At 46.8% G+C, this 142,176-nt stretch overlaps 7 protein-coding genes and 2 non-coding genes across 12 annotated transcripts; 6 read left to right on the top strand and 3 right to left on the bottom strand.

Moving 5' to 3' along the window:
- Positions 1–2,109: 2,109 nt before the first annotated feature.
- On the bottom strand, positions 2,110–5,563 carry LOC149335056 (uncharacterized). The gene is made up of 2 exons (XM_089553731.1): positions 3,981–5,563; positions 2,110–2,678 (listed from the first exon to the last, which is right to left on the bottom strand). The coding sequence occupies exons 1-2, from the start codon at positions 5,561–5,563 to the stop codon at positions 2,162–2,164; spliced, it is 2,100 nt and encodes a 699-aa protein (XP_089409857.1). The 3' UTR covers positions 2,110–2,161.
- Positions 5,564–18,416: 12,853 nt separating this feature from the next.
- LOC149335055 (group XIIA secretory phospholipase A2-like) lies at positions 18,417–22,007 on the bottom strand. Its single transcript, XM_089553730.1, has 2 exons — positions 21,916–22,007; positions 18,417–19,490 (listed from the first exon to the last, which is right to left on the bottom strand). The coding sequence occupies exon 2, from the start codon at positions 19,101–19,103 to the stop codon at positions 18,471–18,473; it is 633 nt and encodes a 210-aa protein (XP_089409856.1). The 5' UTR covers positions 19,104–19,490; positions 21,916–22,007; the 3' UTR covers positions 18,417–18,470.
- An 18,382-nt stretch (positions 22,008–40,389) lies between these two features.
- On the bottom strand, positions 40,390–78,659 carry LOC149335052 (uncharacterized). 3 transcript variants are annotated; one of them, XM_089551745.1, is made up of 6 exons: positions 78,531–78,659; positions 54,523–54,654; positions 48,316–48,745; positions 46,927–47,027; positions 43,666–45,133; positions 40,390–40,652 (listed from the first exon to the last, which is right to left on the bottom strand). In XM_089551745.1, the coding sequence occupies exons 2-6, from the start codon at positions 54,630–54,632 to the stop codon at positions 40,398–40,400; spliced, it is 2,364 nt and encodes a 787-aa protein (XP_089407871.1). In that variant the 5' UTR covers positions 54,633–54,654; positions 78,531–78,659; the 3' UTR covers positions 40,390–40,397. The 3 variants fall into 3 exon arrangements, with proteins under 3 accessions (XP_089407871.1, XP_089407870.1, XP_089407872.1); XM_089551744.1 differs by lacking the exon at positions 78,531–78,659 and adding an exon at positions 57,319–57,414; XM_089551746.1 differs by lacking the exon at positions 78,531–78,659 and having other exon boundaries at positions 40,390–40,656; positions 54,523–56,512.
- On the top strand, positions 42,703–42,775 carry TRNAF-GAA (transfer RNA phenylalanine (anticodon GAA)). The gene has a single exon. It is a non-coding gene; the product is annotated as a tRNA-Phe (tRNA).
- On the top strand, positions 58,403–71,164 carry LOC149335053 (uncharacterized). Of its 2 annotated transcripts, XM_089551743.1 has the most exons (4): positions 58,403–58,548; positions 58,627–58,728; positions 60,204–60,821; positions 62,451–71,164. In XM_089551743.1, the coding sequence occupies exons 2-4, from the start codon at positions 58,708–58,710 to the stop codon at positions 63,300–63,302; spliced, it is 1,491 nt and encodes a 496-aa protein (XP_089407869.1). In that variant the 5' UTR covers positions 58,403–58,548; positions 58,627–58,707; the 3' UTR covers positions 63,303–71,164. The 2 variants fall into 2 exon arrangements, with proteins under 2 accessions (XP_089407869.1, XP_089407868.1); XM_089551742.1 differs by having other exon boundaries at positions 58,403–58,728.
- Positions 78,660–85,336: 6,677 nt separating the features above from the next.
- Positions 85,337–91,253, top strand: LOC149335050 (uncharacterized). The gene is made up of 4 exons (XM_089553869.1): positions 85,337–85,618; positions 86,388–86,694; positions 88,232–88,494; positions 90,912–91,253. The coding sequence occupies exons 1-4, from the start codon at positions 85,337–85,339 to the stop codon at positions 91,251–91,253; spliced, it is 1,194 nt and encodes a 397-aa protein (XP_089409995.1).
- On the top strand, positions 88,014–88,087 carry TRNAA-AGC (transfer RNA alanine (anticodon AGC)). The gene has a single exon. It is a non-coding gene; the product is annotated as a tRNA-Ala (tRNA).
- Positions 91,254–103,487: 12,234 nt separating the features above from the next.
- Positions 103,488–115,472, top strand: LOC149335049 (calcium-activated chloride channel regulator 3A-1-like). Its single transcript, XM_089553868.1, has 5 exons — positions 103,488–103,646; positions 106,628–106,925; positions 111,176–111,285; positions 114,658–114,831; positions 115,449–115,472. Exons 1-5 carry the CDS (start codon positions 103,488–103,490, stop codon positions 115,470–115,472), a joined length of 765 nt encoding a protein of 254 aa, XP_089409994.1.
- Positions 115,473–116,566: 1,094 nt separating this feature from the next.
- Positions 116,567–140,933, top strand: LOC149335048 (calcium-activated chloride channel regulator 1-like). Its single transcript, XM_089553867.1, has 8 exons — positions 116,567–116,622; positions 118,395–118,503; positions 120,249–120,476; positions 123,445–123,744; positions 127,265–127,499; positions 130,403–130,582; positions 131,350–131,637; positions 139,858–140,933. Exons 1-8 carry the CDS (start codon positions 116,567–116,569, stop codon positions 140,421–140,423), a joined length of 1,962 nt encoding a protein of 653 aa, XP_089409993.1. The 3' UTR covers positions 140,424–140,933.
- Positions 140,934–142,176: the final 1,243 nt, after the last annotated feature.

Here is a 142,176-nt window from a genome sequence, read left to right as displayed (position 1 = left end):
TCGTCATTAACTCGTGGCCCTGCGGACACAGCATAGCCACGTGCCTTACATATAAACGCGCAAATGCATAACAGTTTCAGTTTCATGAGTTTCTCCAGTACGAACGTAAAGGTCCGGTGGGTGGGAGAACAAATACAGACAGAAAAGAACAGATATGGAAGTTAGAGAAGCGCGGAGATATTACAGACTGAACCTCAGCGAAATGCAGAAAAGGTCAGCACAGAGGAAACTGAAACAGCAGAAGTGTAAGGAAACGGGTACACCGAGAGTCATTTGCCGTCGCATCAATTACGCGTCTATGGCAGCCCTGACTCTCTGATGCGGCCGCTCGAGCTGAATGGCTGTGGCTATGGATGCTTTGGCGACACACCCTCTGTCTGCACCATTGGGCTTTGGGTTTCCATTGGGCCGTGAACCGCCGAAACAGCGCATTTCGCACTCAGGCACTGTGGCGTGAGGCATGCAGCAAACACATACAGCCGAAAAGTGCCGACCTGATTCGATAGGATCGATGACCTCAGAGCGCGCGCATCCGACAAATAGGAAGCAGAGGCCCATCGCTGGGGCGTTAATTGAAATTAATCTTTGCAGTGGGTGCACTAATAACATAAGCTCGTGCGTTATTTTTTATATTGCCTTTATTACCAAGGTAATGCGGATCAGCTTTATAAAAGGTGCGGCCTGTACAGCTCTAGCAATTTGGAATACCCACACCCATTGTCTGTCCACAGGGCTTAGAGGTACACTAAGGACAACTTTATCTAAAGTTTATTTTTAGTAAAAACGATTATAAGCCTATTCTTGACTACGCTGACCATTGTTCGGAACCATGCTTTAGTTGCAGTCTTGACTATACATGCCCCGGTATAGTATCGATATTTGAAATCAGTATCGTAGGTCTTTATCCTACGCTCATCCTTACCCGTAATGATGCGGAAGCATTAGATGACTTATCGATACGAAAACAATGCGCCCCTCAAAAAGTGGCGTTACAAAACTCGCGATTGGTCGAGGCGGTATGACGTCTTCGAAGCCGAAAAATACGAATTGTTAGCCAGTGAGAGTCCCCACTAGTACTTATAACTGCACCTACTACAAAGGAATAGAATAGGATTAGAATAGAAATAAATTAGTTCTAGAATAAAAGTGAAATAGAAGTTGAATAGAATTCAAAGGCTTTAGCATTGCTCGCACGTAAATTCCTTAAGTGCCGACTGTAAATTTTTCACACGCATGAGATGTCCCCCTGCACTCGTATACTCCGCGACATTCTGCCGTAATACTTATACGCATAGGATATGTGTTATATGCTATATTTTTTTTTTAGAATTTGGGTGTACGCAGGTTTCAGCACATTAAAATAATTTTGCGACCGCTATCATAAAATTTCACTGCTACAGCTCCAGAAAATTGAGAACAGAATATGAAGCCACCTGAGAGGGTAATCACGCATAGAAAAAAGAACCCATTTGGTGTGCATTATTGTCTTCGAGGTCTTCAAAAACAAAAAGTTTTCAAAACTTTGCAGATGTAATTAAATTTTAACGAGTCTTAGAGCGTCGGTCACAGGCTGGAATCGACAGATGCGAGAAGCTTGTTTGAGACCTGTTGGCCTCGAAATGATTGCACCAAGGTTGCCGTTTTCAGAATATCAATTTCATGATGAGTAATCAGTGTGTTTCGCGAATTTGATTTTGTTATTCAGAACACTTATAGGCATCATATTCGCTATAATGAACCATCTTTCTCATCGGTCTATAAAACAAGCCTCGTTTCGCCCATAAATTATGGGCAAAAAGGCAATACTCGAAAATCGGCGTCAAGAAAACGGCGCTAGGGGGGGATTAACTTGGACGTGATTTCACCCGATCTGCCGTTACAAAAAAATTTTTAGACAGTTTATAGACTGTTCATAGGCTCCTGTTATAAAGCCTATAGACTCTCTAAGACAAATTCTAGAGAACAGTGTATAGGCAATACAAATGGTATACACAGCTCTATAGACTATATTTATGGCCATACACTCTTAGTAGACTTTTGTCCGCAGACAGTTTGTAGACTATAAATAGACAAAAAGAAATATCTATAGGAAGACAAAAGAGGCTATAAGAAGTCTATAGACCATTTTTATAAAGGTGCCGCACGAGGACAGTCCTGTCTATCAGTCAGAGTTTCGTCGGCAATGCGTGTTAGCCCTAAAGCGATACATGAGCGCTGTGCGCTCACATTGGAAAGCCCGCTCAAACTCTGGCACGTAAGCTGCCGGCACATTCACGTAGTCTTCATAGAGCCTCCGAGTCTCGGCAGGGCACCTCAAGTAAGCCTGCAGCATGAAGAAGAACTGCGCATGCGACAACCGCCGTGCATCTGTGCCGGCACCGTCCACGTGTCGAGCTGCGTACCAGTCCTCCTGGGACATGGCCCGAATTACAGTCCGCAGCCCCAGGGACGCAGCTGTCAGGCCGATGGTTTCCTGGTAGTTGTCACTGAGTTTGCCTGCTAGTGGGCCACTTTCTCTCCGGGAGACTTCAGCAAAGCACTGGACTATCCAGTCAACGTTGACCTGTACGGCGTCGTCCCATTCGTGCCGAAGCACGGCTGACCACAGAATCTCAGCCAGACGCACGCCCAGCACAGCACTGTTGATGGGACTGGAACCTTTGTCGATGCGCACAAATCTACTCAGAGAATGAATAAATAAACGTAAATAAATAACTCGAGTAATCCATGAATGCCACCGCATCTGAGTTTCCAAAATATTGCTGACACTCATTGCAATCATTAAAAGTTAATTATTCACATTTGGTCATCTACGTGACTGACGAAGACCAATAAATTCAATTCTTGCCTCTTATTCGTATAATCTGGAGTGGAAACAGTGTTTGTGTACTGCTCATTGTTCGTTTCTTAAAAAAAAATGCGGTGCCTAATTTGGAACACCTTGCCTATGAAGAGAGTACAACCTCATTAATGAAGTCGAAGTCTCAACGGATTATTGAAACGAAACACATCTAGGAAGTGTGCGCAGAACGCAGCAATCAAAACAGAGCCAATACAAAATTAATGGTCTACTGCACCGCAAACTGAAATGGTCCTCCAATGAACCGAATAAATTGTAGGTAACGACGTACAGGTAGAGCTGGGAAAGAACTGGCGGTGCTGAACTTGCCCCTCCTTGCCTAAAAACATGGTCGAGAGACCATGTCACAAACAAGAGAAAGAACAAGCTTGCTGCTCGACAGCTTCCTTCCCTCAGACTCTAGCACACTGAGCCTCCTTTCAGCCCATCCTGCAAACATTCTGGCTGCGCAGTCCATTAAAGGTGCAGTGAAGAGGAATCTGAACTCGCCTTTTTGCCGCGGAAACTGGATCTACACGTTCCGAGCATTCTTAGAAACTTCGACTTACTGCCCTGTGTGGCCGATTTTTCTAATTAAATCGGATTAACGTGCGGCTCCCGCATTTCTCTTTTTTTTGTTGAATTCTCCCCGTACGGTGGGCGGAGTCGACCAACGCGTCATGGAGTGCCTTTCGGTCAGCTCCGTGGAGGCTTTGCTTTCGCTTTATTTTGTTTTTGTTTTTAGGTTTCCGTGAATAAATAGTTTCATTCGCATATAATACAGCCGCAAAACAAGCCAGCAGAAATAAAAATACGCTCGGACTATTTGCTACTACTGATTACTACGTATTACTCCGCCGATGGCAGAGCTGCGAGCCTCCACGGGGCTGGCTGAAAGGCACCCCACGCGTTGGTCGACTCCGCCCACCGTACGAGGGAGAATTCAAAAAAAAAGGCAGGTGCCGGACTTTAATTCAATTTAATTAAGGAAATCGGCCACACATGGATATAAGTGGAAGTACTTAAGAATGCTCGGAACGTGTAGATTGAGTTCCCGCGGCAAAAAGACGAGTTCAGATTCCTCTTCACTGCACCTTTAAGCTTTTTAGCAAAGAGCATTAACCCTTGGAAAGCAGCGTACCTGTAAAATGACGTTGGCACCTCCAAGTAAAATTGCCGCCCGGTGCGTATAACTGGATCAACTTCGCTGCTTTCAGGCAAGCCAAGCTCCTCGCGCTTTTTTCTGGTCTCGAACTGGAACGCTCGGCCTAATAGCATGTTGCGGGCAAACTCTGCCGGCGTTGCCTTCGGTACTTGAGCCACGTCCATATTTGTGGTCTCTGTGGTCAGGAGAGTGATGTTGTCCAGTAAAGTGCGCAGTTCATGGTACGTCTCGTCGCCAGCTCCGAAAACGAGAAGTGCAGAGGAGGCATCGAGCACGACCGCGTCCAGGACACTCTTGTATACATCCGCGACAACTTGTTCCTTCTCTCGCGAGCCGTATAGGTCCCAGTGCACAGCGTCTACGAGTGCCGTCATGGCGGTCGATAATGCTATGCACGCCCTGTGCGCAACACCAGGTACAGGATTAAATGCGAGGTATGCCCTGCCGACGGTGTGAGCGACGAGGTAGACAGCACCGACGCCCCAGTTCTTCCTGTCCGTGATTTCATGACGGAGGATGACCGTCTGGTGTGGGGCGAAGGAGTGGATCCGAACGTCGGCCACAGAGTCCACCCAGGTGAGGATGGACAGCGCTGGGGCCAACTGCTCGGCGGGCCATAGTTCTGACACATTCGCCATCACGTAGCGCTTTACGACGTGTTTCTCTGGGTAAAGCGAGTGAAGGCGCTCTGCGAAGCTGCCGATGTCATCAATGGTCAGCCTCGAGGAGTTGGTTTCTTGCTGGGAGGCGCCGTCAGTCACCGGCCTACTTTGACCTCCGTCGCGGTTATAAACCATTAATGCTGCCGCTACACACTCCTGACAAACTAAGTGCATCTCGTCGTCTAATTGTAGGGCCTCGTGATAAAACAGCAACGTCCCATCAGAGCTGGAGTACTCAATGTCAATCACCGACTGGATCTGGTACCTCAGGCTGGTCGTCAGCAGGAAAGCCAGAAGATTCGGCTCACTTAGAGAAGCCAGCATTTCCGAAAGAGCCACGGCCATCTCAGCAAAATAAACAGGAACTTCGCGGCCGTCCTGGTCTCGATGCGGCTTTGCAGTCGAAGCGGCCACGCAACTCGAGTACAGTTCCTGGAGGAACGTCCCCGCTCTACTGCTGCTCAGCGGAGATGAAGCCGAGGTGAATCTCTCCGCGGTTGCAGTGGCACCAGCAGCGATCATTTCTCTGAGGCCCTTGAGAAGCATTTTCGACCTTCCGGTGCCGTTCTTAACGACGTCGGTGCAAACGTAGGCGTAGAAGTTGTAGCACGGTCTGAACGTGTCGTTCAGGATGTCGACCATTTGGCGACCTTCCGAAGGGCAGCAAAGGGGTGGAGTGTGCAGGGTCCGGGCGGTGCTTCTTGTTCCCAACACCAAAGCAAGGGCGAATACGGCCAGCAGGAGTGCGCCGGCGACGAGTGAAAGCACGACACGCACGACCACAGGTCGAGAGAACAATCGGTGCCTCTCGCCGTTTCCACGAACGGAGACTTCGTCGTTGTTGCTCGCCTCAGGTGGGGAGACCTGGTCCTGGCCCTGCTCCTGGTCGTCCATCATCATCTTCTACTTCGTCACGGCGCGCACGTTCCCGATCTGTTCCCGATGTTACACTGTTCTCGAGCGCAGAAATGATGATGATGATGTCCTCAGGCTTAATAAATTTTGAAGACGTTAAAGTGTACGTCATGTCGCGGGTTCAAAACATAAATTGTAGAGAATCCTGGGAAGCCCTGCTGCGGAGCGAGGCCCCTGCTTCACAGCAACAAGCCATCCGCCTGGCGGAAGAAGCCGCGAGGAATCAAGACCTCTTCGCCTGCTTCTAATCGCGGAGGTCCCGGACCCCGTCACCAAGGCCTGCGTGCCGGGGACGGGGAGCAGGGGGCTTCCTTATCTGGCGGAAAATAGTTATCATCATCATCATTACCAAAATTGAAAAATTACCCAGGTGGTCGAAATTATTCCGGAGACCTCCACTACGGCACCTCTTTCTCTCTTTCTTCTTTCACTCCCACCTTCCTCCCTTCCCTTACGGCGCGGTTCAGGTGTCCACGGAGATATGTGAGAGGGATACTGCGCCATATCCTTTCCTCAATAACCAATTATTATTATTATTCGACAGCTGAAAAATCGTCAGCCCTGTGGAATGTCCTCGGCACCATGTAAATTTGTTTTTTGTTTTTTTTTTAATGTGAAAGAAGAGCCAAAATATCAAAAACGTGCCATTCAACCTGAGGACATCATCATTGCTTGGCTTCTCGGTCCCAACGAATGATTCCATTTTTTGAGTAGATCATGAAGTCAGAAATGTTATGCTGCAACTACTGCTTTTCGTTCGGCACAGATCTTGAGTGGAATGTACCCAAAATTTAATTTGTACACCTCCGTGCTGCAGTCATCAAAAACTAGGATAATTCATTTTTAACTTCATCTAAGACTGGCAAAATTACAGCGTGAATTTGATTCCATGTTGCCAAGAATTAACCTCGACGACGCTGAAGTAGCCCGAACTGTACCTTAAAGTGCAATTTAAGATATCCATTCATTCATTTGACCCTCTGACTAAGGTATCAGCAAGTTCAACGTGTCTAATTTGGTTCAGCAGCTGCTAGGCTGATGAAAAGTAATTTCGATACTTTTAAATCTTGCGCTGTTTTATTGCTTCGCGCACAATTTTGGACGCCAAATGAATTCTTATTTATTACAAACTCAAGATTCTAAGTTCTTAGTGACTAGCATAGCGTGACCCTATCGGGGAGGGGCACAGGAGAATAGACCGTAGCCTATGGACCGCCTATATACGAAAGGAAATTGAGGCAGCTATAGACCTTAGTCTATAGGGAGTCTGCAGACCATCTATAGACAAAAGGAAATTGAGGCAGCCATAGGCCTTAGTCTATAGAGAGTCTACAGACGAGAGGAAATTGAGGCAGCTATAGACCTTAGTCTATAGCGAGTCTATAGACCGTCTATAGATAAAAGGCAATTGAGGTAGATATAGACCATTGTCTATAGAGAGTCTATAGACCGTCTATAGACGAAAGGAAATTGAGACAGCTATAAACCTTAGTCTATAGATAGTCTATAGACAGTCTATAGACAAAAGGAAATTGCAGCAACTATAGACTTTAGCCCATAGATCTATTGACCGTCTATAGACAAAAGGATGTCTAAAGGATGGCTATGGAGTCTATAAAAAGTCTGTAGAAAGTCTATAGACCATTTTTATAGACCACTGGAGAAAGTATTATAGACCATTTTATAGACCACTGGAGCCGGGCTATAGCGCGGCTCCAGTGCGCAGGCGCAAGACCTAACCTAATAATTGAAGAGGCGTTGCTGTCCTGCGCCTGCGCACTGGTCCCCCGCTATTGCCCTATGCCCCCGTCCGATAGGGCACCCTATTCTAGGTCTCTTTCTATTTAAGGACGGCAAACTTTATTCGTACGCGTAAGACATTAGAATACTAGGAAAATGATTGCGTTTCCCGTCTGTATGGCGACGAAGAGGAAGCGTTAGCACGGGTTGACAACGGCAGCAAGCTGTTAACGTGCACTGCTATTGCTATTGCAACATGCTCTGTGAAGTCAAAAATGAAAAAGTTCATAAAAAAATGACGGCAGTTTAGCATTTCTAAGCATATCGTGCGAAAGCAGGTTTTTGCACGTGGACACCACCGCCATCTGCTGTTGCTGCGAAGGCCCAGGCGCACTGTCCATCTCTCTTTTTTTTTATTCTCTCTATTTCTCTCTCTCTCCAATCCAAACTCCTATCTTTTTTCACTCCCTGCCCTCCTTATGGTAGAATCCCCCAGTGTTGCTTTCCCGTGTGCTTTTCTTTTGCCTTTACTATGTATAGGTGAATAGCAACCTTTGCCTCCCGATTCTTGGCCGATCCCCCAGTGTGGGTATGTGCCATCCTTGCAAAGGCTAACAACAACAACATCTCGGAGCTGACTGAGTCGCCCCGGGCTAGGCATGATCTCTGTGTCAACGAGCCGTGCCTTAAACTGACGGGGAAAGGCTTCCTTTATAGACTGTAATAGCTAATGTTTGGTTTAAGTTTTTCTTCCTTATTTCCTTTTCGTTTCTTTTCTTTTCTTCCACCGTACTTAAACCAAACATAAGAATAAACGCCTTTGTTAATAGTAAGCGCTCATCGTGTGTACCTCCAAGTGTCTCGTCCCTTTTTTCGCGCTGTCCATCAATCATAATGAACCGTTACCAACAAGCCCACCTTTTCGCTCCCCCACTGGACTGACGTACAAATACAAAAACATCGATAAGTGATATAAAAGTAAACTACTACGACAAAATAAATTACCTTTGACACGTTTGAGCTAGCAGTATGAGCTTGGTCAAATGGAGTTAACTTTGACGTCAGACATCTACGGCGACAAAACTGTGTCTCGTCTCTAAGCATAGCGACTGTCGAAATTCTGAAGCAATTCTTAAGTCTAAGGGCCTTTGCTTTACCTGGGAACTTTTTTGGGCAGCCAACCTCCGACAAAGCGAAACGTTATGCATTGTTTATTTTCAGTGAACATGAAACAAAGTGCTGCTACAACGGCGAAGTAAAATTAGCGGCCGCCTCTTACAAACCACCGCCATCTTGACGGAAGGTGCGAGCTGCAGATACGCACGCCGTTTGTATAATACGGCTTCTCAACCAAAGTTGTTTCGTTGGGTTCCGAGCATGACGCACATTATTCACTTGGGCAGCCTGAGTTATGGGGGCCCGTATCGACTGCTCTCTAATATGCACAATATATTTTTCCTTTTCCTAATTGATTTTGGCTGTTGTTTTGTTCTTTTCTTACCTATGTCACTGCTCCTTCTTTCACTTTTCTCGTCGGATTATTTCTTCTCTCGCTCCTCACCTTTCATGTGCACTTATCAAACCTCTCTCTTTTTTTTTTAGTGCCTCGTTCCTGCTCACGTTAGTGTGTCCAGTCCATGTTCTAAGATATAGAAGAGAGGACACAGTGGGCCAGTGTCACGGGGTGATAAAGTCCCCTAGTCCCGGAAAGCGCCACGAGATGCCTCTCACTCAGCGGTCCGATCATGCTACAAAACTTAATTGCCTATAGTAAAGGCGTACAAGTATCCTGGTATCTGTAAATGATAATAAAATCGCAGGCCGTGGGTTCGTATTCCACTGGAGGCATGTGATTGTTTTTTCTTCTGCTTTGTAATCAATTATCTTCCAGCTATAAGATAATTGCACTATTGAGTGCTATTTTGTGTTTCAATGCGCTGGTTAAGGTTATTTACCTTGATCGCGTCGCTTTCATTTCCGGCCGATTTGTGAATTTATTTCCCGCCATTCGATTCAAGCATAAATAAATAAACCACCTCAGAGAGAGAAGATACGTGCTCCTACTTAATCTCCTCGTAATCATCTGATTCTTATTCACCTTCTTTTCGGCTCATCTGGACCAGATGGATGCAATATTCTTCTACTTAAGTAACTATGTATACAATGAGAGGTATGAATGGTCATGAATACAATGTACAGTCAGACCGGAATGAAATGCGAATACGCGTCGTACTTTTTTGTTTTGCAGCGAGATTTTCCTTTAGAACCGGTTTATGAGTACCCACTTCGGTAGGTCAATAGGCCCTTTAGAAAATTCAGTCTGGCAACTTGGCAGGAATCATCATCAGCAACTTTCGTCGACGCCGTGCGCCATATTTTGGGCACCTTTGGCTGGCAGACGCTACAGACGCGCAGATGTAGTGCTCTGCACAGCCTTTGCACCCGTTTCCACCTTATGGCATGTCTACAATACTTTCGTTTGGTTTGTGAAAGCGATGGCGGAAAACTCGCAGTGGTGAAGGGTCCTGACTATCATGCCGGGTGGATTTTCGGAAAGGCTTTTGGACTCCTATTGTCCGGCCGCACCTCTCAAGAGACTTACTGCGATCCATCGACAGTGCGCGCTGCCGTGCAGGTCGAATCTGCTGTCGATAAATGAGGGCTGACAACACCGGTCTCGACTACGAGCAGGCGCACTGCAGGGCGGAATGCGTGTCAATCCGGATGCGGGCGCTCGATCAGCGGTGCCGGTGCGCTAGCCGACGGTGCAAAATCACTCGCGTTGTAGCTGTTCCCATGCATAGTTTGCTCACTTCAGATCAAGGTGACAGATTACCGGAACGCTTGCTAAGCCGCAGGCACTGACACAACGAAAACACACCGCTGCTGCACTCTGCCTATGTCGCCGTCGTTTGTTGCAGGTTTTCAACGGAGAGAACGATGTACGGTGCCCCTCGCCGCGCCGCATCGTCGGGCTCTTTTTCGCGCACACGAAACTCACTATGAATGGTTTAGCCGCGGATGCCAGCAAGCCCAAAACAAGCGTGCTTGAGCAACGTTTGATTTTGTGAAGCGCCGAAACAGTCGCCAGCATCGGAATGCATGTCCTCGAGTGCACCGAGGTTTGTGCTCATAATACAGCTGAAGGGCTACACGGTAAAAGGAACTTTTCGCTGCTCTTGCAATACTTATATCATTTATTTTGAATGTGAAAACGAACAGATCGCAGACGAGAAGAAAGAAGCATGCAGCTACTTCATGCGCTCCGTGCTCTACGCAGCTTGTTTCCGTGCGCGTCTCTTAAGGCCCGTTCACACTTGCGAGTCGCAGAGGTCGCGCGACTGTTTTAGTCGAAAAGCGACAGTCGCAAACGGCTGCCTTGGTCGAAAAGCGACAGTCGCGGGCCAGTCGCTCGGTGCTCGATTTTTCAGCCTCGCGACCGCGAGTCGCAAACCTCTGAACCAATCAGCGAGCGAGCCAAGCTTCCGGCAACGACACCGCTCGCGGGCGCGCCGGGCGACGACCTGCGCTGCTCCCAGCGGGCTGCCGTAGTCGTCGCTAAGCCTAGCCGGTTTCATATCGATGTCGCAACTGAGGGCGCTTCGGATCCTGGCCAGCGCTAGTAATTAAGATGCTGCTTTCGTCACCACTTTATTGTGGACCTTGTATCATAATAATATCAAGACATGCTCTACTTCCGCGACGCCTTCAGCAGCGGAGCTAGCAGACAACAATCGAGCCGCATGGAGCAGCAGCAGCAAAGCGGCTCTGGGAAGAAATTTGCTTTTGTCGCTGTTATCCCTTCTACTAGCAACTCGGTACTGGCCAGCGATCTTCAAAAGTGATTCATTTTTTACATTCCTGTACCCAAGAACTTGGTATGAACGCGAACAAGCAATATTTGCGCATTTTTGTGACGCCGCGGCGGCCGGCATACTGCGGGCTGGTAGGCCGGCCCTGCAGAGAAGCGCACCTCTGTCATCATGACGCTTGTACGACCGCGGTGCACATCAAAACCGTCATGACAACCTAATCTTCGCTCGGGTAGTTGTTGTACATTGCGAATAGCAGTTTAGACGACCGAGCGCGAGTACAGGAGGCGCGGCCAAAACAGACGAAACTCTCGAAAGCACGCGAACAACGTCATTCCCGAGAGTTTTCGCTTCAAACGAGAATCTAACGAGAAAGCGACCCACTGGTCGCGCTTGCAAGTGTGAACAACGGTGTTGTCGAGCTGCTGCTTGGTCGCAAGCGACTGCTGGTCCCGTGCCCTTTGCGACTCGCAAGTCAGTCGCGCAGAAGTCGCGCGACTGTTTTGGTCGAAAAGCGAGAGTCGCGGACCAGTCACTCCCTGCTCGATTTTCCAGCCTTGCGACTGCGAGTCGCAAACCGTTGAACCAATCAGCGGGCGAGTCGAGCTTTTAACAACGACACCGTTCGCGGGCGCGCCGGGCGACGAACTACGCTGCTCCCTTCCTGCCCTAGTCGTCGCTAAGCCTATCCGGTTTCATATCGATGCCGCAGCTTAGGGCGCGTCGGATCATGGCCAGCGCTAGTAATTAATAAGATGCCGCTTTCGTCACCACTTTATTGTGTACCTCGTCTCATAATAATATTAAAACATGCTCGATTTCCACGGCGCCTTCAGCAGTGGGGCTAGCAGACGACAGTCGAGCCGCAGTGGGCAGCAGCAGCAAAGCTGCTATGGGAAGAAATTTGCTTGTGTCGCAGTTATCACTTCTACCAGCAACTCGGTATTGACCAGCGATCTTCAAAAATTATTCATTTTTTTACATGCCTCTACCCACGGGCTTGGTGTGAACGCGAACAAGCAATATTGGCGCATTTTTCTGACTCTGGCGGCCGGCATACAGGCTGGCAGGCCGGCCCTGCAGAGAAGCGCGCCTCTGTCATCATGGCGCTTGTACGACCGCGGTGCACGTAAAAACCATCACAACATCCTCCTCTTCGCTAAGGTCGTAGTTGTACATTGCTAATAGTAGTTTAGAGGACCGAGCGCGAGTGCAGGAGGCGCGGCCAAAGCAGACTAAACTCTCGAAAGCGCTCGAACAACGTCAATATTCCCGAGAGTTTTCGCTTCAAACTAGAATCTAACGAGAAGGCGACCTGCTGGTCGCGCTTGCAAGTGTGAACAACGGTGTCGTCGATCTGCTGCGTGGTCGCGACTGCTGGTCGCATGCCCTTCGCGACTCACAACTGTGAATGGGTCCTGCGCTGGCTGCAGAAAGGCAGCAGCATGCCGGCACCGCGACTATAGCTTGGAGCAGACAGACAATGTCAAGGAAGGTGGCAAGGACACGGAACAAAAAAATTGCGCTTGTTGTGGTTTCGACGGGGGCCGTTCTTTTCAGTGCGGCCCGAGCGCAGTCCGGCAGGCGTATGCCCAAGAAATGGCGGAGGCACTGCGGTTCGCGCGTCACACACCAGATGGCGCTGAATTTTCTAAAGGGTCTATTACCCAGAAACATGAATCAGGCTAGTTGTGCACTACAGCTAAAAGTACACAGGTGCCACATTTTTTTTTTTTTTACAGCCGCTGTCCGCGTTTCATTCTGGCCTTACTGCACGGTACTAATAAGTGCAGGCTAGCGAAGCCATGAGAGCAGTTTTATTTTTAGAGCGCAGCTGTTAGGCGCGCGTTCCAGCGTTCCACCTGACAACACGCCACCTGATCGAAGCGCCACCTTCCACGGAAACAACGGAGGAATAGGCAGCAGGAAGGTGGCTGCCGTGGGAAGATCATTGAGGGTGGCTAGCAGCGTAACGCACACCTCTCAGCAGTGACAGGTGACGTGTGGAGAGCTGCGCTCAAATTTCGCATTAGCGACTATCTCAATCATCTGTCAATTTTTTTCCGGGGGATCTAATCAATGTGGATGTAGACAAGTACTGTCACGAACATCGGCCACGCAAGCCATATTAAGACATATTATTTTTGGAAAATCAAACCAAGCTTTCGCCTCCAACACGTCCTTCCCCGGTTGCGACATACTGCCAGGTGTAAGCACCCAAAAATTTGTTAATAACATCCCTGCCTTTCCCCTCTCTCGGCGTCTATCTATCTAGGGTTCAAAACTATTCCGATAAGTTTGCCGTGTCGTGCAAGCGGGACCTATTACCACGCTTCATCATGCGAAAGGCAACCAGACAAGGAAGAAGGGTGCTGATGAATCAGGAGTCGCCTTTCCGCACGCGATCAAGTGAATCCGGCTAATAAGCGGATGAAGGTATCCCCGTCATTATGGCCAGTGAGGCCATGGCACACCTGACGCTAGGTCAACAATGCGGCTCGCATCACCACGTTCGAAAAAGCACTGAATACGGCCTTTGTTCAGGGTGTAGAGGTATAGCGACTTGCGTTATATGCGTCTGGGTTCCGCAGACAAATGTCAGGAGCTCTACGCCGTTCGAACGCGTTCCGCCTTTCATAAAGGCTGAATCGGAATTACTGCAAAATCGTGTCGCGGAGTTCTCGCACTCTTCGTCTGTTTATTCAAGAAAACTTTGCGCAGAATAACACCGGACGGGAGGGAGGGACGCGTACTCACACACACGAGTGCAGACTTGCGACTGTATTCTGAGAAACCATACACCGCCTTAAAAAGCAGAAAGGACGCAAGCGTACAACAACCAGTGCAACACGTGTGGGAAAAAAAAAACAGCGACCACTTGGGTATACAGCAAATATTGCATCAATGATAGGCACAAGTAAATTCATACCGGAACTAAGCGGAAATACCTTTGTTCCTGGTTTCTGGGTATTTCCGCAGAGTTCCGGTATGAATTTACTTGTGCCTAACACTGATGCAATATTTGCTGTACCCAAGTGCTCGCTGTTTTTTTCCCCACACGTTTTGCACTGGTTGTTGTACGCTTGCGCCCTTTCTGCTTCTTAAGACGGTGTATCGTTTCCGAGAATACAGTTGCAAGTTTGCGCTCGTGTGTGTGTGCGTGTCTCTCCCTCCCGTCCTGTGTCATTCTGCGCAAAGTTTTCCTGTATACGTCGCTGCACTAACTGGCCCAACATTCTGCTCTGGTAAATCTTCGTCGGTATTCTTGCTGCCAGAAAGAGGAGATAAGTGTATGTGCTGAGGTACATACGTTGACGCGTCCGTGTACGCTCAAGTGCGCCCGCAAACACACTCATAAACACACACACAAACACGGGCCTGATCGATTCCATATGGTAACAAAAGAAAGCTGCGTAGCTTTCTCAGAACCTTCACAGTAGAATGTCTCATCCTGACGCAAGGCTTACACCGGGGACCGCGGACTGTCCGGATTTGTCGCTTTACATAAAAAACAATGACGTACTACATTGTTGAAGCGTAGCTCTGGCAAGTCAAAATTCATTAATTAAATAATTAACACCTTTCCCGAAAACTTTCTTCCACTACACTACAACTCTAGTTGAGACTTGGGTCAGAACTTCAGCTTGACCTGTAGACGCAGCTGCGTTTCATTTTTCTCAGGTTGTCTTCGAATCGTACGACGAATACGCGAAGCACGGGCTGCATGCGATTAAAAAATATTGTCGGCATTTACCGGCGTCATTGTATGCCGGAAGTTGTAATCTGAGGACCCTGTAAACAAGTCAACCATGTCAACCATGTCAAATAAAAAAAAAAGGATGTTTCTTCCTGTTGGCCAAAACTAATGTTTTACTTGTGCTATCAACACGCCCAAAAAGGTCGAATAGAAGCCCATAAGTACTCCGTTAGAATCTGGAGCTAAGGCAGCATTTACTGATAGCTTCACGTGGACTTCCTCCTTCCAAGCAACCAAAACACGAGGAGCCGAAATGATAAAGAGCCAGCACACTCACGGAAATGTTCGATGATGTGAGTAAGACTTCGCTAGGGGCGAACTTAATTCCAGCGGTGCAGAAAGCCAGTAGAAAAAGAGCCGTAAGGAGGTATTGGTACAAAGCTTCCATGGTACATCAAAGGCAGGACTCGGTGGTGGCGTCTCCTTTCTGCGACTCATGAGATCTCGTCACTGTTACAACCGGGTCGAAGCCACCAAATAAATCGAATATGGTTCAGCCCTTTGCGTGGGATGCGGCAGGGCAGTCAAGCACGCACTTAAACAGCGGCACTCATGTCGAATCGGTCCGCCTACCTCCTCGACGGCGCCGTTACAAAATTAGAGCGGCGAAGCTCTTTCGAGGCAGGACGCGGCTAAACTCGAACGCGCACCTACGCACATCACCACTCGTTTTAAACTGATTCGTGGTCGGCTGCACAGACGAGGCTGAAGCGACGAGCAGCTCGGAAAATATAAGAGCCGACTACGAACAGGCGAAACCCGGCGATGCACCGATAGCTCATGCTTAGTCACCGTGTGAACTGCGGCGGTGAAATCCTAGCGTCCTGTACGGCCGGCTAGCCGAGTGGGCGTCGCCATGATGCTAACATTTCAGATAACCCGCATCCTCCACTGTCGTTATCGTTTTTTTTCTTTTTACTGTGCCGAAGCTTGCATAGGCAAGGCAGCCCTCATACGAAGATGGCGATGCAAAAAAGCTTTATTCTAGCCCGTTACTACACCCAAGGGCCCAACTGCTAGGGCCCGGTAGATACCAGTGTTTGATCCGCTAAAGCCCGTCGTTCATCTGCCGAGTATGAAGGCTGCCGAGGATTCAAAAAAGAATCCGATGGGAAGAAGGGTGGATGGGCAAGGAAAAAGAAGGTAGGTAACTGCAGCGTTGCATGAAGACAATGAGTGGCCTGATTTTGCCGGATCAAGATAATTCCGGGAGACCCACTGCTCCCTACGCCTCTCGGCGCTTCCAGTAGGTCAGCGCCCTGTCTTGCGGAGTTTACCAGGCGCTGGTTCTTCGGAGCCGCGGCAGGGGTCGCGCCGCCCTCCACAGGAGCAGTTAATCCTTTATAAAAATGGTCTATAGACAGTCTACAGACTTCTTATTGACTCTGTCGACTTCATATATATATTGCTTTTTGTCTATTAATAATCTTTAGACTTTCCAGTTGTTGCTTGCATAGAGAAGCTAGTTCTCGCAGTCGTCCACCGATGTTGGGGCCTCTGGCGACGTTTATCTATCTGATGCGACCTCGGCGATTGTCTGGTTCGTGGCATCCGCTGAAGTCTGGTCTGTCGACATTCAGCGGCGGCCGCTACGTCTCGATTTTTCTCATTTCTTCAGCCCTTAATCAAGTGGGTGCGGAAATTTGAACACACTTTCCGTCCCGGCATGGCCGGTACTTTGTCGCTCAGGGTTATAGCAGCAGCGAAGACTTCGTAACTCACGCGCTGCAGCAGACGAAAGACCGTCGCATAAAACCACTCGGAGTTCGATCTGCTAAAGTATAGCAGTGAACAAAAAGACCTTCGCAACCAGCTCGGGGCTGCATATTGGGCAGTCCCCAGGCACCGAGAACCTATTCTACTCTGCCAGTGACGGTGTACGCCGAAGTAGGCTCAAGCAAGATGAAGAAGAAGCACTGGAATTCGTCGGGTGTTCTGACAACGGCGACCGATGCATAACGGCTATTTTTCTAGCAACCGCTGGTGGTGACGCAGCGCGCGAGCTTCAACAAAGAAGCGGGACTCCAGTGGGCAGGCTCTTCTCCGGAATTCACCTTTTCAAGATGCTTGATCACGTTCTTGGTGAAGGTCGGTCTGCGTGACGGCCTTAGTTTTCCCTTCGCAATTTTCTAGTCCGTAAACAAGCTGCCAGATTTTATCCAGATTTCCAGCTTCCAGATTTTAAAGCCGTCACTCTGGCTGATAACACTTTCTTTTGTAGGAAGCACCGGGAATCGTCACTCATACCACGTGAACGGAGTATATGAGGTCTCAAAAAAGGGAGGTATTTCATTTGCCTCATTTTGATGGCGTTCCTTTCATAAACGACAAGCGACAGCTGATTTCCCACGATTTGTGCGGTTTCGTCCATCGCATAAAGTCGATGGAACTCTGAGAATACCCTAGATGTTTTCTCTTCACTACTGTGGAGCTTATTGGCTAGTTGCGACTACGTGGTCAGGCGCCGGCATGAGTGGTCCACTCGTTCGAGCAGCTGACTCGGAGCTGCGCTTCCGCGGCGGCTGGCTGGCGTGTTTGAAGTAGTAGATTTTTCCAGTAACGCTATATGTATTAAAAAACACCCACAACATGGTATCTTGGGTTCGCCAAGGATATCAGGGTGTTGCACCTTCGTGTGCGGCGACAGGACAGAATCTGGCAAAGGATTATTCCCGCAAACGAAAGGACTGTGCGAGTTAAATGCATTCGGCGCGACAAATTCATCCCACCAAAGGTCACCCATTTGTGCGAGATAGGTGTCGTTCGAACCTATCGCCCGTGAAATAAGCGCTTATTTTTATGTATCTTGCATTTTATTTATTTGGTTCACTGAGGAACCATGAAACCCCCACATTAACTCCAATATTTTCCCAGAATTCTGTTCCAAATGCCAACTGCGTTCCCACAAAAAAGTTACCCTGGCTTATATACTGAGACGGTTATATACGTCCATGAGACGAAGCCCCGGAGGATTTGCAGCTCTTACCTCGGAAAAGTGGGAGGCCTGAGACCCAACTCCGGAGAGTGAGATGAGCCATAGAGGTCGCCGAGCGCCAAGGGCTCGATCATGGCCACCTGACGGGGTCTCACTCCCTTCCCCCCACCCCCACTACAGTCTAATCAAGACACTCTTCGGGCCAAAGAAATACAACATAACCGCCAAACTTTACACAGTTATCTAGCGAACCAGCTTGACCAACAGCATTTTACGCGCGCTCCGCACCCGGTGCTACCCAAACAAGACACCCTGACTCAATCCTGGGCAGGTGCATCTTTCTCTAACCTTTATCAGTTGAGGATAACCAATTTTAGGTGGTATGCGATCCTATAATATTGTGGCACTGAAGAATGCACAAATGCAGTCGCCAGACTTTTTAGCTCAAAGAACTTAGATTTCTTTTCCTTCACGGCCCCGTCACTCATACCCAGTGACACCGGATGCGGCCCACAAACGCGGCATCCGAAAAGCACGTAACTCCAAAGGGAGTCGTGGCACCCACATGCGCATCAAGACAAGACTCTGACCTCAGTATCTCGGCATTTCTTTAATTTCACTGAAGATGCGGCTCACTTCAAATCGCTAGAGTTCGTCATCAGTCCTGCAGACACACGCCTGCTTCTGGGACTCAAGGAAGGCCTCGCAGCCCAGGTTCTTAGTCATGGTTGTGAAGAGGCCGGCCGTCGAGACGCAAGAGTCCTTCGCGGCCACCTTGGTGTCGCAGATGCGCGCCATGCACGCGTCGAAGGACCTGTCGCACTGCGCCTTGTCGGCCAGGCAGGTGTCGTAGCACAGGTCGTGTTCGTTGCAGCAGGCCTCGAAGTCTGGGTGCGGCAAGGCCGAGGCCGGCAGACGGAAGGCTTCGGTGCCACAGCCGTTGGAAGACCTCTTGTGCAGCGGTCGCGGCGAGGGCTTCAGAGAGGCTGGGCACTGGAATCGGCACTCGAGGTTTCCGCCGCCAGGGCGGGCTGTGCTCGACGACGGGACCATGACAGTTGCCAGGAGGGCGCTGAAAAACAGTGCGGCGTCAAAGGACGACATGTCGGTTTCTTGCCTGTCCGATTCGATTGCTTCTTCTTCTTCACTTTTCATGCCTAGGCGCATGCGTTCATGAAGGAAAAACTCAGTTTTCTTCTTCCTCCTCTTAAGACATGGCAAATACCCACATGAGAGGGATTGGCCAAGGTGTGGTGGCATAAACAAGGAAATTTCCATAGGCGATTTCGACAAAACTCCGTCACGTCTTATGCCTTGTCGTCTTCTCAGAATCCCTACCTCCAGTCTTCACTGAGGAGTTCAAAGTGAACACCCGGAGAATACAGAAGAATAGTTAGACTTGGAGGGCCGTCTTCATGTGTTCCGTCTTGTTCTGATGTTCCCCTGTTTCTCACTTCTTTTCTTTGCTCTTCTCTTCTGGGTACTGCTTTTCCGTGCGGCCCATAACTCGGTGGTTTTCCGGTGGTCCCATAACTGCTTGAAGTTCCAATTCTTTTTTTTTTCTCTACACACTACCCAAGTATCTTTGAACGGTCGCCGTCAACAATCTTTCACTGTTGCTGAAGTTTCTGTCGCTGTGCCTACCTCGGCGGTGATCTGGTGCAGCTGCAGAAATGAAGATTAGAACCTACAGTGATTACTGCAGCATATACTGTAGTAGCGATACTAACAGCGCTGACTACACCATAATAAACATACCACTACCATCAGAAAAGCTGGAATGCTATAGCTGCTTTCAACGATTAACGATTGAATCATGCAGCTGCTAAAACTGTTTTGTAAGCCCAAGAATTCGTGATTTCTACAGCTGACAAAGGGGTGCGGAGTGTTGAAAACCAAGATTAATGGTGTGTTCGAGGTGGAAATTTTACGTTTCTCAAAAATAGACCTTCTTCGTAGTATTAAGTCCTGATCTCAAAGCATCTCTAGAAAAACAGGAGGGCAGTCGTAATAAACTTTAAAACACCACAACAGCTGTTCGTAGTTCGATTTTAGTTCGCAAAAACGGCGAGAGTTCGCCGCCCTCAAGAAATTGCGTTGTTTATGCATTCGTTTTACGTTTTGTTTCGGTGCAGGGGAGAATTCACTCGGTTTCTTCTTCAATGTAATTCGTCTATAATTTCCCTTTGTTCGGCAGGCAGTGTCAAAATTGAGAACTTCGTTCCATTCTCCTGAAGTGTAACTGGACTGTGCCGAGTTAGGCCTAAAAAAATCACTTTGCAAAAGAGAGCACTAGAGGAAAATAACACTTTCGAAAAATGCATAAATGAAGAAAGAATGCCCTACGTCAAGGACAAAACTGAACTGATCATGGGCTGCATATACCAAGGCAAGATGCAGACCAAGAAGAACAAAGCAAATGCGTAGCCACCGAGTTGTAGCGTATCTAAATATACAAACAAACGCGCCGCTCAGCAAAGATCCTAGAGAGAGATCGCCGAGTGAAGTGATGATCTTTAGAAATGAACATTTCCAAGCACAGCCTGCGGACAGCGTGTTCGAAGTGGACTATTTAAATCGGAGAAAAGCGACAGCAGACAAAAGGGAGCCAGTGAATGGTTCTTCCTTGGTTCAGAAAAGATGATGGATCAATGATTGTGAGTTTAAAGCAAGGACCTACATAGCGACAATGGGGCTTTCGTTTTGATGAGTTAGTTTCTTGAGTTCAGTAGAGCAAATCACATTGCGAAGCTACCCTTCATACGCGAGTTGCAAGCACAGATACAAGTACACTCCTCTAAGCAGCAGCTATGATTTCATGCAAAACGAAAGCAGTCAGAAAGCTAAGTGTTTCCGGGGAAAGGCTTGTACCGCTTTTGTTCAGAATTACTAACGACATCTCGCTACTGAGCAATAATATAGCAGACAAGTCGAGGAGATAGGACCATGCAAAGAAGGCGACGCTTAACTGAAAGGAGCCTACTAGTCTACGAGGCCCACTTTAAAACGAGCGTGCTATTCACAAAAAGTGCACTCCTGGTTCAGCGAGTTAGAACTAGAACACCATTTTTCTAAGAAATGCCACTTTTTTTCTCTCTCTCAGGAGGTCTGGAGACTGACTCGGGAACATAAAGTTGTCTGTTGTGGCTTGAAAAAAACACACCACGAAAATGCCTCCCAGACATTTCACTTTCTTCATCCTATTTCGAAACCCATACCCAAACTAGCCCTTTAGAAGGAGGAAGATTTCTTCTCACCAGTAGAGCGCCCGTTGTCGAAATCACTCACAACATGTGATCATATGTGGTACACTCTTTAAAGAGTACAAACACAACGTTTTTTGGGCGTGCGCTACTCATAATGGGCTCAGAACACCAGGGCGTACCATTCATTATTATTTAAAAAATTTTTTGCACTGGCAGAATGGGCCTCGGTCGGCCTCAGCTCTGGGGGCCGCCTTGATGTCGGCCGACCTGCCAACCTGCACTTCCACATTTCTGATGACGTCTGCGTCGCCCGAAAGCACTGGTTGTTCTTGCGAAGGACCAGTGGTTTCAATGACGTCACAATAATTGGGGAAAATGCACTCTGACCTCACTCGATACGGGTGTAAATACCGAGCGGCTGCACGGAAAAGATTATAATTCACATTAAAGTAGGTTGCACTCAACGCTTGAGACTGGAGCTTCCTAGAAGGCATCTCCTCACGCGCATGAAACAAATCATATCGTTCGAAATTCGGTATCTCGTCTCCTGTAAGAGCGCCCAATATCTAGCCTGCTTGGCTACTTCAGGCGGTCGTTACATAATGTTCGTAGCCTTTATCACATGACCACGGAGTACACAGGCTTTATCACATGGCCACACAAGCCCCATTCTCAACACTGGGAACTTTTTGCGGTGGCAACGCTGGGTGTTGGGAAAGTACTCGAATGGACTTACCACTGAAAAAAGCATGGCGTACTGACTCCTATCATAAAGTGCTGTTCCACCATTTTGAAAGTGTTGTGAAAGTTCAGCGGCACAATAGAGATAAAAATTCCTGAATTCATAACGACGACAGTAGACTCGAAAGAGCAAAGGCACTCACCCTAAGTTGCTGCTTTTAAAAGAGCGTCATTAGTCTAGCAGCGCAGATGTGCTGCGACAGCTGTTTGCATCACGCCGCCTTGAAAATGAGAAAGCCTGGAAAAATGAAGCCAGGGAGAGCTTTAGTTCTTTAAAAATTCTCCTCCGCTGAATAGCATTAAGCCCAAGACCGGTGACCCTTCGGTAGATCCCTGGTCACATGGGCATTCCCGGCAATGAGCTGGCTCACCAGCTTGCCTGCGATACTATACACCGGGCGCCGGGGATCCCATGGACGAGCCCACCGACGGAGCAGGCGGTCAGGGCTCACAAACGCACTGTCGATGAATACTACACGCAGCAAAAATTAGACTCAGCTGATTTACCATAGCCACACCCATCCTTATCGATCCGTGAAGCTCGCATTCTTCGCCGAATACCGTTTAATCTCCTACATACACCAGCCAAACTTTACTATACCGGTACACTTCCACACCTCAGAGCCCAAACTGTCCACACACATATGCAGACATAGAACACTGCCTTACACAGTGGCACGCAGCCTTCCAGTCCCCCGCCTATCCTTTCCCGCCACCCCCACCGTGGCCCATCTGGCTCGCCTCCCTGGATCTGAGGCTACAACGTGCCCTCGTCGCCTTGGCCCAGGACATACTGAACGCCTAATAGAAAGGATGTTTTAATAAAAATGTCACACCGTCACCACCACCATTGAGTCGAGCAGTAAAGCAAGGAACGGTGAAGTATTTTATTCTGCCGTTTTAAAATAGCTGCATTAGAAAAACAAAACCTGTCTTTAAGCGTTTCCTTCTGTGCTGCGTAATTTGCACAAATTTATTTGTTTCCTGAAGAGCTTTATAGGCCTAAGTTTCACCACTAGCAATGCAAAAGTCATGTATCGGGCGATGTGTGTAAGCTCCCGGAGTTGTGCGTTTAGCTCAGGCCCATGAATGAGTTAAATATTCACTTCACTACTTGCATTAAGGTTATCCTCGAAAAATAAAAGTCAGTCTCGAAGAGTTCTTGACGTGAAACTTCTACGTCCCAGAGAATCATCTGAGGCCAAAATTCTGCTCGGAATTACTGCAGTTGAGTGCAAGATTCTCCTCTCTTTGACAAGCACCATCCCAATCAACCGTGGCATAACCTCCAACTACTGTGCAACTACAAACGAGGGGCTTAAAAACTACCGCGCGAACTGGATTCCAGCATCACGCAACCGCTTTCCATGAGTTTCTTCAGGACACGGAGGGCGTTCAATACGAGGTGGAGAAAGTGGGCGCGGAAGAACAGAGGGAAGAGGAAAGCAACACACAGCGCCCCCTTCGTGCATGTCATTGATCTGCACCGCAAGTGCCTTTCATTCTTCCTTTCGCTTTGGAACATGCGGCGTCCGAAACTAATCTATCAACCCTCATTAAACAGGACCCCGTTCTTTTTTGTTCTTGTGTCTATCCCGTTGTCATTTCCAGACGAACCCTTGAAGCTAACCCGACTCGGCAATCATGCAATCTTCGAGAACACGGCCGCCTCCACTGCGTCCGGTCGCTCTAATGAAATAATCCGAATAGAAGAGCGTCGCTCGTGCACAACATGGCCCGACGAGCCAGCCGGACAGGTCCAGGAGAAAGTTCGCTCGGCGCTGTGCCCGAAGCGGTGATGGCGTCGAAGACGCCGCACTCCTCAATCCGCCGGCCGTTATTGGGTTAACGTGCCCCTCACTCCCTGTGCAGACGACGTGCTTGACCGCAAAGCTGCACGAAACAAGGAACATCGGCTGGCTGCCCGGCTGCCACTCATGTGCGTCGCCGCTTCTCTCTCTCTCTCTCTCTCTCTCTCTCTCTCTCTCTCTCTACTTTAGGAGAAGGAGGAGGATCAAGAGAAGAACGTTCTTTATCGATTGATTGTAAAACATTTTATTCGCCGGAAAGAGCTTGGTAAGAGGTCGCGTTAAGTGGTCGAGAGTACGCAACCCTTGACGACTTTGTCAGCCCACTCCACCGCCAAAACTTGCGTTCTGGGGTCACAGCTAGCCAGCACGGTATCTCAGCGCTCGAGAGAAGGAGCTGTAACTAGAACACCCGGAGATGGCTCTATTTTGCAGTCCCACAGGATGTGATCGTAGGTGGCACGCTGGCCACAGTGTTTGCAGTTTGGGTTGTAAAGATCTGGATAAATGTGCGCGAAGAGGGATGGGGTGCGCATCGATCGAATACTCGGCGTCGCCTGCCTCTTAAACATCGCGCCAGTTTTACTCTCCCCTTCGTTCACTCCACCATGCCCCCTCTTCATGTGTCTCAAAGCATCTGTCTGGGTCTCGCGCTGCCACACCCCTTTTCCTCCTCGTCTGAGTAAGATTAGATTAATTCATTCAAAGGCACTCGCCGTGTTGGGGCGGCCACGGAGGAGGACCCAGGGTTGCTCATTTGCCGAAGGGGTATCTCAAGATGAAAACGACGTCCCTTGGAGATTGGCACCATCAATAACGCAAGAAACGCGAACCACAAAGACACCGGGATAAAGGATGAGATAAGGAGGGAAGGCGACCGAACGAAAGAGGCGTGCAGAGGGAAGAGACGTGCAGCAGGCGCAGTGACCTAATTAAGTCACGCGCTAGCGGGAAACTAAGTGACGTCTCTTGAGAACTATGTGAAGTCTGTGTGCGTATACATGAAAGAAACGGCAAAAGTGAAAGATCTCCTTTCTGGACTGACTGGTATGTCGATACAACGGCGTTTAATTATAACTTTGTTACTACATCGAAACGATATGAAAATATGCACTCAAAATACACCAAGAAAGAAAGAGTAAAAAACCAAGCAAAGAGGACGAAAAGACGAAACAATTTATGGACAACATAAACACACAAAGACAAGTTTGCATAGATATAGCATGCACATGCTATATATTAAATGTTCATTATGATGCAGACAGACAAACACAGGCGGACGGATGCACGAACAAATGGAGAGATGATTGATTTATTGACTAAATGATTGATTTACAACAGATTACAGGTAAACTTAGATAATCTGCCCACTGAGATACTCAGAAAAAATTCTGACTATCAATCATGTGGAGGCAAGAATTTTCGTTTACAGCTATCGTCAAAGGACGTTGACAACAGCCTACACCCTGAATACAGCTCCTCAAACAGTTGTCGCCGCAAAGCAGGCTTAATGAATCCATTTACACAATCATATCCAGCAGCATAAGGAGACTCGATGTCTAAAAAGAGTAAAGTAGATAGCAAGCCGTGGATACGTGCCCTGTCTAGGGTACTACAAGTGTGTCCAGAAAACTAGCGGCCGTCTAACCGAGGCAGCTGTCAGCTTAGTTGCAGCTGTTACCAATAACCAAGTCAACACAAGAAAAACTTTGCGAAGAAGTGCGACGGGGCTCCTCACATCTTGCGTGCAGCAAAGTGGTTGTTTGGGCGTGTTGGTGAGACATGATATAAAGTTGAAGGGCACAACCAGACGAGGACGGTGAAAGAGACGAGAGACGATAATTTCACGCGTGAAATTATCGAGGCAGAGATAATACATAGTTTAGGGAAAAACTGCGCTTACAAGCCATCCATTGCTTTATCCCGCAAAGAATTGCAGTACTTGCGTCGTCATTTATTTATTTATTTATTTGATTTCCCTCAGGGCCAGAGGGCATTACAGAGGGGAGTGGATTACACACGAAAGTGAAACAAAAAATACAGCTGGTTTGGTTTGTTTTCGTTTATGGGATTTAACGTCCCAAAGCGACTAAGGCTATGAGAGACGCCGTAGTGGAGGGCTCCGGAAATTTCGACCACCTGGGGTTCTTTAACGTGCACTGACATCGCACAGTACAAGGGCCTCTAGAATTTCCCCTCCAAAGAAATTCAACCGCCGCAAAGAAATTCAATTGGTTTGGCAAGAAGGAATACCAACCTTATGACGATGGTCAATGCGATGTGAAATGTAAAAGGGTGGTAACATCATTTTATTCTTAAGAATGGGATTATCGTAATAAATCTTATGGAACAGGCAAAGACGGTATATTTTCCTGCGTTGTGACAGCAGGGGTAGTGACAACCTTGTTTTCATAGTCGTGACGCTGAAGTTGCGATGATAATTTGAATGGTTGCAGACTGCGCATGTGTGATTACAAGCCACGATTAGCCTTTATATGCTGTTTCGCGCTTCACAATAAGCTGTTGAAAGTTAGCGCTCGTTCGTCTCTCGTCTCTTTCACCGTCCTCGTCTGGTTGTGCGCTTCAACTTTGTGTCTTGCGTGCAGCCTGTAAGAACACGGAAGGCTGAGTAGGAGGGACATAAGGAAATTCTTCCAGACCTTCAAACACAATAAAACTTTCTGCGAAGAAAATTACATCTGTGCCTCGCAACTATAGCCAAATGTTTCCGTACGTTGGTTTGTTCATTTGGTTCGGAGGAGAAAGGGGGGGGGGGGGGGGGGGGCAGCTTTAACCCGTTTTAATACGAAAGCATTACTGGTATGTACTCGCAGATGGTAGAGAAAAAAATCCCAGCAAGAGCAAGAAAAATACAGTCACGTCATCAAGCGGACATATGACGCACACAGGAAGCCGAGCACCGTCACTTGAGGTATTCCTATACATGTCGTCTGTCTATATATATACTCGCCACTGGCCGACTTCCGTGTGGCGCTAGTTTTCCCGACATTCCTACTAAAATTTCGACGCAACCGTTCGAGGTACAGCGTTCCTGGTGGTGTCATACAAGTTCTCGTTCTGTATAACCTACATGTGCTAGTCAAGTTGGAGGCTAGCTTGCGACAGGGATTCGAACCGACGACATATGCACCTTCAGTTGTATGCCTTCCAAGACTTTCGCATGAGAAGTGTGATGCAGCCCTTCGTGGTACAACTTTCGGGTGATGTCATACGCGTGGGTGTCTGTGAAAGTGGTGTGTGCGTGTTTGAGCATTAATGCATCCAGGGACGGCAATGCTTTCTCATTCCCGCACGTAAGCAGTCTGAAATGTCTACCGCATTTTTTAACCAGAACGAATGGAGGACAGGTGGAAGGAAAGTTGCACCAGGCCAATTTCTGTTCCTTCTTTACACCTGTTACTCTTTTTTTTTTTGTCGAGAAGATTTTTAAGCTGGCTTTCCAAGACTACAAAAATCAATTGGCCCTATTGCCTGCAATCATTCGTTCTGGTGTACATGCGTATGCGCCTGTTACGGCAGCAATAGCAATAAAAACGTAAGGTGAAGAGATATTGTTCTAGTCGTGAACATGTACAGTATTTGTCAAAAGTAACCAGGCTCCATGGTTTGCTTCTCATTCGTATAACAGAGCCCTCAAGGCTTCCCTAAAGATCAAAAAGTTCTTTGAAGGTATGAACAGGGGTTCTTCTTACCACACAGAGATTTAGAGCTTGAGGGCCGACATAATAGCTTTAATATACGAGTGAGAAGAAAAACGTGCAGCGTGGTTACTTTTGACAAAGACTGTACCAAAACGTCAGCGGGAATTGCTTGTTACGATCACCTGTAAGCAACCATAGCAGTGTAGTAGAACGGAAAACGAGTAAGTGCAACCAAGTCCAGGGAAGCAAGCTCACCATTACCAAAGGCGCCTTCTAGCGCAATCTCGGTGGAGCTCGGCAGCCGCGACGGTTCTCAAACGGTACGAAGACGACGCCTCCTCAGAGGGTCACGTGGCATAAGCTTCCGCGGAGAGCACGGATAAACGTAGGAAGAAAAAAATAAATGTACAGAAAGAGGCAGAAAAAGTTGCGCGCTGTTTCCAAGCTCCCGAGGACGTCATTTCTCGGAAAATCTGCCACGTGTCGCTCAGCGGGTGAAACGGAAAAGCAGAAGATATGCGACAGCTGCGGAGCGTGCGTTAAAGTTACAAGACGAAAAGCACAGCATGTTTGAAGCAACACGAGCAGCCCATCCACTAAGATATAAAAAAAAGAAAGGAAAACCCGTCAGTAGCGACTGCAAGGCAAAAACCTTTCATCCCGACTCGGCAGCTGCTGGCGCTGGGTTTAACTGCATTCTTTGCCAACGGTTGCGACACACCCCCCGCGCAGCGGCCCTGCTTCGTTGGTTTTAGTCTTGCTCAGCGTTGATGAGAAGAGCGTGGGGCCATAAAATAAGCGCCCTCATGCTGCGCATTTGTAAGTGAAAAGCTTCTCAACACACACACACACACACACACACACACACACACACACACACACACACACACACACACACACACACACACACACACACACACACACACACACACACACACACACACACACACACACACACACATATATATATATATATATATATATATATATATATATATGTAGAAGAAGGGGTCACAACATTGCAATTATCTTCATTTAATACCGACAGTTTCGGACGGAGGACCGTCCTTCCTCAAGGTATACCTTGAGGAAGGACGGTCCTCCGTCTGAAACTGTCGGTATTAAATGAAGATAATTGCAATGTTCTGACCCCTTCTTCTACAAGTATTCCTGGGCCATTGAACGACAATACCTGCTGCAACTATATATATATATATATATATATATATATATATATATATATATATATATATATATATATATATATATATATATATATATATATATATATATATATATTTCCTCCCTCGCCTATTTGGGAGCGTGCATATCTGGCATATCCCGGCCGCGGTGGTGGAATTTCGATGGAGGCGAAATTCTAGAGGCCCGTGTACTGTGTGATGTCAGTGCACGTTAAAGAACCCCAGGTGGTCGAAATTATCCGGAACCCTTCACTACGGCGTCCCTCATAGCCTGAGTCGCTTTGGGACTTCAAACCCCAGTAAACCAACCAATAAAGCAATCGGGAACCTGCCAGCGCCTGATGTTTCTACAGCCGTGGTTGCGCTAGACCACGCATGCCATTGCTACAACAGTCTCCATGCTGGCGTCCCTGGAGGCTCGAATCGGCTCCAAGCACCGGCCTCTGTTCGCTCGAGATTAACGCCTGACGTTCGCGACGGACACATTGCACTCTCACTGCGCGCCTGGTGGTCGGAGTAAGTAAATAAATAAATACAAAGTAAAAAGGGAGTCCCCTAGCAACAAGCCTTCGGACCAGTCGGCTTCCGACACCACCCGAAAGCAGTGCCTACACAGAGCCTTGCTCATTGGAGGAGAATGGCGGGAAACTGAGGTGAAAATGCTATTTGAGAGCGCTCTACTCATTTCTCCCTCGCCGTCATCTTTTACTTTGCACCATCTTTTCGCTACTCCAAGATGTATATAGCTTGAATATATTTGTCTTGTTCACTTTTGCTACCTTCCCTCTCTCCTCGTCATTTATTCTGCGGGTAAACCACACTGCTGAACCAAGCCGCAACACATGATTCGTGTACAGCGTAGAAAGGCTATCTCTCTGCCATGTGCTGGAGCGCCTTAATTGATCCAAGCTCGCTGACGGAGATGAAGATTGTCGGACAGTGCCCACGGCGATCATCGGCGGTGAAGGCCTCCCAGGCATTGCTTCGTTTCTTGAGAGCGTCGGAACTGCATGATAGTCTGTGAATTTACCGCGTGCTTAACGACTTCGCTTAATGCCTTCTTTATCCTGCTACTCCCCTGTCTCCTTCGCCTTCACATCCCTTCATTAATTTCCTCCAGTGCAGGGTAACAAACCGGTTTCTTCTGCCAGTTAACCTCCTCCTTTCCTTTTCTTTTTCTTCCTGAAACCACATGTATCACAAGCAGTGCTGCCGGTCATGATAAGGCGGATTGAGTGCTGCTTTGTAAAAGCAACACTGCGCCACTGACGATAAAGCAATGCTGTTTCACGTCGCTGTAAGCTAGATAGGAGGAAGGTACACATCGTATTATCAAGAGTCAAGTGTACGCAGGGTATACAGTGCATAGTCCCGAATTTACCGCCGTCCGGCTGTCCTGTCGACGGATGGCACAAGCGAGGATCAACTGGAGGTGCTGGAAGAGAAAAATCTTCATTTGGGGCCACCACATAATGGTATCCAAAATTTCCGCATTGTAAAATCATTCAGAATTTTTCTTGTATTCATTATGCCCGTTTATTTTTTTTTAATCATTTTTTCCATAATTTTTTTTAATGTATAATTCCATCTTTAATTCCTCGGAATACTTACCCAAAGTTAAATCATTAGTTTGGCAACAAAAGGTAATCCATTAGCTTGGCACCAATTTACCTTCTTTGGGCTCTCCTCACTGAACTCTGGCCAATCCCCCGTCGTGGGCATAGAGTTTCTTACTATTACCTAGAGGGAAAGCTGGCGGCGCTGCACTTCAGCCACCATAGACGCCCAAAGCATCATGGGGCGGTGAGCTACTTGTTGCGGCACAGGCGTAATTTTTTGGGAACATGGAGTGGCACTACTAAGACGTTTCATTCCGAAAACGCTGTTCGTGTGTGCGCAGACGACTTCCGCGCGAACGCAGTGTGCAAAACTCATAGTAGTGAAAACGCTACGACACAGGACGCCAATAAAAGGTTTCACTTTTCTGAAATGCCATTAAAAACCTCTTATAGTGTTTAAGCAACAACATATTTCTTGAAAATATATTTTCTCTTAAAAGTGCGCCTGTTAATTACGAAATATTAGTTTTTATAGTGTTGACTACTTGGCCAATAGGAGAGCGAGTCGTCTCTTATTTTGGGCGAACTTTGCACTTAAATGCTTTTCTGCTCGTTTGTTGCAATCATTAGACAAGATATTGAATGTTAGGACGTTTGTAATTATCAAACAGCTTTATTTTTTTTATTATCTTTTGGCCAAAAGTTGCAGTTCCGCAACAAGTAGCTCACCGGCCCATGATGCTTTGAGCGCCCATGGTGGCTGAAGTGGTCTCGAGGGGTCGCCACGCAAACTCCCATAGACGGGCTGCCAGCTTTCCCTCTAGGTAATAGTAAGAAACTCTATGGTCGTGGGTATGTGTCATGCCACCAAGGCAACAACAACAAGATAGGCACCCTGAGAAGGAGCCCTTCCTCCGCTAAGTATAAGATACTCCCAGATCATAGATGCAGATGTTGGAGCTCCACGGAATCCGAATGAAGCCGCACCCTGAAGCAGGGAGTCACGGAATCCAATTCGTTACCCTGAAGAACCATTAGTTACCTTGTCTTGGCATTACGTACTGTCTTGGCCAAAATACTTAAGGCCAAATGCTTTTCGCTTCAGCCCCGTAATCGAGCCATTACGGCACTATTACAGACCGAAGACCCTTAAAATGCTAGCAGGTCTCTACGAACCCAATAAACTGACCCACATTCTATTGTCATGTCCGCAAATATCGGCTCCACGTAGTAATATCCTTGATTCATATTGCAGCGAAGAAGCACAAACACACGTAGAAGGAACACGCAAAAACACGGACGAACGCTGCACTCACAACTGGTTTACTGAGAAAAGATTTCGAGCTTAAAATGGCATCCGTTAAAATGCATCCGTTTTTTTGTACGCTTCGGAATTCAACCTTTTTGCGGCATTATGATAAGATGTTATTTTTTGGCACGTGTTTGTTATGGTTTTCTTTCTGTAGTGCGCAGATGCGTGAGCCATTTTAAGCTCGAAATCTTTTCGCAGTAAACCAGTTGTGAGTGCAGCGTTCGTCCGTGTTTTTGCGTGTTCCTTCTACGTGTGTTTGTGCTTCTTCGCTCCAATATGAATCAAGAATGTTACCAACTTGCCAAAAAACGTGTTTTACTCACGTAGTAATATCTATGGATCAATGGAAGGCTCTGATGCGCAGCTCTATATCTCTGCCATTCCAGCGGCGGTAGTGGCCTGGTCCTCGGGGGCCGCCGGGCCTCAAGGGCTCCTGGCCGTCAGAGCCACCATCCTCCCTACATTAAATGCTATCAATAAAGTCCTCATCAATCAGACAATCACAGCGGCAAGCCCTGCACCTGATCCGGGGGCGAAAGTCTCAGTTTTTATTTTTGTATTGCAGATGTCGCTTCCATTCAGGAACAGTAGCTCCGCTCGGCGGTGCTTTCGGACTCTGTACCGAGCTTTCGCCCTATAACAAAGGTGACGATGGTCCTAAACAGGATGAACGCGATAAATGCGGATCTCATGGCGTATAGCGCGCCGCCCCTGCCGTTCGCCGTATAACGAAGATTCTTGCGTGCTAGATCTACACCGTGGACTGTGAGGTATGGAGTGTAATGAACGGCTCATCTGGATTAATCGTGAGCTTGTGTTCTCATCAGCGCAACGCTTTGCACCCCTGTCACACTGGAAGATTTATTTCGATTCCATTTGAATGACAATAGCATCTGGTCAAATGTCTAGGGGAATCCCCTAAGGTGGAGTAGATTTGTAATAAGGGAGTAATTACTCTTTGACATCCACCCAAGCGCAGCCAGTGGATGTCAATGAGTAATTACTCCCTTACTACAAATCTACTGCACCTTAGGGGATTACCCTAGACATTTGACCAACACTGTTCCCACTTCGAGTTATTGATCAATTCGCTCTCGCCCTACCTTAAGCTTGCCGTCCCGGTTAGCGGAGTTGGTAGAGCGACTGCTCCGGTGAAGCGGTGGTACCGGGTTCGAACCCTGGACAAGGACGAATTTTCTTTAACTGCGAAGTTTCTGAGAAAGCTGTACAGCTTTCTTTTGTAGCCGTATGGCTGCGCTTGGGTGGATGTCAATGAGTAATTACTTCCTTATGACAATAGCATCTAATTACACTAATCAGCTGTTATACACAGCAATATTTGATGCCATTAGGTTAGAATGGCATCCGCTATCGAATGACTATGGGGAACTTATTCGAACTCATCCTTGAATCGAGTGAACGCTCTTTAGGCAAACCGCAGAAATAAGAAACGCGAAAAAATAATTCCAGAACCACCTCAGTTGAACGGTTCACTTTTTGAGTTTCAAAAAAAAAAAAGAAGAACACGTTGATTCTGGCGTGAAACTGTTTGTACGGCATGCTGTCATGGATAGCTATTACCCTCGGTCTCAGCAACGCCCTAGCACGAAGCATGGCCCTGCCCGTGGCCGCCGATTATTCTTGGTTCCGCGTTTCTGGTTGCTTGCCATTCCACGTGCGTTGTAAAGCTGTAACTGAGCGCCTCACCTTTTGAGCATCAATTCCACGCTGCGCGCGTGTCCGCGTTCCTCCGTGTCAGCAGTATTGCTTGTTTATGGTTTGTTTACTTTTATCGTATATGTGATTGACTTTATACTTATTGGCTGAAATGCTGCAGCATAGCCAGCAATAATACATGGATCTTATGATATCACACAGAAATTTTTTTTTTCCTGCGCTAAAATAACCCCACACAACCATGTGAAACACCAATTATGCGCACGGATGTCTCCTTACTGTACTATTGTTTTCTCCTGATCGTCATTGCTATCACCTGCGAATGACATTATTTCTTTAGTATGTAGCACCGAAAGAGACCGAATGTAATTAGCTGCGTAGTACTCCGTTCGATAAGAATGATACTAAATTTTCCAGTTTGACATCTGCGTTATTCACCAAGACGTATATGCCGTTCAATTCGAGGCTATTATGGCTATCATCTATGACAACGAGAAAAATTTGGCGCTCTTTAAAGCGTTCTAAGCTCTACTTCAAAGTTCTGTCTTTTAGGTCGCAGCATTACGTGTTTTTTAATGCGTGTGTGTCTGTATAAATGGTAACGTATTATCGATATTTTCTACAAATATGACAGAGAAGCCGCCGGTGTGGCTCAGTGGTTAATGTGCACGGTTACTGACCCGAATGTCGCGGGTTCGATACTGGCCGCGGCGGTCGCATTCCAATGGAGATGAAACGTTAGAGGCCCGGGTACTGTGCGATGTCAGTGCATGTTAAAGAGCCCCAAGTGGCCAATATTATCCGGAGCCCTCCACGCTACAGCGTCACTCATAGCTTGAGTGGCTATGGGACGTAAAACCCCGCAAACGATACCAAATGGGGCAGAAATTTCGCGAGCAGTTAAGTCTCGTCGGGAGCAGGATACCGCCTGCATCAAAGCGACACGCCCCGTGACGTCAGTGCTCAGTATAGTATACCCGCTCGACCTGAAACGCGACGACAGACAGGCCGAGGCCCCGGCCGCATATTTATGCCTGTCACGCCCTCTCACGCTGCCTCCCGCCGTAAATTCGAGACCCATCCGTGGACACAGCGGAGCCCCCTTTTCTAAATATAGCACACGCCCGTGCATAACAATTTCGGCTGCGTGAACTTCCCGAGCGCGAACATGGAGCCTCGGCGGGCGCGAGAGATATGAAGATAGACAAAGCGAACCTGACTCATATGCAGAGACGATCTGCGAAGCGAAAAGTGAAACAGCAGAAAAATCAGAGACAACCGCAGGAAGAACCGTTTGGCGTCGAATAATTCATGTGTCTATGCATGCGGTGGCTATCTAATGCGGCGGCTCTGGGCGAATTGCTGTGGCTGGCTTGCCAAGAGGCTTTCTCTCTACTTCGTTCAGGCTCCAGGCAACGAGGCTCGAAGCACGCATACCGGAAGAGTGCCGACCTGATTCGATTAGGATCGATGACCTCAAAGCGCACGCGATCGTCGAATAAGCAGCAGAAGCGGAGTATAGCGCCGGGCCGTTTATTGAAATTGATCGTCGCAAAGCGCGCACCAAACCCACATCTTCCATTGCGTCCTTTTTTTCGATTGCTTCGTCTTTTTCATTCATTAACCTGGGAGCGGATGTTATGCGGCCTATAAAGCAGCCCCGATTTGGAAGGTCCCCCTCCAAGCCGCAAATGGTTTAAATATACCCGTGTAACGAGTTGCGCGAGTATCTTCATTCACTTACCTGTCGACTATGGGGTGATCGGTTTTAACTGGGTTTTTATTTCGTACACCCCCGACTTCAGCCAGTTGTTGCTATATGGGTAGTTGATGCCCTTACGGGCAGCACGAGAATGGGGGACCGGTGACTGCACAGCCAGGTCATAAAGATTCTGTACGACGGAATGTAGCCAATGAGCGCGGGAATGGTGCCGAACTTTATGCACGCTGACTCGTTAAAACTGAGCACCGCATTGTATTGAAGGCACCGTACAGAAGGCAGGGCTCGACTAGCCAAGCCATTTATGCACCTAATTACCATAGCTGTTGCATTGCCAGTTGAAAAATATGTGTTACTATGTGTTCACGACATAGTAAGACACAACCGCCCTTTTCATGAATCAATACTTCATCTCCCGCTTCGGTCCACTAGAAACCTCTCCTTCGGCAATTTCAACCTCCCTCCCATCCGCAATGTATATGGTGAGCGTTTAATGCTGGGGTAAAAATCTGGAACGCGATACCCATTTCTATGAAAAACTCACACAATTTTGCTGGTATGTTTAAAAAACACAACTGAAATAATTGAGTTAACCTGAAATTCTTTTCTCGTCATAGTTTTCTGTTATTATGTACTTTGTATGTACCACGATAGTTTGTACTAAAACTCGATGTCTGAAAGTTCTCTTTGCATGTCATGTTTTCAAAGCTATTTTCTTTCTTTTTTTTTTGTCTCGTCGAATGTTATCTACCAGTGTTTAGACTACTTTGCTTTTAATCTTGTACAACGCTTACGCTATTCTGTATAAGTCCGCCGTTTTTTAATTTGCTTTTGCATATTTTGTGTACTTGGACCCGAACTAGCCATTGACTATGTGTTCAAAAAGTGTTTTGTATTTTCTGTAAAAGAGATTCGAAATATATTGAATTGAATTGAATTGAAAACTGCCTGGTAACGTTCGTTTCATCCGTGAAATATGTTCCGCTTCGTATCATTATTGTCATTTATAAGCCCATTCTCACTACTATTTCCTCAGTTATTGCCTGCGTCTATCTTACATTCATTGCTGTATTATATTGTCCGGTTGAGTTATGGCATACATGCAGCTCTTCGCATTTAAAACTGAGATTGTTTATACTCGCGGACGAAAAATGCTTGTGTAAATCGTGAGGTTTAACGCCTCAAAGCGACAGAGGGACGACAGAGAAGCTCTGTGAGGGACGTGGTAGTGGAGGACTTCGGATTAATTTAGACCCTCTGGGATACTTTAACTTGCACTGACATCACACAGCATATAGTACTTTTTTTACATTCGCTTTCAACGAAATGACGACCCCCCACCCCCCCTCCGGCCGAGATATGATGTAATAAAACATAAAACCTTAATCGTCGCGCACTGATATTCCCTTCTGTGGTTACTGGGTCAGTTATTGCTCAGAAAGATTAAACAGAAAACGAAAAAATGCGTTCTACCTAATTATGGAGGGACATCGAGGTAGAGCGAAATATTTCGACCCGCAAAGAACTGGGTCGCCCCGTCGGCCCCCTCCGCATGCGAGACCACGTGCATTAATGCGAGGCGCAACCGTGAATGCACTTCGGAAACAGTGCACGAAAGAGCTTAGCAGTCGACGGGGCACCAGATTAAACTGGCGCCGAACAAAGCGACCCGATTCTGTCGCTATAAGGAAATCTAGTAGCACTAGTGTTCTATGGCCTTCGTGTGTAATGCTCAAACTACTATGCGACTCCTTCACGAGTGCGGTGAAAGCTGGCTCGGCCAAACTAGATATACAGTGAAATTTGATTCATAACTTAATTATCTGTACTGCGCTTGAGTATGGTATAATCTGAATTGTATAAATAAGAAACAAAGAAAATAATTCGCAGGGGGCCAAGATTGAAGCTTAAGCTCGGTAGCCAACGTTTCCACAAAATGAAGTCTTCGTCTGGGCAAAACTTTTGGCGAAAAATTTCCTGTGGCTTAGCTCAGCTAAGCCAGGATATACATAGCGAAAGGTACAGTCTTTGTCAAAAGTAACCAGGCTGCGTGGTCTGCTTCTCATTCGTATAACAGAGTCCCTAACGATCAAAAAGTTCTTCGAAGCCATCTGAAAGCCGCAGAAGAAAAGCAAATCTAGAGCTTAATAAAGTTTTTCACTCACGCACTCGAAGGTGAGAACAAGGGTTCTCCTTACCATACAGAGATTTAGAGCTCGAGGGCTGGCATAATAGCTCCAATATACGACTGGGAAGAAAAACGTGCAGCCTGGTTACTTTTGACAAAGACTGTACGTTAGGCGTCGAACATAACATGCTCGGCGCCTTACAACTATGGCAACCGGTTGCTATGGTTGCTGTGGTTGCCCAAGTCATGGCAACCGGTCGCCATTGTTATTGCGCATGCGCAGTACTGGCCTGCGACGACCGCCTGAAATGCGCCTCTGACTAGCCTAGTTAGTGTAGCTTTCGCTACAATACTGTCGTCGAACCGTCGGTTAACGGCTGAGGCTTCCCTGCAGCCACTTGTTCACTCTGTGCTGTCATGAGTTACATCTTCACTGCCCCTGTTCTCTTTCTAGAGGCAGAAAAATCATGCATAATGAAGTGAGGTTATGCACACAGTATGTGGAACCCTTACACCAGGGTCCCATTTGCCGTAGCTATTCGACTGTCTAACATGGGTCCTCTACTTACAGTGCGGATTTATCCCTGTCCGAAACTATCCGCCTGCCCCTAATGTGCAAAGAAATCACACTCATCATTAAGCATTGCACCCTATACCTACGCGAGCCAAGTAGACGGGCTGTAGGATGAGGGCATCGGTCCGACAGAGGTCAGGGATACAGGATGACGTTGTAGTCAATACAGATGTCGTCTTTCCGAGATCCATCCCAACGAGTAACCAGACATACACCTGACTGTTACTCGCGGCCGAGGAACATTCCGATTACAAAGGTTGCTCCTTCAATAATTCTCCTCCCGAAAGTTCCTCCTACAAACAAGCCTCCCGACGAGGTTTGATGACACTCCCGAACCTCCTTCCGAAGGTTCTTCCTTCGAGGACCTTAGTTCCAAGGACCTTCAGATTTAGACACTTTCTCCTTCCAGGTTCTTCCTTCGAAGGAACCTGTCAACTAGGATGGTTACTCGATGAGAAACAGTTAAAAAAGTTGGTGCGTTGCAAGCACTGTGTCGCATAACTGACACTCCAATGAGAGCTACGACTAGCGAATGCCTATCAGAGACTTTATTCCCAAAGTGGTTTTCGTATAATACCGCTATACGCATATTATCGCTAAGCAAAAGTGACTAAAAACACCACAGCAGATACCTGAGATTCATCGCCATAATCTTTGCCAAGGCCTTCGCAAAGGTGATGTGTAATGCCGAAGAACGCAGCCAACTGCGTACTGAGGCCATGCGTGTTTGCACAGATACCGGGAGCTCATACAAAGGTCAGTAAAGGGAAGAATTAGTATTCAGCCCAGCACAGCCATACGACTACAGATAATGCATAAGCTTCTTAAACTTTTTGCAGGTGATGCACAGGTTGAAGGTGATTAGAATCAGGATGACTTTTTCTTCACAGATTCGGGCAAGCTGTGAAGCTTTCCTCTGCGGCCGTATAGTAGTGCTCGGGTTAATTCCAAAAAAGTAATTCCTCTCATAAATTGAAATCTACGCCACATTTGAGACATTCGTTAAGTATACAGCAGTCAGCAAAAGACACAAATTGAAATGACGTCCGTGATTTCTTGTAAATACTACGGCCCCTCAAAGCCTTTCTTGCAGTAGCCTCTGCAGACGAACGGGAGAAGCTCCTCGAAGATCTCGTTCCATGTCTCGTCGAAGCACCGGCACACAGTTTTTTTCTATATGGCATTAACATTGTTCAGTGGTCCCTGAAGAAATTCATTCCCTCGAGTGAAGCGGGCTCCAAGGCTGGGAAGAAAGCATTGAGCTATTAGCGCTGCTGTAGCTAACAGTTCTGTGCATACATGCGCCCAAAAACTCCATCCTCTTCAGGTGAGATAGAGTGACAGTAGTATGCCACTACCACGCTCCCCCTCCCTACAACTGCACGAAACGGCTTACTTGCTTTGTCTGAAGTTGTGCCATGCACTTCTTCATCACGTGAACGCAAAGGAAACAATGTCGCGAACGCCACTCAACGTCCTAATTCTATATCATTCTTATTAGCAGGTGAACAGGTGATTTTTGGCTGCCCGCTAAGCCGCCCATTTTTTCTTAATAATTACACCAGGAATTTCAGTGTATCAGTGGCGGAGAATTCGTTAAGATGAAACACTCTTCACAAACGTAGGTACATAGGTTTAAATTCTTCCATAGTATCTTTAATTCCAAAGCAAGTTTTGATCGTTACCAACAAAAGTTTCAACGAGACCGCATTTCAGCGAGAAGGGACACACTGTAAAAGTAAAACAAATAAAATAATGAACGAATTTACTAAAGATGCCGATTTTAATGAAAACAAAAAAATTGTTTGGTTTAGGTTTGGTTTATGGGGTATAACGTCGCCAGAGCAACTCAGGCTATGAGAGGCGCCCCAGTGAAGGGCTTCGGAAATTTCAACCACCTGTGGTTCTTCAACGTGCACTGACACCGCACAGTACACGGGCCTCAAGAATTTTGCCTCCATCGAAATTCGACCGCCATGGCCGGGATCGAACCGGCGTCTTTAATAATAAGTTGCTCCAAGAAGAGTGTTCACAATAGCTAACGAATGTTTCGTCTCATTGCCGTGATATTTAGCCTTTTGTTTGTTAGTCTCAAATTATGCTGCAATGTATTTTCTGTGCATTGTGTCCTTTATACCTCTAACGTTGTAACCCCTCCCCTTCCTCTAATGCGAAGCAAAAATGGTGATGCTGGGTAAGACGATAAATAAGCTAAATTAAATACACAGCTTTGGCACCGCGGCGGCTACTCATTTGGAAGCACCGTACGAAGTGTCTCGACAGATAGCTCAGGAGGCGCAGTAGACGCAATAGCGCCAGAACTAACAGTTACATAATGACAACTCGGCAAGACTGCGGAACGAACCCACGTCTCTGCTACTTCTGCATTTCATAAACCTCACCGACAGCTTGCGATATAAAGTTCCCTTACCTCATCCTTCAGCGTGTTTTTCTCTTCATTCGATTGCTTCTATTTCTGCTGCTCTACATCCGCACCTCTCTGGTCTACCTCCTTGTTTATTCTATGCATCGAATATTCCACCTAAGCTGACGTGATTTCAGTGAAAAGTACGTTGATCCGGCGCTAAGTGCGAGACCTCGGTACCCACGCAGTCAACGCACAGAGCGGCAAGGCATAAATTCATTCTCTACACGCCAGAAGCCGTGCAGTGCGCGTAAACAGATCTACACACAACTCCGACAGACGCAGCCTCAATAGCCCGGCTGTTGAAGCTGTGAATACATTATGTCCGGCAATTATGCGCGGACGGATGGATGGAAGGATAAAAATTTGCTCTGGCAGGGCGAGGCAAAGGCATAGACTTTAAATGATTTCTCCTATTAAGGCCATGTGGTTCGCTTTTCAGCCACGTAGTGGGGCACTTCCAGGAACCCCTACAGACATTTTGGTCTTGAAGGGTACCCTAAGAACTGTGTCTAGGGATGTGCGCTTGTCCGAGGACAGCTCACCTTCCGTCAGTCCTTAGCGTTCCCTGACGAGTGTATCCACGCTTCTACCTGCGAGGGGGCGAAGAGCGCAGCCTTGACTGCACTCAGGGACGCATCTGCGGTGCGTTGCTCGACGACGGCTGAGCTGCTGCAGAGGCCACGTGTTCGCTGCTGCTTGGCGCGCTACCGGTCTCTGGCGCGACGGGCGTGATGATGCACACGATCTGCAGCCGGCACATTCGCTGGCCGGGCGCGGGGGCAGGGTCTGAGGCCAACCGCAAGGAGGCTGCTTTCTGGTCCGGCCCCGTGTGGGCAGGGCAGGAAGGACCAACGGAGAGGTCGAAAAAGGAAAATAAAGCAAAAGAGGAAAAAAAGACAACAGGACCAAAGACTTACACTACTGCAGTTTAAACCGAGAAAAAGAAAGTGTGTATACCGTAGCAATTTCGAGGCGTTCACACACTTCACAGGCTTGTCCAGAACCGTACTTGCCAGAGGTGGACAGGCTTGAACGCCATAAAGAGTCAAGGGCCTACTTTAATTTAAAGCACTCCACATTCAGAGACGAGAACTCCCACGGCCACCCGAACCCGACCTCGTCCCTCGAGAGCACGTAGCGCTGCTCAGACAAGCCTAAAGGCACTCACTACCCAATGACTTCACCTTACATAAACTACAACAGGACCCCCCTTCCCCCCCCCCCCCCCTTACACCCCACTGCCAAATGTTTGGCTCCATATCCACGCTAGCCCACACACGCTGGAACTGCCGAAGAGTCAACAACACGCAACGTCGTTTCACAACAATTTTACAATGTTCAAGCTTGCGTAAATCACGAACTTCACTGGGAGCTAGCTTAAACTTTGTCATTTTTTTTATCTCTGGTCACCTCATCCCTTCATATTCATCTCATCTAATGCGAGAGGACAGGACAGCGGGAAGAAGGCGGACACGGGCGCTTTCCGCTGCACTGTTCTTTGGCACTAATTGAGATGAATATGACGCCACAGTACCGAAAACCAACAGCCGACTTTTTGACGTATATTTTCATGCCGTCTTTAATGCCTTCCTCCACGGTACGAAGCAGGAGTGTACACAACGCAAGACTGCAACTACGCCTTTCCTTTGAGTACCGTGACTAAACTCCACGGACACACACCTTCTGTGGCTTCGGCAAAGAAAACTGGCGGTTTTACAATGCTTACGCTTGTTGCGTACACCCGGAAATTCAGCGAAAGATAGCTTGAACGTTGTGAATGTGTTTTGAATCTGTGCCCTTTTTATTCCTTCATTTAACTTGTTTTATTTAACTTTACAGTCTCATGCATGGTCCAGTGCTACCATCGTATATATATAGCTCGTCAAACAGGAGTGATTGCCGCTGTAGCCGGACCAATTTGTTTAGGCGGGTGAAGGATGGCGGCCTGAGTCTGGGTCACTTATTTCTGCGGCAGATTGTAAGCAGATTTTGTTTTGTGCGCGATGTAAGCGATCCGTTTTTGCGCACTGTGTGCCAATTAAGGCTCGGAAATGCACTGCCGGACTTTGTTGTCACAACCGAAAGGTTCTCGGGACGTATTTTTGGTTACTTTAGAGAGGTTGTCGTGAGTGTTCGATTCCTGTCTGTTCGATTTTCGTATGAATATTTATCTTCTGTTAGCAGGAAGAAGTTGTATAAAGATTTGTGCGATGTAGTTCTTCCACAACCTATGTACAGGGCCTTATACAATGGAGGCCAGGGACGCGACGTACTTAAGCGTGTGAAGGCGATGCAGGTGCCGCCAAGTGCAAAAACTTTTTTCTTTAAATTACATACCGGAACACTACCAGTAAAGGAATTCTTGGAAAGGAAGCAGTTATTTCTACCTTGGGGATCACATTGTTTAATTTGTAAACAACCAGAAACAATAGACCACGTTTTTTTGCACTGTTGGGAGGGGGTATACTTTTGGGACATTTTGCAACGGACTTTAAAAAAGGAATTTCCGCTCGACGCTCATGGTATTCGGTACTTGCCTGTGGAGAGTGAGGATGGGACACCATTCGACCTCATTATGCTAATGGGCCTCCATTGTATTTGGCGCTCCAGAATGGCAGGATATCATTGCGATCCTGATGCAAGGCCTGCACGGATCTATTTTCGGGAGTGCATGCATAAGTATATTGAAGTTCAGAAACTTGCTCCTGAAGCTCCCGAGTGGCTCGAAAGAGTCGAGCCTTTGGTGACGCTTAAGGAGTTTTAATATGATGTGTTGTTAATTATTGCTCATTGCGCTCTGTAAGTGTATTTGTGTACTGTGGTTCTTGCCGAAGTCAGGCAATAAATAAAAAAAAAAAAAGCCGAAATAGCTCAGTTGGGAGAGCGTTAGACTGAAGATCTAAAGGTCCCTGGTTCGATCCCGGGTTTCGGCACAACGTGCGTAGTATTTTTTTTTTTTGCTTTTGCGCACTTTGCCTGTGCAGTTGACAAAAGTGGCATGAGGCACATTCAGTGGGTGGTCACGTGATCAAAATGATTAAGACACACGCGTCGCTATCGAGGAACGTAGCAGGTATAGCTCTCGCTGCAAAATTTGAAGAGCGCACTGCAGTACTGCTCGGCCGCAGACAAATTAATGGAGCTCGACGAACGGGAGAACTCGCAGTCAGAGTTGCGCTGCCTGTGATTTACCCTCGTCATCACTGCGTGCACTTCAAGACTAAGTTCATTCACACTGCCATACCGCGGCATTTTTGTGAACTTACACTCCATGAACAGCCCGAGAAGAATTCTTACTGACCAACCGGAAGTAGTTGGTTTGAACTTGCCGCGACGACGAAGACTCCGCTACAGGAGCAAGTGTCGTTGTTATATGTAGAGGGAATGTTGAGAACATTAGTATTATATACCTCTGAATTTGAAACAAAGTGACCTGCGCTCACAGAGACAATTACCCCATCTCTAATTCAAACAGTGATTCCTTTCTCTTCCCTTGTAATTAATTATTTTTCAGTCATAAAATAATTACGCTATTACTTGCCCATTGACCAACATCACAATTTTAAAAAGATCGAAACTTTCCCTTATGCTTTTTTTGGTTTCAGTGACTGTTGGCTTCCCTGATATGTGTATCTGGCTAGGATATATATTATCGTGCTTGGTCCTCCCGCTGCCGCTGGTGGAACAGAACACATGTTTCGTGTGCTGTCGTTCGTAACCACGCACCATTTACGTGGTGCTGCGTTCGGGAAGAACTTCCATTACGCTAACACACTCTAGCATCCCACTATTCAAAAAGAGGCAACGGAAAGTCATACTGCACCATGTGAGGCGGTTGGCCGTCAATGTTATCCACGAGCGTCGTTTTGTACATCTCCAGCCTCCGCATGGCTGCCTCGTCCATAACACGACCAGTCTCGCTGTTGGCGTAACGCCAAATATGCTGGGACGGATACGCGTCGTGCTTCGCACCCTTGTATAGGGGCATGCCGCCCAGGAGCAAGCCGTCGTCGCTAGAAGAACGAGGAAGGCCGTCATCCACATCGTCGGCAGCACCGAAGAATTCGGTGTGGCATCGCTCCGGATCGCTCCAGCTGACACTCCGGGCGATCCCTCTAAAGCCCCGTTCGCGATCCTCCGGCCGCAAGGACGGTACCGATGCCTCCGGAGGTGATTCCGCGCCGTCCGTGTACGAAGTCAGCATGATGTCGCTGGGACCAGGATCGACACACCTCACGCTCCTGGCGCTACCTATAAGCCTACGCCTGCGTTCCTCGGGCTGCATGGACGGGAACGCCGGCTCCGGGGGAGATTCCGCGCCGTCCGTGTACGTGGATAGCATGACTTCTCCCGGACTTAAGCGGCCCATGTAGTTACCGTCGCCAGGTGAAGCCGCTTCGAACAAAACGCTACGGTCTACCGACACCTCGTCGCTGAAAGCAACGAGTGACGGTTGCCGAACGACAAAGGGCCCTTGAAACCGTTCCTCCGTGGAAGCAGACGCGACGCGTTCGTCAGCGGTGTCGCTTTCCGGGCCTTGAAGACGCGACAGCTCCACGTCACTTCGGTACCCCAGCGGTCGACGAGGCGTATCCAGCTTCCTGCTATCCGATGACAGGGAATCTGAAAAGCCCCAGCTGAGATTGACTGCCTGGTCAATGGCTCCTTTGGTAACCTGCGAGACGGTCTTCATAGCCGAAGTAGACCGACGTTCTCGCCGTCGCTGTGGCCTCAAATGGCTCCCTCTCCTCCAAGATACTTGAGTTTCATCGGAGGTCGGGAAAAGGGCGAGGTCTCTCGAAGAAGAGTGACTAGAAGGGTGAGACCTCGAAGGGGACGCATCCGTTGCACCCGGAGGTGTACCAGAGTCTTCGGTGGCTGCCGGGGAGTGAGAGCCGTGATGATAACGGCTGGCCCTACGGGCTCGGCTCATTCGCCTCCTGGCTGCCGGGCTAGATGACCTGCGACGGCCGTGCCGATCGGTGTGCGGCTGATGCATGGTGCTCACGTTTATCAGGAGCGCCATCTCTTTCATGATCCTCGACATCCTGTCCAGCGACTCGTGAACTCCCTCGAGGTTTGGCACGTCCCTGTGGGGGGACTCGTCCACATCTTGATCGATCTCTGGCTGCGAGAGATCGCTGCTCATTGGCTCCCACCATTGCTGTGCCGGCGAGCGCGAGAGCGTGATATCGCGCAAGTCGTCAAGTGTGCGCTCTCTCCTTGGGTATCTCTTCTTGAAGTGTTTGACTCTTTCCTTGAAGCCGATGGCCTCGACCCTGGTACGGGGGCTGTTGGGGAAAGAAAGGCGCGTGAGAATTGCAAAAGAAATCAGCTGCACAGCTGACCAAATCTTTAGCTGGCATGCGTGACGGCCGCGTTTTCTGTGCTCCTGCAGCATATGACGGAGCAAACTTCAGAAAATATCAAACCTAAGCGCAGGCTCACTAAGCACGTGTGCTTAATATTGAGCTTTCCGCAAGTTTGCTTCGTCGTAAAGCGTAGGAGCGCAGAGAAGGCGGCCGTCGCGCACTCCAGCTAAAGATTTGGCTGGCTGTACCTGTGTCCGATGTTTGTTTTTTTTTTCCACATTTGTAAGTTTTCATTCGTGTTATATAAGGCAGATAAGCAGAGCTAATCTACCTTAGCACTAACTACTGATGAAGTTACGCTGTCAGCTGTAGTACAATGTCATGGCATATTGCATTAGTAACCGTTTAAGCGTGACATTATGTGAGATAATATAGCGTTCGAGAAACAATTAAAAAGGTGACGACACTAAAAAGGCACTACGAATTCGGCTGTGTAGCGCCTATGTAGTCTTGTCTGATCCTTTTTTTTTAGCGCAGATTCCCTTAGCAAACAACATGCACCAACTAGTTCTTCAAACGACCGCGCAAAACATCCTTAACGCAATGTCCGGAGCACGATACGCTGCCACAGACCACCTGTTAGCACTCATGCCTGCAATAGCTTTAGCAATCAACAGTTTAAGAAGCTGGAACCTTCCGGCCTCGTACTTTTCTCCCTACAGTACGTGCTGACATTAAAAGTTTTAGGAACAAGTGAAAGAAAGCTGAAGTCAAAAAGAGCGAAAGAAAGCTCCACACTACCTCGACCCCGAAGAAAAAGATCCCCTTTTGACTACAACGTCGCAGGTGGCGACTGGACGTACCGCACAAACCAACACATAATTTGAGATTTACTCCTATTCCAACAGTGTAGTGAGTCAAATTGATGTCTCGTATTAAATGCGGCTATCAATATTATTAGCTCTCGTCGGAAACATCAGAAATCCGTTTCGTGCAGTTTCGGCTTTCTATGGTTACACCGAACAACGGTCATCATCGGGCCCTTAGTAAGCACACATGCGTGCAGTGTTCCTTCTTGTTAATTTGCGATAAAAGTGCCCATCGAAATTCCTCCGCTAAAACATATGGTGCCGTGTCCTGAAAGCTCTGCAAATAGTTAATGTGAATAGAGCATAATTACACTGTAATACAGCTTAACCTCGCTATAACGAAGTTGAAGCGGACCGGTGGTTACTTCGTTGTAGTACTTGTTGACGGAGCTTCTAAAGGGATCCTCATTACTTCGTTATATCCATTATTTCGTTATAACGAGGTTCGACTAACTGCCATGTTTGAAAAAGTACTTCGATGGCCGAGGGTATGTGTGAAGAGATAGGTACCCAAACTTTTATTCTTATAGACTGCATCTCTTCCTCTTAATTGAAGGGCTGTGTATACACTTGTTCTTAAGGAAGATCTCGTAGAAAACTAATTATTTTATCCAGACTATGTCAGTCTCCTTCCAAGTGCTACTTGATAACTTAACAGTAACCTGTTTTCCTATCTACGTGCTCATCTATGCAGTAGCAGTACACGATAGACGTGCCCGATGCAAAGCACAAGCTCATAAAGACATTGGTGCTTTTCAGTGTTCAGGGAGTCGAAGCCCTGAAAAGCATTCATGCACCGCGGCTTGTGCACCAGATCATACGGTACTCTACTAAATCACATCATTTAAATCCAGGAGGAATGCCTGCTTTGTGCGATGCAGGGCAGCCTGGCGGCTCGCAAACCTGTGCTCTTGGCTCCTGGACCGCCGCAGCAGGCCTCCAGGAGACGAAGAAGAAGGAGTGTTTTGGCGCACCGAGCCACTAGCTGAGAACTCAGACCAAGACTGAAAAAAAAAGAGAAATAGTGGACGTCCTAGTTACAGTCACGTTGACCAAATGCTGAAAGACGTGGGCATATGGTTTACATTTAAGTACTACCGAGTGTGGGCAACAAAACATGAATGTAAAATCCGCGGGCGGGAACAGTCTTCCAATAAAGCAGCGCTCAATCAAAGAAAACGTTTCTCTGTTACTCTCGACGCAATGCACCAAAAACAGAGCGCGACCAATGTTTCTTCCTATAGTCGGATACAACTTAAGAACGAAGCGGCTTTTCCCCGTCACAGGACCGCCCAATTCCAGCCAATGGCGTCGGCCGATTCTCGTGACCCTGCTAGTGTGACAAAGCAGGGAGTGGAAGATAAAAGTAGATAGTCCCCTCCCTCCATAGTCGGGGATAGACACCCCTCTCCATTGTGGCGCCGCTCCCTGCATTGTCACTCTAGCAGGGTCATGAGAATCGGCCGACGCCATTGGCTGGGAGGGAGTCTTTTGACGGGGAAAAGCCAGTCCGTTACACCCATAAAAAACCGGATGGACAGCATTTTCGACTCAGTTTAGTGAAGACCGTGGACGAACAGTGCTTCCTGCTTGCAGACAGTTCACTCCGGCTGATCCCATAACCGCACAGTGCCCATCCTCGCGACCGCCCACCCTCCGCACTACTTATATATAGTTCACATTAACTCGGGAGTTTCCGGATATAACAAACTACGCCTGTAACGAAGACGACGCACTTTATTTCGCTTATTTCCCGATCCACTCTTTCGCTTCGATCGTCGCCTTGTGTCAGCAGCGTTGTGTTAAAGCGCCGCAGGCCAGGCGTCAAGTGGCGACCCACTTCCGGTCCGTCAGATCCGCGCTTGTCCCACGATGTTGGCGGAAGGCCGTATGCGTGCTTATCCACTAACCACTCAGAGGCGAAGGTCGGAGAACGGGGGTGTAATCGGATGAGACATGCGCGCGAATTTTCCCCATATGCTGGCCAGGCAGGGACCTCACATAGCGAAAATGGGGGGCCGAGGGACGCCTGGTCCGCGGGCGTGTGGTTCGTCATGAGCCAGCGAGAGACATTGCTTGTTGGCTGTCTGCTGATAGCTGCATGAGTCTAAACTAGCCAGTATTAAATGATTATAATAATAAATAGGGAAGAGAGTCGTCATAAAATACGACCCCAGACGTATACTGCCGCAACCTGAATGACTCGAGCGTTTAGGCTGCCTTTCGGGAGTCATATCTTAGTCTAAAAAAGGGTTCGGTCTCTGCACAGGTATTGCGCGTGCAAATGCTCACCCTTGAAGACGCTGGCGACTGTGGCGACTGCAGTGACCGTGGCGACGACGGAGACAGCACTGATTCTGACGACAGTGGAGAACTGTAGCTGGACATTGGCGGCGTTTTAAATCCTTCACCATGCTCGGCATCGCTGAGCGCTTCATCTGGAAAGCTCTCGCCGTCTACCGGAGGAGAGGCATTGCGGACGGCGTCGAAGGAGGACCGCCGGCTCACCGCAGCAGCGCCCGGACCGGTGCACTGGTCGGTGAACAGCACCACCTGCTCAAGCTGCTCCAAGTTGCGCAGCCGGTAGGTGAAGGCGTCGCCATGCTGGGCGACGAGGATGTCGCTCCTCAGCCGCTCCCAGTCCTCCTGTATCCGCTTCGCGTCCTGCTGCGGCTCGCGTCGCCCGTGCGTCGGCGCAGTTGGCGAATGGGTCGGATCGAGTCTGGCGAACACCGTCAGTGGAGTTTCAAAACGTAGCATTCACGTGGGCATGAAAACAATTTTATTGCGAAAGCAATACTACGCCAGGTGTCGCCTTTTCGCGGTACCGCAGCCTACCCTTCACGGTCGGTGGTCGGTCATGTGACTACTGACGTCATACCAAAGTGAGAGATGGGGCGCCAAGTCGGCTCTTCAGCGCACCGCAGCTAGACTTCGCGGCCGAACGACAGTTGGCGGTCGGTCATGTGACTACTGACGTCATACCAGAGCGAGAGATGGAGCACCAAGTCGGCCCATAGCGCGCCGCAGCTAGAACTTCGCGGCCGGTCGACCACCTGCGACCGAACAAAGGCGCGTCTAGCTAATACGGCGTCTTCGTTCACTCCCATCTTTCTCCCTTCCCTTAGGCGAGGTTCGGGTGCCCACCGAGATATGCGAGAGAGATACATTTCCTTCCCTCAAAAACCAATTTACCGTCGAGCAAGGCGTAGAGCCGAATGGGCAATGGCGTTCTGTGGACTCCCTGGCAGCGTTGCAAGACGCTGTCGCGTTCCACTCTTAGAGGCGAAGCTTAGTGTATTCATTGGGCTACAAAAAGAAGAATACGAGAATGAATAAAAGTTTGAAAACGTCTAAATATGGCCTTTCATTTCGTGGGTACACACGGACATTAGCAATGTGCACCACCGATAAGCGAAACACATAGCGTAGCCAAGGGGATATTGCTTTCGCAATTACCTAGGCTTAAACAAAGCTAGCCCCAGCAATTTTTTTTATTTTCAAGGGACGATCACGTACGGTGATACGAGTTTTGGTGTCGGCTGCGACAGGGGTCATTTTGGGTAGAGAAATTATCTCGATAGAACCCTTTACAATAAATGGGTGACGTTACAATTATTGAGTCACACTAGTATTAACGTGACAGACGACTGTAGGTCATATGCAATCGATGGGAACTGACCGATAGTAGTGCCACGGCAATAGTCAAGTGATGATGACGACATTTCGTGCCAAGTTAGCGAGCTCCGCACAAGATGACGCTACGAAACTACAAGCGAGGCAAAATGACAACTACATTGTTGCAACGCAGCGCAGCCCACACCCTATATTTTTTTCTATCCACCAAGATGGCTCCCTCTGATGCCCACAAAACAATGTGTAACGTGACAACAAAGGCATCACATAATTACATCGTGGGAGTATGACGCTACAGATGGCAGCACTATAGTAGGATACAACTTAAAAAAACAGCAGTTGCTAACACTGGCCGCGGTCGGCGGCGCCTTGTATTACTCCGCTGGCCAATCGGAACTGTAAACGAAATCAGCTTTTTAATGTTTGACTATATCAGACAATCCATGTATGGAAATTCTAGAGCTCATAATTTTTCTCTATAGATAAAACTTCTTGTTGACGTAACAAGAAACGTTTAAGCAGCGGACTACGTTTTTGTCGTGGAGGAATTCTGTGCGCGGAGGCTGAATGTGGGTGGAGGAGGGGCCAAAAGAGCAGTCATGGAGCAGAAGAGCTGGTGGTCTCTACGGCCGCTCGGGGGTCCCCTGGCTCACCATTTCTGTCATAGAAACATGCGTTTCCGTCGCATACTGCTTTATTACACATTATTTTCCATATGAATTGGCGACACCAATTAGTGACCCTAATTAACGAAGAATTTCCTAATGGCGGAGGTGCTCGTACTGAGTTTTCATTTATCCGACAGAACAAACTTTGCTCTTAACTAGCCTCTCAACCAATGAGGACTTACCAGTCACGCCGATGCCGGGTTTTCCACTGAACGGGACATTTAGCGCTATTGAGTTAAACACTCTCCTAATCTTGTAATTTTCTTTGCTTATCTCATGATTTTTGTACCCCATCCTCCCATATCTGATGTGTTGTGTTTGTATCCTAGTTTTGTTGCCAATGCCATGTTTTAGGGGCCGTGAACCCCGTCAAGCCCAGTTAGAGGTTTTTTTGTTCATTGTCGTCAGCATCTGTAATGTTGATGCTGAAATAAAATTATGATGAAAATCTGGGGCTTCCTTGATATATGGAGAGAGAGTTTGGCATCGATGCCGGTAGACAATAGCGCAGGGCACTTTACAATTGGCGTGACAAGTGTAATACAAAGTTCCTTGGGACCGTCAGAAAACGTCCCTGCCAATAGTTGCACAATTAAATATAAACTCCGAACATAACCAAAAAATTGGGTTACTGTTCCAGGCCTGTGAAATGCGACATTCTGCGCCAATTAACAGACTACGGGATTCTCTCTGCTCGCGCTTCGGCTATCGTGGCACCGAAGCGGGCTACGCATTACAGACGCTAGCGCCAATTCCTCATTCAGTAACGTACCTAGCGGGTGGCGTACGCAATTACGGCTTACATTAATCTCCATGACAACGGACGACCGAAACGCGCGAGTGCGGGGGGTTATGGCGGACTGGCCCGAAAACAGGCCCGCTGGGGCGGGTGGGCAGAGAAATCATTGCCGCCTGCTGTGCGCACGGCCGCGAGCCACGTAACCCTTTCTTTGCAGTTGCGGCATGTTTACGTTTGTCGCGCATAGCTGGTCAACAATGTTAAACTCAGCGCTTGGCCAATGTAGGAAGAACAGAGAACATATCCTGCACGTTTTTATTGGCATCCTTTCCGTCCGTATCAATGCTACTTTCAATCGATATGAGATGGCCCTTCGCAGAATACATTACATGCCTAGTTATGTAAGTGCATTCTGTGCAGTACAGATATAAGTATCTGTCCCTCCGATGCATAAGAGATGATAAATCTAGCTCAAGAAGCGCAGCCGACATTTCCATTACAACATCTTGTGTATAGTGAGCTCACGCAATACATGTGCGATTACTGCGTGCATACCGAGTACACACAATCAATTATATAATTTACCTTAAAAAGCAGTTGCGAAAATTGTTTGGTACTACACATGAAAACAAAACCACTATCACGCACCGGCCTCTACTGCTCATGCCGGCATATGCGGCACCAGTAGAATTCAATTAACACAGTTGCATAATTAGTTACCCCGGTGGCTCGCGCTCTTCGCCCTCTGGTGGGTTTTTCTCAGTTTTTCTGTTCTGCGCTGCGTGCAGAGCATGTCTAAAGCCCTTCACATCTTGAGTGGCTTTAAGCATGCCACCAAGCCGAAGAGTGGCGGTTGGCCCACAGGTCGTTAGTTTCTACTGCTGCACACAGAGGGCACCACATATCCGGATTTGGTGCAGCAGCACAGTTCGGCTGTGCAGCAACTCTCAGCTCTCCTCCTCTCCTTCCATCGCACTCCTTCACTTACCTACACCAATGTTGACATTGCCGAACCCGAAAACGTACCCTTAAGTGCTGTCACACTAAAATGACCCATCCACTGTCACATATGCTTGCAGCCGAAAAGCTTACTGAATGCAAGCAAGGCATTGACTAAAAGGCAAATAGAAGGCAAACAGGAGCCGCCGCACAGGCACTGTGCCGGATCATGGAGGAATGAATGAATAAAGTCTTTAATGCAAGAGAGGGATAGCACTCAGCCGCTGTTCGGGAATTAAGTGGAAGGATGGGGGTGTAGGTACAGAGCCAACTTCTTTTCGGTCGTCTTCATAGCCTTTAGAGCTGTGCGACGTAAGTATGTCGACCTCCTTTACTCTACTCGAAGTAGGCCACTCTCACTACCGTGTGCCGTGACGGTGTGTTGTGCTGCGGTGAGGCTAGTTGGTGTAATTCTTCAAACATGATAAAGTTGGCGAAAAAACACATACAAGACAAGGTACCGGACGAACGCAATTCCTTGAGTGTCTTGGGCTTTTTTTTTCCCCGTAACTTTGTCATGTGTATTGAACATACTAGTCTATTTATCCCATTGTTTCAACAGTATTTTTTTATGTAGCTGTATTTCCTTCTTCGTCTCCTTTGCTATTACAGCTAAAAGCTCACAGGACTCACACAGGAATGAAATGAACACTTCCGGTATCGAACTGATAGAATGTATAAATATTGTCACCTATATGCATTACCTGCGGAAACAAAGCGAGATGGTCGGGCTCACTTCCTAGATTACAAATATCTTAGCTGTGCACCCGGCCCTCCCAAACCTGAAGGAACTTAGCTAATCAAATAAGACACACTCCTTAGCCCACATGTGCTCAGGCATCTTTGCAATCATTAATCTTTATACCTTATTTTTATCCACTGTTGAGGCTCAGTGGCTATTGCATGCGGCTGTCAGGCCTAACATCACAAGATCGAATTCCAGTCATCTGTGGCAGCAGCACTTTGATGAAAGCAAAATGTGAAAATACCCATGCTGTGTGATGTCTGCACATATTAATGAACCCCAGGTCTTCAAAATTAATTTGGAGCCCTCCACTACGGCACCTCCTATAGCAACTTATGATGCATTAAACCCCACACGAACCGCACCAATATTTCGTTACTTCCAAAGGTAGCTGCATTCTCTGCTCCAATGTTTGCAGATAAAGTACATTTAATGCTTCATATGCAATTTAGGGGGACATGACTTAGAATGGGAAGCAATTAAGCTGATCCATGAACAGACCTATCATGTCCCCTCCATCAAATGAAATAATTCATCAGTAGGTACAAAGGTTGGAGATGCACACATGAGGAGGGAAGTAACTAGAGCCCGCCGCATCATTAAACCGTACTTATGCATCACTTAACCAACAAAGTATTTTGTGCGCATCCAAGACAGTAGCACTGGTACAGTCATACACATGTAAACCATGAAGCCTTTTAATTGCAACTGGAACAGTACTGAAAACAGCCAGAGCAATACAGTATTCTGCATTCACTTTTGCCCCCGCATTTACACCCATGAAGAAAACCAAAAGCTTACCTCAACCTCTCTCTAGGCCAATTTTTCTACCTCAACCTACAAAGTTACAGCTTGTATTGCTCACTTGGAGTGTTACAGCAAAGAAATCGAGTGTTAAACAAAATTTGGGGGGGCGGGGGCTTTGCTGCCCTAAAGTGCGGTGAGGCAAAAGCCTTAAGCACGGTGTTGCTGCTTGTGTCACTGATGTGTGGTTAAGATGTTAAGCTCCGCCTCTAAGAGTGGAACACGACAGCGTCTTGCAAAGCTGCCAGGGAGTCAACAGAACGCCATCGCCCGTTCCGCAGTACGCCTTGCTCGTCGGTCGGCAAATTGGTTTTCGAGGAAAAGAATTGTATCTGTTTCGCATATCTCGCTGTAAGGGAAGGGAAGCAGATGGAAGTGAACGCCGACACCGTATTCACTAGAGGAGCCTTTGTTCATTCCAAACCGTCGAGCTCGCATGGCAGAGTGGTTAGCGTGCTCGTCTCGCACTCCGGAGACCCTGGTTTGATTCCTAACTCAACCAATTTCCTACTCAGTTTCATTTATTCATTTATTTTACTTGGAGCATCACTATACCATCCCTTTAATTGGTTGCGTAGTTACTAGCTAAAGGTACAATTGGCCCCGTTTGAAATTTGCGCACTGCGACATCACGACCATTTCAACCAATTGAAATCCATGACATTTCTGTTGACAGCTCCGGCTTACAATGATGAGGCATTAAAGGCGTCTGCCTTAATAAAAAAATAAAAGCGACTACATAAACTGGGTCAGCAGTCGACTTCAAAGCAAGAGAGGGTCTTTTACTTTTCATCACAGTTTTCATCACATATCATGCAGACAGTGGGGAAACTGGAAACATACCAGTGTGATACATTTTATCACTAATCTGGCTTTTTTAGCATGCCGACAGTAGCTGAAATGCGTACCTGATAGTTAGCAGAACAATTTGTCGACGCAGTTGCTTTTCAAATTTGAGTAAGAGTGGTAAAATGTTGAAAAGGTTGCTCCTTGATTCTTGCTTCACATCTGGTTCCATGCCATTCCATATCAACAGATGCCTGGTACATAAAAACACTTTCAGTTGAGTGCTCCCCAGCTATAGCACCGTTCGAAATTCTATGACACCTGATTACTGTTCATGCGAGTATCCTATGATAATAAAAAAAAAAGCAATCAATATTCGACAGCCCAACAGAACTATAATGTTATTCAGACAAACAACAAGACATGTCTGTTTCCTCAAGTTTAAGTTAATATTGTGGGTGGCAATACCTGACATAAAGCTTCCTTACTGAGTTCCCAGCAAAATGATCTTGCATCTTTGAGAACTTTTTGAGGCTGCTAAAAGGAACTTGCGCACAAAATACAACATGAAATATCGTCAATAAATTCTTCTTGTTGTTCTGCACTACAATACACCTTGTACACAACAAAGGTTTTGATACAGAGCTTCCTTGCATTACAACACAATTCACAATTCTTTGATAGTTAAAAGCCAAACCGCAGACTCTGGCAATTACTAGGAACTTTTAACATATCAACGCACCAGTTAATGGCGTAGAACAGCTACCCAGCTGTCCTACCCATCACATGACACTACACAAAATGAACAAGTTCTGCACCATGCATCTCAATAAAGTGCTGTTGACAACAACAACGGCTATGCTTGCAGCCGGTTGTAGCCACCAAAGTTCAACCAGAACTGAGAAGCACTTTGTGTTCACAGCCACCCTTCCTGCGTATATATATTCCCCTGCTAGTTCCAAAAGTGTTACACCATTCTGAGACAACAGTGATGGCTGCAAAATGCATTGTTTTGTCAACTGGCATATCACATGAATGCTTATTTCCAAGACTGACATACAAGAACAATGTGAGCACTGCCAAATTACATGTACTAGCATAAAGCTTAATATACAGCCTTACTTGAAGGAAATACCTAAGCTTATGCTGACAAACTGATACCTCTATAGCTTCTATGACAATAGATATGTCTAGAGTTTCACCACAAGCTAGACATCTCCCATTTCACTGCAATCTCATAAATAAAGACATGAAATAAGACTCCAGCCCTGTTGTTCCTGTATTGAAGCCATGCTACCATGATTAAGGTCCTATACCTGCTTTCTTTCACTGCATTCCATACAATTCAGTCAAAAAATTTGTAAAGTTCTAAGTAACACCCCGAATGGAAGGGATAAATATGTGGCTGGCTTGAAGCTAGCAGTCTTTCGTGACTTGGCACAAGTCGCAAATTGCAGCTTGCAATAGAGCAATGCAGCACTGCCATTCAATCCATTGGAAGCCTCAAGCATCATTTGCAATTTGCTAGTGCTGGGCTTGGCAGGTTAGATATGCATTAACAGTTGCTGAGTACAAATCCTGGCCTTCAGTTGCATTTGAATAGCAGTGCCGTATTAAAACAGTTCACATAACCATGCATATATCTAACCCTGTTGTGCCCTCAGTAAACAACATCACACTATGTCATACGGACTCCAAGGCCAGTAAACCAAAGTGGCACACAAGTATTCTGCATCAAACGACCACAAAAGAGGTTCCCAGAAATACCAAACCCGGCACACCGTACCGATTTTCTTTCTTTTCTACGCCTTGCGGTGCCTTGTATTGTTCCAAAACTGCTTTAAGGATTGCAGAACAGTAAACACCTGCCGGTGGTATGGCGCACATTTCGCAACAGAAAGTTTTCAAACATACCGTACGAATCAACGTATTGCACTTATTGAAACAACACAATCTACTATAGAGAGCCCTGCAAAACAAACAACCACGCTTATCAACACGACGAGGTATTTTGACGGCCCCAAGGATTCGCACGAAACTAAACCGAAGTTTGAGCAATGATAACGTATCCGATACGGTGAACTCGCTGCCAGAACTTTTGCATCCCTCAAGAACACCTCCACAGGCAGACAGCGAACTTCGAGCAGCAGATGAGGTACAGAATGTTCCGGACTTCGTGCGTTACTTCGAGGCCGAACGAAGCGCCGACGACAACATGCCACGACGAACCGTGGCGTCTGTCCATCGTCTGTTTGATGCGCTTGGCGGCTTTCTCGTGGCTGTCGGGGTATTTCTTACAGGCTGCCGTGCACACAGAGAGGCTGTCGCGAAGAAGCGGGCCGCTCATCTCCGTATACTGAAGCACCAGTTCGTCTTCCATGGTAACCCGTGCGTCCACGAATGCATCGAAAGGCACGACATCGAAAACCATTACCACACTGGGCACAACGCAGGGCCGGGAGGCAAGCAGCCTCTTTCAAACCGCTAAACGCATTTCAGGCTCGTCGATACACTCGCAAATTCCTAGCATAACTGCGAAAACAAGCACAACAATTCCGCGCCACTGCCATCACGTCAACAGCAACAACAGACGATTGAAGAAACCTCGAATGAGAAGAGAGCACGGACAACTTTCGAGGAAACGTCAAAACCGAAACCTGGAACTCCTGCCACGCCAACAGTGCAAATTTCATCGTTAAGCAGCAGTTACGAAACTGATAACCAATTAAACTCTTTTAAAACAAACTCTGCTAACTACATGCTCAATGTGGCACAAGTGTATCGCGCTTTATGAAAACATCCTATGCAAAGCCCTCACTTTGCATAATACCTTCTTATCAAAGAAACATCAGCGGCAAAGATCTAGCCCTTCCATCCTTCACCAGACATAAAATGTACATATCATTAAATGCACATACCCAGCGTCAAAGATATTTTCATGACCTCAAATCAGATTCGTACTGCTTCCCAGTTCGTCGCCCTGTGATGGCCATCTTCTGTTTTGAAAACACAAGCGCCAACCTCGCGCAGCCGTGACCGTCACCGCGACTTCAGCAGTCATAATCGGCATTTGAGGGGCACTGTCACTGAGCGAGCATTATTTTAAAGTTACGTGTATTCTGACACGTTGTGAAATATTACTGCGTAGTACACGATTCGTAAAACGTCGTCTTTGGATAAGACGCCCAGAAGAAGAAGAAATTAAGTGAATGAATGCTGAAAAAAGGCACGCTTCACGCGTCTTCTCCTTCTCACACTCGCAAGAAGGCAATTTTGCGGTAAATTGGCGCTCATGACTCCTGTCACCTCGCTTGTTGTTAAACTGCCGAAGCTTAGTTTACATAATACTTGCATATAACGGAGAGGTAAGTTTGTGGTGCATTTTGTTTTCTGGCAGTCGCGTTTGGCTCCTCTGCTTTCAAAGAACCAAACCCCACTGCCGAACTCGTTGAACTGAAAAGCAACGCACTTATTTACAGCGCAAGGCAAACGTTTTCTGCGCCATCTTTTGGATAGCACGCAAAAAATGCAGAACTATTTTGTAAGAAAGCTTTCGTCACCAAGCGCCAGATAACACCACCCATCGGTGCGCAAAGAAAAAAACCGAAACTAAAACCTTACGTTTATCCTTGATATATTTCAAACCTTGTTTCTAATGCTGATGCTAAGCTGGACTTTCTAAACGCTGAGGGAAGCAAGAGGGGCGCAATCACTTCTATCATTTGACAATTCTGTTGGGACATCGCCTCGATCCATATGAGTTTTGATGCGGTTGTGCCAACTTGACAGCAGGCTGCGATCCGTTTTGAGATGTGAATGTACAATATTCGACAAGCAGTCCGTGAAATGTTATTGCTCTTACGTAGACAGTGAAACAGTTGAGTGCCTAAAACTCTATTACTGAAGTCTTAATGCTGTACGCCGAGCTTCGTGCCAGCATTAAAAAGAGGTTGGGTTTCGGTTTCAGCTTTGCATTTGCAGTGCATGCTGGGAAATGCCGGTTTAGGCTATGCAAAGTGAGGACTGATGCAGGGCTAGCCATTTCGAGTTTAGCGCGCAAAGAACATTCTAGTTGTGTGGTCTATGCACAAGTTAAACGAGCAGCACAGTTGAGATTTCTCGCGACAGTTAGCTAGGCACAAGAAACGGTGAGCGCCCCGAAACTGATCGCAACCCACGTAGCATACCGAACCCGAAGAATACACAACTTTCACTTTCTGCTGCAGTTGACAGATCGGGTGCGGAAAGTAACTTGCGGGCTACACTACAGAGGCGGTTGTGCAAATTTCGCCCGCTGATCGATCCAGATGGTCCCAGGACTTAGCAGAGTAAGCAAGCCTTTTTCTGCTCTTTCCGATTTCGCCTGAAACCCCGCGGTTGCATGGCTTATTGACTTCTTTATCGGTAAAGCAAACTTGTTTTTTTTTTGTGTGTGTGTCTACGCGTGTTTGTGTGCACCTGCCCAGACCTCCACGTTCACCTTGAAGACAGGCAGGAAACGCTTTGTCCTAAAGTCACCACTGTTATCATGAACTACTTGTTGCATATGTCGCAGTGGAGAAATGCTAAAGTAGCAATCCACGATGTTCTGTCGAGCAACTCGGCGGTTTGAGGAGACTTCCGCACATAGCCCAGCTTCATAGGTAGCGCGCCATGCTGAACAGAAACGTGAAGCCGCTCGCATTTAGGTGAACTCGCGATGCTTACGGCTGTAAAGCCGAGTCCACAGTTGGTCGCATGCGTTATTAACCGCTGCACTTTCAGATCAGGTCAGATCGTATTATTTTCCGCTATTACAAATTGATGGGAAGCCGCTGTTGAATCAGCATTCGTACGCCTAAATGCGGCTTGCGGGGCACCTTTGCGATCTGGAACCTAACGAAATTCATTAACACCTTTGTGCAGTAGTTACGATTTGTTGGATCGTGACTCGTTGGATATGTTTTTTTGGCGAGCCGTTGATTGTGACACGTGTGCTAGAACTTTTAAGTCTTGGTCTGTGGAGCCTGTATATATGTTCATGAGAACAAAAACAATGAATTGTGATCACAACTATAGAAATGAAACCTAGAGGAGGGTTTTGGCTTGTTACCTTTTAGCCTGGTACTAACTTTTTGGCAAGTTTCATTAAATGATTGACAACAGCAACAGGTAAAGGCATACGCACGTCCTTGCTCATTTTGGTTATAAGTCCCCATTGTCACACTGTTACCTCTTGTGTAAGGCTTACCTTGATGCATTGTTTGCTAAAGAAATGGAGAAGTAGTGAATTGGAGCATTTGTGAGTGCTGCAAAACTTTTTGATCAGATCGTTAATAAGGTGGATTGTGAGCTAGTTGGTTCAGGATCGTATATTTGAGCAGCATCGTCCTCGTCTGTACGTTTCTTTAATGTCCTTGTTCACTTTCTGCTGCTCAAATATACAACTTGATCAGAGATGTTAGCAGTAGACACGTCCCCTTAATTAAGCAGCTTCGGCAGCCTTAATTCTCTTTCCTGGGCTGCCGAGGTGGCTCAGTGGTTGCGGCGCTTAGCTGCTGACTCGAAAGCGGGTTTGATCTCAGCCATAGCGGTTGCATTTCAATGGAAGCAAAATGCTAGAGGCCCGTGTTCTGTGCGATGTCAGTGCACGTTAAAAGAACCCCAGGTGGTCAAAATTATCCAGAGGTTTCCACTACGGCGTCCCTGATAGCCTGAGTCGCTTTGGGACGTTAAGCCCCATAAAAACCAAAAAATTACTTCTCTTTCCTGGACCTGCACTGTTTCATGAAAAATTTTTCTCAATTTTTTTTTGTTTACACAGCTCAGCGATGGACCATATGAGTGCGTGCCATGCAGAAAAAAGTTCACTGGCCCAGCAAGCTACGTAGAGCACAGAGATAGTGATAAGCATCGCAGGCTGAGCGCTACAAACTCGCCCCCTGGTGCCATGCCCGATTCTGATAATTACATCAAGTGTGAAGTTTGCAACGTGGAAATATCTGGCATGGCTAACCTGGAGCAACATCACAAAGGGAGGAGACACCAGAATGCCGCGGCTAGGCTTCAGCAGCACCCAACGTCGGAGAAAGCGCAAGCCCCGCTTCCTGTCAAATGCTTCAGCCCTTGTAACGTGACATCAGTTTGTCCAGCATCACCTCCATTAGCTAGCACAGCTGCTGGAACTGAAACTACAAAGGCTTGCCGACCTGTATTCGGCACCACGTCTTCTGCCATTTCGCCTCCTAGCAATGCCAGTTTGGGTCAGAGCCCCATTGGTTCTGGTGCCTCAAATTCAACACTAGCTGCTACTCACTGTCAAGGCTTAATTCCAAATCTCACTGGCCAGAGCATCCAAGCTTCTTCTTTGCACTCCACTGTAACCCCAGCTGTTCAAGGCAACAACATGGCTGCTATGTCCTATACCAATCTTACACTGCAGGTTAGTGCTGGGATTGCACTGTTCATGTGTTCATGCCTTTTGTTTGTGCTGGAACTGTACTGCTGTCAACACTATTTTGGCCTTTGTCATTTCTAGACAGACTATGTGGGGTGTAGTGTGTTCAAGAATTTAACAAAAACATATTTTTCCCAGCTCAGAATTGTAATTTAGGGCAGGGTTAAAAATTTTAAAAAGCACTTCAATTCTGTCTACAGATGAAATCACGATGTACAGGTGCCGTCAAAAGTAAATGGAAGGCAATATTAACGAAAAAATTTAATCATTGCTCCCTCAATTCATGCATCCTTGAATACATATGTGCAGACTAATTGCAATTGTGCGAATTGCACTGTGCACCAACAAACATGGACCTTTATGCTTTAGATTTAAAGAAATTAAATTTTTTTGTCAAAATCGCCTTCCATTTACTTTTGACGGCGACTGTACTAACTTAGTGTAAAGTTAAAAAAAATTTGAATCTTAAAGTATATATTTAGCAATCGTACGCATATGAACGGGTGCTTAAAACTGTAGACATTGCAGCAGGACTCCCACTCGATTCTATGTTACTCCTTACAGTAAGTTGTGGGTCTCAGCTAGTTGGTGAGAAGTGTCTTCTGGCAAGCTAGCTGATGCACTGGCCATGCAAAATAATGTGGGCAAGGTACTAAAAAGTATACAAAATGCACCATATAGCCCTACAGAAGTCTGCGCTGTGTGTGTCCTCCTTATTTTGAAAATCGCTCGCTGCTTGTTTGCTTGCCGCTGCTGCCTTAATCGGTAGCATGCAAGTCAGGCAGGAAGGGAATGAAGCTTTGGGTGGTGGATTTGCTTGGGACCTCTTGTAATTCGATGAGATTGTCCAAGGCTAAAATAAGTTGCCCTTGTTCTATAGTATTAAGGGGGGACATGGGTCTTAGATAATTTTTTTTATTTACTGACCAAATGCAATGAAACTGCACATATGTATTCAGTTTTTTCTGCTGATTTCAAATATGCAATTTGTTTATTTCTAGGCCAATTAGTTCCTGAGATATTATTAATATCATGTCATTGTCTGCTCAAACAATAGAAAAAAAATGGGCCACCAGAAATTTAATTTTAATATGTGGGTAGATACTACAAGGTGTGAGGAATGCAACGCTGGAAGCAGTTTTCAGTTTTTTGTCCGTGTGGACAAATGGGCGTAATAGTTTTCAAGTGAGTTAACCAGACATACAGTGCCAGAAAACACGACACACATGAAACTAACTATTAAGCCCATTTGTCCACACGGACAAAAAACTGAAAACTGCTTCCAGCGTTGCATTCTTCACACATTGTAGTACCTACCCACATATGAAAATTAAATTTCTGGTGGCCCATTTTTTTTCTATTGTGTGAGCAGACAATGGCATGATATATATTAATAATATCTCAGGAACTAATTGGCCTAGAAATAAACAAATTGCATATTTGAAATTAGCAGAAAAAACTGAATAAGTATGTGCAGTTTCATTGCATTTGGTCTGTAAATAAAAAAAAATGCTCTAAGACCCATGTCCCCCCTTAAGAAACAGTTTCAATTGTGATATGCACCCTACCTGAAGACTTGGCTCTTTGCATTCATTGTTTGTGTTTTTTTTACAGGTCACAAGTGGGCCATACCAGTGCAGAGTGTGTGGAAAGAGGTTCATGGGACCAACGGGCTACAAACAGCACAGTGGTTCGTGCACTGCGGTCGAGAATTTCATCAGGTGCGATGCCTGCGACACAGAAATCTCTGGTGCAGTCAACCTGAACACTCACAACAGTGGGAAGAAACACAAGAAAGCCATGGCTAAGCTCGAGCTGGCTTTGGCAAAAGCTCAAAACCAACCATTCGCAACACTGTCTGTACCAAACCCTCACCCCGCTGTTTTGGCATCAGTATCTACACCCCCTGGCGCAACGTCCTTGTTGACCATAACAACATCAGGAAATGTGCAACGTCCACTGCAGCAGTCGCGGATCGAAAGCACCAACTTCTCGCTTAGTCCTGGAGTGTTTAGTCCGTCAGATTCAAGTTCAGATGTCCTTCCGTCAGATTCAAGTTCAGATGTCCTTCTGTCAGATTCAAGTTCAGATGTCCTTGACATCTCCTGCAGTGAGGTTACCTCTACTGAAAATCCCAGCCCATGCATCTCAGCTGAGTCCCAGCCTCCATCTCAAAATGGGACTAGTGATGAGGTTGTGAAAGGTGACGATATAGCCAACCCTAGTCAGGGTAAAGATCTGGAGGAAGATGTAACCTCGGTGCATTACGGAGAAACAGAAAAAAATCCTCCTGTGTCTAACTTTGTCAGTGTTATCTACAATGAAGAAGGTACAATGTGCAAAGTGGGTGAACTTGAGGGTTACGCTTGTAGGAGGTGCAGAATTCTCCTCTTTGAAGATTTGGGGGCAGCTGAGTTGCACTATAAAATGCACCCGGAGTTGACACTGGAGCACCAGGAAGAGTGATAAGCTGAAATGCTGTTCAGCAGAACTTGTTGGGCTAGTCGATTTCTGTTATTTGCTGCAGCTTTCTATCAACCTATGTTATTGTCTTTAGGGCATACATTTCACAAACAGCTCCAAATGTGCAGTGTTTATGCAGGAATGTTGATAAGTTTTAATTGCTTTTAAAGGGACAGTGAGGAGAGCTTTATTAATATTTTTTTTAAAGCAAAATCTGATAGTTCGGCATTTCATGGCTTTGTTGCCGCTTTGCCGGCAGCGAAAGGTGCATTTATTTCTAAGAAATTTGGATTCGAAGTTGAAAAAGTTTTTCCCACCGCTCTGATTCAAACTTGGGATTCTCTTATGACGACACAGGACTAAGTGACGTGAAACTAATGTGCACATGACGTAACGAAGACTCCGTGATTTCTGGTGCAGTGCGGCCTAGCAGCAGCCGAAAAGAAAGCTACCGCCGACCGCACGTTATCTATCGGCTATTGCGGCCGTCGCTACCGTCGCTTCGTTTATGTTTGCAGCGGCGTTTTGCCAGCGTTACGATGGATCCCGTTCTCGAAGTCGTCAACGAAGTTCTCGCAAATAGACACCTTTAGCATACCGTGTACCTTGCTACCGTTAGCGGAATACCGGGAGCCCGCCAGCGCCGGTGAGCAGGCACTGATTGGTCCCGATGCTGCAGGCGTGCGCGTAGTTGCCGGGGATGTGGCGCCATCTGCCGACGCCAAGGAGATTTGCGCATGCATTGGCTGCGCCTCAGTGATTCATGGCTTCTCGTGTACTAGGGTTGCTAGAACCATTGGTTCTAGCAACACTGTTTTGTCCTGTGACGTCATCACTCTTGTACTTGCGAGTTTGGCCTGTGGCGGCGATACCTGTATTTTGGTTCTTGCTGTTTTCTACGTTACAAGAGCTTTGTTGTCAGTATGAGGGGCGTTTTTGTAATCAGAAGCTGGTATTCTGTCGATACAAGCCAACTTCAATTTCTCCTCAGTGTCCCTTTAAGGACAGAATGTTCAGTTGGCATTTTAATGTTAAAAATGGTTGTTAGTCAAGTTAATACCATTTTTCATAGCCCCTCTGACACTGTATGACAATGTTCACAAATCCTTGAAATGTTACTGCAAAAAATTCAACATTTTATATTAGTTGTGGGACTCATGAGGCATTCTTGCAGCTTATGTCAAGGGCCTTTTGGTGAGCAGCACATTCCTAATTATTTTGTCAGAGAGCCAGTGCTAGTTTGGGAATTAGTAGTCCTTTGTACCTGTGGAGACATCTTTAGTGGTCAAGTTCTAAAATGCAATTGTAATGTAGCTGAATGTGAAGAGCTACGATAACATTATGGGGCTTACCTTGAGATGAACAGGTGTCAAGATTTTATCTGGTTTTATCTTTTTAAGACACACTTGACAAAGGAAGATACATGAAAGCTTCCCCAGTGGCACATGGATGAACAGGAGAGGAGGAAAGCTACTTGAAGCAGTGTCAAAATAGTGTGTGATGAAAGGTTCTCTTGTCTCACTGGTTCTCCCGCATTTGTTCAGTAGTTAACTGAGTAGGGCAACAAATGAGGTCTTGCAGCAACTTTTTGTTTTCCGTTTGAAGCCCTAGCTGCAGAAACTGAGCAAATAAATGCCAGTTAAAGACAATCTGCCCAAACCATATGTGCACATGGCACTTTCATGTGATAACTTGAATGTCTTTGGCAATGAAAATACCAATTGTAAAGGTGCATTCTAACCTGCGCATACTACTCCTCCCCGTAGCAGCATCGGTATGTGACTACTTCCTAACACGCACTCGTTTGTAGTTTTAATATGACCACGCAAAGTAGGCTGTGAAACAAAGTCATGCATTCCGCACTTCTGATGTGTGAAAATTTTACGATTCAGCTTTTGCTTTCCGCTAACATTGTGTCGCGGTTTTCACTTCTGCTTGTTGCATCATTTTGGGAGGCCAGAGCCTTAAACTGATGCCACTGAGGACAACTCCATCCAATTTTTGTTCTTAGTAAAAATCGATTTCTTGGCTGTTTATGGCCGTGATGGTGTCGGCTAGGCTGTGAAGGGTCCATTTGTTAGCAGGGAAACTAGACTTGAATGTACAATACTTTTCCCCGCCACTTGATTGAAACTCGACATCAACATTGAAAAGGAACCCGTGGACATCGTTTGAAAGTGCATGGCGGTGAAGCTGTGCCTCAGGTATCCACACGAAAAGAACTGTCTTGATGTCAGTGCAGTTTGCTTGCAAAAATGGCCGATGGAGGCGATGCCTGCATTTCCCGTTTTTGTCTTTTCTAGTAGCCTCTTTCTCATTGTAGTGCGGTAACTTATCAATACGCATCGCCTTCAGTTTGTTCTCAGTGTGTTCCTAAACGCGTGAGGAACCGAGCATTCCTGGTCACTGATGACGATTGATAAGTGCACTGTTTGTTGTCAGGAGAGCCAGAAATGTACTGTAGCCAGTCCATGTTTTAGTTTCAGGAGCCGCTTGTAAAGTCAGACATTTGTCAGGCAGCACCTAAGACTTAAAACGCTCCTCAGGCTGGTCACAGGCAACGTCAAAGGCTGCTTTGTGGAGCAGGGCTTCAGTCGCGCGTTTTTTTATATCTGAAATCGCTTGCTCATGGTTTTGTCATTGTTCTGTAACGTATTCTTGTTCACAAGCAAGGGAATGCATTAACTGGTGATTTTAGCTCAATTTCTTTGGAAAACACTTCTGCGCTTCAGTTGCCTTAGTCACGTACCTTTTCACACAAAAGGCTCTGCTGAAGCTATGTGTGTTTGCTCTCCATTAAGTTGAACTACAGAAGTTATGGAGCATACTTTGAGAAGTGTTTGTAATCATTATTATTATTACTTTTATGTATTATACGTCACTGCTATTCTTCTTGTAACATTGCTAATGCTCAACTTTTAAGAAATGTTTCACACGTTCGTAAACTTGTGCTGCTGTGAGCAAGAAGATGAGCATTCACCTCACCGGTGTTGCTGTTTTTTAGATCCTTTTCTTAGCCAGTTGTTTCAATGCTTTTATTACAATTTTGTTGGAGTTACTTGTTTTGGATGAATTTTTGTATGCAGCCTATTGTGATGCCGTGGTAGCTCAGTGGTTATGGCGCTTGGCTGCTGACCTGAAAGATGCGGTTTCGGTCCCGGCCGCGGCAGTCGATTTTCGATGGAGGCGAAATTCTAGAGGTCCATGTGCTGTGCGATGGCAGTGCACGTTAAGGAACCCCAGGTGGTCGAAATTATCCGGAACCTTTCACTACGTGGTCCCTTATAGCCTGAGTTGCTTTGGGACTTTAACCCCCCCCCCCCCCCCCCCCCAACCCTCCTATAATGATGCTGCACATAGCTTAAAGCCACATTTTGAGTAATGTAGCTTCAGAACTGGGAGCTCTGCTGACACGGCAAGAACAAGGGCTAATTTTTTGTTAGTTATGCAGAAAACCATGCCAGTCTGGTAATGAAAAGACAAATACAACACATAATGCATGCTACACACTTTATCTGTCTAGTTGTTATTTTGTCTTCATTTTTTTCGTTGGCAGTCTAGCGTAGTTTTCTTGCACAATGGCACCTATGCTTTTGCTGTCTTCATTCAATATTGTTATGACTTGGATTTCCACTTGTCATAATGAGCCTCCCTTGTTGTGTTTTTTGAGATTGTTATTACGGTAAGCTGGTGTCAGTTCAAACTCTTCGAGACCACACACCTTTGTCTTAACTAATTTGAGCTTGAGGTGCTCAAAATTGGGCAGGGTTTAAAAGAGGGCACAATTATGAATTGTGCGAATGAGCAGGGGCAAGTACAACACTTTTTGATGCCTGGAAATCACTTACCTTGGTGGCTCACTTTCTGTCATGATCTGTCGCTGAGTGTAGTTTGTAATTCAATTCTTGGTCACAAAGCCTGAAGTTTGATAATCACAGAAATGCAAAGGAATGCCCTTGGGATGTAAATTTGGTGCACAGTAACAATGAGAAACACTAGCAGCAGTCAGTATTAATCCAGAGGTCTAGTTTAGTGTTCCCCACAGCGTAGGTGAGACTTCAGTATGCTAACACCATAAAGTTTCTTTTTTTAGTGCGAGAGCATTATATGGCTATGTACGCATTATCAAAAGGCATCCGCAAATTTTGTCTGCACGTTCCTGTCTTCTATAAAGATATATGAAAAAAAGTTTGATTGCATTAGGTAGTGGATGAAAAAATCTCGCTAAATTCCAAATTTGGTTGGTGTTGAATAATTAGTTAATTAAATGCCAAAAACACACTTAGACGTCGCAATAACCATGGACGTCGAATAGAACTTGGACATCAGAATAGCCATGGCGTCAATATAGTATGTGGACGCTTCTTTGACATTGCTCCCGTTGGGATCAGTAAACAAAAATGTAAAAAAAAATGAAAAAATATATTAAAAAGACAACAAAAATGAATGAAGGGAGAAAAAGAAGACAGTGAATGGCTCTCACAACTACGCTCTTAAGCAGACTTAAGTGCAATCCTCTTGCATTGCGGCACCACAATGGAGAATAGGCATGGATAAAAAGGAAGGAAAATATCCTTAGCTGCTGCAGAGCAAACATGATTGTTCGCAGGGAAAGTTATAAAATCCTAATCACAAGGGGTATCGGGCAAGGGGACACGGCCTCTCCGGTGCTGTTCTATGTGGTTTGCATCAGGTATGCAGAAAACCGAATAGGGGAGAGTTGGGGATAAAATTCAATGGAGGTTACCGTAGCAATCTCCGATTTGCTGATGACCTTCATTGAATTTTGCTGAGTAACTCTGAGGACCAATATCAAAGCTTGATCAAGAACCTACACAGGCAGAGCAGAACGGTGCATCTAAAAATTAATGTGAAGAAATCTAAAGTAAAGACCCAATAGTTTTGGAAGAAAACAATATTTTACGATAGGCTGTGAAGCATTAAAAGTGGTAAAGGAACACATCTACTCAAGGTAGGCAGTGACCTCAGATTCAAACCACGAGAAAAAATGAAATAACCAAGAAAGGAAGAAGGGGGGTGGAGTGCGTTTCACAATTACCCTCTGATCATGAATCGCAGTTTACCATAATTAGGAAAGTATATTGCAGCTATATCATACCAGTACTCACCTATGGGACAGAAACGTGGAGGCTAATGAAAAGGGTTGAACTTGAATTGAGGACAGCACAGTGAGCTATAGAAAGAAAAATGGTAGGTTTAACGCTAACAGACCGGACACAGTAAAATATGTCCAGGAACAATCACAAGTTAATGATATCCTGCTCGAAATCAAGAAAAAGAAATGGGCATATGCCGGGCATGCAATACAAAGGCAAGACAGTGTAAAGGAATGATTTCCAAAACAGGGGAAGCGTATCGGGCAGGGGATGTCAAGGGTGGCAGGTGGGTCTAAAAATTATTATGCAGAAAACCAAAGTAATGTTCAACATTCGCGGAAGGGAACAGCAGTTCGCAATTGGTAGCAAGGTGCTGAAAGTGTTAAGGGAATATGTCTACTTAGGGCAGGTAGTGACTGTAGATCCGGATGATGAAAGTGAAATAACTAGAAGAACGGAGTAGAATGCATTCGGCTGGGTCTCTCGGATCATGAATGGCAGTTCACCTATATTCCTCAAGAGAAAAGTATACAACAGCTGTATCTTACCGATACTCACGTATGGGGCAGAAATGGGGAGGCTAACGAAAAGTTAGGGACAACGGAGCGATGGGAAGGACAATAATAATGTAAAGTTAACGGAAAGGAAGTGGACAGAATGGGTCGGAGAAACACGGTGCTGCTCATTGCTGCTCATGCGCCTCTTAAGCACGCACAAAGGCAGGCACGATGGCAATCGGAGGGCCAGTCTCTAGGCTGAAAAATGGTCAAACTATGTATAGCAGACTTCCTTTAAGGGAGGACGAAAACAAATGCAGGTTAATGACAACCTAGTCAAAATCAAGAAGACGAAATGGGCTTGGGCAGGGCATGTAATGCAAAGGCAAAATAACTGATGGTCATTAAGGTAATGGACTGGATGCCAATAGAAAGCAAGCTTAATAGGGGGGAGGAGGTTAAGAAGTTTGCGGGATAGGTGGCCACAGCTTGCTTAGGCAGGGTTAATTGGGTGTAGTCAGGCTGATGATGATGATCATTATGTTATCGTTCCATGCTTCTGGGACACTTGGAGGCCAAGATCATATAGCTGCAAGCTTTTCGAGTACAATGTCTTTGCCTTTTCAACAGATCTCGAGTTACTTCACTGTCATTTGTGGCTGCATTTCGATGGAGGTGAAAATTACCATGTTCTCTGTGATGTCAGTGCATGTTAAAGCACCGCATGTGGTCAAAATTAATCTGGAGGTCTCCGATGTGGCTTCTCTCGGAACCTGTTTGCAGCTTTGGTACATTAAACCTCAGATACCATACCACACCCATATCTCCCCACTCTGCACTGTTTGTGAAACATTTCTTGAACTCCATTTAGTTACAGCCGCATTTTATCTCTTCTAGGTGGTGCTAGTATTTCAAATTTTAGTGCTCGGTTATAGTTTGGCAAAATTCCACATTCAATTCCTGCATATACCGTAGCCTGTCGGCGCGGCCATTGTCCTGCAGTAGATGTAATCTGGCTGATGATGATAATGAGCCAAGCATACAACACTGCATGAACTATAACTATTTTCACTTATGCCATGCTACAAGATATGCACATGGGCAATGCTTTTTGACGTCTTGTATGAGTATGAGGTTCTCAATTTTTTTTAAACATTAAGATGCTTATTTACATTATTATAAAGCATGAACACAAGCAGCCTCGGGATTCGTTAGTTATCCGCCATGGTGGCTCAGTTATGGCGCTCGGCTGCTGATCCGAAAGATGCGGGTTCGATCCCGGCCGCGGTGGTCGAATTTCGATGTAGGTGAAATTCTAGAGGCTGGTGTACTGTGAGATATCAGGTGGTCGAAATTTCCGGAGCCCTTCACTATAGCGTCCCTCATAGCCTGAGTCCCTTTGGGACGTTGAACCCCCATAAACCATAAACCAATTCCTTAATCATGACAACTTATAAGGAAGAAACCATGTATACATTGTTTTTTGGCAGATTTGCATAGAAATGCCATATTTTTTGTCTTTTCTTGGACACACCTATGAATGCTTGGAATTGTTTCAGCTTCACAAATTCTAGAAATGTTCTGCTAAAAAAGAGGAGTCTAATGGAGGTGCAATGGTCTAATATTCACGGCCAAAATTGTTATTAGATGGCAATGAAAGATGGCTTGCCATGTCTGTTATGAGGTTGAAGCCTGTAGATTGTTCGACACTGAAGTGTCACTGACGATCGGCAGCCAAAACCTGTTAATTACTGCTTATTGTGCTCCGAATGCATATGATAATTGCTTTTGGCAGAGGACTCTATGCATTTTTCACGCAGTGTGGCAAGAAAAAGTAAATTTGAAATTGCATTGAGAAGTGCTTCCAGTATGTGGTTTCAAGGTGCACAAATAGCATAGGAAACCAACTACAAGTTGAATTCACTTGGGTTAACTAGGAGCACAAGTTAGAGTTATTGGAGTTTGAACTGTCACATGATTATGCCTTGTATTATTGATATTATTATTACATTATTTACATATTTTATATAAGCCCATTTTGCTTGAATTCACTGTTTACTCCTCGTGTTTTCAGCAGTGTATTTCTCAGTGCAGTTATATTTCTATTATTTATCATTCGCTGATGTTGCGAGGCCTTCTCGTACAAGCCTGTACTCTTGACATAGTGGCTTATGTGTGAAAAACGTGGTGGGGCGTGTTTTTCAATTGTACTGCCATTTTGTAATCAAATAAAGTATTGTTTTCATGGAAATGGCTCTCAAAATCAACAATTCATTCCTGCCATGAATGCTTCTTTTTTGTGCATCATGCAGTTGTAGTACTGTGAAACCTCTTACTCTTGTGCCAGTCATGGAGCCCGTATCAAAACTGTGACATGAGCGGCCTCCTAAATGCTCCTTTGCAACACTCGGAGCAGCCGGTTTTGCTTTTGTGAAATATTGCATACTTAAACTGGCACATTACAATGTGCCATTATTCTATAATACCGGCTACAGATGAATATTTTCACTCTGTAAGCTATGAGCTACCAAGAAAATGAGGATGCTAGCTTCTTTGCTAGGCTGCTAGACTGCTGGGCTGCCAGACTGCTAGGCTGCCAGACGGTGAGATATATCGTAAAGGCTATTGTGAAGATCCGAGCACTGACAAGACCTTCGTGCACATGTACAGTCTGGCCTCAGCTTCAGTTAGGAACACTTTCAAAATTATTATTTTCGTCACATTCCTTTTCCTTCAGGGGTGGCTTTAGTTCTGATTACTTTTCTTGAACACTCTATAAATTAATCCATCCTCCAGTCAGCTAATCCTATCTTCTGGAGCAAATTTAAAATTGGGGGTTTCATCACTTCAGATGCTTTCAGACTCTGTGCTCTTGGGGCAGAAGACGAAGTACGGAACATCCGCGTGTCACGAGCGCTGGACCCTTGTATTTGTACCTTGTGTCATCCGAACAGGCTTCCAGGCATAAATCTGGGAATGCAGTCCTACCATTCCGCGTCCGAAAATGGACATCTAAATTAGGCAAGAAGATGCTATTACCATTCATCATGCGGCGTTCCTGAACATTGCGTTACGACGAACGTTGGTGGCGCAGACAGCACAAGCGGTGAGCCAACTGTAAAGGAGACATTTAGTAAGCCTGCAGTTATGCCTCGTCGCTTCACAGTGCAGACGATTCAGGCCTGCTTCGTTTGTAACCGATCGGCGAGACACGTTGCTTAAACAAGCGACCGAAGCCAGTAAAGCTCAGGGGCTAACAGTCGAAAGTCCAGACACCGAAAGACGGCCAGGACAACCGCGGTCGTCCAAAACCTGACTTCTAGTGACGATAAGGTTGAGGCAGTGCGCAAGACCGGCCCTGAACTTGGCGCCAAAAAGTAGAAGCTTCGCCAGGGACAAACGCATAACTGAAAGCTGTGCTCCTAGAAGCCCTTCATCCAGCCGAGCTATGTATAAAGTCGCCTCAAAGAAGGTTCGTAGGCCGAGAAGTACGTCGAGCAGTAGTACCAGGAGCGACAAGAAGCGCGACGCCAAAAGAAAACGACCGTCGAAAAGCACATCTTCGAGCACAACCTTCGACCATGAAGAAAGTAAACAACGCCAGCCTGGAAGGAAGGCGTCGAGAAGCAGCAAAGACGAGGATACCAAGCGAGACCACGTTTCGAGACGGAGACTGCCAGCCATAGTCGGTGAAAGAAGAGGCGCGGACAAGCAAGTTCTCCAGCTAGATTACAGGTTGTCAACCACAGAAAGGGCAATCAGGCACATGGCTGTCAAGGTTCAGCGGTCTAAGAGTTGTTCTTCAAGCAGCGACACCGTGGCTGAAGGAAACAAGCACCCACCTTATAAAGGCAGGCCGAGCAGGTCATCGAGAAACAATGAGGACTCGCTCGAGAGAAAAAGACGCCATCGTTCAAGGAGCACATCTTCGAGCAGCGGAGGGGGAAGAGAACGCGGGAAGAAAAGACAACGCGTGCCGGGAAATAAAACGCCAGGCAACAGCGCCCTTGACAAAAACGGAGCAAAGAATGTTTTCGGACGAAGCACTAATTCAAGCGAAATCAACGACTACGGGTACAAGTCAGAAGGGGAGCGCTGGCCAAGAACCTGCTCACCGAGTAGGGCGGCTGAACACAACAGGAGCATGAAGAAGGATCCCCAGCGGTCAAGAGGCACACCCAGGAGCAGCGAAGAGAATGGGGTACAAGCTGCTCGCAGAAATTTGTCATCACGTGACACGACGCAAACAACAAACTCAACAGCGGAACCTGGGACCACTCAAATAGCAGATGCTAACACGTCGGGTGTTGCAAGCAGCAGCAAGGAGATGAAGCCAGTAACTGAAAAAATCGCAACTCTAAAGCGAAGGATCCATATATTGGAAAATGATGAGAATGCTAAGAACGTGAACCCTACGTCTGGTAGAACTGCTACAAGGAAACGTAAGCTGAAGAAAAATGAAAGCAACGAAAGTCTTAAAGCTCAACATCAGAGTCAAGTCCCCGCCCTGGATGCGGTTGATGTGCAGGAAGACAGAGAACTGGAAGGCGTCTCCGCACTGGCACAATTTTTTGCCGGTTACAGCGACGACTCAAACGACCTGAGCTCATACTACACCCTGTACGGTGCAGAGGACATGATACCGTTTCTCGATTACGATAGCGACTTGAGCGAGAAGTCTAATAAGGAAGACCTTGGAGGGTGCCGCTCTCTATAATATGTGGTTTAATTTGCCTGGCTGAAATTGAATTTTAATTCTTTGACATTCGTGTGGGTGCAGCTGACTTTCAGCTAGCAGTCTCGCATCAGACTCTTAATAAAGAATTTCTGAAAATTCAAAGGAAAAGAAGTGCATTTCATCGCGACCACGTCCTCCACCACACTATGCACCTCCGGCGTAAGGCTGCCTGCGTTATTCACTGCGCTGATTTGCACCCTGCCAATACGCCTCTATCATATATCCGCCTAAATAGCTGAAATTACAGTGCGTTTTATGCTCGTGAAACACGGGATGTTATTTTTTACGGCAGAAGCCTACGCTACGCGGCAGGGTCATCGAGCCATTGTTCGATTTTCTTCTCTGCCGAAGGAGAGTAATAGTAGCCAGCTAAGGTTGGCGCAACAGGCTCAGTTTTCGCTTTCAATAAAACAGAGCGCTTAAAAAACGAATAAAATAATCAGTCTTGCTGAAGCAGAAGCTGGCATATTCATAGGCGCTCTTATGTTGAGAACAGTAGTTCGACGGGGTGAGCTTCCTTAATGACGCATCAGTTTCTGCATGATTGTAACATGCAGAGCAGAAAACGAGATTATACAAGGGTGAAAATTTTCTCTACTGCTGCTCTTCTAACGCTGAACTTGTGCCGCCTCTTCTTTAGCACGGCACAGAGCTTGGTATGCATGGTAGAAGAAATATCTGTACTAATTTTTATTTATTTAAGATTTCAAAAGCGTTGGAGGACTTTTATGCTGCGTTTATGAGTTGACGCGATATCCTACCCCGTTTGGTGCGTCATTTGATGCTGGTGCGACTCTTTAGGTTTGGTCAGATATTTATGGAAATCCCCCAAGGTGGAGTAGATTTGTAATAAGGGAGTAATTACTTATTGACATCCACCCGAGCGCAGACATACGGCTACAAAGGAAAGCTATACAGCTTTCTCTGAAACTTCGTAGTTAAAACAAAAATTCGCCCTGGTCCGGGGTTCGAACCCGGGACCACCGCTACACCGGAGCAGGTTTGAGAGGTCTCCTAGAGATCCGAGCAAATTGTCCAACACCGCAAGGCGTCGCGCCGGAAGGCGATGGCGTTCCGTAGACTCCCTGGCAGCGCTGCAACACGCTATCGCGTTCCACTCATAAAGGAGAAGCTTAAGCGTTCTCCAATTTTTCAATTGCTTAAATTAATTAATTGATCAATTATACACTCTAAATTTTCTTAATTACCGTCAGCAAGCATTGCCTTTTCATTCTGAGCATTTTGACACCTTGAACCCCCTTATCCATTTTTTTAATTTCTTTAATTAATCATTTCATTACAATGATTTCATTAATTCGTCATCATCTATCAGACAACAATTGATCATTAATAACTAGAACCACAAATTACTACGACACGATTTTGTTAAGCAGGTCCAGATTATTTTCGACACGCGGTGCCGAATAATACTACGCCGACGGCTTTTCGACCGAACGAGCGATGTACGCTATCGCGTAACATACTGTTAGCCTCACGCAGGAGGCTGTTGCAGGAAAGGGACTAAAAAGATTCGTACAGATCTGGTTACGCAGGAGGATATGAACCAACAAAGAAAACTTTTACAATAAAAACCATTAAAAGCAACAAAAGCAAGCAAGTCGAAATCGCGGCACTCACACCGAATCTAGGTTTGACAAGCAGTCTAATGGCATCTAAATATGTGCAGGTGACGTCATTCGGCAGTAGGTTCAAATCTCGGATGGCTTGAAGAAAGAACGGAAATTTGAGCGTATTCGTGCAAGTGCTTGCTATGTTTTGTTGCGAAAGCAAGACTACGCGAGTCGCCGAGCCATTTCGCGGAGCTGAGGAAAGGCCATATTGCGCATGCGCGAGGAGCAGTGACGTCATACGGCGCAAAGCTGGCGCGCCGTCGCCGTCGCTGCGCGGGTGACTCAGAGGTGCCGCCGCCGCGCTCGCCAGTTGCGCATGCGCAGTAGCGGCGCATAGCTAGCGTGCCGGGGCCGCCGCTGCTTCTGCGGCGCGCTCTCCATCGCCTCTCTCTCTCTCCTCGTTGCTTTCGCAATCTTCCAGGCAATCTTCCACTCCCATTTTTTTTTTGAGTTTGCAGCGTTCGAAAAGGTCATGTAGTGTGTTTATCAGTCCTGAATGCATCGTTTAAATGAAGACAAAGAAAAATATAAAGGAAAAATTGTATGCAGTACAAAAACGAAACGATTGTGTATACAAAGTAAAACGTTTTCCGAACGGCACAGCTTATTTTTTTAACTTGACACACTTCCGCGGTGCTGTCTCTGTCAGAACAAACAACAGTGGTGGCAATCCTTAGCTATGCTAAATCAAAATTTTATTTATTTGGAATGAACAACGTTTGCGCACAAATTAAAACCATTCTTATGGGCATCCATGCACAGTTCGGGCACTTCAGCACAGTTGCGGCCTGCGTGACTGGCAGAACTGTTTCACAGGTTGAGCGCGAGCAGCTGAGCCTCGGAAGTATTGACACCGCCTCCCATGAGAGTCCGGGCAACTGAGACGAAATCCACGTAATGCACAGGGGTCGTCCCAGTGCTGTTTGAATCCGGGTTATCCGACGTCTCGTACGTCGCGTTGGTGGAGTACCGGTAGTGCCTGGATAAAAACAACAAACCAGGCGACCGAAGTGAAAACGTGGGGCCGCATTCTATAAGTTGTTCATTTTCTGTTGCCCATTCCACGCCCATTTGGTCCTCTGTCAGTGGTCACTCAGATATACCCCCTGCTTTCAAGCGTCTGGTGGTGCATGCGACACAGCCATCGGATGGTTGGCGACTGGACCTGACCATTAGCTGCATATCACAGTCAATATGGCAGCCACTGGTCAGATCCGGTAGCCTTCTGTTGATAAAGAGCTGTGATACACCTCCCTATTGGCTGCATATTGCTCCGAGTTCAGCCAGTGATATAGGTGCGGTCGCCAGCCATTCAATGGCCACGTCGCTTAATTGCCCGAGACGCATGAAAGCCGCAGGCATATCTGTGTCATCATAATCATCATCATCATCAGCATGACTACGCCCACTGTAGGAGAATTTGATTTGATTTGTGGGGGTTTAACGTCCCAAAGCGACTCAGGCTATGAGGGACGCCGTAGTGAAGGGCTCCGGAAATTTCGACCACCTGGGGCTTTTTAACGTCCACTGACATCGCACTGTGCACAGACCTCTAGAATTTTGCCTCAATCGAAATTCAGCCGCCGCGGCCGGGATCGAACCCGCGTCTTTCGGGTCAGCAGCCGAGCGCCGCAACCACTGAGCCACCGCGGCGGGTCCACTGCAGGACAATGGCCTCTCCCATGCCTCTCCAATTAACCCTGTCCTTTTCCAGTTGCGGCCCCGTATCCCCGCAAACTTCTTAGAATCATCCGTCCACCTAACGTTCTGCCGTCCCGTGCTACGCTTGCCTTCTCTTGGAATCCATTGTGTTACCCTTAAGGACCAGCGATTATCTTGCCTTCACATTACATGCCATGCCCAAGCCCATTTCTTTTTCTTGATTTCGTCTAGGGTGTCATTAACTAGCGTTTGTTCCCTCACCCACTCTGCCCGCTTTTGGTCTCTTCACGTTACACTTAAGGGAGGACCGAATAGACGCGAAATGGACAACGGATAAAGGAGAGCTTATAGAATACGGCCCATGCTAACTTTAGAGATTAGATTAAGCCCGGAGTCTTAAACGAGTTCATTGAACGATAATCGCTGGCGAAGCGACTGATCGACGAGGACAACGACTACAATGCTTGAGGTTGTCCTTGTATGTGTGATGCTTCGCAAGGCGTGGGAGATTACGCACTACTCCTGTAAAGGTAATTTTAATTCTTGAACTTTTATACCACTAAGCAATGTCATGTCACTCACTTGTCGTTATAAGCATTGTCATTCTCATGATCAGCCGCATACTGATTCCTGCGCAGCACGGCAAATGGCTTAACATGCGAACGCACTTGAAGTAACTTAGCACTTGAAACACGTCTGATTCATGGCCCTTTTGCCTGAAAGCCGGTCAGAAAACGGCTGCTCATAATAGCTTTCTAGATGCAAAGAGTTATTTTTTAAAGTTCAATCCACATTATCAGTGTTTATTCCACGCGCTCTCCATTCCAATTTTTTCCTCTGCTCAGACAGCCGTAGCGGACATGTATTCTGTAATTATGAGAAAAAATTAAGTTTTTTGAATTTGCCATTAGAAAAAGGAGCAATAAGCAGATTTTTTGCAGAGTTTTAATGATACCTAGGAAGACAGTTATAGTTAGGTGATCATTAGGACGCTAAGCCTGTTGTAACCAGTTAATAAGGGAGTAATTACTCATAGACATCCACCCAAGCGCAGCCAAACGGCTAGAAAGGAAAGCTGTGCAGCTTTCTCAGAAACTTCGCAGTTAAAGAAAAATTCGTCCTGGTCCGGGGATCGAACCCGGCACCACCGCTTCACCTGAGCAGTCGCTCTAACAACTGAGCTAACCGGGACGGCAAGCTTATGGTAGGGCGAGAGCGAATTGATCAATAACTCGAAGTGGGAACACCCGAAGGTGGAGTAGATTTGTAATAAGGGAGTAATTACTCATTGGCATCCACCCAAGCGCAGCCAAACGGCCACAAAGGAAAGCTACACAGCTTTCTCAGAAACTTCGCAGTTAAAGAAAAATTCGTCCTGGTCCGGGGATCGAACCCGGGACCACCGCTTTACCGGAGCAGTCGCTCCACCTTGGGGGATTCCCCTAAACATTTGACCAACAGTGTAAGCGGTTAAACTGTTCAGCTACACAGCAGGTACAATGGTTCGCTGATATTCATTCCCACGCTGTCCTGTCTCGATAAGGAAGAATGGCGCGTCATCTGTGGCAGAAAAGAGCGTCGCTGACCTGAGGAACTCGAGCAGCTTCTTGTGCTTAGCCCTGGCGCTGCTGAACGCGATGGCGCCTGCAGCTCCGAGCACGGCTAGGACAAGCGCTCCGACGACAAGGGAAACACACGTGGATCGCCACAGGTGATGCCTCGTTGAAGTTGCCTCCGCCGTCTGCAACAGACCGCAGCTGGCATCACCGCACCAAGGACGACTGCACAGTAAACCTCATTCTCTTTCTCCACCAACACCAGCGCCGGTATCACCGCGAACATCATCGTCTGTGTTAGGTAAACTGCGAAAAAACAAAGACCTCAACCACTGATTACCAATCGGACTGGTCCTCCAATCGCCAACCGGGACCGCCATCGCACTAAATTTTCCGATCTTATCTTGACACCCGTGTCTTTCCGTACCAAGCTGAGTTCGTACCCAACTATTCTGGACAAAAGCATCTTTGAACGGCAACTAGTTTATGAACGCATTTTTTCATATATTGTAATAATTATTTCAATATAGCGATCAGAACATCTGCATGTCTCCCGTCGAAGGCTTGAATTTTTTCTCTGTTAACGCTTTTGACGCTTTTGCTGGCGTCAAAAACGTTCCCCGTTGGTTTTCTATGGCAGCCTTAACTGCTCGATGCGAGTGATGGAAAAACTTTAAAAGAAAGATTTTGCTACACATCGGAAGACTGGACCATTACCTTCAATATTTCCATAACAATGCCTTGCAATATTTCAATATTCAAAATTTTTTACAAGAATGTTGGACATAGATTGATGTCAGTACCTCGCCTACATTGCCTTATCGTAACAGGTTCTTCACCTTTGGTCCCTTTTCAGCGCCTTGTTTTCTTTCCATTGAAAACAAACATTTTCCCCCCTAATAGTATATTCAAACCTCAAGAGAGAACATTTTCAAACTTAGCACAGCAATAAACCAGCGGTTAGGTTTTTACGCAAATGTGCACAATTTGGTGTGCCACAGCGATTCGCAATGGTAACATCGAAATGCTAGGATATATAAGGTAAACAGCCCATGTATCCTGCAGTAACTTAATTTTGAAAACGTACATTGGCTCGGAAGTGAGAAACAAGAGTTGGTGATGTTAATGGTGTCACAGTATGCCGGTATAGAAATGGGTTGGTGATATTAACGGTGTCACAGTATGTCGGTATAGAAATGGCGGACGACGTCCTGCCGAACTGGCTGTTTCATGAAATATTTACTTCGTTCGCTGCATCACATAGCAAAATCAATTTATTTTGCGACATGAAGGATCCTAACGTTAACATGAAACAAAATTTAAGTAATCAATGCTAGGTGCAGCATACTCTCAGAAAAGCTGCGATATCTCTTTATACTCAACTGTGTACAAAACGCCATAAAGGTTTAGGGGTTTTATCTCATGGCGAAAAAAAATTAGATTTTCGGTTTTCTCTATCAAATAGCGAGTGCCGTAACCTTCCTGAATACAATTCAGTGACTAAAACGCTTTTCCAAAGCCCTTTACGACCGTCAGAACAACGCGGATTCCAAAATGCAGCGGTGTACGGACATGCTCACTTTCCGTGGAGCCTGCACACGTTCGCATTTCTGCTATAAAAACGATGTCGAGAGCAAAACTGAAAGTCGGGAATCACAGCTGAGTCTTCGACAACAGTACAAAAAAGCAAGAAACGTGCACAATCAGCAACAAATAAAACACGAACAAGATAACTGATACACCAACAACAAAATCAGAAGATCTTAACTCGGAGAAGATCAGTACTAGCGCATGGTAACTTCACTTCGTAGGCGCGAAGAGTGTCCTTTAGAAGTGTTAATCGACTTCGCTTGTATTTTCTCTTTAGTTTGGTTTATGGGGTTTAACGTCCCAAAGCGACTAAGGCTATGAGAGACGCCTTAGTGAAGGGCTCCGGAAATTTCGATCACCTGGGGTTCTTTAACGTGCACTGACATCGCACAGTACACGGGCCTCTAGAATTTCTCCTCCAAAGAAATTCTAGCCGCCGCGGCCGGGATCGAACCCGCGTCTTTCGGGTCAGCAGCCGAGCACCATAACCACTGAGCCACCCCGGCGGCGTATTTTCTCTTTAGGATCTAATGTACGTCTGTTTGTGTGTTGCCATCCCAGTTCGCGTTTCATTTGTTGTTAATAGCACGTTGTATGTTTTATTGAAAGCTATCAGGTTTTACCCTATGCTTTTTCTAATCTGCGGCGAGGCGCACGCTTTCTTCACTCCTGCTTGCTTATTGTGAAAATTTTCCTTTCGGTTGGAGAAAGAAAACTATGCGTGGGCCTGTCTGGGCCACGTGTTTCCACATGTTTGCTGTCGTCATTGGCGCCTCTCGCTCGCCGTTTTAGAAAGCCCACGAGACATGGTGTGAGTACTAGAGCCTAATGATGAACGAGTCTTTTGTGCACCGACACTTCAAGCCATACATATTGTTTTCCAGCTCGTATCGCAACCAGAGCTTCTCAAGAAATGTCTCCACGGGAGAACGCGAAATGCCAACGAGTCATTTATCCACGCCATCTGGGAGCGCTCACCAAAGGAAGCCTTCCATGGAATCCACATCTCTGAGTTAATTCTATCTGACACGAGGCACCCACATTCGGTGTTGGTAGCTGTATCCGTGTTAATGCACTCTGATATTCTCAGTGAAACCTCACGGTATCTAGGATATGATCACTGGGGCGTTACATCGTGAAATGGTTGCGTGAACTGGACAGTAGGCGAAATCACTTAGTGGCGAAACAAATCGCAAATACGGGTATACAGAAGCAAACTGATAAGCAAACAAGCGTAAATTTCACGTTGGTATCGACTAAACGGCTAGTGGCTGCTGAACAGATGCTTCAGTGAATGTTGTTTCTGCCTAAGAAGTCGAAAATATGTTTCGTATTTGACCTGAAAGAAAAACGCGGATCTCGAACTGAAAATTTAAGCGTATATATTCAGTTCTTCCTCCTGTTCTCCAAAGTATTGTTAGTTATAGTATATCTTAGTTTGTTTCCATATTGTGGGAAAATAACTAAAACCTAATTAGATAACTACGGGTCATTAAGACACTTTCCTTCAATATTCCTTATTTCCAATTGAAAAGTAACTTTAGCCAAAGATCTGCCAAGCGGAGCTGTGCTATTTATATTTATATTTAGGTGCATCAAAATGTGAAAATGTTTAGTTATATCATCGCACTATAATGACGAAATATAATCAGGTGACATTACTGTTCATAAAATTTTATATGTTCTCCTCAGCCATAAAATGTAGTATAGCTCCGTAGTTTGCTTCTTTCAGAATTCAACTGTAGAATATTTATAGAAATTACACAACCCGTAAGGCTAGACATGTCGGAACAAAACACGGAGTTGAGAAAAAACACGTTTGAAGCGCTCGCGCCAGCCATTCGGAGGTCGTTGTAGAGGTCTCAGAAAACGGCGGTATGCAGAGGCTCCAAGAGGATTTCACAATAGTGAGCGATATTAGAATGTAGGGAAGAGTGCCAGCTTTGGAACAAGAGCAAGATGGCGGCCATCAGGGATGCGGTTGCGGGAAGCGGGCGCGGAGACCTTGCTCTGAAATCGCCATTTCGGCGCTTCGGAGGTGTCAAATATATAGATTTTTTAGTAGTTGGAGATCGAATTAGACCTCGAAACTTTGTATATAGGTACTACAGAGTATATTGCACCCGAATATGCCATTTTTGAAATTTTAATCTTTGCTGACCATTTCAAGACCCGCGCCACCCCTTAAGCATCTAAAAATATAATTTTCTTTGTATCATTTCACCCATTATTACAATACGAACAAAATCTAGATCGCAGACTTTTCCTCCAGTTTTATATACAGAGATGAGCAGCTCTACGAAATAGAGATTGTTTCACATCTGCACAGTAGGATGTTTTCTAGGAGTGCTTTATTCAACGCAAAGCACACACATGGGGAATAAAATAAAACAAACCCGGACAGACTAGGCGTTGTAAACGCTGTCAAAATGGGTCTTAAATATTTTTCAAGATCAACTGGAAGAGTAGGGCTTATCACGTGCCGCTAACGCTAATCTCATTTGATTTTTTATTTATTCTTGTGCACTCCTGGAAAGAGTAGCCAGCTTCATTATTCTATGTAAGGGTATCCGTAACACGCTCAACTATAAAAAAACAATTTAGCACCCTCTCAAAGAAGTTCACGGGGAGGAAAAACTTCCGCCCAAAATGTGTCGAAAGATGGTTTTCTTCGAGGCGCCGAGGCGCACCCTACCGCCGTAGGTTGTGCGTCGGTCCAGCGCCTCGTCGCGGCGCGCGAGGACTTCGAAACTTTGCCTCATGTCTTATTTCAAGCTTTCTTTTTAGGCTTCAGAAACTCGCTGGCAGATCCCCTTAAACAAATGCGAATCTTTTTTAATGGGAATGCGTTGGTGTGATTGTTTCGCCATTTCTAGCCTAACGCAGCGCTCAGGACGTAAGACAGGTACAAGGAAGCAGTTATAGTAAGCTTGAAGGTAAAAGTTAACGTCTCACACAAACTTTACGATACCCTAACCCTAACAGGGAAAAACACTGTAAAAAGGTTGCGCCAAGAACAAGCGCCGAGCCTCGTGTCTCTTTTCAACAATTTTTATAGCGTTACGTGGCATTTCATGGGTTCCGAGTGCGTAGGAGATAACTCTGCGATTTTAAAGGATGCTGCATGTACGCAGATTATTGTCTGACATTTGATAAGAGTAGTTTGGCTAAAAGTGAGCTTGCAATTAATGCAAAGAGCGATGGAAAGCAAAACAGCATTTTAACATTACGAAAAAATGAGAGCAGCATGGGCTCAAGAGCGAAGGCTAGTTGAAGGTACTTCATCCGGCTGCTGACCCGAAAGGCGCGGGTTGGATCCCGGCCGCGGCTGTCGCATTTCGATGGAGGGGAAATTCTAGAGTCCCGTGTACTGTGCGATGTCAGTGCATTGTTAAAGATCCCCAGGTGGTTGAAATTATTCCGGAGACCTCCACTACGGCGTCCCTCACAGCCTGAGTCGCTTCGGGACGTTATACCTCACAAGCCAAACCAAACCAAAATTAACGAAATAAGGAAATGGCCGCAGGCAGGAGAGGAGCGCGTAACCGACAGTTTGTGTGCCGAAGTATAGATAATAAACGTTGGAAAACGCATGCGGGGTTACCTGAGAGTGAGGTGAAATGACGAGATTCGAAAATTTGCTTGAATTACGGGGCCGCGGCTGACTCAAAACGGTGATAACTGAAGGTCGTTGCAAGAGGTCTTTGCCCTGCAGTGGGTACAATTTAGACAATGATGGTGCTCTGATAATAAAGGCTGTTTAAAGCTTCAATATATCGTGATAGCCGAGCACATCTTCGATTCTTGTTCGGGAGTACAGAACTATGAAGACTGCACATATGCACCAAGGCCAGGTGATCGAAATTTCCGGAGCCCTTGACTACGGCGTCCCTCATAGCCTGAGTTGCTTTGGGACGTTAAACCCCAATAAACCAAACCAAACATGCACCAAGGGCGTATTATGGTCTTCGTATTCTTGTCTGGGAAGGCACAACGGAAGTCTTTGTGTACATTATCGGCCAAGTTCAATAAACACTGTTGAGTTGTTCTTGTTTTGCCGCCAAGAACTATTGTCTTTGACACAGTGTACAGGCGTGTAAACAATAACCGCGATAATGCGGTCTGCCTACCTACTGCGAAGCCTGGCAAAATAAGGACGGTACCCTTGCCAGCTTTCAGTCAAAATAAACGAAAAGATCACCTGAAGCCAGTTTGGACGCTGGGTGTCGAAGAACGAATCACCTTGCGCTAAGGACCGATGGTTAATCGAGAGCTTGCTTTCGAACCGGCTTGGCCTCGGCCCTTCGAATGAAGAGTCCTGCATTGCAATACACGCAAAAAAAAGGGGCGATTGAAAAGCATAGAGAAAGCAAAGGAAATCCTCGGTGCTTACTTCCAGAACAGACAGGGCTGCGAGTTCGCGGTCTGCACCGACCGGGTTGGTGGCTGGGACGCACGGCACGGCTCTGTCAGCCATTTTTTTCGCTTCTTCTTTTACGTTTACTGACACATCTACAAAAGAAATCACACGAAGGTTTCTGCATGCAGTTTCCTTCTGTTTAGTGATTCTCCGCATTTCACCGATTAATTAAGCTTCGAGGGTAGAAAGGAAACGAAATATAAATCATTGATTTGTGTCTCAAGGCCTGCGAAATGTGTTGTGTTTTATGGCACATAGGCAACTAGGGCCATCATGCGCCAAGCTCAGGCCTAAGAAATAATGGCCTTTATATGGCATCAAACCTTTTTTATTAGAGATTAGGGATGGCCTCTTCTATCAGAGCTTTGTAGCCTAGTGGGCTGACTCACGTGTTCATTCCGACAGCAAGGTTTCTGTTGTCTAATGAGTTCGTAGGAAAACTGTATTGACTTTCTTTAATCTGCTCTAAATTTTTCTTGCACTGGAAAGGCAAGAAAAATAACAGATAGAGTCTTATGTTACTTTCTGTTTTCTTTCAGCCAGTGGAAAATATCCCCATATGTGAATGAGCAATTTGAAAACATATCGCCATTGTCATCGCCATCAAATGCGCATCTTCCAATGACAAACTATGAGCCATGTCGCTAATTCGATTGCAAAACATATCAGAAAATAAAAAATAGAAACGACGGCAACAACAACTTTAAAGCTGACGCTCACTGCAGTGGAGACAGACTAATCCATATTCTTAAAACGACTTTGACTAGGGCCTCCGGAGGGGCACGCGACATTCCAGAGGAAGACGAAGAGCGTTAAGGACGGCGCCATGGGTCAGGCGCAGACCACAGAGGAAGCTGCCATCGGCGCCGTAGACGCCGAAGCTGCCGTCAGACCCGCGACTAGAGAAGGCAATGCTGGAGCACCGACCATCGACGCGCCTGCTGCCCGGAAGGCGTCTTCAGCGTCAACCGTGTACGCGAACCCCATCGCCCTGGAGCAAGAGTTGTGGGAGGAGTCAGAGAAGAGTGGGAAGAGCGCCCTGGCCTTGCCAGTCGAGCAGGGTGACTTCGCTGTAAAGGAAGCGATGACCAGGCTCATCAGCGATCAGGTACAGGTTCCCTCATTGATAGGTGAAGCAAAAATAAGAATCAAATTAAGTTCTTCACTTATATTTAATAAGCAAGGTGGCGCTAGCCACAACACCGACTCAATATGGGTGTCGCTAAAATCCATCCTTCTACCAGATATATATTTTTTTAGTCAAGATGTTTGCCATTAGGCATAATGTAAAAGGGAAAAAAAGTTATAAGAAGGATTGTAAACAAGCCTCGCTTAAAACCTGGCAAAAGTTCACGATAAAGTGATTATCATGAGTCCACTTGCGATAGTCGCCTGCAACGTCCCAACGCAGGCCTATACCTTCTTTAGGAAGCGTCGTCTCACGGAAGCTGTAGCCGGGCAAGTCCACAGCAAGTGTTTTTCGTCACACTGGTCTGGCGCACCACCACAATGGGGACACTTGTCAGTCACTTCGAAACGTTTGTCACGCCACCGATGACGCACAGAAGGGGTCAGAACCGCTCCTGCCCGAATCTACAAGATGTATCTACCAAATAAATCTGAGCTTGCATCCACGTCCTAAAATGATAGACGTTGGCGACGGTTTCACTTTGTCTAAGTCTGGCTCTTCTTAAATCCATCTCCTAAAATTTTACTATTTTTAGGTGCTGTGATTTTCTCGTGTACAGGGCATGCCTTTTCTAGCGTCAGCGGCACCTTTTTTCCTGCTAGCGGCTGGTTCCCATAGAGTTATCTACTACAGAGTAGATCAGTGCTGGTTAAGAACGAAGATACATGAGTCTACTTTTCTCCCACAGCTTGGCCAAGTGGCGGAGACCCCGACGGAAGCCGGGACTCCCCAGAATCAGCCTCACAAGAGCGGACGAAAGCCACACGGGAAGTCACGTTCACGGCACCGCGGAGCGAAGTCGCCAAAAAAGTCTTCGGCACTGAGGGCAACGTCGGCTTCGGCGTCACCGGGGGACGCCGCAGTCGCCGGCGGGGCGGTGCAACACCGTTCCACGAAACATCAGGCATTGTATCACCGTGTTCATTTACTGTGTTGCATTCAGTGGATTACCGACGGCAGCTACCATTCGGAGATGGACCACAGGATGAAGAGAAATTCATAAGTGGTACTATTGCACGTGTTGTGGCTTAATAGTTATGACTGTTGGTAAAAAGACACTACAGTGAACATTGATAGTCTTTATAAGACACCATTAGAAGGATCTGGAGAGCTCCGTAGCTTCGATTCGCTTATAATGGCTGATGCGCAGAGGCCCTAACGATGCAATTAACGCCTGCGTAAACTACTTATGTCCCAACGCAAACTTTTAATGAATATAAAATCCTTGATATGGCGTCCATCCACTCATTGCAGTTCGAGAGTGTTGGAGAAAATATGCACTAAAAATGGCACTTATCGCGCGCTCATTCGCTCACAGCCTCATTTACTATTACGTTAAGCGCCAGCATACTATTATGTTAGGCGCTCCCATACTGTTCGAATACTTATGAATACACTTCTCAAAGCATCTTTGTTCATCTTTAAAGACTCATTCAATTCACTTGCATTCCCAAATGAAAGCAATGGAAGCCAGCGGGCAGATAGAAATTAAGCCCACCTATCATGCGCAGCCCGCGACTGTCAGAAAAAAATGTTTGCGAGAGACCAATATATTTGTATGCGCACTGTTCCATCATCGCGATCGCTCGCTCGCTTTTCCTCTTAAGCGCATTCAGCCACTATAGCTTCACCAGTTCACAATGCAATGATGGTGAATTCTTATGGCCCGAGGGCGTCTGCGGCCAAAGAGTGCCATGCCACACAGTTTTCTTCGACTACTCAAGGTGGGGTAAAATACCCATTTCCCAAGCATTTCATCCTAAAGGAGCCGTTCACCAGACCGGGGGAATCGTGTACCCATTGCATCGCCGGTGGGTACCCGGCAGCACTGGGGTCGAACCCCGCACCCCCTGTATGCGAGGCGGATGCTGAGGCCACTAGGCCACCGCTGCGGTAGTTCACAATTCAGTCACTCAGTGTTTTACTTTTAGACTTTGTTTGGTTTATGATTTATAGGGGTTGAACGTCCCAAAGCGACTCAGGGTATGAGGGACGCCGTAGTGAAAGGCTGCGGAAATTTCGATCACCCGATGTTCTTTAACCTACACTGACATCGCACAGTAGACAGGCCGCTAGACTTTTGCCTTCATCGAAATTCAACCGGTTCCTTTTAGTGGCTGGCTGGTTGCCTCACTTACTTATTCACCTTCCTTGCTTCTTAAATTAAAATCAATTCGAAATTTATTTAACATCACATCAAGGCAGTATGTGGGCAAATATTAACCGTATTCCGTATTCCCCTAAACATTTGACCAACGCTGTTCCCACTTCGAGTTATTGATCAATTCGCTCTTGCCCTGCCACAAGCTTGCCGTCCCGGTTAGCTCAGTTGGTAGAGCGACTGCTCCAGCGAAGCGGTGGTCCCGGGTTCGAACCCCGGACCAGGACGAATTTTTCTTTAACTGCGAAGTTTCTCAGAAAGCTGTATAGCTTTCCTTTGTAGCCGTATGACTGCGCTTGGGTGGACGTCAATGAGTAATTACTCCCTTATTACGTATGCAAAAGCCTGATGCTGTCTTTGCCGCCCGCAAGAACGCGCCCATTTTCGCTCACATTCCCTCCCTCGTTCGCTTTCTTCCATTGTTGCGGCCGGCATTTATCAGGGCCGACCGAAGAGGCGCGGGGAGCATAGACCGAAGCGGCCACGTCACCGGACCCCTGGCGGTGGCGCCAAGTCACCCAGGACTCTGGCCAGGCCTGCATCACGAGGACGCACGCCGCCAACCGCTCGGCTGCTGCCGGCGGACGCCCAACTCATGGCCGTCGGAGGACGCAGGCCTCGCGAGCACCGAGTGGTACGGCCGTGGCGCGCAGGAAATGAAAGACTCGGGAATTGTCCCATTTTCGGCGCAAACCTGAATCCGCCTTTTTCACAAGATGTGGCGCCCGCGAAAACTCGTCCGCTACTGGTTGAAAACAAACGTACTATCGTGGACAAAAGTGGTATACTCCACGTGGCGGGAGCCAGACCAACGGAAAACTGCGGCATTTTGGCGAGCTAAGCACGAAACATTGAAACGAGCAAAGTGACATGCCTGATGATAACAAAGGTCACACACTGGCTGTCTCGACCCAGATGCTGCCTATAGATGCCGTTGCAATGCAGTTGTCCGTTGCTCCGGCTCCCGCCGCGCGGAGTATACCACTTTTGTCCCCGATAGTACTTGGGAGAGACAGGCGCGATCCTCTTCCTCGAGGAGCCATCTGCGCCAGCGAAGTGGCAAATGCGTGCTTAACACTTGCCGCCATCTGTCGCATGCGCCTGCCTCTAACATCAACTGCGCATGCGTAGTAGGACCTGGCAGGTTTGTTTTCAACCGGTGGAGCTGGAGAAAAGGCGCCGTGTGAAAAAGGCGGATCTCGCCTTTCTGGATTTGCTTGTTTTTTTTTTTGTCTTTATATAGTTTAATGACCCAAAGCAGCTACTGCTATGAGGGATGCCGTAGTGGAGGGCTTCAGAGATTTAATCTTCCTGAGGCTCTTTAACGTGCACTGAGATCTCACTTCGCCTTCATAGAAACGCGACCTCCACGGCCGGGATCGAACCCACATGTCACTAACTCTCGTTTGTTCCCTGACCCGCTCTCCTCTCCTTGTTTTTTGACGTTACACGCATAATTTTCGCCACGGATACTTGCAGACTCTCCTGGATAGCAACTCTGTTACTCATAATTTTCCTTCCCGTAGCTCCCTGCGCTGGTCTAAATTGTTTAATGGAATCGTTAACCTCCAAGCTTTTTTTTTTCGTAGGAGGCTTCTGGCTAGATGCAGCTATCATACATTTTCTTCTTGAGGAACAACAGCAAGTTGCTATTCATGGTCTGAGAGCACTTGCCAAGTGCATTCTGAAACACCGCTCTTAGTCTTCAAACTATTTCTCTCTCGCGGTCTAGATCTGCGGTCACTGTACGTACCCTGAGAAGATGCATTAACTTACCACTCGCAACGCTTCGTTGCCTACCGTGAACTGCTGCTTCGTTCCCATGCTGTTTAAGATTAATTTAGATTCCTTCATATTAGTCTTGAGCTCATTTGTTCTGAGTTGCCGGCTTATTTCCTCATTGATGCTCTGCAATTCGCCCATAAGTTCGCTTAGCAACCTTAGATTACCGAGACATTTTCCGTGAACTCATATCGCCTACATTTACCAATTCACCACTCCCACCCTCTTGGAAATAGGCGGTGAATAGTAGCGGTGGGATCGTGTCTCCCTGCCTAACAGCCGTGCTGATTGGGATCCTATCCTAAGTCAATATTTTCAAGCACCTTAACATGTACTTCTTCTACACCATTGTTGCACAATGCCTGACTGACTGTTGTTGACTGTGGGCTGACCCGAAAGACGCTGATTCAATCCCAGTTGCGGCGGTCGCATTTTGATGGCAGCGAAATTCTAGAGACTCGTGTACTGCCGATGTCAGCGCACGGTAAAGAACCCCAGGTGGCCGAAATTTTCCAGACCCTTCCACTACGGCATCCCTCACAGCCTGGTCGCATTAGGGTGTTAAACCCCATAAACCAAACCATGACACTGTAAAGAAAGACCGCTATGGGGCGAGCTGGAATGATCACGCAACAATATCTTCGTTGTCTTTCGTGTCAGCAGCAGAGCACCATAACCACTTAGCCACTGTGGCAGTTGTTTCTCACAATTATTGACTGTGACTTGTGCTTGAATACAAAGCGTTCATGCAGAAGGCAACTGTATCTCCGTCCTTCGAAGACCTGCACATATGTCAGTGTGTAAATAGAATACTTGCATTTAGTACCTGTCTCCCCCTATCCTTTCTGGCTGTCCCCTCAACTCTCTCATTTCATTTCTCCAGTCTACCTTCTATCCCTCTATTTTCGCTGCCCCAGCTCAGGTGCTTCCCGTAGCGAGGGCAGATGTTGGGGCTAGCAAAACTAGTTCCCTTTCTTTCATTATTATTTTAAATAAACCACCACCACCATCACCACCACCACCACTATCACTACCACTACCGCTACTACTACTACTTCTTCGAAGAACGATCTGCGGATGCATCTGCGCATATTACTAGGATCCGCTATGAGTGCGCTGTCTGTCTTGAAAAGCACGCGATCACAAGTTTCCCTAAGTAAGGGTTTTTGACCGTGCCGTTTTTGCAGTAATCCGAGATCTAAAGGCATCCTTACGGCCTTCTTACTATTGCCTTCTGCATGACATTATTTCCTCTCCTATGCCGAGCAGGGTGGGCCTGCGTCGTTCGAGACTACCGTGGCGACGACCACGTGCTCGCGTGCCGGAGCCCTCGTGTGCGTCCTGGGCTTGCTGGGCTCCTTGGCGGCTGTGACGGCGATGCTCGCTTTCAGCACCGTCAGGGTGCTCGGCCATCGTGACCGCATCGTCCACGACTTCGACAACTGGACGCTCCAGCAGTTCAAGATGGCTCGAGCATCAGCGGCCTCGGCCACCGGCAACGCGACGACTACGGCCGCGACGCTAGCCGTGCTAAATGCCGCGAATATGACACTGCGTGCTGTTAACAGCACCATCGGCGATGTCAAGTCGTCGGCAACCATTAGGAGTTGAGGCGCACTTTAACACCGTAATGAATAAAGGGTTACGGCTATAGTTAGCTTTTTATTGCGGTTTGTATGTTTCAGCATGAATCCTTACACAAAGGCATGCTTACTCTTGTGGCCTGCAACGCACATATCCTTTATGCTATGTCATCGAGATTTGTGTAGTCCTCCCTCATACTATACTCTCCCAAATGCGGCTGCGACCAGTTTCAGTACGAAAGCACTCACCCACATCGACCAAGAATCTTGGATCTTTGGATATTGTGCTGTCGTCTAGCAACAGCGGCGCCACGTTAAGCAAGTTAAAAAGGAAATCAAATCAATGTCCGTGACTGGGATTCGAACTCGTAGCGACGCGAACAGATCACCTTCACAGGCCGCTGCGCGAGAGCCCCATAGGCTATCGCCGTAGCCGAACACTCTTCGTGTTAAACTGCAGTACATACTCGCGCTGTGCATTGCACATCGTCGTCTTCATCAGCTTCCATCTGGGGCGCGAACGGATCAGATTAGCTCAACCTCGATCAGAGCTTAATCTGAGTCTAATATCGCCAGACGTGCCGACGACCCAGCAAAGCAAAACTATGAGCCAATCAAGCTTAACACACGCTTTCGCACGTCTACTAGTTTAACTTCGTTAAAAATCTACTGATTTTTGGGTACAGGGCAGTTCTTGGCAAGGGAATGCGAAGGGATGCCTTCGAAGTGGACATGTGATGTATACTGCAAAGCACTTAATTTTCGCGAGCTCCGTACTTCAAGAATTCGAGCAAAGCAGCATCATTGAAACATTTCGCGTGAGCTAACTTTCGCGAAGCGTAATTGATAGGCCCATTAGCGCTCATTTTGCTGAAATTAGTTCCTGGAACAATTTTTTTTGCGACGTCTATGTGATTTGAGAAAAACGCGAAAAATTCAGTCGTTTACAATATTCGAAGTTATACATGAAGTAAGGCGTTATATGGATAGCCCGCCTCATAAACTGCGCGCAGCGCACAGTTGAAAGGCGTACTCGCAAATGTAGAAAATAAGAGCTCCAATTAGTTGGAAGTATCAGAAAATGTCTACGCTTTTTATGCGTGTGCTGTAGCATGGAAGCTTAACAGAAGTGAGAACAATGCAGACGGTAATTAAACAACAAAACCAACAGAACCTAAACAACACTACCAAAAGCTCTAGGAAAATAAAAACGAAAGGACCCAGCCCTAACAGACACAAAACAACTGCAACTAGCCCTCCGATGTCGGGGTTCCACGAACAAGGCAGCCTCGTGTCTTGTTTCAGGCAGTCCCAGCAAACAGGTCGCATTTTCGACAAAGCATGCAGAGCCATTCGTGCGTCACGGGCTGCGCTGTATGCTTTTTCTGCCTCTCGGTAACCGAACACTGCGGAGCAGAAAGAGCAGTACGCTGGATGTCTGAGGTAGACGCAATACCAGGCAGCCCTACATGAGGTCCACTCAACTTGCTGCGGGCTGCCCCCGTCTACAGTAGGTGCAGTTTTGTAGCAGCTATTTACCGTTGGTCGCAGCTGATAAACTGCAATAAGAGTGCTGACGAGCATGGACCAGCAGCAATGCGAACACAATGCAGTTGCTATCGAGCTTAATATGAGCTCTATCGCTGCCGCGGTGGATCAGTGGTTATGGTGCTCGGCTGCTAATCCGAAGGACGCGAGTTCGATCCCGGCCGCGGAGGTCGCATTTCGATGGCGGTGAAAGTGTAAAGAACCACGGGTGGTCGACATTATCCGAAGCCCTCCCCTATGGCATCCCTTGTAGTCTGAGTTGCTTCGGTAACATTAAACTGCCTCAAAGTAAACCCAATATGAGCTGCAACGCAGAGGATGTGGTAGGAGCTGAGTTCGCGAAGCAGTGAGAGCCCAGCAGAGCTCGAAAGCTGCGCACTTGGGGGATAAAAAGGACAGACTACAGCCTGCGCACATCTGGAGCTCTGTTTTAACTTACTATAAAGTGGAAGACATATCTTGGTCGCGCTTCTGCACACTCATTGACAGATGGGACGACGAGTCAGTCTCACCGTTGTGGCAGAAACACCACCACCTCAAACTATTTCAGTTTGCGGTGGTTTTCCAACAGAAACGGACGACTTTAGCCGTCATGCTCAAGAGCTTTCAGAACATTTGTTGTTTACTTGGTCAGCACGATAAAGGTCACGCACGGGTCAATGGGCTCATTTCCAAAGAAAGCCCGCGAAATACAAAAAAAAAATCACGTCACTAGCGCATTCGCGAGCCACGATTGCGCTGCTCTCAATCGTGACTTGAGACTGGCTAGCGCAGGCGCCGCAACCACCGTCGGCATATCAGCCTGCCGGAGCAGTGAGGTCGTCGCGCCTTGCCAGCAGCTGATTTCGTCCACTCAAACAACAGTTGAGAATTGTAAGGAGAGACAACTTTGGCTGAAGTCACAGCCCTGAAGCCTGTACAATACGTCCAGCATCAACCAGAAGACTTGCGAAATATTTCTCCGAGCAGTGCCACTCTTTGCGAAAGCCTTCTTTCGACAATCGTGGCACGCGAATGCGCTAGTCACGTGATTTGTTTTTTGTATTTCGCGGGCTCTCTTTGGGAGCTTGGAAAGCAGAGGGAAAAATGGGTAAATTGGTTTTTGAGGAAAGGAAATGGCGCACTGCGTGTCTCACACATCTCGGTGGACATTTGAACCAGAGGGAAGGCGCATGACTGCCCTCTTGGAACAGTGGACACCTCAATCGTGCGTGGCGGTAGTGACAGATGTGCGCTGCATGCGTTGGAATTGACAACAGCAACGCGGCGCTGAAGCCATAGGCCTTCGGCATTCGTTGTGTTCCTTGGCGTTGGCGTTCACAACGTTTTACACTCCGATCATTTTAAGGAAAGGAAATGCGCATAAGTGGCTCCCTGGTACAGTGGACGCCTGAATCATGCTGATAGGTTCGTGGGGTAACGAGAGAGAGATGTGAGCTGCAGGCATTGAAAACGTTGTGCCAGAAACGCGGCGCTGAAGCCATAGGCTGTCGGCGTTCATTGGCGTTAGCGTCGAGAATGTTTTGCAATCCGATCAATTTAAGGAAAGGAAGTGCACATAACTGGCTCCCTGGGTCAGTGGACTCCTGAATCGCGCTTACTGGTACTTGGGGTGATGAGAGAGAGATGTGGGTTAGCCGTTTGCGTTAGCGCTGACAATAATGGTGGTGGTATAAAACATTTATTTATACCATGCACAAGAGAGGCATTGCTTGGACCGTGCCTGAAGGGCCCGGCCCTCACAATCACTAGGAGGGATCCCTAGTCCGGGACCCCTGTGGCCTCCGCGGCGGCCCGGGCTCTTGTCACCAGGGCTCGTTGGTCCTGGAGAGTTGAGCAGCCGAGCAGGGCAGCCTCCCAGTCCTCTCGGGTGTGGTGGGGGTGGGGTAGGAAAGCAGGATTGGCGGGGCATGCCCACACCATGTGATACGTGTCCGCAAACACTGCCCCACAGTGTGGACACTCGCCCGAAAAGGCCGAATTGAAATGTTTGAGCTCTGCCGGGCACAGTACTGTGTTGGTGCAGAGGAGAAGAAGCCAACGCTCCTCTGCCTTCTTGAGGCCTTTACAGGGGGGTGGGTATCGGCCGTGAGCGTTTTGATACAGGAGAGAAATCTCCCGAAAAGTAATAGCCGGATTAAAATCAGTAGCCGGATCAGGCGGCGATAGAGGCGATGCCCGGTGGTTAAGCGCGCCGGAGGTAGTGTCTGCTACCTTATTTTCCTCTATCCCCGCATGTGCTGGGGCCCAGATGATGGTGCGCCGGGTTGGGAAATCCCGGTACTCACATCTGTGTAAAATTTGGAAGGCACAATCTGGAATTTGGCCCTGTTCAAAATTTCGGCAAGCTTCCCTTGAGTCGGTGATAAAGACTCGGGACGCTGGATCCGCAGCTGCAAGTGCGATAGCAACTTCTTCCGCGAATGTAATGTTGGGGGCACGGAAGGTGATTCCCTGAACTGGGTTGTTTTGGTGGACAACGGCAGCCGTGTACCGACCCCCATGGTGTGGACCGGCCGCGTCCGTGTAAAATAACCCTCGTCGAGCACCATACTGCTCGGAAATGGCCTCCGCTCGCGCGAGGCAGCGGCCATCATGGGCATACTTTGTCATGTTATTGGGTAGGGGGCGAACCTGTAGTGCGAAGCGCCAGGCCTCGGGCATGGATACCCGCTTCTCCTCTTGGGTTGTGTAATTGATGTGGAGGCGGGTCAGTAGCCGGCTACCCGCACGTGTTTTGCTTAACCGCAAGTATTGATTGCTGAGATGAGCCTCGCGCAGCTCCCCAAAGGTGTTCGTCATCCCCAGGCCGAGGAGTCGTTGGTTGGATGTTGCAATGGGAGGTCGAGACCTCTCTCGTAGATTTTTCGGAGAATCACTCCGAGAGCGTTCTCGTCGCATTTGCGCCGGTGGAGGTACGGTGCCGAATACAGGATTCGACTGGTTACGAATGCATTGGCCAGCCGCAGGGCGTCTTTGCATCGCAACCCCCCTCGTCTGTTTGATACCCGGCGGACCATACGGCCCACCTGATCCCCCACCTTGCGAAGTTTCTTCAGCGTGGTGCCAATCTTGCGGTTCTTTTGTATGTAGAGTCCCAATACTCTGATTTCATCGTGTTCAGGTATCGGGCCACTAAGCAGGGAGATAGCAATTTTGGTTGTGCACCTTGGATTGGGACGTATGTGCAAGAATTCCGATTTGCTCGGGGAGCACTCAAGGCCGCAGCGGTGTGCATAATCGTCCACAATAGCCGCCGCTTGCTGCAGGTTGGCCTCGATTTGTTCAACCGAACCCTGTGTCGAACTCTCGCGATCAACCATTAATTGCACCTGCCAGGGTGGCAGGGTGGGTGGGGACTTTAATGTAGATATAAAGACAAACAAACAGGAATTCCTTACCACTAATATGGGAGAACCTCCCGTTCCTCTCACTCGTAACGCTTCCCCCGTCTGTTACAACACCGCGAAATACTTGCATAGTCCTCTTCTGCAAGAACCAGGCATTGATGCAGCAAGCCGAGCAGATAATTATCTATATCTCCGACCACAAAGCTTCCTTCATGACAATCAAGAACTGTTAGCGGAGTATATCTTGAGAAAGGAATATATGTGAAAAATTAGTTGTCTGCAACTGTACATACATGTCTTGCTCGAATTCTTTGCCTCAATCTATCGAAAAGCTGGAACAGATGATCTGCTGTGCTCAAATTTCGCATTAGGAAGTAACGTAACCATCGGCAAATTTTTTTTTTTTGCGCTGCATATACTTTTACAAGCTTCATCTGGTGTCAACGAAACACGGCAAAGCACGCTCCACCTAGTGTTTGTAAGGATCGGTCCCTTACGGGCTGATCCAAATATACCTCCTGTTCATTATTAATAAATTTTATCACCACCACCACCACCGCCACCGCAGGGACGTAGTCTGTAGTTGCAGCTCGCATCACACTGCGAAGTTTTAGGCAACAAGCATAAACTCCGGCAATTCTCAATTATCGCTTGTACAGTTCCTAGAGAACTCGTGCTTGGCCGAATGTATTGAAGAGAATTTTATTGCACCGTAGTCTAAGGGACAACCGTCCCTCGCTGTACAGTTACAGTGGGCAAAATTGCATACACGAGACCGCGCGGTCGAAGTGCTATGAGAAGCTAGAAGCGCTAGTTGAAATCGCACAATTTAATACATGACGGTCTATAGCAGAGCGGCTTATCTGGATTGCTCCTGCCATTACTGATCGATATGGAAAGAAACGCGGTACCAATACGTAAAATAACGTTGCCCTCCACTTGCTTCCTAGTTTTTTTATACGAAACATACCATTGACCAGTCTTAAGACATAAGTGTGGCGTACTGAAAACTCGAAACTGGGTGTCGTAGCCACTGTGGTCGCACACGATTGCTAATAGTGTTAGGCGGCGGTGCTTATATGTGGCACTATATCATTTAAAGTCGCAAGAGCGAAAAGGTGCGGAAAGTTTTTGCTTCAACGGGGCACTTTAAATTGGGTTGCGTTAGGTTGGTTAGGCTGTGAACGGGGGAATAATGCAGTAACTGTCGCATACTAGGGAAACACTAAGCAGTCCGTGACAAAGTTGATCAAGGGGGGTGAAAGAGCCAAGTGAAAATTACGGGTTTGTTGCCATATTCGGTGAAGTAATAGCGGCGACGGCTGCTGTGCTGTACGGTACTCATTTATTCAAGCTCATGGAAAATGTGTCATGTAATAAGCCAGCAGGAAAAAAAAATATTTTTCGCTCACCACTAAGGAACGCACTACTTTTTGATCGCGGATGTACGCAGCGCAAACAAGAAAAAAATTGGTTTCCAGAAACGGAAAGGTGCCGTTACTGCTTCCCTTCTGGATGGACGCCTCTACCGTGCCTTAGTATAGTATAAGGTGGGAGTGAAAGAGGAACGCACTAGCTTTGACAGCGTTGCACGCTGTGCTTGTTATTCAGATTGAAGGAAGGATGAGAAGAAAATTGCACGGGCCTGTCCACTGGCTCGAGCTCAGCCACCACCGCTGCCACGTGCACACAAAGCAAAATTGAAAGATGTGGGAGGAAAGATGGAAAGAACAGACGCACGCCGTAACAACCGCGTCCGCCGAAGTGACGACGCCGGCTGTAACAGTGGTGGTGGAAAACTTTTTATGCGAAGCATACTACTTTAGCTACCACTTCAGCCCTTCACCGTGGTTATGCGCCTCCAAATCACGTGATACATGACGTCACACCACGTGACACGATGACGTCACGACAGTAGAGAAACGGGGGCCCACCTGGCGCCGTCGCTGTGGTTGTGCGCCTCCAAATCACGTGATATATGACGTCACACCACGTGACACGATGACGTCACGACAGTAGAGAAACGGGGGCCCACCTGGCGCCGTCGCTGTGGTTGTGCGCCTCCAAATCACGTGATATATGACGTCACACCACGTGACACGATGACGTCACGACAGTGGAGAAACGGGGCCCACCTCGCGCCGTCGCTGTGGTTGTGCGCCGCCAAATCACGTGATATATGACGTCACACCACGTGACACGATGACGTCACGGCAGTGGAGAAACGGGGGCCCACCTCGCGCCGTCGCTGTGGTTGTGCGCCGCCAAATCACGTGATACATGACGTCACACCACGTGACATGATGACGTCACGACAGTGGAGAAACGGGGGCCCACCTCGCGCCGTCGCTGTGGTTGTGCGCCTCCAAATTACGCGACACGATGATGCTTCGCATTCTCCAGGCTTAACCAAGTTAAGCTTCAGCCATTTTTTCATACTCAGACTTTGGGTGTCAGAAGACCCCGCTGCATGGTCGGCATCTTTAGTCCGGGACACCGCACGACGAGGCCCCGTCTCGCGCCCGCTTTACTAAGAGCCCTTTGGGACTCCAGTGTAGAGCAGTTGAGGAGGGCAGTCTCCCATGCCTCTCGAAGAAGGGGAGGATCGGAGGGATATCGCTATAGTGTACTAGAATATTCTAGTACACTATAATATCGCAGATCTCTCCAGAGTGCGGGCAGCGCCATCTATGTTCGGACCAAAGTGTTTGGCGATGGCGGGCGCCGCAGAGTTCGCTCCTCCGCCTTACTCAGCCCTTTGGCAGGTGCCGGGTAGAGGCGATGGCTGTCGTAGTAAGGAATTAAGATTTCACGGAACCGCAGAAGCGGTTGATGTGCTTCTGAGCCAGGAGAGCTAGGATGAGGATCCCGGTGTGTGAGCGCTCGGGCAGCCGCAACAGCGGCTTCATTGCCTCGTAGACTCTGGTGGCCAGGAGCCCAGATTACGTTTGTGCCATTTGGACTGGCGGGTGCCCGTCTTTGAATTTGGGTGGCAAGAGGCCATATTTCCCCTGCAAGATAATGTTCACAGGCCCGGCGAGAGCCGTTCAGGATTTTGGATCGGCGGCATCGAGAGCTATTGCAACTTCCTCCGCTCGCGTTGAATTTGGGACCCGAAAAGATAGCCCATCGACATTCATTCCGCGGACTACGGCAGCCGTGTAGAATCCCGCGAGTGACGGCCCTGTGATGTCCATGTAGTAGACGCCCGGTTTATATCCATATTGCCACTCAAGCGTGCGAACCCGCGCTTGTCGTTTGCCTTCGGTTTATGGTTGGTTCATGGGGCTTAACGGCCCAAAGCGACTCAGGCTACGAAAGACGCCATAGTGAAGGGCTCGGGAAATTTCGACCACCTGGGGATTTCTACCGTGCACTGACATCGCACAGTACACGGGCCCCTATAATTTCGCCTCCATCGAAATTCGACCGCAGCGGCTGGGATCGAATCCGCGTCTTTCGGGTCAGCAGCCGAGCACCATAGCCGCTGAGCCACCGCGGCGGCTAATCGTCTGTCTTCATGTGAAGTCATGTCCATGCTACTGGTTTGGTTTATAGGGTTTAACTTCCCAAATCAACTCAGGCTATGAGAGACGCCGTAGTAGAGGGCTCCGGAAATTTCGACCACCTGGGTTTTTTTAACGTGCACTGAGATCGCACAGTACACGGGCCTCTATAATTTCGCCTCCATAGAACCGCCGTGGCCGGGATCGAACCCGTCATGTCCATGTTGCGCGGGAGCGGATCGATCCAGAGCATATATGTTTTCGATACCACAACACCGGGATGTTCTCCGTCCCCTCTGGTATGCGTGGGTGTTGGATGTGTAAGCGGTTTAGCAGGCGGCGCCCAGGAGCCGTCTTCGAGAGATACCCCTGCCCGCTATAGACGCCCAACCTGACAGCCGCCTGTGAAACGCCAAAGCGGATAGAGATATCTCGGCCGCCAATGCCAGTCAGCTTATCGCTGATTAATGCGCTAGGTCGGTAAGCTTAGGTCCGCTAATTTTTTTTTTGCATCCGAGGGTAAATAAACTCAATCTGAAGCATTTCACGAAACCCTCTATCTGCGCTTACAAACTACGTAACAGGAAATGAAAGATGGGCAGTACTTCCCTATAAACAAAAAGAAATTAGATACAGAGTTGCCGCCAGTGTGCAGTTTTCAAAAAATCACTGCTCATCGAAAATTTAATAAAAATTAAATTAACGATGCTTGCATAAATAACTCTGACGCTATCCAGTTAGTTCTACGCTAGAGTTTACGAGTTAGCAGATGGCAGTGAAATTTTAGCCGAAGAGGAAAATATTTCAACAGGCGTTCCAAGTACGAGAATGTTGCCACCACGCCAGAGGCTTTTTTTTTTTGTGTGTGAAAACGCCTGTTCGCCTAAACTGTGCCTTCTAGTCTTTGCTTTTTTTGACAGCAGTGCACAAACGGAACGCACGTCGCTCATCTCCTCTTCTTCGTGTAGTGTGAAACGTCTGCACTTCATCCGCGGTACTACACCGTGCAACCACTCCCGCCTGGCTACAGCGGTTTTCCTGCGGTACCGGCTGGCAGTATGCGTTCAGTCAGCGTCCGACCGCGGTCTTCAGCGGCTTTTAAAACGGAATACACGCCTGACCCTGCAGTAGTTCGGCAGCAGTGCGCAAACGGAAAGCACGGCTTTTTGCAGGTGAGCGATAGAACCCCTTTTTATTGAGTATATACACGGTTCTGACATAATTTAACGTCTGCAAACAATCATGGGTGCTGATGATGATACTAGCCCCAGAGCGCTTCCGTTATCAATGGTGCGACGTCTAAAAATGTTTGCGCGGGTGCAGACGACACATGCCGCGTAGGTTTTGATAAGGCAACGATGACGCATTCCGTGGTGCAGTGTTTGGTAAGGTGCCAGGTGACGTGCCAGCTTTCGTGCAACCAAGAAAGGTCCCGGGGCAAAATCGGAATGTTGCCAGACCAAACACCAGGTCCGGCAAAACCGTGTATATTCGTACTTTGTTGCGCACTTCTGCCAAGCTTGAATCTTTACGCAACTCCTTTACTCCCGTTTCTGTGTCATGTCGAAAGAAAAAGAAATCATGACATGAACGCTTCAGAAGATTTCAAACGTGAGATGAGAGCTGAGCTGTTCCGTCAAGAATAGCTTAAAGTTCTGCACTGACACTTCCCAGCTTAACATGAATGTCCACAGGATAGCCTGTGCACATCGAACATCTTTATTCGAAACATTCAAGGGATGTCCACACATGTCCACATGGCATTTTTTAGACGTAACTGAGAGTATCCATCTGAACACAACTGCAGTCCCTGTTATGTCCCCGTTGACTTTTATTTTTGACATTAGTGGGACCTTGCAGAATTTACGTGTCTTTATTTTTTGCAGTGCGCACGAGCTCGCAGTTTGCACTTTAGCACTTTTTGCTGCCAAAGCCTTTTACTTGCAAAAAAATATTTCTGAGCGTCCACACTACGACCACAGAACGTGTTACGGACCACATTATACATAACAATATTCAGTGCCCCACGAAAACATTCGTACCGCGTTCATTAGACGTAAGCAGCTGCCCACGCATTTCTACAAATATTTAATGTACGTCCCACCAATCTGCACTCCAGCTTGTGGACATTGAAACCAAATTGGGACATTTCTTGGAGATAAGTGGTTGGCTGGGCTGTGATCAGACCAAAGTTATGAGTTATGAAATCAAGGCGCTAAGAAAGGACCTTAGGGATGTTGTAAGTTGGAAAAAAAATATGCGAGCTTATAAAAAGCGCTTCGGTCAAAAGGTTGGAGAACTTTAGCCATACAACCGCCTAAAAAACCTCGAAATCAAAGGTGTAAAGTGAGATACTGAATCCAGTGAAGTCATCGGGAAAATCGGGGAGCCCATTGAAGAACAAATTTCTGTCAACGACATTGACAGGTGTCACAGAATTGCCACCAGTGAGAAAAGCGAAATCGACATATTAGTCCAAGATAAGCACCATGCTTTTCTTTCTAAGACCAGAAAGCCTTAGAAACAAGGACAGCTATCAAACAAGGACCTTGGCCTCTCATACATTGGGCGTATCTGTGTCTACAGGGCGACAATTGCTTGTAAGAAATAAGTAGGCCAGAAAATTGTGTGGACGAACGGGGGCAAATTTTTTGCAAGCAGGCATGAAAAATCTGGCGCAATAACAATCCCTGCACGATCTGAGCTGAGTAAAATGACCTAATAGCCAATAACAGCTTTGACAGTTTGTAAATAGCCAGTCATTGACGTGAATTGCCTGCTCCACTGTACTCATTATGACATGATACGATAAGTTTATCTCTTCGACAGGAAAGTTTTCTGCTATACATAATAGTTTGCGCAGTATGGAGAACAAATGCGACTGCCTTGATGTGTTTCTTACATGTAGGAAGCTAACAGTCACCGGAAACAAGGAGCATGCGGGATGTTTGATGAGCTTTTGTGTCATTCTTCAACTCACCCAAACATTTATGGCGTTGACAATTTTCCCATTCCCGGAACCACCATAACCCTCTTATGCACGATTCTGTTTTGTATTTTATACCTTACATCAGTTTCCATTCGAATGATTATTATATTAGGCTTAAATGCTGTATTACGTGGCTGTGTTCTCCAGCCGCTGACACAGTTCGTGCCGCCTGTGGCAAGTACACTATCTGCGGAGGAGACGACGAAAATTGGCACTGTACGCTACTGAGATTTGTAATCGATTTGAGCCCAGGATGATTTCTTCTTCAGCTCAGTTCCCTGCTTAAAAATCACTCCGCTTTAAGTATACGGCTTCCTCCTAGTGACCCTTATTGTGTAAGCTTGTTTAAAGGAAACAGCCCCTTGTTGTATATTATAGCACCTCCACGCATCATCACGAGCAGCTGCATCTGTGTGACAGAAAGCGCCGACATGCATGGCCGTTGAAACTAAAAACAAAACTACCTGAAACGTACAAACCTTTCTGATCTCATCATGCAGAGCGAAAAAATGTTTTTCTACCTGAAAAACGGGACGAGGAAAGCACGCAATTTCCTTTCAGCTCACATTGCTTCCTAGAACTGTCCATTCCTGCCTGCTGTTTCCTGCTCACTTTTCACTTGACGCCTGTGGAGCAAAGTTCTGGGAGTTCCTGTTTGTAATGGACACTCTAAAGCACAAGCAGCGCCAGCGAGTTTGATAAACAGTGGTAGACATGGCCGGGAGGAAACACTGCAACACGCTCGGCAGCTGACGTACCCTTGGTGTTTAACTCCCGCTTACCATTCGCTGTTAGCCACGTGATATTTTGCGAAGCAAGTATTTGAATAACAATGCAAGCTCTCGTTCTGCCATTTCACAGTGAGCAGGATGGAAAGGAACTCGCTTCTATTGACTGTCACATTGCTAAGTCTACTGAATGTGGGGACTCCGCTGGACATCGACTTCGCCGATGGAGGCTACAAAGACCTGGTGGTCTCTATCAGCAAGGATGTTCCATACAACGAGTCACTAATCGAGGACATAAAGGCAAGTGGCGCAAGTTATTTGCACGACAGTGCTTGTGCAGCGACTTCGGGCTCAAAGTTCGCTCGGCTTCCTTATGAATTGGGATACGGAGTGCAGCATCAATTGGGTGTCACCCCCTTTGTGCTCTAGCACTTGTATTTATTTACCGTGTATTTCGGTGTATAAGACGCGTATTTTTTTACAAAACTATATCTGGTGCGTCCTATACGTCTTATACGCGAATTTTTCGTTTTTTTTGTGTGTTCAGAAATTACACAGGTTCCTGTTGAAGCTTTTTACACCGAAAAAATATCACTACCAATAACACGGTTGTGACACGGTTAATACTTCAATACGGGGGACCGCCGTATGCAACTTTTTTTAGATGAACTTTATCATGAAACGGCGGGAATAACTACTTCCGGGATCACGAACACACGGCCGTTTCGGGGGCCCCAAGAAAAGTAATGTGAAATGCCAAAAGATAGCGACAATCGCGCTTCTCGTCATTGTCAAGACTAGCCAAGACAAGCCGGCGTTTTTTTTTTTTAGTCACCCTTTTCACATGACCTTTTCAACTTTGCTCCGTGTACGTAGTACGTACGTAGTGCAAAGAGAATGTTCCAGCCGCGCTGCCTCCAGAAATGGGCGAAGTTTTTGATAGCTCACCCGAAAATGGAGATTTAAATAAAAATAAAATGTTTTTATGGACATAGGGAAGAGTTTTGTTTTTTCTTTCTTTTTTGCTAAAACGTGGGTGGCTATGGCGTGAGTGTTGCCTTTTTCGATCACTTAGCGTTGCTTAAGAACTTCTCACAGGTGCGGTGCATTTCGCGATGGTCGCGCAAGTATGTTTAATTAAGCCTCATTACCCTAACTGGGTAAAATGGGGTGCGTCTAATACAAGGGTGCGTCTTATATATCAACTTTTTCAATGACAGCCTTCATATATGGCGGGTGCGTCTTATACAAGGGGGTGTCTTACACACCAAAAAATACGGTATTTATTTAGGCGACAACAAGGCGGTAGCGCCTTGTTGAGCATTTCAACGGCTTTGATGTATTACTTTCCGTATTTAGGTGCTGAGGTTTCCCGCCCCAGAGTATCACTTGCCCGTTGTCTTCTGTCATTTTTATGAAAAAAGCAAATGCAGAGTTAAATGAGTAATGTCATGTCGTGTTCACCGCAAAAAAAGTAAAAAAAATGGTTTATGGGATTTAACGTCCCAAAGTGACTCAGGCTATGAGGGACGCCGACCACCTGGGGTTCTCTAACATGTACTGACATCGCACAGTACACGGGCCTCTAGATGCGATGTCAGTGCATGTTAGAGAACCCCAGGTGGTCGGCGTCCCTCATAGCCTGAGTCGCTTTGGGACGTTAAATCCCATAAACCATTTTTTTTACTTTTCGTGTGGTGAACACGGCATGACATTACTCATTTAACTCTGCATTTGCTTTTTTCATAAAAATGACAGAAGACAACGGGCAAGTGGATACTCTGGGGCGGGAAACCTCAGCACCTGGGGTTCTCTAACATGCACTGGCATCGCACAGTACACGGGCCTCTAGAATTTCGCCTCCATCGAAATTCGACCGCCGCGGCCGGCATCGAACCGGCGTCTTTCGGGTCAGCAGCAGAGTGTCATAACCACTGCGCCACCGCGGCTGCTAAATAAAGAAGCTTACTTTGTACTTTGGGCTCGCTTGAATGTTTCTGAATCATTGCAGCACGTACCCAACAATTCTGGTCAGAAGCTTATTTGAGCGGGAAACTGTATGAGCGCAATTTTTTAATACAGTATAAGGTTTCACTATAACAATTAATATATCCTCAGATCACCCGACGGCAGTCTTGTATTTTTTTTTCTATTAACGTTTTTGGTATCGTCAAAAGCGTTCCTTATTGTTTTTTTTAGCAAGTCTTAGCTGTTCGATGCGATCGATGGAAACACTTTAAAAGAAACATATTTCTGAATATCAGAAGAATGGACTATATATTTCCACAGACGTGTCTTACAATTTTCGAATTTTCAAAATTTTTGTCCCAATATGTTGGACATGTGAGTTCACCCGACGATTGGCCGAATCGATGTAGTGTTGGGAAAAAAAAAGTCTTGGTAATGCACGTACACACGTATGGGAGCGCTCAAGTTCACGCAGTACCAAGAAAAGTATGCCTACATCGGCTAAAACGTCTCTGTGGTAATCTCTTCAGAAGGTTTACTACTGCTTAGGGTTAGCTATGGCGCTAGCTAGTACAAAGGCGTCCTTCGCAAAATATACAACGCAAAGTTGATAGAGAGGAGCGGACGGCGCGAGTACGAGGCTATCTGTGTCCTCCTTACATGCTCTTTTTGCGGATGTACTAGCTGCGAAGTTTTGTTTGGTTTTGTAAGTAATGATCAGTCTTGTACACGTTATAGAAAATAAGTAACCGGTTGGAATTACTATTACTCGGTGTCAAATGTAACTTATTACAGCGGTCAGTTATAGCCCCAGAAAGGTAATTGAAAAATTACAGAAAAGTAATTGATTACTGTTGCATTATTTTTTTTCTAACTCTTATTGCTATGTAACACAAATTTACACTACAGTGAACTACTATTTACCGTTACGTACAGCTCTGGCAATGGTACGCGACACCAGGGCACCGGATGAGGTATGAAGGTTAGCTCAAACAAATAGGCATAAAAAAAACGATGCTGGCAGGGTAAGCACAAATAAAATTGTCGTCCATATGGCACGGACACGTGTGAACGCGTACAAGGACAGCTCTCATTTACCACAATTTATGTAATCAGAGCCCTTCTTTTTGTCGTGTCATGAAATACCGTTTAGTATGTGTCTTAAGTCTGTCTTTCTATGCTCTTAAGTAGTTGGTTTAATTTGAGTCAAATCAATAAAAACAATTCTGCTTTATTAAAGGCGTTTTTTAAGCCACGCCATGTCGCGTATTTATATATGTGAGTAACGTTAAGCTCTGTGGCGGGCAACGCAGTCACTGTTCCAGTCTTCCGCCGAGTTCCTGCACCAGGCGACCAATGGGCTCGTGTACTTTAAGCACGTCATCATCGATGTGCCCCACACGTGGCCCAGCGGAGGCGGATTCCGACATGCGTCATCCAGAGGCTACGAGAAGAGCGACGTCCGCGTTGGCCCCCCAGCGCCTCCTTACGGCCACCGGCCATTCACGAAACAGGTCAAAGGTTGCGGCGATCCAGGGGAGTTCATCCATATCACACCTGATTTCCTCGGCGAGGTCAGAGCGGCCAGCCCACGAAGATATGAAAATCCAGGTAGGTTGAAATGACACTAACGATACTCTCACGTCGATATTTAAGAAGCGTAGCCTGTTAGGCCAGTTCATGCATGGTTGCAAAACAGCTGAACGGGACGTAATCACGAGGAAAGGATTACACGCGTGAACGACACTGTCCCAGCGCAATCCTTCTCCTGTGAGCGCGTCCTTTGCCACTGATTTCTCACCTTGTACCTCACAGTGATCATCATCATAAAAATTTATTACACCCTTAAAGGCAGCGTGTGGAGCATTACATAGTTCAAAATAGAGAAATTTCGGGGTTTTACGGCGTCTGAATGGTAGCATTTGCAGTTATATGATGGTTGGTTTATGGGGTTTAACGTCCCAAAGCGCTAAGGCTCTGAGAGACGCCGTAGTGGAGCAGTTATATGAGTAGTATAGATTGCAGCAAGAGCGTTATACTAGTGAGAAAATAAATAGCTAGCATAGTTACAGGAAGTATACGCAGTGGTAGTAACAGCAATAGTAAAAAATTGCCGACAATTACGTTACTTCCTAATGCGAAATTTGAGCGCAGCTCATCAGCTGTTTCAGTTTTTCGATAGACTGAGGCAAGGAATTCGAGGAAGGCATGTATGTACAATTAGAGACAACTTGTTATTTTTCACACATATTCCTTATTTAAGAAACTGTCCCCTAACAGTTATTGACTGTCATGAAGGAAGCTTTGTGGTCGCAAAAATAGATGGGATATATGCTCGACTTGCTGCACCAGTGCCTGGTTCTCAAAGACAAGGTGTGCGCAAGTATTTCGCGAGGCTGTCACAGACGTGGGAGGCGTGACGAGGGATGTTCTCCCACATCAGTGGTAAGAAATGCCTGTTTGTCTTTATATCTACAATAAAGTCCCCATCCACCCTGCCACCCTGGCAGGTGGCAGTTAATGGTTGATCGCGAGAGTTCGCTCCCAGTTGTCAGCGCTCACTCATGCAGCCCATATCTCTCTCTCATCACCCCACATACCTATAAGCGTGATTCAGGCGTCCATTGACCCAGGGAGCTAGTTATGCGCGCTTCCTTTCCTTAAAATGATCGGAGAGTAAAGCGTTGCCACCGCCAACGCCAATGAACACAACGAAGGCCGACAGCCTATGGCTTTAGGGCTGCGTTTCTGGCACAACGTTGTCAATGCCAACGCATGGAGCGCACATCTGTCACTACCGCCACGTAGCTTAAAATAGGATTGGGGTGTCCACTGTTCCAAGAGGTTTTCCCTCTTGTTCAGGAGTCCCCCGAGATGTGTGAGACAGATACTGCTCATTTCCTTTCTTCAAAAAAGCAATTTATCAATTTTACCCTTTGCTTTCCAAGCTCCCGCTGAATTTGTTGGTTTGTTGGCCTCAAATAAAATTGCACGTATCCACTACGGGGGAGTGGCCAAGACACAGGCGGTGAACTGATGGAAAGAGAGCATTTATAGGGGAAAGGGTTTCGCAGCTTGAAGGGTGTCCACTGCTATTTACATCGGACAACGGCGACGTCGACGCCGCGAAACGAAGAAACGGGCGCCAAAGAGCTGCTATAGCGCTGCTCTAGTTGCGTGCGCTCTTGGCGCCATTTCTCCCGTACGCCCAAGCCGAAACGCGTAGCCGTCGCCTTTCGCCACTGCGTGTACCCCCCCTTCGTCGTCCTCCTCCTCCTCCTCCGTGGAGGCGACCGCGCGGCGGCTCGCCATCAGCGGAACACGGTGCGTGCATCCCAAGCCAAAACGCAGAGCCACGTTCAGTTGACTCGCTAGCAGCGTCAGCGGCATCAGCCAGTCGCTGATGATGATGAAATAACTTTATTTGCACCCGTCAAGGAATCAGAGGGCGAAAAAGACGAGTCTTGACCGCCGTCATCTTCCTCCCCTTTCAGCAGGCTGGGATCCGTTGGGATTCAGCGGTGTCCAGGGCCAGACGGATGACTTCTTTTTGTTCTTCTTCTTTCTGGCTGGCCATTAAAGCTTCCCAGGACTCTATATTCCTGTCTGGTTCGTTGTGGCTAGGGCATGTCCACACCATGTGGATCATGTCTGCTATTTCATTACACTGTTTACACCTCGGGTCTTGGATCGCCGGATGCCATCTGCTTAGTGCGAGTGGGTTCGGAAAAACTCCCGCCTGTAACTTTCTCCATATGACCTCTTCCTTTTTGGTGAGGCCCTTGCATGCTCCAGGTAGTCTCTGTCTTCCTAATCTGTAATGGCTAAGAATATCTTGGTACGTGTTCAGCTCCTCGTCCCTCTGAAGGGGCTCTCTGCTCGACGAGACCGCATTGGGGTCCCGGTGTGTGAGTCCTCGGGCCAATGCGTGCGCTGTCTCGTTTCCCCGGAGGCCTTCGTGGGCCGGAGTCCAAACAAGGTTAATTAGTTCTGCCGGTGTCGGGCCGGCAGTCAGAATTTTGACTGCTTCGACAGATACCCTGCCTGCGTTGTAGTTGCGGATAGCCGATTTTGAATCTGTGCTAATCACCCTGACATTCCGTTGAGTTAAAGCCAGCGCAATGGCTACCTCCTCAGCCGCTGTTACATCTCTCTGTTGGGTGCTGCAGCACGAGACTCGGTCTCCGCCCTCCCTGGTCGCTAGGGCTACGAAACCCGTTCTGCCTTCATATTCCGCCGCGTCCGTGTAAACCACGTCCTGTCTATTGGCTAATTTTTTCTGCAGAGCTTTCGCTCTGTCCTTTCGCCTACCCTCATGGTGTACCGGATGCATATTCCTTGGGAGTGGTGGGATTCTGATTTTGTTCCTTATGTCTGTTGGGATATTCTCCGTGTGTCTGAGCCGCGCTCGAGGTTCGAAGCCTAGCTTTTCTAGTATTTTTAGCCCCGAATGGCTGCGCAGGAGTCGTTGTTGTTGCGCTACTCTGGTAGCCTCAATGAGCTCGTCTAGTGTGTTTGAAATCCCCATGTTCAGAATTTTCTGGGTGGATGTGTAGGGGGGGAGGCCCAGGGCGTTTTTGACGCCTTTCCTAATTAGGATTTCAATCTTGTTTTTTTTCTGCTTTGGCTAGCCGTAGGTATGGTGCCACGTATGTGATTCTGCTGATTACAAATGATTGAACTAGTCTTAAGAGGTTCGTCTCCTTCATTCCCGCGTGTTTATTTTCAAACAGAACAGTTACTATCAGCCTAGGAGGGAAGGAAGAGAAAGGCATAAAGCTGGGCAACAAAGGTACTCCCCAGGGCTCGGTCCTATCACCAACACTCTTCAACATTGCAATGATTGGCTTACCAGAGAAATTGGCGTGTATAGAAGGACTCAACCACACAATATACGCGGACGACCTCACCCTCTGGGTTACCAGAGGCAGTGACGCGCACATCGAAGGTACCCTCCAAAGAGCGATCGAGGAAATTGAGTCGTACCTAAAACAAGTAGGACTCAAATGTTCTGCCGAGAAATCGGAAGCGCTCTTCCTCGGCCCACAAAAGAGACAAAGGAAGCCCCATGAACATGGGATAACGCTAACGGTAAACGGGGACAAAATACCCCCAGTGGAGATTATTAGAGTGCTGGGTCTTAGGATACAGACAAACGGTAAGAACACCGAAACGATACGAAAACTCGAATCGAGTGTAGGCCAGACGTGTAGGCTACTCAAAGGAATAGCCAGTCGCTGCTATCTCTTCGCCGCGCAACGTTCCTATGCGCCCTGCGACCTTCGGATAATTTAATTGCTTCCTTCATGACAATCAAGAACTGTTAGTGGCGTATTTCTTGATGCGCCCTGCGACCTTCGGAAAACCTAATTGCTTCCTTCATGACAATCAAGAACTGTTAGTGGCGTGTTTCTTGAAGAAGGAATATATGTGAAAATTAACAAGTTGTCTGTAACTGTACATACATGTCTTGCTCGAATTCTTTGCCTCAATCTATCGAACAGCTGAAACGGCTGTTGAGCTGCGCTCAAATTTTGCATTAGGAAGTAACGTAATCGTCGGCATTTTTTTTTTCTGAAGAAGGCGCTTTTCTTATGAAATAGAACCGCAAAGAACAACCAAAGAATACTAGCGGGATATAAGACGAGAGTATAGAAACGCATTCATAGGTACAAGATTTTTTTCTCGATGCAGTGCGCAGACGATATGCTAATATATTTGCAACAAAGGTACTTCTGTTCGCAACATCGCCAATTGGCCACCCTTTTGACACACTAAAGAAAAACCAAAACTCTCTGTGCGAAGTCGCGGCCTCAAGAATAAGACTGCTTCAATTGCTTTTTCTGTTTTTGCATTCGCAGCATACACGTTCGTGCACGAGTGGGCCCACTTCCGGTACGGAGTATTTGACGAATACGGTTGCCAGGGTGACGACCGGTTCCCCCTCACTTACTGCAGCTGCAACGGACAGGTATCCGTGACACTGAAGAGTCCTGTGTGAATGCAAGGTTAAAGCCTTGCGTCGCATTGTTTCGTCCCCTTCTTTTGCGGCCCTGGGGTTTTAACTGTGTTCTCTATTTTTTTAAATGTATTAACTTGCTGACGGCTATACGCTGTAATTTCTAGTTATTTGGGCCCTTTCCATCCCTCATTTTTTCAGCGCCCTTTTCATGTGCAAACCTTACAGCGAATTGTGGCGTCTACTTTCCGGTTCTGTGGCTTTCGCTGTGTTTTCTACTCCTGAAGGTTGAAAATGTGAGGCTGAAGTAACGGCATCATGTTTGCTTGTTAGATTAGGCGCCACTTCTTATGACTAGCCAAAAAATGGTGACGCACGTGCATATTCATACTCCCTTTCGTAGATTTTCACGCATTAATACGGTACTCAACAACACCTTTTCTTGGCAATGAAGAGAAAGCTACAAAGGCGCGCGCGGTGTCACTGCCTCACTCCGCCAAATAGTAGTAGTGCATCTGGCGCCATCTATGGAAGATTCTTTGAACCGAACAAGCCCAAAAATCTGTTCCAATTAAAGAATGTCTTATTGTGTTTACTGTCTAGCCTTTATACTTGCAGTTATGCCGGCGTGAATAGCGAGCATAGCCAACAGGTTCTTTTCAAAGAAATTTGTTGATTGAAACTGGGGACAATATTTCGCTGCTTGGGAAGGAAGGACTCGTTGCGGTTCTGCAGCTTTCTCTCCATTGCCGAGAAAAGTTTTCGCGGAGTAGAGAGGGCAATCTTAGCAAGATTAGGGAAGAGAAGGGAGGGGGCTCAGTACGCTGACCGACGCTTTGGAAATAATATTTACCTCCGTCTGAGACCTGATTAAGAACTACAAGAATCTTAACTGAACTGCACTGGAACGTCTTTATGACTTTAGATGCTTGTTCACCATGGCACATCTGACAGCGGAGAATGGGTCCTTACAATTATGGCGTTATATACCTGTGGATGATTTTGTTTTGTGTAGATTGTCGTTGTGGTGTTAAAACACGACTTTTCACCGAAGAAAAAACAGTCCGAGAAGACCAAGAAATCCAATAAAAATAGGACGGTTCCAGAACATTGGAACTTAACTGTTTTGATATCCACATACGTCTAATCACTGCCTGGAACTCCAGATTGTCCTATTTTATTAGAATATAAAACAGTACCTTACAATGTTAAAACTGTCCTAGCAGTAAATGTTGAACCTGTACTAGAACTTAAAACTCTAGGCTTCTTGGACGAAATACCAGACATTTTTTAGGATGACAGCTATTAGGCAAAGAATACGATTATGACAAGCCGACACAGCCAGTATAAAATATTTCGATGCGGTAGCTGGACATATAAATTTTCTCACACGTAAGTTCGGCTCATGATAGGCCTGCAATGACTGCATTCAGGCCAGTCCAGACAGCCAGTGAAACTAAAGGAAGCCATTGCTAAGTAAAAAAAGAAAGACTATTTTTCTAAGAAATACTTATAAATACGTTCTCTTTTACGTATTTTCTTTCATCCGTTCTTTAGTTTAAGTTGTTTTTATTTTCAGCAAAGACCGTAGGTGCTTTTGGCAGCCAAAGCAGGAAGGATTGTCACCAAAAAGCCTGAAATGAATACGTGATCTTTAATTGGCGATTACTAAAGATAAATATATAGAGTACCACCTTCAATTAAACTGCGTTCCAAACCGAAGTAACCAAAAAGAAATACGATGATATTTCTTTAATTGAAGCTTGCTGATTAGGACTTGGTTTCTTCGAAATTTGGGTCCATCAGTTTCAAGAGTTAATAAAAAACCTTCCCGCAGTTTTAACTCTGGATAATTCGAACAGACTGTCGGTTCACTTCGAGATAGAATTTTATGCAGCCAACAGTAAACGCGTAAAAACAAGGGAAATAAATAGCGCACAAGAGAAGACGGGACAAGCGAGGAGACACAGACAAGCGCTATTCCCGTTCCTCGCTTGTCCCGTCTTCTCTTGTGCGCTATTTATTTCCCTTAAGTATGTCATACCAACATGCCCAAGCCTCGTCTCTTCGTAAAAACAAGGACCGACACTCCGAAAGCAAGTAAACAAAATGAGAAAAACCCATTGGATATGGACGGTAGCAAGAAAAAGAGTGCCATATTAAGCGTAATACTGACTAGCAAGTCGAAGCTAAAGGCACATGACAACGATGGCAGTTATTTGGAACTCTGCAAAGATCCGGTGAAAAAAGCAAAAAAAAAAAACACTTAAATGTAGGAGTTGCTACTTAGCGCTAATATAGGGGGTCAAAATAATAACGAATATAAGGACGACACGCATGTCGCTAAAAGGAAGTTCGTTCCAGTTGTGCGCATCTATGCAGTACGAATTAAAAGCCTAGTGCGTGTGTTTTGGAACTTTAAGGCGTACTGTCTTTTTCTTCGCGTTGTGTTAAGCTCAATTTAGTCATAAAATTGTTGTCCGGCCTCATTGTTGATAACGTCTTCGGTCTGAACATTCAAGAGTTGGTCGTGGTTGTGACTCATTCCGAAAAAATTTAGATAATTATAGTAAAAGATCACCTAAACGGTGCAAATTTCAACTACACTCTACAGCTGAGGAGAAACTCGTCGCCTACATCGTACAAACGAAAAACCACCCCCTGTTCGAAAGCTTAGGCAAGTCCTTGCTGCGGCATTACACAACCTGCAACATGTGTTGCCATGGAAACGGCACAATGTTTAATTTATTTATTTCAGGTTGCCCTCTTGGCCCAGAGGGCATTACAGAGGGGGAGTGATGCAGTATAAAAAAAAAGTAGTTTAACATACGTAACAAACAGTGCAACAAAAATGTAACAGAGACAAAAAATTAACAGTGGCTAATGTTATGGTACAGTATTTCGGGAGAGCGGGATAAACAACAATAAAAAACGACATATACAAAAAGACAAGCGAAACTGAATACAGGCGTGAACAGGGGATTATTCCCGGGGCTCGTCTGAAAAGCAGACGGTAACGTGGGGTAACAGTCTAAAAACTAAACAGAAAGCACTGACATTGTATGAGAAACATAGTTAATAAGAGGCAACACTCGTTAATATTGGTCGTTAAAAATGGAGAAGAAAATAGAGCACAATATGAAACTACTTAAAACACACAACAATATAACTGAAAACTGTGCGGAATCTGTGTTGTGCGGAATCTGGTTTTTATTCATAAGGTTGTCTACATGTTTAGCTCGTTTAGGTTACCAAGTAACGTGCCCAGCGGTTCTGTCTTCCTCACCACGGCCTTGTCGTAAATGCACCAGAACACTGTATCGTGAACGCTGAAATGCTTTCAGAGATCTCATTCAATTTAATCGTTTTTTTTTATGCCTTCAGGTCAAGCTCAACTCCTGCTCGGAGAGAATGCGCTTCACAGCCACGCTGCCTAACGGAGCCAACTGTTCGATCAAGAAAGACTGCCAATTCACCGACGACTGCAAGATTGATGTCTTCCATCCGAATGACACACCCGTGGAGTCGTCCATCATGTTCATGCCGTATCTGGCCAACGTAAGAGCTCGCTCTGCAGTGCACCTTACTGTCGCTAGAGCAACGTCAGGTTTTTATGTGGCCGCTAATACAGTTCTTCTCTTTTGCTGTCCCGTAAAGCTGCGAACACTGACTCTGACATGATAATAGTCTAAAGCTACTGATGGTCTGAGGGTCTACCCGTAACGCTGTGAGCTGAGCAGATCAGGACAAAAAAAAAAGAAGAAGAAGAAGCAGGCGTCTCAGCACCTAAAAACTTACTGGACGATTACGATACTCAGAAGTGAAACTTTTCTGCGCAGCTGTTGAAATATTGATTTTTCGATATGCTTAGGCCAAGTATTTGATAGATATACGCGTATATATGTACAGTATGTAGACCAATCTTTATTCTTTGTAACACATGCTCGTCCTTTGACTACCACTGCGGGATCCTCTTTCTTTGAAGGTGCGAAAGGGCAGCTTGTCCTCTCAATGACCAGGAAGCCACTGCTCTAGGTTGAGTGCGCACCCAGTGACGACGCGTCGAGGCCTGCTCGAGTTAGCATCGCATTGGTTGAAGGACGCCACCTTTAGCAGGCTACGAGGTCGCTAAAAACTTAGCTGGGTCTGGTAAGGGCAAAGATGCGTTTACGCAGATGCTGCCACCCGCACAACCCTGAGTATGCCCGGCGCCGGGTCGGGGTACTCTTGTACCGATTTTTACCGGTGGGTGTACGGTGGTGGGTTTCAAACCCATCTCATGCAGCTGCTTGCTGCTTACAGCATCGGAACCCAACGCCGCTGCAATGTAAACCGACTACATGCATCGGTATATAAACAGTTAATTGCCAGGGAAGCTTCACTGTCTCTTCTATTCAGTTTTGTCGCTGTGCTTTAAAATCCGACGAAAGTTATCAGCAGGAAAAAAATTCGGTTGTAAGCTCCGTAAACTGATAAATAATTAAAACAGTCAGGTACTTTGTTTGCAACGAACAAAACCTAGACAATTCCTCGATAATAGTCATCGTGATGACTGCACGGATCATCATACTTATGCTCGTCAGGAAGGTGGTAAATGCGCATGAGCACGAACAGAAATCAACGGCATTGAATGTAAGCGCCACATGGGTTGTACTCATTGAAGAACCTGAACACTTCAAAGTGTACACAGTAATCCTTAAAACCAAAAGGACATACCTACTTGTAGATTACGTTGAAAAACAAGGTCCACACATTCAATACTTTCTGGAATTGTGCTTTACATGTCCAGAAATTTCAGACGAAAATATAGAAAATTGAAAAATTTTAACTTACTTTTAGGGAAATACTGAAGGTAATGTTCCATTATTGTGATATGTAGCAAAATCTTTTTTAAAGTATCTCCATCCATCTCATCGAACAGTTAAGACTCCCATAGAAAACTAATGGGAAACAGTTTCGACGATGCCAAAAACCTTAATAGAAAAAAAAAATTGACTGCCGCAGGTTGATCTGCGGATATACTGATTGTTACAGGGAAATCTTGCATTTATGGGCGCAGTTTTTTTTTTCATATAAAGGTTTCCAACTCAAAAATGCTTTTGCCCAGAATTGTTCGGTATGACTACGTCGATGCTTTCAGTCCTCCTGGTGCGATTGGCGCATTCCTCTCACCTTGCCGCCGGTAGACTTCTATGTATCTTTACTGTTAGTTATCTTACAGGTCACTCAGTTCTGCGACGAAGGAACGGACAACCGTAAGCACAATCCTTACGCTCCTAACAAGCAAAACTATATGTGTAAAGGGAAGTCTACATGGGAAGTCATCACCGGGAACAAGGACTTCGAATGGTGCGTTGACATTTCCATAGCTGCTTGTAAATCAATGTGCATTGTTCAATCTTCTTTACCGCTTTTATTGGGTCACTGTTTCCTTGTAGCGACCTATCCGTCGTACACTGTGGGTAGTAATTGGCCGAACGAAAATGTTATCGTGGTCATAATTAGCTCATATGTCGGACTATGCACTGCATTTCTTATGTAACATTGTTACTAGCAGGCGCACCTTAGTATACTCATTTAATGGCCGCGTTTCATCTTCTCCCCTTTTTTTCATTTCACCTTTTTCTCAACACTCTCCTTGTGCCTTTATCTCTCTAATTCCTTTCCCCACGCAGAGTAGCATGCCAGCGATGTTTAATTATTTTCATTTTTAGTTTTAATTGAATTGTTTTTTCATTAAGGGGCTTAATTCACTCTTTTTCTCTCTTTCTCTTCTCATGGTCACTACTTTTATTCTGCTTTTAAATTGGTTGCTTCGTGCTGATTGGTAGAATCACGTGCAACAACCATACACTATAAATAAAATTTATAGTATGATGGGTATAATGTCCTAAAACTGCACATCGCTTATGAGGGACTCCGTAGTGGAGTGCTCCGCATTAATTTAGACCACCTGGAGTAGTTCAACGTGCGCTTACTAGTGACACCGAAATTTAATTAGCAGAAATAATGCATTTTTAATATGTGCGTGGTGTGTTCAACATCCGAAAGCTACAGACTGACGATGAGGGATACCGTTGTGGAGAGCTCTTGGTTTGGTGCGACCACTTGTGCTTATTCTTCGCCAGTCCCTGACATTGAACAACACACAACCGGTTTTGCAGTTGACTGCCAAAAATAAATGACTTTCTGCAGTCGTATGAACGGTCTTTAGAACTTTTCGAACAAGGCCTCAGCGACACGGAGTTGCAAGTTCATGAAACTAGTAAAATAAAAAAAAAATCATTTGGCTCGGAATTTAGAGCAAACACTTGTACATAAGTACTCAGGTAGAAGGCGTCCCTAATAAACGCAGAATATATTGCTAGGCGACGCTTACAAAACAGCGTTTGCGTATTCTCAGAAATCTGCAGGATTTGCATTCGGTACCAGGCAGTGCTTTATTTTTCACCTGAGTATTCTAAATTGGGATAGTAGTTTGTCTCATCTTTGTATGTTAATTTCGTTCAAAAGTTCAAGCAAGAAACTACACACATTTAGTAATGAAAAAAAAAAGAAATTGGGAAAAATAATCAAATTTTAGCCTCGTGTTTTAGACTGAAAAGCTTCACGGGTAGTTTGAAGGTGCATTAAAGAGCATTCTTGAAAGCTTTGTTCTCGCTTTTATGAGCGAGAACACAGTCAGTGTTTTGGTAATTTGTATGGCAAGAGTAGAAATAAAATGAATGAATGAATGAATGAATGAATGAATGAATGAATGAATGAATGAATGAATGAATGAATGAATGAATGAATGAATGAATGAATGAATGAATGAATGAAGCGTGCGCTTCCACCGGAGCAAGCGGTGGGGCGCATCATCCTGCGGCAACAATTCCGCGAAAGAAAAGAGTCCTCGGGTATTTTTAATTCCGTGGGCTTAATTTGCTGCTATGTTGTTTGCTACTGAAACTATTTATTCATGGAATAACCGCAAAACAAAATAAAAGCGAATAGGAAGCTTTCTACAACACTTTAATTGCGCCTTTATGGTTATTTTATTAACCGACGTCCGCTAAAAAGTTCATTACTTGTATTCACCACGTAACATAACTTTTTCTTCTATGTTCTCTTATACGCAGGCTACCTCAAGCGGACATGTCCAAGCAAATTTCAGTGTCCTTCGAGGAGAGGATTCGAGACCTGGCTCAGCGCGTGGTGCTAGTTCTTGACGTCTCCGGGAGCATGGGCGTAAGCGTCATCGCCCTGAAAGGCTTTTTTTAAGCATCAGAAAGAGGCAGATGTGAACATAGGCGCAAGCGAACGCAGGCGAACATAGGCGAATAATGAACGCAGGCGCAAGCGAGAGCGTTATGAAGTCATCTGGACAGCTCCATGATTATGACGCTCAAAAGTGATCAGAATCAGAATCAGTCTTTGTTTGTTGATACATTTTGAGAGTAGAGCATATTATGCAGAAGGAGGTCCCGAAGTAAGAGACTGTAATGGGACCTCCTAATTAAATACATCTAGTAAAACATTTAACATTATACGACAGATCCGATAAATATACAAAACTGAATATACACGTCGTCGTCATTATCATCATTATCAGCCGACCTACATCCCTTGTGGGGCAAAAGTCTCATTCATTTACTTCTAATAATTCTGTACCGCAGCAGCTACACCACCGTTTCAGCGCAAACTAACAAGTCTCGTGCTCCAACCTAGACTATTTGCAGCACACTGCTACGTTTTGTTTCCTTTGAATTAATTCTCTTAACTTAAAGGAACATTGGTTATTTGCTGTCGGTGTTCCTGTCCCTGCCGACCCCCATTTTCTCTTCTTTATTTCACCTGTAACATAGTTTGCTTGTGTTTGTCCCCTAACCCATTCAGCTCTTTATTTCTCTGTCAGTTGCCTCTATCATTCTGCTTTCTATAGGTCGCTGCGCTGTAGTCCATTTATTTCAAAGTCTTTTTGTTACCATCAAGTTTCTTCCCCATAGGCGAGTGCTGCCAAGATACAACTATTATGCACCTTCCTCTTGAAAGGCACTGGAACATTTTGTGCCTAACACCACTCCTTCTACCCTAAAAAATGCCACAAAAAGGTCACAACATCGCTTTACCCTTTAAACTGCACTCTCTGAACATTGAAAGTAACATTACTTTACTCAGGGAGCGAAACGTTCACTGTTCACTTACGTTTTCTCTTGTGTATAGACCTTTGCAATAAGGGTTCCCTGGGCGTCGCCATATTGTTCCCTAGGACAGCAATCTGCACATGACGCCAGCACGATGGAAGCAGCAACCGGTTTTCGAGAGTACGGAAAGGAAGCACTCACTCAATTTAAATGTGTATAGACGTATAGCCGGCAACAGGGGCGACTCTTGCTGTGAGGGAAGCCGTAGTGGAGAGCTCCGGATGTTTCATCCACCTGGGGTTCTTTATCGTGCACTGGCATCGCACAGTACACGGGCCTCTAGAATTTCGCTTCCATCGAAATTCGACCGCCACGGTCGGGGTCGAACCGCCGTCTTTCGGGTCAGCAGCCAAACGCCATAGCAAGCTAGCCTATAACTTAACTAGTGCATGTAAGCTATATGCAACGAGATATCGTATGACCACCCGGAAAGCTGTGGTAAATTGGTTTTTGACGAAAGGATATGACGCAGTCTCTTTAACGTGCGCTGACATCGCGCAGTACACGGGCCTCCGGAATTTCGCCTCCATCGAAATTCCACCGCCACAGCCAGGATCGAACCCGCGTCTTTCGGGCCAGCAGCCGAGTGCCATAATCGCTGAACCACCACGGTGCCCTGTTAGCTGTGCAAAGAATTTGCGAAGAAATGAGTGCTGCTCGAGTGAATCACTTGTTTTCACCGCGGAAGGGCGTAGCGCTAGAAAATTAATTTTCTGCCTTTAAGTTTCAGCCCTTCTTGCTGTTTTTTTTTTTTTTCAGAATATGCTTCAGTTTTTTTTCGTATTTCAGTCACAGGGACGACTTGGTTACCTGAAAGAGGCTACGACCCGTTACATCCGTGACATTCCAAACGGGTCGCTGCGATTGGCCATTGTCACTTTCCACTCCGTAGCAAGCGTAAGCCACAACCTGACGACTGTGAACGCCGCCAGTCGCCAAGGCTTCCTTAATGTCGTGGAGCAGCTAACTGACCTCGGTGGGACATGCATTGGTTGCGGCCTCCAATTCGCTCTACAGGTACGCAGCACGTGCGTGAGCGGATGTGAGTCAAAGAGGCAGCTCAGGAATTTTGTGCGCCTGTATAACGGTAGCTTTTCAGGACATTTAGTGCGAGAAACAGCGTTGGTGTTGCAATACGTCGTGAGCGAAAACTCATCACCCTCTATTCGGATGCAGCGTTGAAAATTCAGAAATGAAAATACTGCGCATATCCGCCGAGGAGCTGCCCTACGCTTTTATTGTTCCTCTCAGAGAAATAAAAAAAAAACATAAAAAGTGAGGGAACCTGGACGAGCAACGCTTTGCAAGTCTTGAAACCATCTTGAGGTAAATGAAAAGGAGTGAAACGCTCAAGGTCACGTAACTCACATGATGGGATTAGTGGCGGTGTTTAAAAAGGGCCGTCGGCAGGATAGTTTAGAGGAGGTGCAGTGGTAACCGCAGGTGCGCGCAGAAAGGCCGGAAAGTGGGTGTTCTTTGTTTGGCTCGGCTAGTTTTCGGCATAAAACTGGGAACTGGGAAGTTTTCGCCGAAAAAAAAACTAATGGCGAACTTCGGAAAAAATGCCATGGAAATTTCTGCACGAATTTAATGCCCAACATTCTCTCGAAATCAACTGAAAGGATAGAAATTTATTTTGCGTGCTGCGGGGAGCGATTGCGGCGCAGCTATGATTATGCAGCGGAATACACGTTCCTAGGCCAAGGCTAGCCAAGCCAAGTACGAAGTGTCTACTTCCCGGCACTCCACCACATGATGAATGGCTGTTTTACAGGTCGCCTAAACCGTGGCGCTTTTTTTTCCTGCGCATAAATATTGAAAACTATGTGCTCGCATGAGTTTCATTATCATACACGACCACCACCACCGCTCGAATTACGTGACAAAAGCAAGAAGTCTTTTTTTTTTAAATGAAAGCAGTGTTGCCGCGACACTGTCATGAGGCGCCAATACGCCGTACCGTTGTGGCGTCATGCTTAGTTGTGCTAAGCGATATTATGGCTGCAATTGGTATGGGCCACTGAAGCCTCAGAAATGGGTGAACATGTAGCACCATGGTCCGGAGTTTATTTCACCGATTTTTAAAACGACTATATTTTGCACAACCTGCTGTTCTTAGTCATCAGTAGAGCAGGCTAATTAGAAGCATGAGTTCTTTGTATCAATTATTCTGCTTAACAGCTAAGCTGCAAAGTGAAAAGAAACAATTGACTTTCACTTTAACGTACCTCCACAGATAAGAAGGGTGCTAATACAGAAGTAATGCAAATTTTCTTCCCTAAGTGCACCTCTGACTAGTTTTAAGCAATACTTTGAGTGAACAATCTTATTATCTGATATAATAAAATCAAAAGAAACGAAAGAAAAAATGAAAGAAAGGAGGAATGATTTAAGAACAGAATTTTCGAGGTGAAGAGATCATTTTTGCGGCTTGAAATTGTCAGCTGTGGCTGGCGGCAGAAAACAATGAAGATGTGTTGTTTAGTAAGCCAATTAACTAAAATGCAGTAGTTAACTTCTTGTCTGTTAGAGTTAAGCGCTGATATTAGCCAGAAGTTTGTAGCTGGTCATTGAAATTTACGAGGTTTTTAGAAACACATTCCGGTTCGTTGGCAAGGCACAATGAATTCTTGCTTTTCCGATGGGTTAACTGCACTCAGCACACTGACCGCCGGCGTGCTTTTTCTGGGGCCTACATGTCAAGTGTTCCTATGTGTGACGACAGGGCTGGAGCTGGGACACACTGCCTGGAGTGTCCTACCGCGCTCTACGCCTCACAGTTCCCTTCAGGATATTGACTACCCGCGCGGAAAGCAGTCATATAGAGAGGAGGCTTCACGCCTTCTGTGGAGGTTCCTCCAGGACTCGGATTTGGACTCCAGATGGGGACAGCAGGAGTTGACTATTATGGGTGTTTAGAGCTATGTAGATCTGTTAGGTCTCAGGCATGTGCCTGATTTGTGGACCTGATTTAACGTTTATGCGTCTTTTGCGGTGGAGCAACTGCCGGCATAATCCGCAAGGCTAATCCCACCTATAGCTTCCAACCTCAAAAACCTTTCAAAAGCCAGATAATCAATATTTATCTCGCAATCTCTCGCGCTCCTAACCTCTTCCCTGCGAGCAGTGCGGCCGCAACAGATGACGTGCTGAGACTCAGGTCCAAGACAGTGAAACCGTTTAACTGATGCTGCTAAGCTGTGAAAAATTATATTGAAATCAGTCCCGAAGGCGGGGCTTAAATGCGGACCGATACCAAGGGCAATGACGCCAGCCTTAGGACCGGTTGATTAAAGCACGACTGGTGAGTGTTCGCACAAAACTTTGATAAAACATAGTTGGAGATACATTTATTCGCCAGAACCATTAAAGCAGCATATTAGCTGCTAATTGCTGCCCCTTAATGTTGACGCCCACTGTGTACCTCGTGACTTCGTTGCGTACGCCTGGTAAACGCCCACTGTTCGCGTGTTCATCTGCACGAGACTTTTCGATTTCTAAGAATAAAATAGCTAGCTAGATGTGCCGGCTCATTAACACCTTAAAATCTAGAGAGATACAAGAGACAAGATGCCGAAAGAAGATAAGACGAAGAGAGGTTGCCTGCGCTGATAGCTAGCGTTATCCGTGTGTTCTTCCATCGTCCCTGTGAACAGTTTCAAGATGTCAAATTTCTTTTTTTCAGGTCAGACTATAACGACGATGTGATGTCATGCTTATTTTATGTTTTGTTTTGAAAATGACCTTACTTGCTTATTGTTTTATTTTATTGGTGCGTTTGCACAATATGGAAGCATGCAAGTCATGATTTGGCTTCTATTGAGGCACCACTGTTATGTGGAATACACCTTTCATTCGCCGCCTAAAACTTTGGCGAGGTGCGGTCGGTAGGCGCGGTCGCAACCTGCCAAAGGTCGACTGGCTGCATCCACCATTGTTCTAAATGGTACTGACACCGAATGGTACTCACACCGTTTCGTCGCAGGTACTGAACACTACCAACGAAGGGCCAGAAGGGGCCGTCGTAGTTCTCATGAGCGACGGAAATGAAAATACGTACCCTTATGTGAGAGATGTCCTGGAATCGGCCGTCAACGCCAGCATCGAGGTGACTACGTTGGCACTTGGGCCCAGGGCAGACAACAGCCTTGAGCATCTGGCTCTTGCCACTGGGGGCAGAGCGTACGCCTTCACGGACCTCCGAGAGGGAGTGGCTCTAGATATGCGCCAGGCGTTCGTTCAGTCCACCACCGCCCAAATCGACAGTGGTCTAAGACCTGTCCTGGTATGTCCCGTGAGCCTGTTTATAAATGTGATAGCATTATACGCTCTGTCGCGTGACTCGCGTCAGCAAAATGTGTCCGTGAATTTGTCCGCACGATTACGCCGTTTTCTAAAGATAAATGCGTCAAAATGTGATTGTGAAAGACAGTGTGTGATAAAGTGTTGCCGTGGGAAAAATTTGGTTGTTGAGGTGTAACTAGTTCATTAATTAAACGTGAAAACACGAAAAATACACTTGGACGTTAAAATAGCCGTGGATGTCGATATAGCACATGGACGTTCCAACAGCTACGGACGTCGATATAGTGTGTGGACGTTTTGCTTGCGCATTGCTCCAATGCGGGTCGCCGCAGTGATGTCAAAGTTTTGTTCCTCGCCAAGAGATGTAACTATACTTTAGGGCTAACTAATAGATCCCGACCTTGCGCATTGGCCCAGTGTAGTGCAATCCGAAAAGCGCAGAAAAATTCGCTTCGGAAATAAAAAAATGTGCCAGATGAAATGATTTTAGTGTTCGCTTAGCTGTGATGATTTCTGGGTTATTGAAAGTAACTGAGACTCGCATCCCATGTATTGCAAACATTTTATTGATTTCACTTTGATTAAGTTTGGAAACGAATACCTATACTTTGCTTCACACTACAGGTTTTCTTTCTTGATTTGAATACTTGTATTTATTACTGTATATTCTTCATTCAACCTTAAGTCCTCAAGGGCTCTGCGGTACATCTGAATGCAAACGCTAGGTATAACCGGCAATGCTTGTTACTGCACTCGAGCCTTCAGTATAATAAGCTCTATATTTAGTTCCGAAGAGCTTGTGCGATAAAAAAAATTAGTTTTCCCTTTCAAATTTTTTGCAACGCATCCTGCTTTTCTTTGACAGTTGACGCAGCTACCTGTTTGGTATTACGGTTGTGCGCAGGGATTCACAGAATGCGCGTCTTCTTGTTCATTAAGTCAGCTTCTGAATCATCTAGGCAGTATACCTCCCTGATCTTGCAAGCATCCGTGGGCCTACCAATGAAACGATTCTATTTAACTTGAATGGGCCGTTAAATTAATCAGAAACAACGCTTTCATAAGGTGTCTGTGAATTCCGGACTCAAGTACAATGCATGCAAATAAAGACAGTTTTGTATTTTTGTATAGCGGGTTCATAATTGACGAGCAAGCTCTTGAAACCTGCACAATAGTCCTCAGAAGGAGAGTAACCGGGAATATCAGTGGAACCAAGAAGCTATTTGCTAGACTGACAGATTACGTTTCGGAAATATTACCTTTTTTTTTTTCATTTGCGCGAAAATTTGATCACGTCGGTGAGCAAATAAAAAAAAATCGGTTTCCTTTCGCCTTTGGACTTCCCGGAAACACGGGTGGTGTTATATAATGTATGTGATATGTGCCTCTCCAAGCTTTTCAGCGCTTAAAATGACTGGAAAAGAACAATATCACGTGTCACACCAGTCAGTTGGCCTTTGTTAAAATATTTATTATTAGTGGGCGCCACAACACAGTTTACTACGCCGCCCAGTTAACTATATTTCATGCTAACGAGCCGTGTTGACAAGATGAGCGGCCCCATCTTTCGGTGACTCTGACGGTTAAGGCTTACCTGCGTCAGAACTTGCTGCTCATTACGCCTCCCCCAGCCCCTTTGGTTTCCCATTTTGGTAGTACTTCCTGTCGAAATATTCCTATTAGCCTACCGTGATCGTCATAAAATTTGAGCAAGCGCAGCTACCGAAATTCTCAATTAACATCGCTACAGTATTTAGCTCTTACGAAATCTTCTTATCCAAGCTCTGTTCTAAAAAAAAATTACCTGTTAGCAACCATGAGAAACTAATTAATTCCTTACTGTAACTTGGCTCAGTAATGCCCTTCATTGCCTTTTTAAACAATGATTTGGCGTTTTGTTTTAGGTCAGGAGGACCGAACAGAATATCTCGACGGTGTCGGAAATATCATTCACATTAGACACTACCGTCGGCAACAACACGGTTGTGGACATCGAGCGCGATTCCTCTGCGAGCTTCACAGCCTTTCTTGTCGACCCAAGATGTGACCGTTGTAATGTATGCTACCGAAACGAAACCAGCACAATTTCATCTTTGTCCATACCTGGCCAAGCGATGGTAAGTAATCGACTTAAGCTATCGTCTGTATTGGGCGTAGCACATTGGGCTTGCATGAGCATAAGTTCAAACCTATTCCGTTCGATACTGCCCCTTCCACCGAGCTTACAAAGTTGCCTTCGTGTGTGTCAGCTACGTGCCTACTCGACGTTGGTTTGCAGGAAGCTCTTAATGTAGAAAAAAAAACGTAGCGTTTATGCTATTCGTTCGCAAATCGTTAAACTTAGCGAAATGTTGATACACAGAGCGCTAGCAGGATGCGCTACTACGCGAGTGACTTTGCTCGCTAAGAAGGCTTGTATTCGGAGAACACCGCTTACGCGTGCACATACTTTTGTCATTTTGTACCGTGTGCATTGATCGCGCGTCAGCGTGTTCAGCAATTTTGTTTTACTGCGACCCTGAGTCCAAATAATAAGTATTTGTTGTTACGTCTAGCTCTGCGCATCCATGTGACCGCGCCTTCATTCCGCAACCACCTAGCTGTACGCTGTAGCTGTTCTAAAAAAAAAAATGAAGCAAGACAGTAAACAACGACTCCTCAAACAATGAAATCACATTCGGAAATTTCGTACGCGTACAAGTCGTACGCGTGCGTATCGTAATGGTGCTTGTGGATTGGCGAAGGATGGTTGAGGTTTCCTAACACTGTAGGATTCCTATGGGTTGATTAGGAGTTTAGAATTCTTAAAGCATTCATGAAAAGCTTACAGTTTGGGTTAGAAGTTTGGATACCGATGGCCCATTTCATTCCAATGTCTACTTTGCCGAGAAATAAGATGGAAGTGAGAATGCATTTTCAGTTTACTTTCTAATAAGCGCCTGCAGTAACAATATGCAGCGTTGCGGGCGACAGTCGTGATTTTGTATCGGTATGAAGAAAGTACTTCACTTTTTGTGACCTCAAGCTCAAAGCAGCTAGAAAGAGGACAGCGCGTTTCTAGGCAAATCGACATCGAACACTCTTTTTGTAAGTTTTGCTCTAGAGTGGTACGTCGCGCACCTGTTCTGCGGGATTTAAATACGTCTTTATCAAAGTGCCATGTAACCTGCTCTCTCTATTCTGAAAAATAGCGCGATGTGCAAACCGATGTCGGTAAGATTTCCGCAGCGATTCTTTTCCATCTCAGGGTGTCTGCCAATGCGGACGAGACCATTCCCACTGCTCACGTCATGCGTTGATACTGATTGACTAACACAAGCGCCAAACCTGTTTGAATGAATAATTCTTAGCTTCAGTTACTGATTGAGTGACCAACTGACTGATTGATGAAGTGAGTGTTATGTGTTTTGTCGAATCGTCTATCTATTTGTTGCCTGACTGATAACTGACTGATTCCAAAGGCAGGGATTTGGACGCTTCACTTAGAAAGCACTACTCAGGGCAACTTAAGCGTCAATGTTCAAGTCAAGTCGGAAGCCAGGGATGCCAGCGACGAGCCAATTCGACTTTCATGCGAAGTGGGCACGCCTGTGGTGAGCCAATCGTGCCAGGCGAAGATATACGCCCAGGTGACCAAGGGCAGTAAGGTTGTGCTGGACGCTGAAGTCTTTGCAGAAGTCATCGGCCCGGGGCTGCCTCACAAGTCCATGGTGCGCCTTCATGACGACGGCCATGGTAAGAATCGATTTTCTTGGCAGCGCTTCCTCGAATTTAGTGCTGGCAAATTAATCGCTCTTTTCTTACGTTCTCCAATTTTGGCAAATCATGCCCTCTTCCGACAATCTTTCCTACTCTTTCCCATTTGGAGAAATTAAGCCATGTTCCACAACCTTTTAATACTCTGTCTCACTATGGCACATTAAGCCCTCTTCCAACAACTATCCTCCCCGTTTTGGCAAATTAAGCCCTCGACCAACAGTCTTTCTTACTCTTCTATTCGCTGTATTTCGTGCTTGCTCAACACTCTGTGGAGGGCGAGAGCACTTCTTTGATTGAGACATACCATGCGAAATGAGCTATAGAATATTTATGCACCTTCGGTAGCGAGTCGCCGTTTTATACAACATTCGGAAGCCGTTCCGAAAACTCGAGTTATGGCGTAAGCCATCGAACTCTACAAGTGGCGCCACATCCCGGCAAGTAAACGAACAGAGGCGTCCAAAACAGCCCCAGGTCGAAACGAGACACGTGGCTAGCTTTGAAAATAGAGGGGTTGGCACTCAGATATCTTGAGCTGGGAAAAGGTTGCTTGAAGTCTACGCTGAGAAAATGCGGAAACAAAATTGCACCAATTGAATAAGCTTGACAACAAACGACTTTTGCACAAGTTGGATACACAACAGGTGCTCGAGCTCGGTTACTTAGGCAGTCTTGCACCCGATAATTCAAAGGCCTTTATATTGTCACGTAGTGGTGACTGCTGTACGGCGAACAGGAAAACAGCGAGAACGTCTTCGAAACGACTCTTTATTTAGGCGGACTTGCGCCCGCAAAGAACTGAATCACTAGGCGGCGGCGTAGCACCAAGCGTGCTCGGCGGTCGTCGAACAGAATGCCCGCCGCTGACGGCCGTGCTCTTTTCAAAGCTGATAGCGAACTTTCGTGATAAAGCTTGGAAAGTTACTAGAACATTCTGGCGCAAAGTAGAATCGGCTCCGCCCGGATGCGATCAATCGAGATAAATCTAGGCGCGTCTTGCATCACAAACGAAGCGATAAAGCGGCATGTCGGCTGCCTTGAAGCATGAAAAAACAAACTCTACAAAGCATTACAAAGATTCGCGGCAATATGCTTAAGCGCGAACTGCTAGTGCGACTTGACAAAAATGATTGAAGCGTGCTATTCTTAGTAGAACATAATTCAAGTTTTAAGCAGAAAGAGAAATCACACGATCAAATCGTGCTTGTGATGCAGAAAGTATAACTGAGGTATACTTTGTGGGGACGCCTTCGTCCCCTGCGTTCGCTTTCCCTCAACGCACCCCCACTGTTGTTAGCTGCCCCCGAAAAGCACTCCCTTTAGTTTGGTTACTCTAGCTAACAGGGGAGGGCGCTCGCTGCGACAATAAACGGTTTCCTAGCGTACTCTGTTCGTTGCCTACTTCGTCCGAACCCGCCGTGGCTGTGACTTTGCGCCACGGGTTGGGGACACGAGAACGCCCGCGCATAGCTGGCACGGAAGCGCGCCTTCCCGGCCGGCTGCTCGCGGGTGACCCCATAACTTTTTTCTTCCATTCACGTGGTCTCAGCGTTACTGAGACTCGCCAGCATTTTCTGCCTCTTTTCTACTTAATGCGTGCCATCATTTTTCTTTTTTTTAAGCTTGTACCCGTGCAGGCAGCCTGACTAGATAACGTCTACTGTCGCAAGAATAGCAATGACTGCTGGGCTAGTTGTTCATAAACTTAGCTGAATAGATAGTTTGTTATTTGGCCATTCTTAATAAATATTTCGCGCGACCTTATCAAAAATATTGTCTTGGTGCAGCACCATCTGAAACAAAGCTGCTTTCGTATAAAACATTTGTCAGGCCAGTTCTAGAATATGCTAATACTGTTTGTTTTCCTTTCACTAACAAGCTGATTAAACAATTAGAAGGAGTGCAGAGGAAGGCGGTCAGATGCATATTTAACAAACTCAGGTTCACATACTCGCCAACAGAACTACTCAAGCACGCAGGTCTACAAACCCTTCAAAACCGAGCAAAACTAGCACACCTTAAAACCACGTACCAACTCATACACAATCAGTTAAATGTTGAAACTTCAAAATACATACCAAAATCACAAACGCGACAAACACGTAATAACCACATACACACATAAACGTTTCTTCATTCCGCACTGACTCCTTCAAATATTCGTATTTTCCTCGTGCTGTACGAGAATGGAACACCTTGAACACATTCATTGTTAATAGTTCAAAATTAAATGCTTTTATCGCTCTTGTTGAAGATTAACTACTTACGCCTCAGTAATTATTGTGTTCTTGCATCGTTGGGAATTTGTTCCTCTCTTTTGTGTTTCCCTTTGGGTATGACTATTTGTCCGCCAAATTCTTGTCACACGCTACTCACTTTAATTCATATTAGTATTTCCTATTTCCTGATGTATAAATTTGTGTAATATTCTGATATGTAATTTTATTAATTATCATTAGTATATTTTGCGTCTCTGAATTTTTTAATCCCTTCCTGTTACGGTCCCTGACGGGGTTGACAGGGTCAAATAAATAAATAAATAAATAAATAAATAAATAAATAAACAAACAAACGGGAAGTGCACTGGTTTGCGATCATGTTCAAATTAGGAGAGAAGTTAGGCATGCCTATGCCTGAGAGCTCCAGAACCACTTTCGGGGATCTCTATTATGCGTCCCCGAATTTCCAATACTCCGGACGCCCACGCGATTAGATTACAAAAGCGTGCTTCGTTACCTTAAGACAATTCGCTTTACGGTACTCCTCGCTCGCAACTTGACATAAGCGCACACTATCTCTAAGAAATGATCAAGTTGCAGCTGCAGGCTCTCTCCCGGATGTTCAATTGATAGTGCTCTGTCGCCATATCCTTTCTCCAGATCCCGACGCTCATAGGAATGACGGCACATACAGCGGCTACTTCACAGGGTTCACAGGAAAAGGGAGATACTCTGTCATGTGCCACGCCTTGAGTCACAACACGAGCAGGACTCGGCTTTCGTACCCTGCGTGTGGCTCTGGCAGCTTGCTGGCCTCAAGGGTACTCAGCCCTTCTGACGGTGAGTCTGATAACCCGTACTGTTTAGCGTCATAGAGATTTAAAATATTGGAAATTAGTTACAAGGTTACGGTCACTCTATTCCTGAGACCAGCTGTTAGTATAGAGACGGGGCTATAGTAGCCGAATATTAATTTTATACTTGATGTCCTTACTGAGCGCTTAGTGAGCTAAAAAGCCCGGAGACAGACAGAACGCAAAAGGGTGTTGCAGCCAGTAAGCAGAGTAGCGTTCAGATCCGATCTTACATGTTCAGACCACTCGAGTGGTATGTTGCGGAGCAACTGATATGAAATTTTACTGAGAAGCAAAGCGATTGTGCCTCTGTTGTCCGCGTCTCTTTCAGATGCTCTCGACAGGAAGCATTTTCAGTGGAAAGCAGTAGGTGCTTCAGAATTTCGCTTTATTTCCCCCACACAACACAGCTCGGGCGTCCTAGAAAAGTGAGATCTGTACTTAGGAAGGTAAACATGTAAAGCCAACTAGGCTCCCTTGCAGCTTTACTGACGTTAATTTTATGTATATGACGCTGCACACGCGAAGACGACACCAAACGGCTTGGTCGCTCTCTTCTCTTGGTTGCGCCCTTCTTTTGATGTTCATTTGGTGTTCGTGCTTATTCTGATAAAACATTAGACTTTGTTTGACAAAAGACTCCGCTTCGTCTTCGATGCGCTTGAGGGAGTTGCAAATTTTAGTATTTTATTATTTAACGCTTTCAGAGCGGCAGTAGCGTCCACATTTCGGATAACGCGGAAACATTCGCAGGGTCCGTTCCTCTTCCGATGGCGGAGTATATATTCAGCGACTTCGCCCTCGCCGACGACAGTGCCGAAGCCCCGAGCTCGGTGTCGTTTGCCGGGGAAGCAGTGGGCCCCCTTCAGAGGTCGGCGACTGCAGGGGCCTTCCGAGTAACCTCGAACCTCTTTGAAAAGGACGTGCCGCCAGGGGACATCCGGGACTTGACCGTTACGGAGGTTCGCCGCGGCGCCAACGACACACTTCTGGCGCAGCTGACATGGACATGGCCGGGAGCACACTTGACCGACGGGCAAGGTAGGCGTTGCCTTTTCTTTTTTTTGGAATGGCTCGCAAGAAGGTTGGTGAAAAAATGGTTGAGGTTCAACGTGGCTTGAACCCAGTTTAACGAGCAAAAGCTCTGTTAAGCTTGGTCTCTACTGTCTCAAATCAACTGTCAAGGTCAAGAATAAAGGTCATGGTCAAGGGTCGAGGTCACGTGTCAAGGTCAGGTACCCAATGGTCATAGCCACGTGGTCATGATTCCATACCTTTGGCCATAAAAAAAATTAAGTTCGGTTTGACCTTGTGAGGCATTGAAGAACATTGTCGATGTGATACTCACTGTCTCAAATCAACTGTCAAGGTCAAGGATGAAAGTCAGATACCCAATGGTCATTTTCATATGATGACGTGGTCATACTATTGTCACGTTGTAGCGACGGCAGTCCAGCGGTCAGGAAGACACCAACCAGTCTTGGAAACGAAGCTCTTTATTTGGGCTGACTTGCGCCCACAAAAGAACTGAGTCACTCGGCGGCGGCGTAAGCAACAAACGTGCTCGTCGGTCGTCGAACTACGAATGTCCGCCGCTCGCGGCATCGCTCAATTTAAAGCCGGCAAGGAAACTTCCAGATAACAGGTCAAGATCATCTACGGTAATCTGGAAAAACCTAGATGCAGCCTTTCATGGCTGCGAACAATCGAGATTAGTCTGGTCGCTTCTCGCGCCACGAACAAAAGTGATAACGACCCTTTCCTGCTGCCTTGAGCGTGAACGAACACACACTGCAATGATACGTGGCATTACCCCGCTTCCAAAGAAGCATCGTCTCGATGCTTTAAAATGAGAATAAACACGGACAATGAAAACTTCCAGTCCTTTAGCGTTCATAATATGGCTTGAGGCGTACGACATGTACGACTTCCGGGCGTGTGCGGCGTCGCTGAGATGCTGTCGTGCCGTCGGGGATGACTTCGTAGTCGAGGTCACCGATGCGACGGAGAACCTTGTACGGGCCAAAGTAGCGTCGCAGCAACTTTTCACTCAATCCACGGCGGCGAACTGGCGTCCATATCCAAACACGATCACCTGGCTTGTAATGCGTGTCTCGTCGGCGCAGATTGTAGCGTCGGGCGTCGGTGTGCTGCTGGTCTTGAATGCGAAGCCGCGCAAGTCTTCGGGCTTCCTCGGCGCGATGAAGGTAGGCGGCGACGTCGAGGTTGTCTTCGTCAGAAACGTGCGGGAGCATTGCGTCGAGTGTTGTCGTGGGCTTCCTGCCGTATACCAGCTGGAATGGGGTAAACCTGGTTGTCTCCTGGACGGCAGTATTGTACGCGAAGATCACGTAGGGCAGAATGGAGTCCCACGTCTTGTGTTCGGCGTCGATGTACATGGAGAGCATGTCTGCGATGGTCTTGTTCAGACGCTCTGTGAGTCCGTTGGTTTGTGGATGATAGGCAGTTGTCCTCCGATGGCTTGTCTGGCTGTAGTTTAAAATGGCTTGCGTCAGCTCCGCTGTAAATGCCGTCCCTCTGTCTGTGATGAGCACTTCGGGGGCACCGTGTCGGAGGAGAATTTGCTCGACAAAAAATTTTGCGACTTCTGTTGCGGTACCATTAGGCAACGCTTTTGCTTCGGCGTATCGGGTCATGTAGTCGGTGGCCACGATGATCCACTTGTTACCTGATGATGAAGTCGGAAAGGGGCCGAGGAGGTCCATTCCTATTTGCTGAAAGGGCTTAGTTGCAGGTGGTATGGGGTTGAGGAGTCCGGCTGGTCTAGTCGGAGGCGTTTTGCGTCGCTGACACTCACGGCACGTTTTCACGTAATGGGAAACGTCGGTAGCTAGCCGCGGCCAATAGTACTTCTCCTGGATGCGGTGCAACGTGCGAGCAATCCCGAGATGTCCTGCAGTCGGCTCATCATGACATGCCTGCATAATTTCTTGCCTAAGATTCTTGGGCATGACAAGAAGATGTACTGTCCTGTTGGGCGCGAAGTTCTTCTTCAGGAGGACACTATTGTGAAGGACGAAGGACGACAGTTGGCGCTTGAACTCCCGGGGAGGCGATGCGGTCTTGCCTTTCAAATAATCAACCAGGCTTTGCAACTCAGGATCCGAGCGCTGCTGCTGCGCGAAACTGCTGGCGCTTACCGGTCCTAGGAAAGCATCGTCGTCTTCTTCTTCCGGTGCTGCGTCTACGGGGGCTCGCGATAGGCAGTCTGCATCGGAATGTTTGCAGCCAGATTTGTAGACTACAGTTATGTCGAATTCTTGAAGACGCAGGCTCCATCGAGCAAGGCGGCCGGAGGGATCTTTCAAATTGGCCAGCCAGCAGAGAGCATGGTGATCGCTCACAACCTTGAATGGTCGTCCGTATAGGTAGGGGCGAAATTTCGACGTGGCCCAAATAATGGCGAGACATTCTTTCTCTGTCGTCGAATAGGCTTCGGCTCTCGACAGTGAACGGCTAGCGTACGCGATAACTTTCTCCTCTCTGCCATTTTTCTGAACGAGGACCGCTCCTAAGCCCACACTGCTTGCATCGGTATGAACTTCGGTTTCGGCGTTTTCATCAAAGTGCCCGAGCACAGGAGGGGACTGTTAGCGGCGCTTCAGCTCGTTGAAAGCTTCCTCTTGCGGCCTTTCCCATTTAAAAGGCACGTCAGCCTTGGTAAGTTGGGTCAAAGGTTCAGCGATGCGCGAAAAGTTCTTGACGAATCGCCGGTAATAAGCGCACAATCCAAGGAATCTGCGTATAGCTTTCTTGTCATTAGGCTGTGGAAACTCTGCAATCGCAGCCGTCTTCTGGGGGTCTGGGCGAACTCCATCCTTGCTTACGACGTGACCAAGGAACAGCAGCTCCTCGTAGGCGAAGTGGCACTTCTCTGGTTTCAGTGTCAGGCCTGAAGACTTGATCGTTTCCAGCACTATCCGAAGCCTTCTGAGGTGGTCTTCAAAGTTTGAGGAGAAGACAACAACGTCATCTAAGTAGACGAGGCAAATCTGCCACTTCAAGCCTGCGAGCACCGTATCCATTACTCGCTGGAACGTCGCTGGTGCAGAGCAGAGGCCGAATGGCATCACCTTGAACTCGAAGAGTCCGTCTGGCGTGATGAACGCAGTCTTCTCGCGATCTCTTTCGTCCACTTCAATTTGCCAGTAACCGCTCTTCAGGTCCATCGATGAGAAGTACTTAGCGTTGCATAGCCGATCCAGTGTGTCGTCGATGCGAGGGAGGGGGCAGACATCCTTCTTCGTAATGCTGTTCAGGCGGCGGTAATCGACGCAGAAGCGAAGGGTGCCGTCTTTCTTTTTCACTAGGACAACTGGTGCTGCCCAGGGGCTCCTTGATGGCTGGATGACGTCATCACGTAGCATTTCCTCAACTTGCTTGCGAATAGCTTGGCGTTCTAGCGGCGATACGCGGTAGGGGCTCTGTCGCAGTGGTCGGGTGTGTTCTTCTGTGACAATGCGGTGCTTGGCAAGCTGGGTTCTTCGCACATTCGATGCTGATGAGAAGCAATCGCTGTACTTTTGAAGAAGACTGCGTATTTGTTCTTGTCTGCTCCGTGGTAATGCCGGGTTGATATCAAACGTTGGTTGACGGCCTTGGTTAGATGGTTCTAGGGGTTGGTCGGGTAGGGCACATATGTCTCTGATGTCTGCCAGCTCGTCGAGGAAAGCGATCGTCGTACCTTTGTTTAGATGCCGGTATTCTTCGGTGAAGTTGGTTAGCAGCACCTGGGCTTGGCCATTTCGGATTTGGGCGACTCCCCTTGCGACGCCCAGTCCTCGATCAAGGAGTAACTGGGTGTTCCCCTCGACGACGCCTTCGGCAGTTTCGACGTCTCCAGTACCTATGCAGGCGAAGACACTTGATCGGGGCGGCACGCTCAGTACTTCGTCAAGGACGTTTAAGGCAACGCGATGAGTCGCTGTCGTCGCTGCAGATATGGCTTTGTCCGTGGAAAGCTTGATCGACTTGGATCGAAGGTCGATGATCGCCCGATGTTCATTCAGGAAGTCCATTCCTAAAATCACATCTCGCGAGCATTGCTGTAGAATCAGGAAGGTTGCCGCGTAGGTTCTCCCATTTACAGTAACTCTCGCGGTGCAGCGTCCTGACGGCGTAATCAGGTTACCACCTGCGGTGCGGATCAGCGGGCCATCCCAAGTTGTTGTTACCTTCCTGAGTCGGACAGCGAGTGGCCCACTCATGACGGAGTAGTCAGCTCCGGTGTCCACCAAGGCAGTAACCGCGTGATCGTCGATCATAACTTCAAGGTCACTTGTTCGCGTTTTCGCATTGCACGTTGTCTTCGGTGTACGATCTCGGCTTCGTCGAGTAGTGAGGCTGCGGTGGGCGTACTGCGACGTTACTTCACTGGGCAACGGTAAAAGCTTCAAGTCTGGCCGCGTCGTCGTCGTCGGTGTCGTCGTCGTCGGAGCTGTCGTCGTCGGTGTTTTCGTCGTCGGTGTTGTCGTCGTCGGTGTTGTCGTCGTCGGTGTTGTCGTCGTCGGTGTTGTCGTCGTCGGTGTTGTCGTCGTCGGTGTTGTCGTCGTCGGTGTTGTCGTCATCGGTGTTGTCGTCATCGGTGATGTCGTCGTAGTTGAGGCATGGTCTTGAGTACTCGTCGATGGAGGATCTTTATCATTGTGCTTAGAAGCAACCTCACCTCCAGAGGCTGCTTTATTTAGTTAAACCTTCGGGGGCTGGGGGAGCGTCCACGCATGGCGTAACCTCGGCTAGGAGATACAAAGCGCAGGGACGATGGCGACGGGGAACGTGATAGGCGGCTCGGCGATGAGTATTCTTCCCGACGCAAAAACTCCTCGATTTCGGCTGGTCGCTGGCCGGGTCGGGGTCGTGGAGCGTCGTAAGAGAACCCTCGGATGCCCAGTCTTCTGTATGGGCAGTGCCGGAGGACGTGACCGGCTTCGCCACAGTGGAAGCATAGTGGGCGGCGCTGGTCGGGAGTTCTCCACTCGTCGCATTTCCTCGGCTGCGCGCGTCGCTCGTAGGACGGGCGGGTTGGGGCGAGTGGGCGGCGGTCCAACGCAGTTTTCTGAGGGTGATAGGGGCTTGGGTCCCGTCGTCGAGGTGCAGGACGACGCACAGCTGCGGCGTAAGTCATGGCTGGGGGCTGTATAGGCTGCATGGGTGTCGGCGTCACACCCAAGGCCTGTTCAACCTCGTCCCGGATGACGTCAGTGAGCGATGAAGGTTGCGGCTGCGTTCCCGTTGGCAGCAATCGTCGGAGCTCCTCTCGCACAACTTGACGTATCACCTCCCGCAGGTCATTGCTGTTAGCGGTGTCCAGGCAGCTTGCCGAGAAAACGCGCCGCTGGCGGTCATACTGGCGGGCTCGGGCATTAAGAGTTTTTTCCATCGTGGATGCCTCTTCTACAAATTCCGCGACAGTTTTCGGTGGGTTGCGGACGAGGCCGGCAAAGAGCTGCTCTTTAACTCCTCGCATGAGCAGCTTTACTTTTTCTTCTTCCTTCATGTTTGCGTCGGTACGCCGGAAGAGACGCTTCATTTCCTCAGTGTACACAGCAACGGTCTCGTTTGGGTGTTGTATGCGAGACTGTAGCAGCTGCTGGGCTCTCTCCTTTCGCACGATGTTCGTGAAGGTCTTTAGAAGCTGCTCCTTGAAGGTTTCCCAGTTCGTGAGGTTAGCTTCCTCATTCTCAAACCAGACTTTTGCTGGTCCCTCCAAGGCGAAGAAGACGTACCTAAGTTTCGTAGCATCATCCCAGTTGTTGAAGGCAGCCACACGGTCGAACTGTTCCAGCCATTCTTCGGGGTCGGCGCCAGGCGAAGCGTCGAAGGTTGGTGGCACCCGGGGCTGGTGAAGAATGATTGGAGCCGTCGGCTGGGGCAAGCTCATGGTGGACGTTCCTGCTGGCTTTCGTTTCCGGGTAGGGTCAGGCAGAATCCCGAACTCAGGTGCGTCTCCTAGCAGACGTCGGCTTGCGCGGTGGACTGGACTCAGGTCCTGCGGTGAATGACTCGAAGGGCTGGCGTCGCGACTTGCTGGGGGTGTCCGGTACATGGAAGGCTACCCAGCACCTCCACCAGATGTCATGTTGTAGTGACGGCAGTCCAGCGGTCAGGAAGACACCAACCAGTCTTGGAAACGAAGCTCTTTATTTGGGCTGACTTGCGCCCACAAAAGAACTGAGTCACTCGGCGGCGGCGTAAGCAACAAACGTGCTCGTCGGTCGTCGAACTACGAATGTCCGCCGCTCGCGGCATCGCTCAATTTAAAGCCGGCAAGGAAACTTCCAGATAACAGGTCAAGATCATCTACGGTAATCTGGAAAAACCTAGATGCAGCCTTTCATGGCTGCGAACAATCGAGATTAGTCTGGTCGCTTCTCGCGCCACGAACAAAAGTGATAACGACCCTTTCCTGCTGCCTTGAGCGTGAACGAACACACACTGCAATGATACGTGGCACTATTATAGCTTGGGCCGTACCACCATGGAGTTAAGTTCGGTTTAACAAGGTCAGCCGCTGAAGGTGAGTGCCTCTTCCTCATCGAAATCGAAAGTTGTCCCCTGAGGAGCAGAGCTCTCGCTCTAAAACACTGGTCATTGCTGCTGAAGACGCTCTCATGAGCACCTCTGTTAACGTAAGCGTAAGACGGGCCTACGTGCGCCTCTTCGGTCTTCCCAGAGTTTCGATATATTTTTCACGCGGTGCGGAGACGAGGGAATGAGTCAGCTCAGCTGTGAGATGATCCGTGTCATTATCCCTTTAAGGCGCCTTGCACAGTCAGGCCGGAATTAAACGCGTACAGTGCCTATGTTGAAAACCAAATATGTTACTTCTACACTTCAAGCTTGTACACTTCATTCATGTTTCCGGGTAAAAGGTCTACTGAAATTCATATTCATAAACCGGTTGTGAAGGAATATCTCGCAGGAAAATGGAAAATTACGGCATATGCTGGTTCATGTTTCATTCAGGTTTGACTTTACAGAGGGCAAAACACATCTCTAGAACGACCGAACTGCGATTTCTGCAGCTGCCAAAGCTGCTGCGACCAGGAAGGCAAAAAATTACGATGAAATCCAATGAGTTTAACTGCACACGCTTACATCCAGACCATTTTTAACCAAATGTTTTCGCTAGATATCGCATATTCAGCCCGAAACACGACCATAACGTGTTCTAGACAAGCGTTTTGCCCTCTGTACATACTCAAATACATTGTAAACACGCAGTTAGTGTATATTGCGAACTTCCCTATTTTATTGCTGTCAGCATTTGCAGTCAGCGGTGATGTTTGTTTTTTCTGGATTTCTTACGTGATGTGCGTCTTTTGTACAAGAGATGTTTGCGCTGTCTATGCTCTGCTGATCTCACAAATCCTGATGTTTTAATACTACAATTTCCAACAATTTTGAGGGTTTATAAAAAGTTTTGCATATGCGTTTGAGAAGTTTGCCGTGGGTGTTTTCTGTGTTAAACTTGAAGAATTGACTTTCTTGAGGCCTGGATATGCATTTAAGTCCTAAGTATTTGCTTTAAATCAAACCATAAGTGTCGATTGAAAGGTTGCAACATGGGTACGCTGCTGAGAGCGCCGGTAGAGAGAACCACTGGTCTCAATAGGGATAAATAGAGAAGATTAGGGACTACAGATAGAATTTGCAGGAACATGGTAATTATATCATGGCCGGCTCTTCCTCATTGTTGCACTATGTCATCTATAAAATATTTCATGCTCTAAAACCGAATATTTCAGAAGGCCGTGGAAAATCAGGGGGCTGTATCAAACATTACAAATTACCACGGTGCTTTTGAGCGTTCAGCGCCGCACGGCACATGGAGGTAGCCGTGTGAACTAGCAGTGCTTGCCCAGATTTTCTCGCCTTGCGTCCAAGAAAAATGTTCTTTGCATAATCTACAGACCGTCAACGGCACTAAGCATGAGTAGCCTGGGAAACGGCAAAAAAAAAAAAGAAATCATGGACGGAACAGAACAGCATGTATAGATATTTACAAATTTATATATCCTATGTTATCTTAAAGTTATAGTCTGCCGATTCGTCAAAGACTAAACCGTTTAATCCACGTCTAAAAATAAAATTACAAACTTTCACTTCCCACTAATATACTTCCTCCTGACAAATCCTCGCTAGAAAATCTACGCTAGAAAAATTCGGAGCTCGTCCTCAATCACTTCCCATCCTACAAACAAATTCCCTTTCTAATCCCGACCATTCACTTCCTCACAGCCTCTGCAGTGGCGATTCGAGTCAGCAACAACTCTGACTCACTCTTGTCGGACTTCGAGAAACAAGCGGAAATGACGGAAGCTGACGTGGTGGATGGAGATCTCATACCACTTCCATCCGGCGCCAAGCACAACGTGACAGTGTCCCTGCCAGCTTCTCTGGTTTCGCCACAAGACAGTGTTTCCTCAAACTGGGTCGTGTACCTGGCTGCTCGCGTCACGAACAGCGATGATCACTACTCTGAGATGTCGAACATCGCGCGGGTGTTTGACGCGCCATTTCCGGAAGTGACGCCAGCTACAGATATCCTCCACTCACGGTGGACCGTCTTGTCGCTGTGGATGTGGGCAGTGGTTGCCACAGTCGCTTTGTTTATTGTCATTATTGTCGTGGCTGTTGCGCTAACCTTTCTTAAGAAACCTGGGCGGAAAGCGGTGTACCCAGTAAGCGGGCTTCACGATCAAAGTAAGCCAAATAGCATCGCTTTTTCTTCAGTTCAGTCACTCTCATCTGTTTCTGCCCCGAGGAAATTTAGTTCCAAGACAGGGTCTGAGTGTATTTCCTAACATTATGAAACATCAAATGTTTTTATTTTATTTGTTGTAGACCTCTAGAATCTTCGTTCCGAAAAGCCCGCTGAGAGTGGCCCAGAAATTGAGTTTGGCAAGAAGACCCTCTTTGTGTATAGCACTTTTATAAGATAAAACGTGGGAAACGGAGCTTGTCCGTAACCGGAGTCCAACATACAGCTTCTTGCTCTGCACCACAGTCCAGTGCTTCGAGCATCTTTAGACTTAGTGTTCCTCATCATTACATACATTAGTCATGGAGTACGTGTGCGCAGCGCTGCTCCTAATGTATCACATCTCTCGTCTTCGTGTGTTTCGCAAAACCTAGCTAGTGCAAGCAAATGACAACAGAGGCTGTGAAGGCAAGGTTGTCAGAGCAAAATTAACGCTAGTTTTGTAATTTTTTTTCGCACAGTTTCTGTTCGTCTAAAAGGCTCAACCAAGTAGCACGCCAAATGTTCTGCTTCAATATATTTCGTCTACTCTGTTCTCTAATCTACATTCTACTTTCCTATGCTCCGGTGTGTGCTTGTGTGCTTGTTATGGCTTTATCTTTGTTGTTTACGCGTTTGATATTAGTATATACACCTCACTTTTTCGAAATTTTAGCAATCCTCCGTCAAAAGAACGTTGACGGAAATGTTTTTCTTCTACGTTCCTAGCTTGACATTTGACGTAGTCTTTCTGCTAATAAACGAAAATAAAGTTCCGATTTCAACTGCGCTATACAGATTTTATTCAGACGGTTTTCCGACTGAAGTGTTTTGGTTTTGACTTCCGAAGGACAGACGTCGAATGTGGCATCACAGACAGCAGTCGCGCACCTTGTGCTCAACTACCTGCTTTCAAAAAAGGAGAATTTCACTCTGCTTTTTTTTTGTAGCTTTTTGAGCTGTTGGTGGTGGCTATTTATTGTTAAGAAAAATAAAAAATAAAACTAAATATAGAAGGAACAGACGTTGCCAGCCACGGCATCTGCCATCGAAGCCTGAAGCACCTCAGCTGCGGCTAGCGGGAATAAAAGGATAGAAGAGGACAGGGAGAGGGAAAGAAAGAGGGGAGCGATAGTAAGAAAGGATAGGGGTAGGGCGGAAATATACACTACGTACAAATACAGGATAATGAAATAAATTTTTGAGCCGCAATTCTGATTTTACCTTGCAGCGGTCACATTAAATGATGTTTGCCTGGATTAAGCGAATGATCTTATATTAATCATAATAATAATAATACCTTAACTGCCACCATAGACAGTTACAATATTCATCAGGCCCATTTAAGCCAATAACGGCTTGTGGGACTTAGCATGGCGAATTGGCGCGGCAATAAATAATAATTTATCTCCATCTAAGTGTACACGATCTAAGTGTACACCAGCCCGCTTAAGCATTAATGCTAGTGAGCGCGGATGGGCAGTACAGCATTGTCGCACCAAAGTACAACCATGTACAAAACAAGTATGGCAGTAGAAGCACATAGCATTCAAAAGATAAGGCAACATAGACTATGAAGTACAACACTTGCATGTCACGAAGAAACAAGGTATTAGGACACAACAACACAGATCATATGCACTAGATCATCTTTTCAACATTGTAAGTACCTGAGTAGAATAAATAGAAAAGAGGGCACTTTTACAGAGGAATTTTTTTAATGTCATATGTGTTCCCGAGGGTGTATGATGACGACTAACACCGCGCGCAGTAACGCAAATAATAAAACTTGACCAGAATTTAAGCTCCTTTAGTTT

The sequence above is a fragment of the Amblyomma mixtum genome, chromosome 7 (genome assembly GCF_055824585.1).
Source record: "Amblyomma mixtum isolate Tamu chromosome 7, ASM5582458v1, whole genome shotgun sequence".
Classification (NCBI taxonomy): Eukaryota; Metazoa; Arthropoda; class Arachnida; order Ixodida; family Ixodidae; genus Amblyomma; species Amblyomma mixtum.
This window is presented reverse-complemented; position numbering and strand designations above follow the sequence as displayed.

What these genes read in the sequence shown, in the direction of transcription:
- LOC149335056 (XM_089553731.1), bottom strand. Translation starts at nt 5,563, where the DNA reads ATGATGGACGACCAGGAGCAGGGCCAGGACCAGGTCTCCCCACCTGAG. An exon ending in GTGCCAACGTCATTTTACAG is followed by an intron (nt 2,679 to 3,980) that starts GTACGCTGCTTT and finishes TTCTCTGAGTAG; the next exon opens with ATTTGTGCGCATCGACAAAG.
- LOC149335055 (XM_089553730.1), bottom strand. Translation starts at nt 19,103, where the DNA reads ATGGAAATTTCCTTGTTTATGCCACCACACCTTGGCCAATCCCTCTCA.
- LOC149335052 (XM_089551745.1), bottom strand. Translation starts at nt 54,632, where the DNA reads ATGGAACCAGATGTGAAGCAAGAATCAAGGAGCAACCTTTTCAACATT. An exon ending in ATTGTTCTGCTAACTATCAG is followed by an intron (nt 48,746 to 54,522) that starts GTACGCATTTCA and finishes GGTGTTCGCCAG; the next exon opens with ACTCGATCCGACCCATTCGC. An exon ending in AGTCGCCAGCGTCTTCAAGG is followed by an intron (nt 47,028 to 48,315) that starts GTGAGCATTTGC and finishes TTTTTTTTTCAG; the next exon opens with TCTTGGTCTGAGTTCTCAGC.
- LOC149335053 (XM_089551743.1), top strand. Translation starts at nt 58,708, where the DNA reads ATGGTCCCAGGACTTAGCAGA. An exon ending in TGGTCCCAGGACTTAGCAGA is followed by an intron (nt 58,729 to 60,203) that starts GTAAGCAAGCCT and finishes TTGTTTACACAG; the next exon opens with CTCAGCGATGGACCATATGA. An exon ending in ATACCAATCTTACACTGCAG is followed by an intron (nt 60,822 to 62,450) that starts GTTAGTGCTGGG and finishes TTTTTTTTACAG; the next exon opens with GTCACAAGTGGGCCATACCA.
- LOC149335050 (XM_089553869.1), top strand. Translation starts at nt 85,337, where the DNA reads ATGGGTCAGGCGCAGACCACAGAGGAAGCTGCCATCGGCGCCGTAGAC. An exon ending in CCAGGCTCATCAGCGATCAG is followed by an intron (nt 85,619 to 86,387) that starts GTACAGGTTCCC and finishes TTTCTCCCACAG; the next exon opens with CTTGGCCAAGTGGCGGAGAC. An exon ending in GGACCACAGGATGAAGAGAA is followed by an intron (nt 86,695 to 88,231) that starts ATTCATAAGTGG and finishes GCCGCCCGCAAG; the next exon opens with AACGCGCCCATTTTCGCTCA.
- LOC149335049 (XM_089553868.1), top strand. Translation starts at nt 103,488, where the DNA reads ATGGAAAGGAACTCGCTTCTATTGACTGTCACATTGCTAAGTCTACTG. An exon ending in CACTAATCGAGGACATAAAG is followed by an intron (nt 103,647 to 106,627) that starts GCAAGTGGCGCA and finishes CGGGCAACGCAG; the next exon opens with TCACTGTTCCAGTCTTCCGC. An exon ending in ACTGCAGCTGCAACGGACAG is followed by an intron (nt 111,286 to 114,657) that starts GTATCCGTGACA and finishes TTATGCCTTCAG; the next exon opens with GTCAAGCTCAACTCCTGCTC.
- LOC149335048 (XM_089553867.1), top strand. Translation starts at nt 116,567, where the DNA reads ATGTGTAAAGGGAAGTCTACATGGGAAGTCATCACCGGGAACAAGGAC. An exon ending in GGGAACAAGGACTTCGAATG is followed by an intron (nt 116,623 to 118,394) that starts GTGCGTTGACAT and finishes TCTTATACGCAG; the next exon opens with GCTACCTCAAGCGGACATGT. An exon ending in ACGTCTCCGGGAGCATGGGC is followed by an intron (nt 118,504 to 120,248) that starts GTAAGCGTCATC and finishes TTCGTATTTCAG; the next exon opens with TCACAGGGACGACTTGGTTA.